We start from the raw sequence: 136,827 nt of genomic DNA, 5'->3' as shown, positions 1-136,827 counted from the left end.
TTGTTTTAATGGAATCAGATATGAGAAGGGGTGTAAATAAAAAATTATATCAATTTCATACTTAGAATTGATGCTTTCTTTTGATTCCATATGGAACTTATTCTTAACCATTGTTTGAAATGGAAGAGATCTCATACGAGGCTGAGAAAGTTTTATAATCTAATTTGCCGAATTTTCGGTATATTCAATTGTATAACCTCCACTCAACATATTTATATACACGCACACAATATCACCACCTCTTTTCCACAACTACTACTTTGAATTGTGAAGTAATAAGTATAAACGACACTTCAAATATATATATATATATATATATACATAATACTTGGCAAATAAAACTTATAATTAATTCAGTCAATAATGTATCAAGGAGCACCAGGTTTTTCTAGTGCAGCACCTTTTTTTTTTAAAAGGGCAATCACCAAAATTGACCTTCATGTATATATACATACATACATACATACATATATATATATATAAGAGAGAGAAGAAAAGTAGAAAGGAAATTAGTGAAATTGCATGATGGGTTGTGGGAAAGTGGTGCATGCATGATGTCAGATTCCACTGCAAGAAATTTGAGAAATCATCAACCAATGAATGAAAGTAATATTTCACATGTGAATTAACAGGATACACACACACACACACACATATATATATATATATATCCAAGTTGTTATCTTATCCCATAATTTGTCTCCATTTGATTTCCTCTTTTTCATGGGTAAATGGGTTAATTTAGTAGGTCATAAAGTAAATATGGGTTAAAAAAATATTTACTTGTAAAAAATTATATTCATATCCGCTTTACAGCAAAAAAATAAAAAAATAAAAATAAAAATCAAATAACAACACTCATTCGTGGAAAAAAATTCTAATATAAATTTTTACATGCTTTAAATATACAATAAATATAAATAATTAAAAATATTAGTTAAATAACACAGATGCTTAGATTATTAAATCTATATTTTTTTTATATATAAATTATGAATTTAAATTAAATTATAATTCTACATGTATTATTATTATTTAAAAATTACTTACATTATACTATAATTGATATATTTATTATATTCATTAATTAGTCTGTTTGAAATCTATCGGTTAATAATTATTAACTGCGACGTACCAAACAAGTAAAAATATTCAAGGGAAGTGAAAGTAAATAAATAGATTGGGTGCTCGTGAGGTGGACCACATTCATTATACATTAATTAATTTGTTTTTGTTATCTTTATCCCACTCATTAGAGCGCCACGTGTATTGGGCGTTGATAGCAAGTTATTTGCTTATGTTTATAATTAATACTTAATCTTTGTAATTAGTATTAATTAAGCTTCTTTTCTTTTTTTAATTTTTTTTGTTATTAGTATTATTATTATTTTTTTTTTTGCTACTGAATAACTTTCTTTTCAAGTAAATTAGGGTTTAATTGAACTGGGTTTATCATCATTTGAAATCCTTGTAAATGTATACTGTAATAATTTACTTGTACATATCCCACATAAGAAAAAGGTCATATAGACTAATATTTTGTATAATTCTTTAATTAAAAAAATGTATATAATATGTTTCTTTTTGTATTTTGCCACCTGTTTAAGATTAATTTTTTAAGAAATTATTCTTTTTTACTTTCAAAGAATTTAAAATACACATCATGGTTATAATAATTAACTTTTGTTTCTTTGTATGATAATAGTTTTCAATAATTTATTTAAATAAAATATTTTTAGGCATTATATATGACTATTTTATCAGGACTCAATTATTTAATCACATGCATGAAAAAAAATGAGAAGAATAAAAATTAAGAATGTCCCTGTGTTGCATAATCTTCATACAACTTATCAGATGTCAACATTTCAATCAATTACATAGAAGTCATCATGAGTTACAAGATTGTTTATAAATTTCTAAATTAATTATGTTAAGATTACCAAAATTAACCTATACATACACGAATGCAAATACATATAGGAGCAAGGGTTATGTAAGAATATGTTGCAAAATAGTGAAGATGGTAAATCTTGATCTTGAAGAATCAAAGGAAGAGAAGGAAAGGAGAGAAAATAATTTTACTTTTTATTTTTTACAAATAATTTATATATTAGTTAAAATATGCGACACATCAAATAACACGAGCAAAATCATGTATATAAACTGATGACATATGGTGCGGTCATTAACATTATTAATAATTACTACAAGAAAATTTAACTCGAACATTTTTTAAAAATTCAAAAATTAATTTAACACAAAATCAAACTAAAAACCAAATCAATTGCATGACCAAAAACAAAAATTAAAATATATAATATTTTATCTAAATTTAATTTTCGTACCAATGATCATCAATTACATGACCAGATGCAATTTGCTATACCATTTGGTATCTGATTTTCACATTCCGAGAAAGCTTGAGCCAAGATAGCATCCATCAGTTTCAGCATCTCACAAGGTTTTTTCAACCAACTCAAAAACCAATTAATTTAGAAAAGAACGTTTCTGAAGTTTACATTTTTTGTCAACCTATTTGTATAATTAACAGATACGCTGAAACTAGCAAATTAAAGGTTAGATAATGTTCAGATTTCAACACAATTACCATCTTCGTCGTCTATTTCATCTTCCCAGTCTAGATTAAAAGAATTGGCAGACTTCATCAGCTCCGTTAATCCGGTTAGATCCTCTAAATAGGTAGGATGGTTGATTGCTTCAAGTACGAATTCCATTCCTCTTCTCCGGTACTCTGATACCACCTGAGGAGTTCATTGAACGCAAAATCTCAATCCTCAAAAATTATGATTTCAGGGAAAAAGGAAAACATGTATGAAATATTGCATTACAACTGTTATTCAATGTTTTACCAGGCATTGTAGCGTGCAAAGCAAGAAAGAAAATCGATGTCCTTTCATATTATCAAACAATTAGAAAAGGTAGCTACGAGACGTGTTTACATAATTTTCTGTAGGATAAAACGCGTGGAAGCTATCAACAGTAAATGCATGAAAAGCACTAAGAAGTTATGCAGGTAAAATAGAATCATTGGAAAAATTACAATATTTAGGATGTTGATCATCCAAAAACTTACAGTACTACAACAAGCTGTGCAACTGTTTGATGAGTGGCCCACAAGTGTCATCTGAGAGAATTGAGAAAGGGAACCCCGAATTTGATGTGGTAAGATACCAAGTGGGAGTTCACTGTTTCTAGAGCTATTGGAGTTTGAAATCTCACCCCCTGCAAATATCCTGTGTATAGATGGTACGGACATCAGAATGCCAGATCAAAAATAAAAACCAAGCACGAGAAATTTCAAATACAGCTACCCTTCTCAAATGCTTAAAGCTTCATTTTGTAAACAAACAAGTTCTATGCAATGATTCTCAAGGACTTACCCATGAGGATGTTGCAGGATCCCCACTAAAAGTTCAACTGCAAGAGCTCCAGAGATTGGAGCAAGACCTGGCCGTGTAACAGTACATTGCTGGTCCAAAGTGCGATTTGCAGTTGACTGTGCGAAAGCCAAAGAAATTAAGACTTAACTGGATATGCAAACAACAAAAAGACAGATAATTGCAATGTGAGCATTACATCGGTTGGGGCAACGACATCATTGCAGAAGTAACAACCCAACCTCCGCCCTCCATCTATTTCAGAAAGAGCAAGTTTGCTCATATCCTGAAGTAAGGAATTTGCAGTTTCTGTTTTTGAATCATGACTAGAGCTAAAAGGGCCGGGTCCATGGCGCATGACCAAGAAGCTATCAAACCCTAGAGCAGCAGTTATAGTAATCTGCATGCACATAAGTAACAAATAACAAACACATAATCCAATTTGTTGCTAAGTAATTAACTCCCCCATAATTCATGATACGAAAGGCTTATACAGGAAGATCCAACCTTGTTGGTATTGGCACAAAGAAGGGTGGGGAGCCACCGACTTTCTCTTGTATCAGTCAACAAAAACACTGCATCATGGAAATCAACCAAGTCACTCAGGCGCCTACAATCATCAAGCACGCTACTCTCTTCTTGGCTAGAAACTGGATGCCCAGGCATTGGTATAGCCATCACAACACCTTCAGCTTCCTGGGAAAGGAGAAAAAAGCAAAAATAAAAGAATTAACAGCTTGTGGAGCTGAGATTAGTGAATAAAGGGCTCAAGTGTAAATTAGATTACCATGGCTGGAAATATTTGATTAAGTCTTTTCACTGCTGCTATGGCTTTAAAATCACCGCCATTGAGGCAGTCATCAAATGTGTAGAGGGACTGCCTCAATGGATTAGACATAGCCACCCTACCACTGTCAACCAGGGTAATTTTGCGTACACCCCAACCCTGCAATGGATATGATCTTCAATCATCCATGAGACAAAATGAAACTAGGGTTTAAAGTCCTATAGAACCTACCATAAGTGTGCGAGCAACCTGGCATCCAAGTGTACCTGCTCCAAGAAGAAGACACTTGATAGATGCTAAAATGTTTAGGTTTAGAGACGGCAGCGCACGCCACCTCATTAGTTTTAGATTCAAATCTGCAGCAGAGATGGCCAACCTGTGGAAGGAAGTTAAAATGCTACCCACAGATAAAATGATGGACCACAAACTGCAGACAATGTAATATACCTAGTTGGATCCATGGATTTAGCAAGACTAATACACCTGGATACCTTCCTCCCTTTGTTAAGTTCCCATCCCACAGCACTGGGTACATCCCGATGATTGCTCCATGCTAAAGACCCATCACTAGTTAGAAAATACAAAGAAACAATGCAGATAGGACAAAATTATCAATCAGAATAGAGCTGTTACCCAGTCTCTGCCGCTCTACCTTGTGGAACTGTAATCAAGGCCTCACCGACCAGGGAAAGCCCCATATCAGCAAAACCACGAGTCTCTCTATAGCATAAAAAGCGCACTGCCTTCAGATTCCATCTTGAACAAATAAGTGCTAGGTAGTTGCGGAGGGGCCAACCAGGATTATTGGGGAGGTGACATGGGTCAAAAAAACCAAAGAGCAACTGCCATTGACATGCAGGGAAGACGTAAAAAGGTAATTTATCGATAATTGTATTCCAATAGTTTATTTAAGTCATCCATAAACTGAATATTACAAGAACTTTCATCTTCCAGATCACAAAAAAGAAGCAGTTTTCAGAGAATGTACAAAAGTTATATCAACATACCTTCTGACCATTACCTTCGCAATCTTCCCAGTCATTTAGAGGCCTAATGGTAGCCTCCAACTTTGAATCAATACTGACAAGAAAAAATGGCACATCTGCACCACATTAATGCAATTAAACTTCTGCACAAATCATAAAAAGAGAAAAGGAAAAATCATAAAGAATTTCAAACCATAAAAGCGAAAAGAAAAGTGGAAACAGCAATGGCGCAGGAGATAAACCCACCAGCAGTTAAGCTTGAATTACGCCACTCATTACAAGCTGCTGCTACAGATTCTGCCTACAAGTTACAGGAAAAAGAATAATAAATTCAACAAAAATTTGATAATTTTTGGAATAGATAAATCATCCACATCCAGATGTGATCATATCCTAAACACCTCTTCCAAGTTAAACCACTGTGCAGCTGACCGTAAGTCAACCAATGTTGCTGGAGGATCAAGCACCAAAGCCGGAAACGCAAACCAGTAATGGAAACTCCACTTCTTCAGGTCTGCAAAAGAGATAAGAAGGAACCTTGACAATAATGCACTGTCCTCCGCAGCTTTTCCTGAATGAATATCTTCCCAAATCTAAGTAACAACAAGAAGTTACTCATTACATGGAATTGTATAACACCAAACCAATCATGTCAAAGGATTTTATATGGAATTTGCATTCAATAAAACAATCAAGTTAAATGGATTACATGTTCTACAAATTATACTGCCAACTGAAATAATCAAGTCAAATGGATGACATGTAGACATGTTATATAACTCATACCACACACTGAAGGAACCAAGTTAAATGGATGACATGTTCTACAAATCATACTGCATACTGAAAGAGAATATACATCAAGATAGGGAGAGTAAAAGGGAATTAGTGGACTTGCACAAGTGTGAAATTGTACAACTAGAAAAACTAGGGTGCACCCGTTAAAAGAAAAGGAAGACAGCTGACATGCATAAGCTTTTTTTTTTTTCAATTTCAAATTTCTTATGGGAGATATGAAAAACTACCATTGCTCTTTTATAACTGTATCAAGTTGCACACTACTCTTTCAAATGTATCAATGTGCACCTTAGACTATGCATTATGCCAAATCAACAATTCCATTTAAAAATTACAGTTTAACTTAACAGAGATGTAATACATGTGAGTTGTCAAACTGCAAATGTAAAACAGGTCTCATGGTGTGAGGTGGATTCTGATGAATTCATCCCTCATATTATCTCCTTTCTTATTCATCCTATTATCAGCTCTCTTCTCAAAGTAGCGACGATATTGAGGAACAACTTCAATCTTTTTCCAGTAAATCTAGTTGTGATGACATTTGTTTTAGGTATGTTAACATGTTTTCCCAGAATAGGGAACCATTTGATCATGGCAATCCACTGAAACATGTTCAAGAACAGCTCTAGAGCCATCTATTAAGTCTATTGTGAATTTAGGAGATCAACAGAATGTAAGTGATACTGCTAGTGACGCACTATGTATTCCCTCTGGGTCTGATGATGATAAGAAGGATGCGACTAGGTGTAGGCATGTGGAGTTTATCCTAGATAGAAATATGTATAATCCACCGTTTAGATGGGATGAAATTTTCTAACAGACGTGCATTTTCCTGCAGCTCTTAGATTTTAGCATGAATGAGGGAAGAGACTACATGTTCATATACAGTGAACCACACTAATTAACTGCTTAGTAAAAAAGAAATGTGATTGGCACATACAGGCATAAAAAATTCAAACCAAGTTGACATTTTAGTGAAAATATATCATTCACGAGAATGGTAAAGACTGTAAAACCAAGCAAATAAGGACAGAATGGTTGGCTGAAAACATTCTAGAACAAGTTAGAGAAGTTGACACCTCTTATCACTGGGGATATTAGAAGGATGTATGATGTTAATCTTTCTAGACTAACTACATAAAGAGATAGGATATATGCATTATGGATGATTTCTAGAGATAATGATTATGAGGATAGGAAGTTCGGGGATTACCCTATGATGCTCCATAAGCATAATAGGGGCAAAGTTGTTAAGTTGCAAGCAATAATTCCTAGGGTTTCGATGAGGCTAGACCATACACTTGGTTGGATGATTATGAGGATAGGAAGTTCGGGGATTACCCTATGATGCTCCATAAGCATAATAGGGGCAAAGTTGTTAAGTTGCAAGCAATAATTCCTAGGGTTTCGATAAGGCTAGACCATACACTTGGTTGGATGGTTATTTTTGAAGGCACCTTGTGGAAGGCAGCTACTAAGTGCAGTGGGAAGAGATACAACAAACTTTTTTATCTAATTATAATTGCTCTTGTTAAAGCAGAGATTAAGAGTTTGTCTACTACTTTATGGAGCTTTTGTTGAAAAAAATTGGGCAAAATGATGCTTATAGCTATGTTAAGGCGTTGGTGGATCTAGTTAAAGGACGATCAACATGGAAATCACTAGGAATTTGAAAATGTTTACGTGTTTTCCTTCCCTTAACTATCTTTCATCTAAAATATAGGCGTATTAAAAGATAATTCAACAATCTCTCAAATAAGAAAATATTTAAAGCTTGATAAACTGTTCTTCATACATATATTTCTCCAGAATACAGCAGTGGATTTTATCACAATGGTGGAAGAGTAGCTGTTCTGAAAGTTCTCCACTTTTCTCAGAATTAAGGACCTACATCCTTGTCTTTTTCTTAGGCTTAGTCACTACGCACATCCTAATACATAAAGCTGCAGAAAATCCTAACATATTAAAGACACTTTAATATATAAAACATCATAAAAATAAAGAAACTTGTCTTCCTAACCACATATAACTAGTTATTGAATGCAAAGTTTTTCTTTCTTCTTTGATACACCTTACCAGAAGATGCAAAAAAAAAAAAAAGACTATTTTGCCTTCTTTTCATAAATTATTGAAAATTATTCTTTTTGGCCTTCTTTGCTATAGTCTGATTGTGATCTATTTGATGTAAGACATTGGTTTCCAATAGGATACATCTTTGTTTCTCGAATTACATAATCATTAACCTGTTGGCATTTTCTCAGTTTACATAATTATATATATGTCTATATATACATATACATATGAATATGTTTAATGCGGCAAAGCAAGAGCAATATTCAGATGAAGCGAAAAAGATAGATTATCCCTACATGTAATTGAGTAATTAAACCTATCTGAACACAGTACCTTTCTTGCTTCTGCTTTTAGCAAGCTCTGCTTATCCAGGGCATAGAAGCTTTCCAAAGTGTTTGTGTTGTAAAGGATACCAGGCACAGGGCATCTGTTCCTGTTGCCACGACTGCTTGCTGGAACTGATGATTGTTGACATGAATCCGATGGCAAGGATTCAGCAAGAAGAGTCAAATGATTTGATACTTGAGGATGGGAGCAAGGCGCATAGAAGCCTGCAAAACAGACAGCTCACACCCACTTTATCAGGAACTAGATTCAACATCTCTGAACCACAATATCTTCTGTTAAAAGATAAATTAAAGTGAAACGGGCAAGTAATAATAAAAATCCTAAAGCTCAGACGTCCCAGAAATAGGGATATAATTGGACCTAAGAATGTTTCCAGGTTAATGCAAATTATTTTGCTGCAAAAATATGAAGAAAGTTAGTAAAATTGCTAAGAGCTTCCACATGACGAAAAGGTAACACCAATAAAAATTTCATCTTTAGAGGAAAAAAAAACTTAAACTACCCGGCTCTATGGAAATTAAGCGAATTAAGAAAAATAACTAAGACTTATGATTAAGTAAACAGTAACCAACCAAGAATTATAGTCCTTTCCAAAATCAGAAGAACACAAATCTTTTGAGTAGGCTCTGCTTTGTTTTCTAGCCAACCAAACAAATAACAGGACAACAACTTGCTTCAGTTAGGATCTTGGAATCAAGAATCCCAACATTTTAATCACAATTATGGCCACTTAATTCAATAAAGAGGACACGGATACCAATTTGCATAGTCGAGCAAGTTTATAGGCTTACCAGTGATGGGAATAGGAGAATCGTCGATGCCTAACTTGTCGAGCTTCAAAGAAGAGAGTCTATGCCAGAAACCCTCATCCACCGAGCTCTGAAACGGTGCAAATTGCAGTATAGATCTGCTCTCCTGCCCCGCCATTGATTTCGGTAATTTCGTCAGACTCTGAATGAGAGCTTCGGCTGCATAGATTTAGTTTTGTTTGAACCCAAAAAGGACATCGGTTCTGATGATACGATCGATTTTATTTAAATAACTATTCCTGTCTATTCAACTCCGATAATTAATAATTATTATAATATTACTAAATTTTTTAATTTGTATTACATAAAAAATAATTTTAAAAGAATTATATAAAAATAATTGTACATAAAAAAAAAAAATATTATAAGAAATTATCATACAAATATTTAAAAAAAAAAAACTACACGATATATAAAGGGTGTAAAATAAATAAACCAATAAAAATTTATATGATGTAAAATCTTAAAATTTATAAATTGTAATGAATTAAAAATTTAAGTATATAACTATTACATATATATTTTTTATATTAACCAAAAATTAAATTCTGTGTTTATGTTTTAAAAAATTAAGTAGATAACTATAATTAATTAAATAGTATACTTTTAAAACTAACATTTGGATTTTGAACTGTTCATTAATCTTCAATACGAAATTTTCAACAATCATTATAATTTTTAGATTTTTTAGATAAAATTTTTAAACAATAAATATTAAAATAATTATTATTTTAAATAAATAATAAAACAAATTATTTTAAAAAAATTATATAAATATAATTTAACTTAAATAGATTAACAAAATATCTATTGTAAAAAAATTGTCATACTTATTTTAAAAAATCTGCATGATATATAAGGCAAGGAGTGTGAAACAAATAGATCATTAAGAGTTTTGTATAGTGCATATTTTCAAAGTTGTGATGAATTAAAAATTTAAATATACAACTATTATATATATATATTTGTTAAATATTGTAAAGTTATGAGTTTTTGTAACGATCCCGTAAATTTAAAAGGAAATGTATATAAACAATATAAGTGCGGAAGCGAAATAAAAGGTTTTGATTAATATCCCTTACACAATAACTTAAATGTACTAACAATATAAAAAAAATAAATTCTTTAAAGGAAATATTAGAAATGAAAGATTATAAGGAAACTAATAAACATCTAAGCATCTACTCGCCATCTTCTTGTGAATCGGGTTCGAGAACCAAGTCATTCTGATCTGAAATGGTTAATTAAGGAATGAGATACACTAACCCAGTAAAGACATCACACTATATCACTATCACAGAAGTAAAAACTGTTAGAAAACCAAAAACAACCAATGGATCACAAATTTTGAATAGATTCATTTATTAATAATCAAATCATTTACCGTCCACTTACCTCAGTGGGATTTATAAAAACAATCCATGGAAACAACAACATCATAGATATCATGAATTCATACATAATCTGTAACATAACACATGTCATACTTTTATATTTCAATCATCAAACAACAGTTGCCCCCTTTTCATCAGCCTACTAGTATTCATTGGGATCCATAGGGGTCCCCGCTACACGTGAACCTTTTTCTTAACAAACTTAATCTATAGGATCGTCTTCATACCCCGTCCGGTATGAGCGTCAAAACATTTAAAGTCTCCATACCCCATCCGATATGAAACAACATTCCCGATAGGGTTCCTTATGGAACTGGTCGATCCACCATCTCACAGGATATCTAGTGAGACTGTCATCTTATCCAATTATCAATTCACACCCATTTCCTAATTTCTTTTTCTTAGTCTCCGTTACCCATTCAAACATGAATACTTAAACAAGTAACGTGCATCCAACAAGGCAATCATATCTTAGATTCACAAAATCAAGCAGTAGTGAAATAAACAGTGATTCATGTATTCAAAATCATAGAATAAATAAATCAGATACCATAATGCATTTAAACTGTAAAATAAATCAAATTGGAACTGACAGAGAAATATGTCTGATTTCGGGCTCCATTAGCAACTTTAATTAATTATGCATATCTATTAATTTGTAAAAATACAATATTACCGTTTATTCGAACTTTAATTCCATGATAGGAAATAGGGTGAGGGATCCTTACCTGATTCGAAGTCAAAAACTGGATTTTCACTGCACCTACGGGCAATCCCTAGATTGCCTAAATTTTTTTCCGGGAACTGAAACGCGCTTACGGTACTTACACATGTTCCCAAATAATTGAAAATCAGACCCAGGGCTTACTCGGCCAATTTCAAAATTTCGACACAACGGCTCCGTCGTGCTCTGGTGACGGCACCGCCGCCTGCAGCGGTGATCCGTCTCGGGTTGGCTGTTTTCGACCGTTTTCGGCTGAATTCAACCAAACTTGCACCAGTTCCTGCAAGAAAACACACGTAAGGCCCTCGGTGGGCCGAAAAAATACAAAAAACCGAAACTTACCGGCGGCAGAGCTCTCCGGTGCGGCAGCTCCTCAGGCTCACGTTGCGGTTGGGTGTTTTGCTTCAGTCAACTTGTAGAGGAGGAAACGGTGATCACAATGGTGAAAAAATTACGTCTAATGGGAACCGAGAAGGGCCTCATCGGAGGCAAAAATCGAGACAACTCGCGGCGGCACCGCTGCACTTCGGCAGCATTTTCCGGCCAATTGGCTAGTGTTTTGGCTCCGATTTGGCCACAGGTGTGTTTAGAATCGAATTCTGAGCCAAGGAGAGAATTTTTACCTCGCTTGGTGGCTGGAAAGTGCTCTGGTGCTGTGGCGGGTGGCAGCGGTCGGCTCTTCGGCGGCTGGGCTGTCTTCTCCAGCGACGGCTCAAATCTGGGCCATTCATCGCGATGCAATCTGGGCCGTCCGTGCACAATTCAATCTGGGTCGTCTGTGCGCGCGGGAATGGATCTCAGCCGTTCGATCGCGCGCACGCGGATCGCCCACGTGGCTCCCTTCCGCGTAGCCTCCCGCATCAGCGTCTCTGCTACGTGGCGTGTCCTGGTTGGCCGGGGCTGCTGACCGGGCGGCTGACGTAGCGCAATTTTTTTAAATTGTGTTCTGATCCCCAGTTTTCAATTTTCTTTTCAAAAATACCCATAGAACCCAAATTTTCACTCTTTTTTTTTCAAAATTATTTTTAATTAAATCTCTAAATAATTTTACCTATTTTTATTATTATTTCTGTTAAAATAATTTAAATTAAATTAAATTCAATATATAATTACATAAATAATAATTATATTCCAATAATAATTACATTAATAATAAAATAAAAAAAAAAGAGGGTTGGAGTGTTACAGTTTTATTTTTAAGTGATTTATTAACTATCATATCTTAAATTAAGGGTTTTCGAATCTATCTATAACTAAAGTAAATGATATTTTTATTTTATAAATTTTTTTCATACAAATTAAAGTATTTAAGATTAAAGTAGATGATGAAAGGTGCAAAATTGAAAGTTCTATTTAATCATCCTCAAGTTTTTCAAGAACGACCAAAATCATTTCTTCTTTGATTCTCAGTCATGTCTTACTTGATGAAGGACTAGTTTAAATTCTTTTTCAAACTCCTACTTATTTGATGTTTCAATACTATATGTTTATTATAACTTAAAAACGTAAGTCTTGAATTCAGTTTTGTTGTCAAAAGATAATCTTAATGACATATGTGACTAAAATTACTCTAATGCTCTATCAAAATACACTTTTCATTTTCTTACCTCAGTGTCTTTCTTTCAGTTAGTGGTAATTAAAATATTTTATGTGAATAATCTTCTGTATAGAAAAACTAATGAAAATTAAAAATCTATAAGAGTTACGAGATACAAGGAAAAATTTATTAAAAAAATCATAAATGTTAAAAAGAAAAGAAAAAAAAATAACTGAAAATCAAGGGGGGATATTTTATTTATTTTAAGACGAGGATTTCTTAATTGCAACAAAACTTTCACTTTTTTACTTTTCTGTTGTTGGGATCCATATTGAGCACTCTTTACATTTTAGAAAATATATTCTCCTTTTTCTTATTTCTTAAATTTGTTTTGTTAGATTAAGACAAATTATACTTTCATCTAATACATTCCAAGGTACGAAGAAGATATGAAGTAAATGAAATTTAAACGTTCGATTAAGGTTCTATAGGTATAAAGATATGTATATGTGTGTTTGTGACAGAAGTTAAAGTATAATGGGAAGGCCTCTTGTAGACATGGTTTAAAATGAGTCGATTGGATGTATAAACAACCATATAACTTTTTTATAGTGATAGTGATAGTGTAATTGATACCCTTTTGAATGTATATGATATTAATTTGTCTTCAAGTTTTCTAAAAGTATATAATCTTTTAGATATAGTTTTTTGTATCAATTTCTTTACAAAGAGTCTAATACTCCTAAAAACATGTGATGTCATAAGCTTAAATATTTCTGAGATAAAAATTCATCATCACTATAAACATTTAAATCTCAATTTATACCAAAAACTTGAGTCGGAGCATACTATATCGAAAATTCTCAATTTTTATTAGTTTTTATTATTCTTGTGTGAATAAATTTAAATAAATTATCGTTTGTTTAATTAATTTAATCAATTATAAATTGAATGAATGATTTGTGATATATGAATTTACTGTCAGAACAGACTTTTAAAAGGAAAATAATTCACTTTGGTTTCGTCGTTTCTTTGCAAAATTGTAAACAATTATACAGATAAATGATGAATGTAAATCATCGAAAGAATTTACTTAGTAGACAGACTTAGAAATCCTCATGACAAGAAAAGAAAAACACGAACTAAATAGTTAAAGATTATTAAGAGCATCTTGTTGTACTCTTAAGCCGAACAAACTCTCAGAAGCATAATCAACCTCCTTTGAAAAGATTATCATCAGTTCAACCAGAAAATTAACTATAACATTCATGGTATGTGCCTTAGCATAAGATACCATCAAAATGGTTTATTAGATGTGTTGATGATTTTGACAAATCTAAGTACACCCACAAATCCAAACTATTATAGATTCCAAAACATCCATTACATAATAACACTTGCATAAAAAGCAGTTTTTGCCTTCTCGGATACACATGTTTGTGACGGATCGACGGCCAAGAAACTTAGGTGCTTATATTGTCTTGCTGTAAAATGTTTATTTCACAAATATTAATGATGGGGATGAAGCAAACTGAGAGTATCTTCTCAAAACCAAGACTTTTAGTTCCCAAAACCAAGAAAATCAGGTGCACATATTTTGTGCATCGATAACTATAAACAATGACAGATTATCTGCTTGCATATATGATACTCACCCAGAGACAAAACCGATGACAAGAGTTCAAGCTATCATGAAGATGAGCTTGAGGAATCAAAAAAAGAGATCCTTTGTCTCTTGTTTGGAAGTGTTGTTCTGGATGAATACTCCAGCATTGCAGAAGCCTTATCCACGACGGCGCTTAGGGCTCGGTGAACAGAATCTGCAAAGACTAGGCGATCATTAGCATCGTCAATATGCCCTTTGTGACTGGTGAAGATAAAAACATGCTTCAACCGGCTTCCCAATGTTGACATTTCTGCCTTAACCACCTTCAGTTGAAGGCTACCTAAAGCTTGTCTTAAGTCAATCAATAGCTCAGGACGGTAATCACAACAGAGAGATGCCTTGAAATAAAATGTTCCTTCTTTTGATTCTTCATCACAGGTTTCAACTTTCACTTCATCATCATCCATTGGAATGGGAATACCTCTACTGGCTTCTAATGCATGTTTCTTCAGTTCTTTCACCTGGCTGATAACTTCAGCAAGCAATGTTGCTTTGTCCATCTACAAAACACAATCAAACCAAAAAGTTGAGGACAGAGATATTCTCAAAAAAGTTTAAGTGTTTTTTTTTTTTTTGTTTAATTAAGAATAATATTTTTCTTTATCGAAAAGACAAAAGTAGAAGAAATGGATTGTCTTGAGGTAATTATAAAAAGAAGTACAGGACACTGGCAATACAGGCTAGAAAGGAATTCCAGAGAAGTGATCCAAAGCTTAACTAGCTACAGCTACTAGAACACCAGCAACAATGTCTCTTCATAAAGCCATGAGGCCTGCTATCAATAAAGAAATGAAGGCCTGGCAAATAGAAGTTTTCCGTTGACTCTCAAACTAGATTTAGTAACTATTATATAATGATGCTGGTAACTATTATAGAATGATGCTGATAGGTCGTTGGCCACGTAGGAGGATGGACTCAATCCAGCCAATTACTACAAAACTTTGACTTTGTTGATTATATGAAACTACATAAATGAAGATTTAACTTAAAAAGCCATTTATATTTCTTATATTCCATCCAGCCAATTACTGCAAGACTTTGACTTTGTTGATTATATGAAACTAAACAAATGAAGATTTAACTTAAGAAGCCATTTATATTTCTTATCAAAGTCAGCTGGTCTTAACCTACATTTCAACCATGACAATGCTGCACATAGAGAGACCTTATTAGTAATAAAAACAATACAGCTGGCACTAAATTGCTAATGATTTTCAATACATATCACCAGTAATGCTAACTAACATACAAAAACCTACATTTTGGTTGGTAAAATACCAGAAGATCATCAAATGAAAAGCAAGTTGAAGTTGAAAAAAGAAATTATTGTGAACCTCATTAAGTATCTAGTAGTAAACTAAGATCACAAGATGTTCTAACCACAATAAGTCACCCCTTTTTTCTTTTTTTTTTCTTCTTAGTCCTTACCTCATAGTTAATAGTGTGCATAGAAAAAGATGTTGACATCCTCCTCCTTTCTTTCTGTGAAATGTCTTTTATATTACCATCCACCTAATTCCTGTAGATAAGCATGAGGTGTTTGATTGATTTGAAAATATCCAGCCAAACTCACTCGTTCAGAATTATTGTTAATATCCAGTTGTGAGGAAAATAGCAGAAATTGGAATATAACAGTGAATACTTTTTACAGGTTTTCAAGCTAGGGCCAAAAGAGAAGAGATGCTTCGAAACATCAAGAATATTGAACCCACTAGACTAAAACATGTTGTCTTTTGACTTCTATCTTTTTAATTCTATATGAAACCTATTTATCTACCATCGACTTTTGTACCTTACCGATCCCCAAAATCCAGAAATGACAATAAGACTTCAAGTACATAGATAATGAAACAGAAGATTTTACTGTGAGCCTTATAAGTTTGAAAAATGACCTCAACATTCTTAAGACAAAAGCGAGTTTTGTTTAAAAAAGAGAATTTTTAGAAAAGCATAACCTAAATTCAATCTATGAGAAAAATGTAAATTAGATAACATAAACTTCATCAAGAAACACATTCTTTAATCATCAAGAACCTCTCCTAATTTCATATACCTTCTAATCATTTGAGAGAAATCAAATATAAAGATTTGAACCTAATATATCCTCCATTTCGTGAATCAAAGTAGTCACTAGTGCCTAAGCTGGGTAAAAATCTTCCATCCATTTGGGCATCAAAGAAGGAAAGGTTATGTTCCTCTAATTTTCTCACCAACCAAGCTGACTCGTCCTAGAATCAGTTGCATATACTGCACACAAAGTCCTTTATGTTCTACTAATTTCTCACCCATCAGGCATACTTCATTATTAAAGCCAAATGTATATACTACATGCTATACACATCCACAACCACTACTTTCATTTCATAGAAATAAATTTCCAAAATAACCAATCCAGAGCTGGTGTTATAATGTTCTTTCAATCAAAGTGCTTCACAAAGATTTGGATGCATATGCTATAACAACGATTAAGTATTAAAGGAAAATTTATGGGCATTTCACCAATTAACTGATGAAAATATAACGGATAAAACGATCACCTTTCCAGTAGAAGGTACGAGGCCGCGAAGCGTATCAAGATGAGCGTTGATCCTCTCTCTTCTCCTCCTCTCTGCTTCACTGTGACTCTTCAAAACCGCCAAAGCTTTAGCTTCTGATGCTTCCTTCTTCCCCACTCTCATCGGAGTTTTAACAAGCTCTCCTCTCTCCTTATCAAGCCCCAGAGACTGCGATACAGATTCATCTTTGAAAACACCTTTAGACCCCCCTAAACTATAAGAAAATGGATTGAAAAACGCAGTAAAATCCGACCCAGATGAGGAATTTGCATTGAAAGTGAAAGCGGCCATTGTTCTAAAAGGTTTTTAATGAAGATAACTCAAGAGCCAGGAGTGGAGGAGGGAAAACCAGGAGGGCGGGTGGTGGGGGCGAACCAGAAGGAAAGCTTTTGGAGACGGAAGTTCAGAAGCTTAGAGGGTTTGAATATCAATGTCGTGCTGAGCGAGCTGGCTGTTATGGCGATAGTTGATCCTTCCATTACGCAAAAGAAAATTGCAGAGGGGTATTTGGGTAGAGAGATCAATAAGAAAACATCCACATTTTCTTCTTTATAGCCTTGAAAAGCATTCTTCGAGGGAAGCTTGGATCTTGATTGTGTTTGTTTTGTCGGAGACTCTTGATGGATTTTGGGACTTCAACGAAGTAAGAACAACGGGGGGGAAAATGGACGAGAACGTAGAGAAATGGATTTTTAACAGTCTGTATTAGACACAACTGTTCGTAGCTCGTTCTGTATCAGTACTGTGTTCATGTTCAATATTTATAGGAATTTTCTAGTTTTATTTTAATATTTATTTATGCTTCTATGAATAAACAATTTATATGATTGGCGCTTCCTTTATATGACTAGCTGGCATATGAATTCATACAACAGAGATGTTTTTTTTTTTTATTTAATTTAAAAAAAAAAACATTTTATTTTAATCCTTAATTTTAAAAATACTTTTATTATAATTTAAATTTCTTTATAAAATTATTTTATTTTTTATTTTTTATACAACTATGACTATTTTAATAAAGAATCACTAAAATCGTTTGTGTTATAATCAATATTATTTTTATATGATTTAAAAGTCATAATTATTAAATATTGACTTCAATACACTTTAAAAAATAATAACTAATTTACTTTACTAGCATTAGACTGATTATAATATTAGACACTAATGAAGAAAAAGATGTTTAGAATAATTCTTTTTGTAATTTTTCTAATTTCTAATCATAAATAGAAGAATTATATTTAAACAAAATTATTTTTTATTTTGTTTATCTTACGTGTTTTCTTATATATATTTTTTAAATTAAAAAATATTTGTATTTGTTATATGTAAACGATGATTAAATATTAAATGTCATATTAAATATATGTTGAAATTGTCATAACTTAATTAAGTGATTAGTTATAAATTTGTTTTGTGACAGACATGAATTGAGTTTGATGTGAGTTTTGAAAAACTCCAATCGGCGTGTAATTTGAATTTTTAAACTCAAATTTATAGTGACTTTAATAATTTTTAAAAATACTAATCCAATAAGACATTCTCTCATTTTATTTTCTTATTCTATCTATATTTTTTCACTATTTTTATGTCTTTCATTTTTTCTTCGTCTTTTTCGTATGGATTTCTAAACTTCCAAACTTGAAATTAGTTCAATCTAATATATTATCAGATATTATTTGAACTTAAACATTTTATAAAGAAAAAAAAAAGTAACATGGAAAAACATTTGGATCGATCATTATTTTTAAACTTTAATAAAAGAAATGTATGGTTCAAATTTTATTTATATAAAATATAAGATTATAAGTATATACATGTTATCAAGTAATTTATCATTAAAATACGTAGTTAATCCAAAAAAAAAAATCATATTTAAATTTTTAATTAAAATTCGTGTATTTTATTGATTAGATAATTTATGTAAACTAAATATAAAAGAATTTTTGTATCAAATAGAAATGTAAGACATGTGTTATGACCTAAAATATATATTCATGTAAAGACTCTCTTTGTTTAGCATGAACTATTCAAACCCATTATTCTTCTAGAGGGGAATATAAATGAAGCAATTCATGCATGCATGGGTTAAATACCAACACTATTTGAAGCTCTTGTTTAATGTATTTCAATTAAAGCATCCTAATCCTAAAACTATATCATGTCTCTCATATGCATCACAAATTATTAATTATACTACCAAATTATTGAAATAAAAAATAAATGTCAACTATTTTTAGTAACTTTTTTAGTAGTAATAAATGTAAATGTAAATGTCTTCTCCAAAATAATAATAAATACAAAATGTTTATCACATAAAATAATAAATATAATTCATTAAATATGTGTATGTAAATAGATATAAAGTAATAATATTGAAAACAGTTTTGGAGCAAGTCCATCCTTCTATTTTAAGTACTTGTTCGAGAGGTGGGTGGCACATAAAACACAACAATATTAATTTTTTAATCATAATTATATAAAATTATGTTTCAATCAACTACAATCTTATCATCAATGAGTTGAATCCAGACAGCCACAAGAATTAGAAAATATTTATTTTGTATCATGTGAGAAAATTGATATATATATATATATATATATATATATATATAAGATAAGAGATAGTTGGTCAACCCCCACTAGTTAATTAATTAAAAGAAAGTCTAGCTCCCAATCAAAAGTTCTTGGGTGTATGTGGAAGCAAAGTTTTCTTTATTATCTTAGTCTTAACTTGTTTTTTAATTAATCACATTGTTGATGTCAATGAATACAAGTTTTCGAAAGGAACTCAAAGCTCTATTGTCCCATGACCCCAAGATAGAGATGAGACAACTATTCTTAACCCCAAGTGTATTTTTGGCTTTTCAAGAGAAGGCAGTCAATTTTATTTCTATTTAACTTTTTTATATTTTTATTATTTAATTTTTAAAAATTAATTATAATTTATATATATATATATTTAATGTGTAATGAATTCAACTTCACTCATTTATATAATGATAGAACTTGTATTTCTATTTGTGAAGAATCCAAACACTACTTAACTTGATTAGGTAAGACATTAACTTGAAATTAAAGTGTTGTTTTTATCGAAATTCTTATTGTATCTTATTATCTACAAGAAAATTAATTTATAGTATCAAACATTAAATAACTAAAGTAAATTCCGGTATTAGAGTTATATGTAGGTAAAAGAATTTTAATTGTACAAGTTAATTCCCTACTTCTCTCGTTAATTTTCACTCTAAAAAAAACTCTCTATATATAAAAATAATTTATATAGGTGCAACTTTTATAAACTATCATTGACATAGTTATTTAATGATTAATATTATTATACTTTAAATAAGTTATACATTCGAATATTAATAAAAAAATATATATATAATTTATTATTTCGTGAATGCATTCTAAGTTGATAGTTATAAATTTAGAATATTTGATTCAATGAGATTAGACGTTAGCTCATTTAGTATGTTGGTAAGCTTGCAGTGACCAAATTAAGTTTAATTTCAGCAAACTACGATATAATTGAGTGAAATGAATATTCTTTTTTTAATGGGTATAACTATAATGCATAAGATGTTGCTTTTATTTTTTCTTCAAAAGGGTAAACTTTTACAAAACCCATGCATTTTTATTAAGTAAAAATTGCCCCATGCTTCCATCACCAAGGTAAAATTCAATCCTATGGCTTGTTTTACAGACCAATTGAGCCAATTAGAGACATTAAACTTTAAAGCCCATTAAGCCCATAAAAAAGCCCATTAGGTCCTTATTGCAAGCCTATTTAGTTTTAAAGCTACTCCATAAATTTCAGAATCCATCCTATTAAATTAAAGTCATTATATTTCAAACTCCACTTAGTCTCAATAAAAAAAAAACAAAGAAATTGGGTCGGGCTTGACTGTCGCCGTCTCTCACACAACACTTTGTCATTGCTTCAGGCGTTTCAGCTCCTTCATCTTTTTCAAAAGGGTTTATTTGGTCTCTTCCTCAACTCCAAATAGCTTCTCTTCCGTCCCAAGTTTCATCTCCCCGTAGCTTAGGTCTTCAGGCTTCAAGAGATCGGGCAAACTAGCGTCTGCTTCCAGCATTCCTGATTTCGTGCTTCTCCAACAGTGCTTCGCTTCAGGCTTTGTAGGTACACAACCGAATTTCAGCTTTTCTTTCATCTCTCCTTCAACGATAGGGAAAGGATTGGAAAATTTTACAGAAAATGTGCTACGTTTGACATGCTTTTTTGTAAATGTAATTCCTTGCTGGAAATTTATAAGCAGTTTCAAGGTTTAAGCTCCTTCTCTTTGAGCAGATGGTGGAAATAAGCATTTCAAGGTTCAAGCTTTGACAGTATTTCTTTTATTTATAATATATATATACATTATAGGCATTTTGACCTGCAAGATGATGCTGATCTTATGGAAAAAAGCACAAGCTTTTTCTCATAATCATGTCGAAAATAAGCATTTTCAAGGTTTAAGCTCTTTTTTTTTTTTTTTTTTTCCCATAAAATGAAGGTGCTTGAGGCTCCCTTATTTTATCGGGTGTGCGGGAAAATAGTTTCATCTCTTTTCTTTTTGTTTAATTTTATTTAATTTTATTTAAATTAATTTTTAAAATTTTTTTTTTTCTTATAATTCACGATGTTGAATAATTATTTAGTGATTTTTTTTGCACGTAGGTGGTGTTCGTGTCAATACAGGAAACGGAAGGATTTTAGCGTGACGCTCGGCTTTAAATAATTACAGCGCGAATTCCTTCTCAGCCCTAATTTCCTTCACGAATTTTCTCCACAAAGACGATAACGGAAAGGATCAAGTCCTGGAATCTCACAATGCCCTGCACAGCATGCAGAAACGACTCCCTAGTCCGCGACGATGTAACCGGGGACCTCGTCTGCTCGGACTGCGGTTTCTTGCAGGCCTTTGACAACTACCAAGCTCAGCTCTATGGACTCGATGGTCCACAAGGAACCAATATCCGCCACGGCTCCATAGGTACGGGTTCTGTCCTCAACTACAAAGACAAAAAGATATTTGAGGCACAAAAGATAATCGATCATTTGATGTTGCAATTCGGTTTAACCGGTTCGAAGTGCGAAGAGATCAGAAACATGATAAGTAAAATCACTGATGGTGAGTTTGGCCTGGGCAATTGGTTTCCTATTTTTGTGGGTGCTTGTACTTATGTCGTGATGAGGAGTGATGACAAGGTTATGCCAATGGCAGAGATTGCAGCCGCCGTTGGCTGCGATGAACATGAGTTAGGAAGAATGGTTAACCGAGTTGTCGAGCATTTGGGCGTGAAACTGCCGGAGTTTGATTATGTGGAGTCGTTCTTGAGGTTGGTGAAGAATTTGTCAGTTTTAGACAGGTTGGACAGAGATAAGATGGAGCGGATTAAGAGGCAGGGTATATTTTTGTTGAATTGTTCTATAATTTGGTTTTTGTCTACAGGAAGAAGACCATTGCCACTGGTGGTGGCCGTGTTGGTGTTCGTTGCCGAGTTGAATGGTGTTAAGTTGGGGATTGAGGAGGTGGTTAAGTATGTCCATGTTGCCGTAGTGACCTGTAGGAAGCGGTACAAGGAGCTTTTAGAGAAGCTTGTGAAGGTTGCTCACCAGATGGATTTGCCCTGGGGAAAGGATGTTACTGTAAAGAATATTGTAAAGCATGCGCCTATTGTAATTAGTTATATGGAGGCAAGGTCCATGAAGGAGCATTGTAATGACCATAATGAGTTGGATCCGAATGAGTTTGATTTGCAAGATGTGCTTAGGGAGTGCTTGAGTAAAGATGTTGGCTATTGGAGTAATGATCACAGAGTGGAAAGCGAATCTCGGTATTTTGATGTGGGAGATGAAAACGCAGTTACCACTTCGACCAATCATGACTTGGAGCAGTCTAGGATTTCACCCGAGTCCTTGTCTCTTATTTATAAAAAGTTTGCAAATGAGGTGGACAGTGGTAAGTTTACAGGGGAATATGGAAGTGTCGATGGTAGGAGAGAAAGTTTTGATCTTCGTGCATGCAGAGATTGGTGGAATGGACAATCAAAATTGAGCAAGAAGCTTTTATTGAAGCAAATAATAGAGAGTGATGTGGGTTTGGATGCCTTGCCTCCATCCTACATTAAGGGTTGCATGGTGCTTGAGAGGAGGAGGGAAAGGATAAAGGTGGCCAAGATTCGAATTAATAACATCATGCATCCTTCAGATACTGATAATAGCAATTTTGGCGCTCTTAGTTCCATAAATGCCGGGAAGAAGAGGAAAAGAGCTGTAGCTAGTGAGATTGGTTGGGAGGATTTAATTATTGAAATTCTCCTTCTCCATAAGGTGAAAGAGGAGGAAATTGAGAAGGGACACTATAATGTTTTATTGGACTTGCATGTTTCTATTGATGGGATGTTGGACGTGTTGGAGCATTGATGGAATTATTCTTGCAATTTACTTGTAAGAAATTTAGTAACTACAAAGCAGGCCTAGGAGCAGATTTTTAATGTATGCTCTTACTAGTTACAGAAAAAAGAAAGTTGGTTGATCTTCTTGTAGATCACATTTAATTTCACAGCTACTACAACATTACATCAGTACCCATTGTACTTCACAAGTTCATGAAGTTTTGAGAGTACAATTGGCATTTTTAATGGAAGCTCTTACTGGATTATCTCTTCTGATTTTGTTTTTTATTCCACCATGACTTGTCTATAAGTGGCAAATTTACATTTATCCGTTAATTCCTTTCCTTCATATTAAGTTACATGGATTGGTGTTTATTTGAAGTTAGTGTTTTACTTCAATCTTGCTTTATTATGTTATAAAACTCAACATCTTCCTGCTGTTGTTATTGACGTGGATTAGATTCTTTTTGCTGAAAGATGCATTCCCATTACAAGCTTTTTGCTGAAGGATGCATTCCCTCTTAGAAGATTTGTAGAAAACGTTTTTTCTTCTAATGATAACTTTTTACTTAAAGTTTAGTTTTTGTTCTCAATTAGAAGCATTTGGTGAGGAAAGATGGTTTGCACGATTATCTATTAAACTAAAATGCTTGAGTATGTACTGATAATGAGTGATGTGGTATAACCAGACAGAGCAATCAATCTGTTATTGACCTAACATGTTTTTGGCCAAACAATGGATCTTATGTAAGTAAAGAGTCCTGTTTCATGTTCAGCCTCAATTTATATTTAATGACTATGAAACTGAGAAGCCAAGTATTTAGCTTTTTCCTTGGATATGTGAAGCAACTACATATTCAATTTTGTTGACTTGGTTTACAGATGAAATCTCCCTTATGTATTTCTTTCAAGAGTTTCCTTTTTATACTCTGTATTTCACTTTGCAATTTAGTTGACAAGCTTGCTGATCATCTCGAAGTTCTGTTCTATTTTTTTCTTTTGCAGAATCCACGTGTAGGCATTACTCCTCACAAACCCTACTTCAATAACATCAGCAAGAGGGAAGAGTCCCAGAGGAAGACCAAACTCTGCAAGAAGGGAGACTGCCATCTTGATTCCCTCTTGGTATCCCTTCTTTTCATCCTTCTCTGCCACTTTTTGGGTTTTATACCACCTGGTTAGTTAAAGGTGTGACTATAAACATGAAAGTGCCTTATTCAGACATACTAAGTGATGTAGGACAAATTGAGTGTCCAGTTAGGAACTTGGAGATAAAAAACATAGACATCACACCTAGCATTTCTTGGACATCACATGTAAGGAGTCTTAAGTATCACACTTAAGGGTTGATCGTATCACAACCAGAAAATTGAGAAACTCTCAAAATATTATTGAATAATTGGATGTTCTAATAAATGAAACTACAAGTTATTTATTATAATTTCAACCTTAGTAAAATTAAAATAGAAATAGTAAACTAGTAGAATTGAAAATACTAATCCTAACAAGAATAGGGACTAATACTAATGATATTAGGAATACTAATCTTAATAGAAATATGAATATACTAATAAGAACTAAAATCCTAAATTACTAAACTATAATAATACTCTTAAGTAATGATGAAATCAATATGTTGACAGATCGATATGTCAAAATCCCTTCTTCCATGGAGCTTTTATAGAGTTGACTTTTGAGGAAAGATATTGAGAATGTGAAGACATAGTTTTTCTTGAACAAAAATAACTCTATTTGTTTTTGGAATTTAAGTGGTAGATGGTATGTTGGATATCAGCAATATACTTTGAAGTGAGTCATAACGGAAAAAACTTAACAGAATCTTGAACAAAATAAATAAGGGGCAAAATCTATGTCAGTTTGTAAAATAAGGTGTTTTTTTATTCAGTATCAAAATAAGTGGTGGTTTTTGTATAGTTTTTGGTGATAAAATATAACTTTTCTTAATATTGATTAGTTAAATGCATTGTAAGGCCAAATTTGCCAAAATTTACAAGTAAGGATTCAATTTTTTATTTTGTGCAATCAATTATCCAATGTTGTTAACTCTATTCAACAATGACCAATAATTTTGCTTAATTTACTTTCACAAGTATCATTGAATAAGATGTAATCAACTTTTGAACTTATTTTTGGGCAGATGATGAACATATGAAAGCTGCTAATTGTTTTTGGTGCTTAGAGCCTAGTGATCTATGGCCATGTTCACATGAAAAATATATACTATATTGTAGTCTATTTAGGATTTGTATTCCATTGGAGGATCTTTTGCTTATTTGTTAGTTTCAGTCCAAAATTAGAGGATATGTTCGGGTGATTCAATTTGGAAAATTTCTAACTTCTTCCCCCCATAACAAATTGGCTTAGCATATGTATTCTTGCCTTTGATTTTCTTTCCGAGCTTGGTTTATTGTGATGCCTTCTACATGATACTGTGCTCGTGCTTGGAATTGCATCTTAATACTAAAAAGAAAGAAACTAATGAGAATTAGCCCCTTTGCAGCGATAACCTTCTAGTTAGACATTCATGAAAAATCCTTTTTGTTTAAGGAAAGATGCTGCAAGACATGATTAAGCAGACATATTCTAGATAAGTATGGCCATTCAAATTTTATTTTTTCAAAAAACAAGTCCTAAGATGTAGTGATGGTTTGATAGAGTTTCGAGCATATGCAAGCTTTGAGTTAGAAGAGTGCAGATGCCAACAAAATATCTGACACAAACTTCTCTCGTAGATAACTAAGTTTTATTTAAGATAGTTTCTCTTCAAAAAAATGAAGTTTTTCTAGTTAGTGAAAATAAAAAGGATTTTATAAAATATGTGTGGGTTCTACCAATTGGGAGGGCTTTTCTTAGCCTTAGGATTTTGCTTCAGTTTAATACATGTATTCTAGGTATGCTTTGTGCAGAAAACCAAGTTTTAGTTGAGGGATTAATTTGACAGAGTTTGACTACTTTTTTCCTCTAAAATTGTTGACCTTGGAGAAAATAGGTTTAAGTTAATTTTTATTACAATAGAGCTTCTCTATGTCCGTTTTAAAATTTTTTACCTTAGCTCTACTTTTAGGGCTCTAAGTTTGGTATAAATTACTTAAATAGCTTTTGGTAGTAAGGTGATTCCGTTCTATTGTTATCATTCTAGCTTTTTTTCATTTATTGTCTTTTTCCTCTTCAGGGTTTTTTATTTCTTTTTATTCACTGTATAATTGTTTTTTTTTTTCTCTTATAGCCTCCTTAGAATTTTTTCCGTTCTAGAATCACCACCTAAGAGCCTTTTTCAGACAATTATATCTGTTATAGGCGCATGCGTAACAAGATATGTGCATGCCTACCACTTCAAGTGTGTCTTCACTGCAGACAGAATGGTGATCTTAACCTTGGCGTGATGATCTTAAATTTGGCTTCGTCCGTTGTTAAGTCTGGCTCTCCCTTGGTTTGTGTCTTTCGAATCAGTTAGCTTTAGGAGAGTGAGACCTCATCTATATCTACCTCTAGGCATCTGGTATCTATCTATAGTATCCGCTGTCTAATGCTGGTGTCCACTTTTAGGTTTGAACTTTAGCTTGGATGAATCATCAATGGGCTTTTCTCACATCATGTGTTCCATGCATGATGTTTTATGTGAGTCAATCTAAGTTTAAAGGAACATGATATATGTTTCCTTACCGAATGATAATTGATATAATTATTTATATTATGCATGATAGCAAGTTACAGATGTTCACATGATAGCAGTTATATAATTATTTATATTATGCATGGTAATTGTTTATGCAGTTGTGGTTGGATTGCTGCTCTAGTTTTTCTGGATATTTTCTGCATTATTCTGGAGCAAGGCTGCTGCAGACCCTCTCCGATGTGGTTGGCATGCTGCTCTGTTTTGCATTATTCCGGAACAAGGCTGCTGCAGATCTAGCTGCAGATCTTCTCTGATGTGTGGAGTGCTGCTTTATTTTTCTAGTATTTGCTGCATTATTCCGGAACAAGGCTGCTGCAGATCCAGCAGCAGATCCTCTCTGATGTGTGGAGTGCTGCTCTATTTTTTCTAGTATTTGCTGCGTTATTCCGTAACAAGGCTGCTACAGGTCCTTGCTGATTGTTGGGTGGCTGCTCTATTTTTTCTGGATATTTTCTGCGTTATTGCAGAACAAGGCTGCTGTGATCCTTTGTCCGGCTACTTTTACAAGCAAGACCGGTAGCTTCTCGCTCAGCTCTTTCAGAGCTCGTGTTTTGGGTGGTTGTCTTATTTTCTGTTTATTTTCTGCAGTCTTCTGAAACAGGTCAGCATACCCACATGGAAAAGAAGTTGAAATCAAAAACTTTTTCAATCTATAACTTGATTATTTCATCACTCAAATGCTAAAAGCCAAAGATGCACATGAAAGAGAGTTAGAATCAAGTATGAGGTAGAAAGGACAAGAAATCATTTATATATATCTTGCGTGTTAAGTTCTACTCTTCTGTAGAACAATATTAGTGATTGCATGTTCTACAGAAAATATATGGGTAAGGAATAAGGAATAAGGAACAAGGAAATATCAGAATTAGTTGGGGTGTTAGTTAATAGCAAGGTATAAAGGACCTGTAGTCATTTTGTTTGAATGAATAGAAGAAACTTGATTTTATTTTATATCTCTTTATCTCCCTTATATCTTCATAAAATTTTTGTTCCCATTAATTGTTGGTGAACAAGGGATACATATCCTACACTTATAACCCATCTGGGATTATTCAAGGATGTACTCTAGACTGTTAAACAATGGGATGATCCAACATAATACCAGTTTGTTTGCATCCCCTATTGTGTAAGTCAAGAGAAAAGATGAGTCTTGGAGTATGTGGTTAAATTACAGAGCAATTAATTGATGGACAGAAAATGAGGAATTTTTCAGTGTAGTAATTGAAGAGTTACTGAGTAAATTGGAAAAAAAATCTACTTTGAACTGCATAGAGTCAATAGTTGCAAATACAGTCTTCAAGACAAATTATGGTCATTCCAAAGTTCTTTTTGACATAATCTACAGGCTTTGGTCCAGCATTTACTCAAGTTCAAAGTACTATTTATGTTGTTAGACATTAAATATTTCAAGTAATTGCTGAGTTCCTGAGTAAATCGGAAAAAAATGTTTATTTTGAACTCTGACCTACCGCTTGAATGCCACAAGATTCGCATAGAATCAATAGTTGCGAATTCAGCCTTCAAGATACATTATGGCCATTCCAAAGTTCTTCTTAACATAATCTACAGGTTTTGGTTCAACGTTTACTCGAGTTCAAAGTTCTATTTATGTTGTTAGACATCAAATATTTCAAGCAATTACTGAGTTACTGAGTAAATCGGAAAAAAGCTCTACTTTGAACTCTAACCCACCACTCGAATGCCACAAGATTTGCATAGAGTCAATAGTTATGAATACAGCCTTCAAGACATATTATGGGCATTCTAAAGTTCTTGACATAATCTACAGGCTTTGGTCCAACGTTACTCGAATTCAAAGTTCTATTTATGTTGTTAGACATCAAATAGTTTAAACAATTATTGAGTTACTAAGTTAATCGGAAAAAAAGTCTATTATGAACTTTGACCCACCACTTGAATGCCACAAGATTCGCATAGAGTCAATAGTTGTGAATATAGTCTTTAAGACACATCATGACCATTCAAAAGTTCTTCTTAACATAATTTACAGACTTTTGTCCAATGTTTACTCGAATTCAAAGTTCTCTTTATATTGTTAGACATCAAATATTTCAAGTAATTATTGAGTTACTGAATAAATCGAAAAAAATGTTTACTTTGAACTCTGACCCACCACTTGAATGCCACAAGATTCGCATAAAGTCAATAGTTGTGAATACAGTATTCAAGACACATTATGATCATTCCAAAATTTTTCTTACCGTAATTTACAGGTTTTGGTTCTGTGTTTACTTGATTTTAAAGTTTTATTTATATTGTTAGATATCAAATATTTTAAGCAATTATGAACATCTACAAAATTTTGTTACTATATTTCTGGACAATATTTTAGCATACAAAAGTAGTATTATGGAATCCTTAAAAAATAATAAGTTAAATGCAAGCAAAGTGAATGTTCTTTTGGCAGAGTATTACTCATACCATATTATATGACAAGAAATGGGGGAGATATATATATATATATATATATATATATAATATGTACACATTGAAAACAAAAGTATAGAATGATTTCGTAATTCACAAGCACTAAGGAAGTGTTAATCCATTTATAAAAAAAGTGTTTATATATTAATGGTATATCATGAGGTTCTCATAATTCTCAATTGTATAAAGACGATGTCTTGTAACAAAAAAATTTAGGATATGAAATCACCTATCTTTAATCCTATTAAATTTATCTTCTACCTCTTCAAAATGTTTCATGCTCCTTTTTTTCTACACCACCCAAAAAATAATACGAAGAATAAGGTTTACATGCTTCTTCTCTCCACTAATACTATTCTAGACCCAAGTCTTTTCATTTACCGAATCAACTATCGTCTAATTGATTCCTAATAATTCATAAGCCATGATCCATAAAATATGTGTAATCGAACGCTAAAAAAGGATGTGATTACAAGACTCACCTTACGTTTTGCATAGAAAATAACTATTTAGCGAAAGATTTTCTTTTTTTTTTATTAGTTTTCTAATAGTAAGGATACACCCATGATCTATTTTCCATGCCAATAAAACAACACTTGATAGAACATTAATCTTCTAAAATTACCAAAAAAAAAAATGTCTCTATAGTGTCATTTTTAATTAAATAATAAAAAAAAATCAGATCGAAAAAGACTTTATGATAATGAGATTCTAAATTGGTTGTTCATTATTCCGATTAATTGAGATAGTCTCATAATCATTAACTTTCTACTTATTGAGATTTTTCGTAATTTTTCACATGTCACCTCTTTTTTTTTTCCATAATCATTGAATGACTAAACAATCGTGATATCTCTGTATTGTGAAATAATATAGATACGGAGAAACTAATCTTTGAACAATCCCCCTCTAAGCCAAGGGTTTCACCAAAAAACTAATTTTGTTCCTAATATCAGTAGTTCACCTGATGCAATCCTAGAATTTTATTTTTACCCACATATATTTTTCCACATTCCTTTCTCATGCATTCTAATCATACTCTACCACCTTTTTTTCCACATAATCAAATGTCACTACTATTACCCTCCACCATAAGATATTATTTTTTTTATAAATATTCATAACCACTTATTCTATAAAATCATATTATATTTATTAAAAAATATAAACTAAACATTTTAAAATTTTTTATTAAAAAATAGAATAAATTGAACGTGTGAGAAAAATAAAAAATATTATTTATTAAATTCTAATAAAAATATATTAAAAATTAAATTATAATAATTATCCAAATTGAAAAATTAATTTAATAATTTATTTAAAAACATAAGAAGAAGGGTATTTATGACATTTTATAAGAAAGATATTCACATGGTTAGATCCTTTTTAAGGTCAAAATCAGTAAAGTTTGTGATACTTTAATTATTTATTTTATTTTATTTTTGAAAAGTAAGTTTTTCATCAAATCTTGATATTTAGTATAAAAAAGGGTACAAACTTTTTGCATAATCAATTGGGCGGTGATGGTTGAAAACTTGAAAACTACCCTTGATACTATAATATATTTAAATTGTGTAACATTAATTATATAGTTCGTTATGATTATGCATATATAATAATAAAAGAATTTTTTTTAAATTCTATACTGAAATTTTTCATATTTGTCGATTTCGTTAGTAATCAATGATATATATTATATTATGATTAAAAAAAATTGTATATACCAATCTTATAATTATATATTGCATATGTAATGAGTACTTTTATTATTTTTAATAATATGAGTTTTAGCAATAAGTTATGTGTCTTGTGTGTTATGATTAGAATATAATATTATATTTTTAATAATACGTAAATATCAATAAGTAATATGTATGAATTCATTATTTATACCACATACATGTTGTGAATTAATAATCTATACAATTTTTTTGGTTAGCTTACACGATTGGGAAAAGTGTGGCCTTACGTACGTATATCATAGTTTTAAATAACATTTCTAATTTTTCAGTAAAGTTTTATGTATTTTAAGAACGAAATTATATGTACATGTACATAAATAAAATTAAATAAATTACATAATCTGACTCAATATTATTATATTATTTATAGAGAAATATGAAATTATGAACTTCATATATGAAAAAGTTCAAGGAAAAAAATGAATGGTTGAATTTAGCAACGTATAAGTATTAGCTTTTACGATAATCTAATAATGACTTGTATGAATAGTACTTAGTTATATATATATATATATATGCACATATAGATATTTTACTTGAAAGCATTTTCCTCGGAATATCCAGGCAATTACGCTTTTGTCAAGTTGGCTAAGAAAAGCGAAGGAAAAAAGAAGGAAGATCCCAAAAAGTCAGGTCCATAGGCACTAGTCCTCAGTTAAAACTTATTCTTTCTTATCTAATTTCTTATTATTTTCCTTTCAAAAAAATATGCATGCAGGCTGGCCTAGCCTCATCTATAAATATGGACAATATGCTTCTCTTTTTCTTACTTCTCTTCCCCTGCCATTCCAATACACTCATATATATATATATAAGCTTCCTAAAGTACACAAAACAAACATGACGGTGAGACTTCTTCAATTTGTCTTTAATTTTCTTCATGCGCCTACAAGTATATGTACGTATATACATACATTTCAATTATATATATATACATATTGTTGATTATGTCCTTTAGGCACAGGGTGCCATATATATCAATCCAACTTATTAAGCTTTTTCCCATGTATTTTATATATGATATGTCTTCTCTTCTAAAAAAATTGAAATTAATTTGTAAAATTTTTAATTTACCTTGTAGTAGTTAGTTAATTATACCGAGGACCAATAGATATAATATGCAAATGAACTTTTTTAGACATATATAATATTAATCATGAGGAAATATTATTACGAAGGAAAATATGTAAATGAGGCTTAATTATCTTTCGCTATATAATATATGTTTGTAATACCTGCCGCCTATTGTATATGTGTATAGAATATTTTCTTGTAGTATAATTAAGATAATGGATCCTGCAGATTGTAGAGATGAGAGTCCACATGGATTGTGCTGGCTGTGAGAGCAAGATAAGGAAGGCTCTACAGAAACTGGATGGTACATACATATATACATATATATATATATATACACAGTCATAACCTTAAATTGTAGATTTATACATACATATATATATATAGACATGAGTTTAGGGGATTGTTAAAAGAAGTGGTGCATGCATGCAGGAATTCATGAGATCGATATAGACGTGAGAATGCAGAAGGTGACGGTGATGGGATGGACAGATAGAAAGAAGGTACTTAAAACGGTGCGTAAAACTGGAAGGAGAGCAGAATTTTGGCCTTTCCCTCATAATGCCTTTATCCAACCAGCTTTACTTACATATTCATCATACAATCAATATAATCCATCCTTATATGATATTCACCATTTCTACCCTCCACCTTACAATTCCAACCCAATCGAGCATCACCAAGCTACTACCATCTTCAGCGATGATAATCCCCATGCATGTTCAATCATGTGATTCTATATATATATATATATATATATATCCATCTATATAACATCATGTACTATATTCTTTTCAATTGTTATTTTGAATGTAATTTTTCTTTTTCATTTCTTTCTTTTTTCTTTTTCGTAATCCATACATAATATCATAACAAATAGATAAAAATTTTTGATTGCTACTTAATATTGACAATAGATATAAAAAAATATTAAATTTAAATATTTATACTATGTCGAAATAAGAAATTATGACATATATATTTGAACTAAATTCTATTTTGAAATAGTTGAAAAAATACTATTTCGTTAAAAAATTCTATACATATATCATTTTTTAACACATTTTTTAGATAAAGACTCGATTTTTTTCTTTATTTCAGATGGTAAGTATTTTTTAAAATATAAAATGTGAATCAAATATATATTTGAATTGAAATTGAGATATATTGTTTCTTAGAAGAATGCTATATATAATATTTTATTAATAATTTTGTAATTAATATTAGAAATTTGGAGTTGTTTTTTTAATGTTGTTCATATATTTGAATAATTACATAATCTTTTTAATTAATAATAATATAATTAATCTTATAATAATAACACACATGGGAGACACAATCTACTAATAAGGAATGTAATTATTAAGAAATAGAATTACTAACTTTAATAGGATATTCATTTATTATAATTATCTAAATAATATTATTTAAAACCTAATTATAATATTTTAAAATATATTGTGAAATAATATAAATTATTTGAATAGTTTCTATAAATAGTAATATTATTTAAATAATTATAATAATTAACATTTTTTATAATCCCAATGCTAGATATTATTTTACAATATAACTAATTCAAATAAAATATTATATTTTATATTGAAAACAATTAGATATAGTTGAAAACGCACCGTCTAAATCGCACACCTCAGTTTGACCAAAAAAGAGAACAAGAGATTCCATTCGTTCCCGATCTTCGGGTTCCTGTCACAGACACTGTAATTCAGCAGCTCAAACCCAGATTCTTCTCCTCTAGACTCTGTTACCTTCTTACTCTCTTTGTCATCATTCACAACTGTCAGAGAATCCCAAACTCCTCCAAATTTAGTAAGAAAATCATTCATCATTTCCTGTAGATTTTCTCTTCCCTCGAAGAGATGATGATGACGATGATGCGAGAGAATACAAAACAGAGCAACAGAGGGTATGGAGTTCGTGTATGGTGCTTTGGTTATCAGGATAACACTGTGTTATGGTCCAGATGCTGACATTTCATTGCGAGATTCAAGGATTTTCTTCCATTACTATATTGCGTGGCTGTGTTTGTTCATTTCCTACTTCGCACGTATACTGTACGCGCTAATATATAAGCACGGATGGCTTCGGCTTCTTTAATTCACGCTCGTTGCGGCTATTCTCCGAGATTAGCTGGCAATCCTCATAATTATGGCTTAAAGAACACTGCGCAAGGACATGGACCCCTAGTGTCCACCTCCTCACCTTCATCTTCGTCTCCTTCGTGTTCGTGTAACTCTTCGCAGAATTTGAATTTCTCTTCTGGTAATTTCTGTTTTCTTTTGCTTCTTGATGTCTTGTTGATTGGATTGTAAACTTGATTGGTGTATCTAATTGGTTTTCGTGATAGATTAAGAATTCGATTTCCTTATTAGAATCTTTAGGCGTGTAACTGACGTTGAGATTTTTTTTTTTTTTTTTTTTTTTTATAATCAATTTTGTAAATGAATGCATAGTTGAAATAAGAAGACAAGGGTTTTTTCGCGCTCACCCTGTTTCTGGGAAGAAAATGGAATACAAACTTTTAGGAGGAGAGGTTTCGAGAATCATTATATGTGCAATAATGCACTCAACCGTGATTGGTTCTCAGCTACGTGTTGCTAAAGAATATATTTTGAGATTTTCCTCCCTTTTTTTTGGGGTCAGGAGGAGGGGGGAGTAGGTGGAGTAATATACGGTTTATCTTCTCTTACAAGGCAAATATTACCTGTTATTGGCATATTACCATGGAAAGCAATGAAAAACTAACTAGGCTTGTTGAGGGCCAAAATTCAGAGCTTTATCATCAACTTGGAATGCGTGCTTTTGACTTTTAGCTCGGGTTGTCTAGGGACCGATATTTGCTTTTTTCTGAAGGCTTTGCCTATTTGCTTTGCATGGTGAATATCTTCAGTTTATCTATTGAATGTTTGATTTTTTCCCCTTCTTCCTTTCTTTGGCTTGAGTCTTGTGCAGGTACAACTAATAATTGGAAAAATCAAAGCCTTATAGCTCACGCAATGAGTGCTATGGCTCATGGAAATTTTGCATCCTCCAGGGGCCTTGTGAATGAAAAAACTGAGCCTGATCATCTTCTTGTTCTTGTTCATGGCATCTTGGCCAGGTATGATCATAAGTTCATGTGGTAGCGTATCCCTAATTTACATGATGTTGAGGAACTAAAGTATGAAATTGTGTTCAATGGATCAATAAACAGTTGCATTCTGTATATGTTAGATGTAACTGATTCTGGAGAAGTTCAAGTCTCTCGTTCATTCCAGCAAGTGAACATTAGATATTACCTCTGTACATCCATCATCTATCCATTTGCCCCAAATATCAGAAGGCACTGATACTTGTAGGGATTCTTGTTTAAAGAGAGTAAAGAAAATGACATTTTTTAGGAGAGGTTTGACTTGGATAACATATTTCTTAGACTCTGGTGATACTTCTGTTATTTAGTGAACATCTGGTACTTATAGAATCAAGACATACTATTGCAAGGGTAACGGGGATTCTTGTTTAGAGAGAGTAAAGAAAATGGCAATTTTTAGGAGAGATTTGACTTGGATAACATATTTCTTAGACTCTGGTGATACTTCTGTTATTTAGTGAACATCTGGTACTTATAGAATCAAGACATACTATTACAGGGGTAGTAGTTTTTTCTTAAAATTTAGTATGTCTCTAATACTTATGGTAGATGCAATAGTTTTTGAAACTAAACCTCCAGATGCACCTACCTGCATCTTTTAAATGGGAAAATTCCATTAACCCTGTAAAGTATCCTCAAAGTTAATACAATCTGTTAGATTGAGTTAAAAACAGCTGAATACTTTTATGATTCTTTAGAAATCCCAAAATATCCCATCCTTTTTCTTTTTAGATTATAAAATGAACTTATTTATCCATAAATAAAGAAAATTTAGTATATATGAAACATATAATTGTACAAATTTATAGTAAATTAAAAACATAATTTATTACAATTTGAAATATCAAATAAATATATAATTTATTAAATTTAAAATTCATCTTTTATTTAATTTTCCATATAACTAATATTGAAAAGACTCCATATTGACAGCTAACAAATAAGAAAGTCAATGATGGCTTCTTAAATTTAACAACTAATGGAGGAATTGGAGAAAGGAACTAGACAGTTATTTTCTTTAATGCTTTTTAGTATTAGATAAAATTTAATAATTAAAAGTGAAAATATAACTAATTGTAATCCTTTAAAATAAATTTTAAACAACTTTAGTTAACTATACCAAATAAAATTTCATTTATTTGAGACTTTTGATCACTTAAATTTCGTTATGAGATAAACTTAAGTGTTAAACTGCATTCTTATGCATGAGAGAATCTTATATTTTGGGAACTTCTAAAAATATGTTGAGGTTGATTAGTGGTTAGAAATGAGGAGCATAAATGTAGACTTTTCTACAACATGAATGAGAAAGTCCATATTTTGAAAATAAATGGTAACTACATTATAGGTCAAACTAGAAGGCCCTGTTGTGTAATTTACCATTTCTAAATTGATTACTTTTTGAGGCAGGTACGTAGTCTATTGAACAAATTAACTGAAGTTAATTCTCTTATGTGCATTGTTGCCTTTTGGCATAGAGTTGAAATGTGAAGATTTAAAAACGTGAAATTCTTGTTTGCAGTTTTTTTCCCTTTTATATTCAACCGTTTGTGGATTTATTAGGCATGTTTTCTCTGCAGCCCAAGTGACTGGACATATGTAGAAGCAGAGTTGAAAAGGCGGCTTGGAAGAAGCTTTTTAATTTTCGGTATGTTCATCAGTGTTATGTGCAGTATTTTTTATCTGTATGATATATGAATGATATAAAAGTAGAAAATTTGGAAACTTAACATGTTATGAATTCGCAAGGATCTGCACAAGAATTTGGTGTGACAGTGATACCATTCAGCAGCCAACTCTACAGAAGGTTTTCTCATGGAAAGCATAAGAAGACTTACCCACAGAGTATTTTGTTCCAATGTTTAACTGTTTTTTGTGTTTGGTTGGCAGTTGTATCTTAAGTATAATTAGTTGATAACGGATCTGCCAGTTTTTATATTTGAATATTATATGGTCAGTCGTGGTATTGTTAAGGTGGTAGTTCCTATCATTGAGAAAGCAGTTATAATGCACTGTTGTAATCCTTAAAAACGTGATTCTAGTTTTGATACAGCACGAGGAGAAGAATTTAGAAAATAGTTTCTGGAGTATTTTCTTGCTCCCAGAGATTGTTGTATTTTCTCTTAATGAGTCCATACCATCGATTAAAATCCTATAACAAGATCCTAAGTGGAGACCATAATAACATCCCAAAACATAGGGAACATGTATTTACATGTGATGCACTGCTGTTTTAATGAAAATGACACTGTTTGACAGGTCATGGGAGGATCTGAGAATATGTGATTGCATTCTTTGACTAAAACTTCACTCTTTATTGATCATCAGTCCTCTGTGTGGCCCTAATGAAACAAATTTTTTGGGTTCTTAAATGATGATGACTTTGACCCTTTCATCTTTGTGTTTCTTCTTTCTGTCTGTTATATTCATGTAAGAGTTTGATATTATCTGTTGAAAAGTATATAGCCCTTTCCTATGTGCAGCAAGTTCATCCAACACATTCACTAAAACTTTTGCTGGGATTGATGGAGCAGGAAAGCGATTGGCAGATGAGGTAAGTTTTTCAGTCCATATAAAATTTACATGATTATAACTTTGTGTGAATTCTGATTTTGCTGTGTATCCTATGATTTTTTCTTTTCCAATGAGAAAAGAACAGATTATGCAAGTTGTGAAGAAGACAGAGAGTCTGAAAAGGATCTCCTTTCTGGCCCATTCTCTCGGTGGCTTGTTTGCGAGATATGCCATTTCTGTTCTCTATGCCACAAATGACTCAGATTTTGTCCAAGCTGGTGACACTAATAATTCACAAACACAGTTCTCTATGAGACGCGGTACAATAGCTGGATTGGAGCCAATCAATTTTATTACCTTGGCAACGCCTCATCTTGGAGTGAGAGGCAGAAAACAGGTTTGTCCAGCCAGTTATTTGCTTTCATGTTCATCTTAATGCTGTGCAACAATCCTACATTTTTCGTAGCATTTTCACTGTGTCATACTCCTTTTTCTCACGCTTCCTTATTCTTTTGCACTATTATGTTCATTATGTTCTCATCATATCAAGCAGCACAAATTTTCAGAGGAAGCATTTAGATTCAGTATTACTCTTATTTGACTTGAGTATTAACATGTTCCTGTTGGATCTTAAGCTTATGATCAAGCTAATAGAAATTGAGAGTTAATAGTTGTTTCATTGTGGATGGAACTTTGAAATATGATCTGGAAAATGTGATAAAGTGTTCGATTGTCTAACTAGTAATTGTTGCTTTTTTTACTCTGTTAATCATACTCGTACTTCTGATCAATTCATATTTGTTTTCAATACTTGACCGAAAACAACTTCAACAGTCCAAACAAATTTGTTGTTTAGGCTTTCAGTAAATTTGTTGTACTGGTTATTTCAGATTATGTTCTGCTTGAATTTCTCTGTAGTATACATATATTTAGAATCATTTTAAAGAATATCATTTCTGGCAACTATTATTTGCTACTACCAGTGGCTGAAGTTCCTATGATTTCATTGGTAAGTCTTTGAAAAAAACTTTCTGTTTCAGCTTCCTTTTCTCTTGGGAGTTCCTATTTTGGAAAAACTTGCTGCACCAATAGCTCCTTTTTTGGTTGGCCAAACTGGTAGTCAACTGTTCCTTACTGATGGTAGACCAGAAAAACCACCTCTCCTTCTGAGAATGGCATCTGATTGCGAAGATGGAAAGTTTTTGTAAGTGTTGATTTACAACAGATGGACTACTACCTTCTTTGCCAAATCATTCTTGTAGTCTCTAATGTGTTTCATCACCTTGCAGATCCGCACTAGGTGCATTTAGACATCGGATCATTTATGCTAATGTATCTTATGATCGTATCCTGTGAACTTTTAACAAATTTCAATTATGATAAGCTGAGCGTGCTCAAACTTCATGGTTGCTAATTTTCTGTTTCTCAACTGAGTTGCTTTCTTTGACATAAGTAGATATGGTTGGCTGGCGCACATCTTCAATAAGAAGGGAAACAGAACTTTTTAAGGTGAGCTGTCAGATGATTCTTGAACTATAAATCTAATTAAATAATGTGCCTGTTTCCAATACTTATTTGAGTGCAGTGGTGTAAAGTCCCACCTTTGAGGCTCTTTGGCCTGCGTTAAACCTTATTTATGTAGAATAAGATCGTAAATCAGAATTATTTTAGTTTTAAGGAAGCCTTTGATAATTATTATTAATATTATATAGTAAATCCAACTTTAGTAAGGAATCCTTTTGTGTAACAGGCGTAAGTAATATGATATCAAATTTTTATTTGTAGGTTGACGAAATTTTGAGTTAACCAATAAAATTTATGGAGTGATGTTTTTCCAGTTATAAGTGAAAATTTTATACTATATTAATAAGTATCCATTATACAAGATTCCTTTTCCTTATTTAAGTGGATTCAAAGTATTATTCTTTTTCAAGGTACATTTGAATTATTATTAGAAATTAAAATATTTTTCTTTGCATTACTTTGACATTTTTCTTATTTGTATTACTATATTTACTTGTGACTGGTTTTCCAGTTTGTCAGTCCAATTCAACAGTCACCATAAATGCAAACCTGCATTCTAGGATTTCATTTAATTAGAACAATTTCTTGGCGGGCTGGTGGAAGGGACTCCTTTTGTGGAACTAAGATGGTAAAAAGATTTGAATTGCCCTGATAAAATGTTTCAAACTATGTTGTTTCTTGATAACTGGTGCTTCTATGGGGGCACGATGCCAAAGCTTTCAAGAGTAGAATAAGCAGCACTGAAATTATTAAATGAAAGTTATTGAAAAATGCATTTCTTGTTCATTTATATTTCTAATGTTTGGATACATGATGCAGCCTCCATACCGATCTTTGGATGGTTACAAGCATGTTGTGGATGTGGAGTACTGTCCACCAGTTTACTCTGATGGGCCGCATTTTCCTCCAGAAGCGGTCAAAGCAAAGGAGGCAGCTCAAAATGCACCGAACACCAAGAACACGGTAGAATATCATGAAATTATGGAAGGTAATTATGTCTGCTAGCATAAACCATTTGACATGGTAATTATGCAAACAAATTAGGAAGTGCCCTGATATAGAGTGACAAACATTTTGATCTGTTTGCAGAGGAAATGATTCAAGGTTTGCAGAAATTAGGATGGAGAAAAGTTGATGTCAGTTTTCATTCAGCGTTCTGGCCTTATTTAGCTCACAACAACATACATGTAAGACTGTGTTTTCAGTTTTGGTTTGGGAAATGTCTACTTGTGTGTTATGATTATTGTTACAGATTACTTCTTCTACTCAGGCTCAAAGTTACCTTCTTTACATCCAGGTTAAAAATGAATGGCTTCACAATGCTGGTGCTGGAGTTGTTGCTCATGTTGCTGACAGCCTAAAGCAAGAAGAGAACTCCTCATTTATTGCTGCTAGCTTGTAGCCACAGTTACCATCTGATACAGAACTTTAAGTTAAAAGTTTGATATATAAAGACCAAATGATAAGATGGAGAAAAATAATTTTTGTTGTTTTTCAACATGATTATATTTATAATGAAAAGTAATTTGGTTTACATTGCAAATCATTATTTTATAATTTTTTTCTTACTTTTTTCAGACTATATCAGAAATAAGTCTTGAATTCATATGCATCTTGTGCTTGCTTGTTTGGTTTTTTGTGGGAGAATGTGTAGAAGGTATGTGACCATATTTAATCACAAAATCATAAAATGAAATTCATTATAAAATGTGTAAAATTTAAAAATTTAAAACAAGCTTAATATAAACAACCATTAGTAGAATTTTTTAGAATCTAAATTAAAACTAATATATTAAATTTAATTATTATCTAATTTGCTTATCTTTTACCAAGTCAATCAACGAAATATTATTGCGATTTTAGACTGTCTTAATAAATACTGTTCTTAGTTTAGTTAATCTGTAAATAAAAATAAGTTTTCTCTGTTTTTTTTAGTAAGAATATAAAGAATAATTTAAAAAATAAATTGAGTGAAATATCAGGCTTAAATATATCAAATTGTGATGTTTAAATATTTGGGGCTACACTTTCTGAGTGAAAGACTAAACTCAAAAAACTTTAAAGAATTATTAAAGAGAATGAGGAATAAATTTGTGAGATTGAAACAAAAATCTCCCTCCTATGCGGGAGATTTGTGCTAATTAAATTTGTTTTGAATTCTGTGTCTAATTACTTCTTATCTACCTAACAATATTATCAATGAATTCACAAAAAATTATTAAAATTTTTTTATGAGATATTAAAAAAATATTAAGTTCATAGATTTTATCTAATTAAATGGACGAACAATATATTTTTAAATTGGGTGGTCGAAGTTTATGATTCAAGAAACTCAAAAAAATTAATCTAACCTTTGTTACTAAACTAAATTATAACGTCTATATTAATGTATCCCCAAATTATTTGTCCAATTCGTTGAATAAAATATGTTAATAATATGTCATAAATATAAATAAAATATATTAATAATATAATAAAAAAACTCGAAATAAAACCATTATCACGACTCATCAAAATTATTATCTTTTATTTACTATAGAAAAATTTAAAACAAATAAGAAAAAAATTTGTTAATAATACTACAAATTTCTTATAAGATTTTATAAATATAAAATTTAAAGCATAAGTTATGTAAGTGAAAGAGATAATACCACTTTTTTGTATTATTTTTGCAATTGAACATTTAATTTCCAATTTAAAGGAGGTAGAGAAGTATTATTTGACCTAAATGTCTACTAAAATTGAATATTTTAACTATGATTTTTTAGGTTATGAATTAAAAACCTAAGCATTTATATTTAATTTTTATTATGAAAATATATATTCTATTAAATAAATACTCTTACTTGTTTTTCTCCCGTAGGAACGAGGTTCGGCGATTCTAACATCATCGCCGCCAAGGGCGCGTGATCAGACGCTGGTTCTTACTCGAAACATAAGTCTTCGGCGCAACTTGCCTAAAACCTTTGCAGTATCGAGGAAATCGAAAAGAGCGTCTTTTCTCTTTCGGTCTTCGTCAAGTTCTAGATAGTAAAAGTGAATGCTCTAGAGAGAGAGAGCAGTCCAATTAGACACAGATACGAAGAGAGAGAAAGAGCAATTATGGAGATGTCCAAGGAACGGGACAGCTATGTCTACACCGCCAAGCTTGCTGAGCAAGCTGAGCGCTATGATGGTAACTTTTCTCTCTCTCTCTCTCTCTCTCTATATATATATATATATATCTATCTATCTATCTATGCGTGCGCGGGAGCGGGCATACACATATATAAAATATGTGTGTGCCTGGGTTTGCGTTTGGTTGCCGAGAAAACTGGGGAAAAAACATGAGTTTGAAATTGTGCAGTTTTAGATCGTTCTTCTTCATTGTCAAGGTCTGATTTTATTTTCGTCGCAATGAGATTTACTTGCCCTATGATCATTTAGCTGGAACCTTCTTTCATGCGATCTTCAATGTTTGAGTGGTTGATTTCTGTTATTTTTCAAATTTTGCCTCTTGTCAACCAAAATGATGCTCTAGGGTTGTTGTGCTTTATCCTTTCTCGACATTTGAAAATTGGTACATTAGTCAATGAACTCGATAATTTCTACTTGGTCTAATATGCAATCAGTGGTCAAGAGATCTAATGTTTAAATTTCTTCTTACTTGGCTTTTATTATAAAACCAAACAGATGACCTGAAATTCCCCCTTTTAACTTTTTTTCTGCTTTCAATTATCACAGAAATGGTTGATGCGATGAAGAAAGTAGCTAAGCTGGATGTGGAATTAACGGTTGAGGAGAGAAATCTCCTCTCCGTTGGGTACAAGAATGTTGTAGGTGCACGAAGAGCATCTTGGAGGATACTATCATCAATTGAGCAAAAAGAGGAGGCAAAAGGAGAAGAACAAAATGTGAGGCGGATTAAAGGCTATAGGCAAAAGGTCGAGTCTGAGTTATCAGAAATTTGCAGTGATGTTATGATGGTAATTGATGAGCATCTGATTCCATCCAGCTCTGGTGGAGAATCCACTGTGTTTTTCTATAAAATGTGAGTGGCTTCTGGTTGGAGCTTTTGCCTGTTTTATGTTTGATTATTTGGGAGCGTAACTTTTTTATGTGTTTCTGGGTTTTGCAGGAAAGGTGATTACTATAGGTACTTGGGGGAGTTTAAGACTGGTGATGACGGGAAAGAGGCTGCTGATCAGTCTATGAAAGCATATAAGGTATTTTGGTTATTGGTGATCTGGGATTTGAAGTCATTCTTGCATTGTTAGGGCAGTTCAGTGCCCAAGCCTCCCTGACACAGGGGGAGAGAAAAATAGAGCACTAGGCATATAATAACCAACTCTTCTGGTATGAAATCAGGGAAATTGAGAGAAAATTTCTGTATACATCATATTAATTTGGAGAAACTGCTGATTACAATCTTATATCTTTCTATTTACCCTAACAGGGTTATACTAACAGTATAAAACTGCACCTAAGTAAGAGAAGACATAATCCCAAAGACCTAAATTTAATTTGAGCCTTCTGTTTTCTGTGAATTTTTAGCTTTATTTCTCTTGCCATAAAATCTTTTGACACGTACTAGACCAGTAGAGATTGGTGTTATATTGATCATAGTTTGGCAATAAGTTCTTGTTATGTTCCCGAGAGTAAAATCTTGTCACTGAGCGGTTCTCTGAAATTTCCAGTTCCAGAATCTGCTTCTTCTCCTTGATACGATTCCTTGAGTGACCTATTTTGTTAAAATAGATTAGAGCTCATCAAAAAGAGTTGTTACCTTAAATCTCGTTAAAAAGAACTCCAATCTCGTAGTTTAAAATAATATTTTGAATTGTTTTTATTAATAGCAATTATTCCCTTTTATATAGAGATTACAATTTTTATTTAGAAATGTAAATTTAATTAGGAATACTTTACTAAAATATTAGAAATCTTATATTATTTAGAAGTTTAATATTAATGAAAAATCATATGCTATTTAGGAATTTAATATTAATTAAGATTCCGTATTAACTATTTAGAAATTCAATACTAATTAAAATTTCATATTTAATTGAACTTTAACCTCTTATTTAGATCGTATAAATGCGTCCATAACACTTCTTTTCGATATAGTCATCAAAATTGTTACCATAATCAAACCTCCTTACAAGAGGTTAAAGGCATTGTCTTTGTCTTTCAGTACTTGCATTCAGGTGTCAATATGATCTCTCTGCAAGTTTTGCACACCTTACTGAAGTTGCTCAACAATCCTCGTATACCCACCATTTCTTGGGTTTAGTTCACCTGGGAATTCTTCAATTTTTAGTTTTTGCATCAACAGCACTTCGGTTCCAATACCTATTTGATACAGGAATAGAGTGGAGAGAATTAAGAGAAAACAATTGCCCTTGCTGGATTCTTTTGCTCTGGAAGCCAGAAATAGGGAGAAATTCTCTGTAAAAATTATATTAATTCTAAAAAACTGTCAGATTACAATGTTGTGGGATGCTTAGTTGTCAAATCTTCAATTATGTTATTTATTTTGCAGACAGCATCTACTGCTGCAGAGGCTGAGTTGCCCCCCACACACCCCATCCGATTAGGTTTGGCTTTGAACTTCTCCGTGTTTTATTATGAGATTATGAATTCGCCTGAGAGGTATGCATGCGATTATCTTTTTTTTGAGTTTCAAATCACTTTCTTTTATTCTTTTATGAATGTTTTACTTCGTTCCTGGACTAGGGCTTGCCATCTTGCAAAACAAGCTTTTGATGAAGCTATATCTGAGTTGGATGCACTAAGTGAGGAGTCCTACAAAGACAGCACATTGATTATGCAGCTTTTAAGAGACAATCTCACTCTTTGGACTTCCGACATGCATGAGGATGGTGAGATTTCTATCAACGAACATTTAGACGTCAACCATTGCAAAAATCACACCTAAAATCTGGATGTTATGTCACCTTCCAATTTTCAAACTGAAAACAAAAAATTTATGAGATTCTTAAATTGTTTCAATCAATTCTTTTATCCAACGTAGTTAATTTTTTTTTTTGAAATAATTTATCCAACATAGTTAATGGAATTGGTAGATGACGATTTTGAAGAGTTTTGTGAATGGAGATTTAGTGAAGAAATTCTCCCTTTTTTCTCTTATTAATTTTAGGGACCAAAGGGTGCCATTTATAAAAGAAAACCAGACATCTTTTCAGGAATGTGAGGAAGGGGTGATAACAGATTTCTGTTATTACCATGCCACCTCACCTTCTAGAAGAATGACACCTCACCTGTTAGGATTATTCTACTCTGTATAACAGAATAGAGAATTACAGTATTTTCTACATTCCCCCTCAATTTAGTTTACATATATATTGAGTAAACTTAGATTGGATACAATATTATCAAATATCTATTTTGGTAGTGCCTTTATTAGGATGTCAGCAACTTATTGATTTGAAGGGATGTGTATAAGAGTTATGGTTCTATCTTCAATTTTTTCTTTGATGAAATGTCGATCTATCTCTACATACTTGGTCCTGTCATGGTGTACTGGGTCTTTGACCATGCTGATTGTTGATTGATTGTCACACCATATTTTCATAGAAGTATCAATAAATGCTTCTAACTCTAGTAGTATTCTTCTCAACCATATCCTTTCACAAATTCCATGCGTAAGTGCTCGAAATTCAGAAAGACTGCTTCTTGTTGCGCCATGTGACCAGATTTCCCCACATACGTGCAGTAGCCAGAAGTGGATCTCCTGTCGGTTATCAATCTTGCCCAATCAGCATCATTAAAGACTTCAATATTCCTGTTTATTTTCTTTTTAAAAAATTAGTTATTGACCCGATGTCCTTGACCCCGATATCCTTTTTAGGTACCTCAAAATTCTGTACACGGCCTTCATATGTATTTCTGACGGTTGATTCATGAATTGACTTACTGTATTGACTGCAAAACTGATGTTTGGTCTTATGTGCGCCTGGTATATTAGTTTTCCGACCAGTTTCTGATATTTTTCTTTGTCAGCAGTCTTCTCACATTCTGTAGATCTTAGTTTCATTGTTGGATCTATAAGCGTATCTGCAGGTTTTCAACCAAGCATACCTGTTTCTTTCAGGAGATCCAGGACATACTTCTGTTGTGATACGGAAATTCCTTTCTTAAATTGGACAATTTTTATGCCTAGGAAGTACTTGAGCATTCAAAGATCTTTAATTTTGAATTCTTTGGCTAGAAACTCTTTAAGTTTTCGAATTTCCTCAATATGATCTCCTGTGAGGATAATATCATCTACATACACAATCAGAATTGATATTTTACCTAAGATACAATGTTTGACAAATAAAGTATGATCTTATTGACATTGCTCATACCCAACATGTTTTACAGCTCTAGTGAATCTGTCAAACCAAGCTCTTGGGGATTTTTTGAGTACATATAGTGATTTCTTGAGTCTGCAAACCTTGTGAGACTGATATTCTATTTCCAAATTTGGTGGGATTTCCATGTACACTTTTTCTTCTAGATCACCATTCAGAAATGCATTTTTTACATCCAGTTGACAAAGGGACCAATCAAGATTTTATGCAAGAGAGAGTAGTACCCGTATTGTGTTGTGCTTGACGACTAGAATAAAGGTCTTCTGATATTCTATACCATAGGACTGAGTAAAACCCTTGGCCATAAGGCATGCTTTGAGTCGATTTACACTCCCATCTGAGTTATACTTGGTCATGAATATCCATTTACATCCAACTTGTCGTTTCCCTGGAGGTAGCTCAGACAATTCTCATGTCCTATTTTTTTCAAGAGCACTAATTCTTTCTTGAATAACTGTACTCCACTCTGGTATTTGAAGAGTTTCATGCACTATCTTTGGTTCTGGAGAACTGTTGTCAAGTTTGCTCACAAATGCATGATGTTTCAGAGATAAATTGCTGAATGATACATAATCTTATATGAGATATTTTGTGCATAATCTGGTACCTTTTCTTATAGTAATAGGTAAATCAATATTAGTGGTAGAGTCAGTAAAAAGTACCTCATTACCTGGTGATTCCTTAACTATTGGAGTGGGTACGGATTCATGGTAAGTCATGGTTGGTTTCAGTACTTGTTCCCTACGAACTTTGTTCCTTCTAGTATAGACACGTAGCTCATTTATTGTAGTTAGTGTACACTCAGTTTTTGCCAAGTTCAGGTTCAGGATCAGATTCTAGGGGAGGTGAATTTTGTGGGTTGATGGAAGGAATGCTAACATCCCACACTTGATATTCCTGAGTAGAATGCTCCCCCTGAATATCAATAGTGGGATAAAAAGGTTGGTTCTCAAAGAAAATGATATCAAAAATCGTCGTGTATCCGAAAAAAAAAAACATTTATATCCTTTTTGATTCAATGAGTATCCAACAAAGATACACTTAAGGACACTTGGGTCAAATTTCTCTATCGAAGATGGGAGTGGATATGAACGAAAGCAGAACACCCGAAAACTTTAAATGGTAGTGAGTGTAAGATATGTGAATCAGGAAAATTTTGAGAGAGAAGATCATAGGGTATTTGAAATTAAAAAAACGAGAAGGCATTCGGTTTATCAGATAAGTCGCAGTGAGTATTGCCTCTCCTCAAAGAAACTCAGGAACATGGGTAGTGAACATAATGGATCTGGCGACTTCAAGAATGTCTGTTTTTTCATTCGGCTATGCCATTTTGGTGAGGGATGTATACATAAGAATTTTGGTGAATAATGCCATGTTCCTCAAAGTATTTCTCAAGGGTGGTTTCTAAATATTTATAAGTATTATCAGTTTTAAGTACCTGTATAGTGGTATGAAACTGAGTTTGGATCATAGTATTGAATCTTTTGAAAATGATTCATACTTCGAATTTTTCTTTCATTAGAATGACTCAAGTTATTATAATGTGATCATCAATAAAGGATACAAATAACTTATTTGCAGATATGTTGGTAACCTTGGAAGGTCCGCAAACATCACTGTGAATTAATGCAAACGTTTTGGAAGGCTTGTATGACAAACTTGTAAAAGAGTTTCGACTATGTTTAGAGATTTGACATACTTCATATTGAAATAAAAGTGGATTTTTATTTCTGAATAACAAGAGAAACATCTTTTGTAGATATAAAAAGTTTGGATGACCTAAGCGATAATGCCATAATATGATATTATGATCATTATTTGATTGATTCTCAGAACAGGGTTTGTACATACTGCCGTTTGAGTTTGTCTTCTAGAAGGGTTTGTTTGAAGGAGATACAAGCCTGAGTGCATTCTAGCATTGCCAATCATCCTCCTCAATTTCAAGTCCTGAAATTCACACATTTTTTAACTAAATTTAGCAACATAGTTTTGATCAACAAAAAGTTGCTAACCAATAGTAAATTGCAGTCCAATTTTGGTACATAAAATACTGAATGAAGGGTCAATTGTGGTGTTAAAACAATGGAACCAGCTCCAGCCATTCTGGAGATTGACCTGTCTGCAATTTTAATTGTGAAATTCTCATATGATGTTTTGTAATTCTGAAATAGGGATACATTGCCCGTCCTATGGTCTGATGCTCCAGAATCAACCACCTATTGTCATGTTTTGAAGAACATGCTGTCAAACCAATTGCTGCTTTACCTTTTTGTGCCACCGAAGCATGCACGGGCTGAGTAGGTAAACAATTCTACTTGAATAATTGTTGAAGGACCTCCATTTTTGTAGCATTGAACGGACTGCTTTCTGCAACATTTTCTTCAACAGTGGAAGCAATAATATTTCTTTGACAGTTTCCATTGCTCTCTGTTCTTTCGATCTTATTCTCACTGGGTTTCCCGTGCAACTTTCAGCATTTCTTGCGGACGTTGTCAAGTCTCCTGTAGTGATCAAAGTACGGTCTTCCCTTCTTTCCACGGGATTCATACCGCGTGGTGAGTGCAGAGGCACTTTCAGCAGAGTAGGTAGGCTGAACTTCTCCCATCATCACCCGTCTCCTGCTCTCTTCTCTCCGGATTTCTGCGAACACTTCTTGGATGCTAGGTAGTGGTTTCATTCCCAGCACCCATCTATGAACCTCATCCAGACTTAAGAGTCCAATCAAAAAATTGAAGATTCTTTTCTGCTCAACAAAGAGTCTGAACGTCTGAGCATCATTTGGACAACTCCATTGATGCTCCTCGAAGGTATCCAGTTGCTGTCAGCTTCAGGTTAGTGAATTAAAGTACTGGGTAATAGAAATCTCACCCTGACGCAGCTCATGGAGAGTTGACTCCACCTCGAAGGTGGCAGAGATATTATCTTTGCTGGAGTATAATTCGCGAGCCACTTCCCAGATTTCCTTCATTGTTTCATATAACATGAAGTTCTCACCAATGTCAGGCACCATTGAGTTAATGAGTCACGACATTACCATATTATTCTCTATTTTTTAGACGTGGAAACTTGGGTTGCTGGTTGCGGGAGGGATAGTTTTACCGGTGAGGTAATCGTTGCGGCCCTTGCTGTGAGTAAACAGTAGATGGAGATTGACCATTGAAGGTAGTTCTGTTCGTTCAGTTTGTGCCCCGTGATGAACGATGATGCCTGCTCAACTAGGCTGTGGTATGGAGTTGCGGGGAGGTAGGAACTCGAAGAGACTTCGGGAGGAGAGGAATTGAGCTCGTTTGTGGCCATTTGAATTCTGACTCAGATAAAGAAGCTCTCGGATCAGAGCTCTGATACCATGAAGAGTTTGGTGAATGGAGATTTAATGAAGAAATTCTCCCTTTTTTCTTTTATTAATTTCAGGCGCCAAAATGTGCTATTTATAGAAGAAAACCAAACATCTTTTCAAAAATGTGAGGAAGGGAGGATAACAGATTTCTGTTGTTACTATGCCACCTCACCTTCTAGAAGAATGACACTTCACCTACTAGGATTATTCTACTTTGTATAATAGAATGGAGAATTACAGCATTTTCTACAGAGCTTAATTGAAATTAGTTGAAAAGTTTGAAGTTTTTGAAGTTTTCTGCGTCCATTTTGAATCTTTGAGGGTGAATTGAAATTTTAATGAAAACTCAGATGTTCTGTTTTTGGTGCCATTTTCTCCTCCTTTAATATGCATTTTACATGTAAAATTTGTTTCCTGTTCCATCTAGTGTAACTTAGGAATGAAAATAAACAATAAGTTTAATTACTCCTTTTTAATAGTTAAGATTGACTTGTTGTACATACACGAGTGTGCACGTATACACAGAAGGAAGATTTAATCATATTAAAAAACGGGGAAAGGCAAAGGAATATTTTTTCTTATTGTAGAATCTAAACTTTAAATGGAATAAAGGGGTTAGTTGTCCAGAAGTTACTGATTGATTTTATATTACAGAGAATTTCTAAAAAAAGTGTACCTTTAGTTTATGGATTAAAAATATAGAAGTTTAATTGGACATGTAAAAGTCAGAGTACATTTCACCTAACAAAAAAAATGTACCATAAGTTTATGGATTAAAAATATAATAAAATAAGAAGATTAGCAAATTTACTTATATTAGTTTAATTTGACAGACATAATTTGTTGCACATTTACGCACTTAGGAATGAAATGATTATGAGAACATAACTTAAAAGTCAAAGTACATTTCACCTTACAAGTTTTAGAACAAATACATATATCCTGAAGGTTTTAAATTATTTCACTCAAACTTTCTGTTTGCCAATTCCCTTAACCATGTTAAACTGAGGCTTTAAATTTTATCATTTTCAGTCTCGACATTACCGCATAGTAGGTTGAATTTTCTGCTTCCTACTAAACTTCCAGTTTGCAGTGTTGTTCATCAACATAATTTTTTAAGCATCATGCAGAGTAAATAATTGAGCCCTCGTGGATGACTTTCTTTCATTATCCTGTGTTAGTCACCATTAATTTTTTCATGAATGAAAACTCTCCATATTTTAAGCAGGTTTTTATCATATTGAATCACGACCGTAGTTTATGTTTAGATCATTACATCTTTTTCAGTCTTTGCACTACCACATGGTTGGTTGATGTATCTGCTTCCTACTAAACAAGTTCTATAGACTGCCAAATGTGTCAATTTTAGATGCCTGATTTCTTTTGAGAATTGATGCTAATTATTTTAGACTTCTCTGCCGAATTTAAAATTTCCTATATCGATCTGAATTTCATTTGTTTCCTTGTATCTTGGTTTTTCTAGTGGAAGAGCTGGTATTAGTGCATCATATACGTAGTTAAGTTTTCTAGAAAAGATTAGGTATATGTTTGTAATAATTTCAGAATTTAGTGGAATTCATTTTTAAATTGAACTAGAAGATGCTGAAAATCCTTCCTAGAATTATAAGGTTTGATCTTATATGGAATTTTACGTGAAACTGGAATAATGCATACCAGACTTTTTCAATTTTTATCATATTTGATATAATTTATACTCTCTTCTCATTGAATTAAATGTAGATTTGTAAATGAATTTACCATTTCTTTGAATTCATTGTGAACATAGCCTAGGATATCATTTATTATTTTCAAATTCATGTCTCATTTTTAGTGTTATTTTCTTTTCCATTTTTAACCATCAAACTTGTTTTTATATTTAGATACGTGAATATAGAAAGTAAGATGTACAGAATGTTTTCAAGTATAAAACAAAGCTTCATGTTTCTTCACTTTCTTAAATTTCTTTAACTAGAACTTTTTAGCCATGCATGGAAGGCAACTGCACTTTTATATTCTTGTTGATTTAACTTACCAAATTTTTTATGCTGCTTTTTGGGTGTCATTTAGCAGAAGAAACCCAGAAGCCAAAGAATACTGCTAGAGCTGGTGAAGGTGAAGAATAGTACTAAGAATATTGTTATTTTCTTTTCCATTTTTAACCATCAAGCTTGTTTTTATATTTAGATACGCGAATATAGAAAGTAAGATGTACAGAATGTTTTCAAGTATAAAACAAAGCTTCATGTTTCTTCACTTTCTTAAATTTCTTTAACTAGAATTTTTTAGCCATGCATGGAAGGCAACTGCACTTTTATATTCTTGTTGATTTAACTTACTAAATTTTTTATGCTGCTTTTGGGTGTCATTTAGCAGAAGAAACCCAGAAGCCAAAGAATACTGCTAGAGCTGGTGAAGGTGAAGAATACTAATAAGCAGAGGCAGGTTGGTTCTCTTTTGACTTTGTTATATGCGGAGTCGGACTTCTTGTTTCCTGCTTAATAGATTTCTTACATCTCTGATTGAGGAAATTCCCTTCTGTTCTCTGCATTTATTTTGTCTTTATCTTTAATTTTTAAGCAATAACGGTTATACTCAAATTTGGTCGGTGTTTGGATAACAGTGATATCTCAAAGCAATTGTTGTTCGTCTAAGAAATCCAGAAAAGAGCAAGGAGAATGAAGAGGCTACAGCCTGTGTTTTTATTTCGGTTGAGATTTGTTGAAGGAGAGGTTTGTCTTTTCTTTTGGTTGTGGAGATCTTTCATTGTTATGTGGAGTTAAATACATAAATACATACATGCAGAAGCATATCTGCACTGTAATGTTTTTCTTTTTCTTTGGTTGTGGAGAGCCTTCATAGTCATATGTAGTTGAATGCATAAATACATACATGCACAAACATATCTGCACTGTAAAACTCTGGTTGTATCATATACTTGAGTTTGCATGGAGAATTTACTTGGCTTCATGATTCACTTATAAATTTAGTTTTGTCATTTTGTTGTTTGTTAAAAGATTCAATGCTAATTGGGTACTTTTCCTAATATTATGAGCATTCCCATGGTGGTGTTGATTATTTGCGTGCCACATAAAATTAACTCAAAACACTTGGACTCAAACATAAGATTATACGGGAAAAGCAAAAGATATTTCTATGCTTTGCATAAGATTCTTTCAAAATGAATCCCTTGACTGAAAAAAATTGCCAACAGAATATGTCAGGAGTCGGTGTTGAATCTAGGTATTGACAGATGATATTTTTATCATGGCTCAATTGTATGTAGACTAACTGTCTCGTGTCTGATTAGTTAATTTGCTTAGAGAGATTAGTCCTTGTTGGTTGTAAAGATGTTTAGTCGTCCTGTCTTGTCCATAATGGTTTCTGAATAGAAATTCATTGTTGAGATGTTTAGATAAAGCATTTTGAGGTTGGAAAATGGTGGTTGGTGGATTCTAGAGGTCATAAATGTGGCATGAGCATGGTTGGTGATTTGTTCCTTGCTTCAGTTAAGCAGGTGCTGCTGTGTGCTTTGGGTGGTGTTAGTTCTTTTGTAGTTGATGTTTCTTTTCCTTTCTTTATGGAGGATTAGGATTCTCTCTCTTAGGATCTTTCTACTTTGGATTCTAATTCCTCATATGGACAATTTTTCACTAGTTCAATATTGGTATCCTTTAATAATTGATTTAATTCCTCCTTTAGATTCTAATTTTATGATTTTTTTTTTCAAATGGTATCTAATTATTGAGATGTATGCAACCTTGCCAAAATTTCTGTATATTCTTCTGTGAAAAGTGACTGATAAATATTGTGGCGGAACTCTATATATAAATGATATACAAACACATGCAAAGTAACATATATCGTTTCACGGTGTTCGCAACTGAAATGACTTCAAATTCTTGTCCACTTAGTAAGGTTTGGCACAATTAGATTGGCATGCGGACTAAGTTAGATGAGTCTGCTTTGTAAATCAATGAAAATTGTTATTATTGCCTTTATTGTAAACTTTGCCCAATCTGGGAAATTGTCTGGGCTTGCTAGGGCAGCACTGATTAGATTGAGCATGATTTTGCTTGATGTTAGGAACTCGTCAAGGTTGGTAAGTGGCTAGATTGAGTGGAGCTTTAGTAGGGCAACCAGCCACTTGTGTGGTTCGGTCTAGTTTACTGTTGTGAACTCCCTTTTTGTATGGACTCTTAACAGGAAAGGATGAAGAGCTCATCCTTGTTGCATCTGGCGCTGAGTCTAAACTTTAGCCAGAGCTTGGGCACAAGTTTGACATTGCCATTGTGTTCCAAGCTTCACGGTTTTACTGGTGAAGTTTCTTGGAAGTTTTCTTTTCTATGCTCTTTGATATTGTTTGATTTTATGTTCTAGTTGTATTTGTCTTTGGCAGTATGATATGGGGGAAACTTTGACAATTTCATAATTGATAGTATATAAATAATGGGCAACACTGTTTTCAACCAAAGTTTTGAAGTAGAGGGAGAGGATATTAAGATGGGAAGAGGAAAAGAGAGGGAAAAGGGAAAGAACAGAAAATAAATGGGTTTACAAAAGGTAGGGAGACAAGAACTTAGAGGATAGATTCTTTGTATTTGTGGTTTAATTAATTAGTTAAAATTAATTTTCTAAAGCATTTAAATATGACAGTTATTTTAATTATAAAATTAAATAAATTTCGATGTTTGAAATAAATGTAAACTCGTTAGAGATTAAATTATTAAAAAAAAATGTTTTAAGATTAAATTTTACCAAATGTCAAATTCTGAAAATTAATTTAGTAATTTATTTTAATATTTTCTGTTTCTTTACCTCTTGTATACGTACGTAGACAAATTTTTTTTTCATAAAAATTTATATTTCTTTAATTAGAGGATATATATATATATATACTTTTATTAGACAAATTCCTATTTCTAAGGAAGTGACTGTTTCACATCTGTTAACACACTAAATAAAGTATTCTTAAAAATTTTAATTTTTTTCAAATTCCTTTCAGACGATATTTTAATTTTAGAATAAATTTCCTAAATTACTTTTCACTAATTTTTTTTTTCTTTGAAAAATAATCAAATATTATTTTCAAGGAAAACACATTTTTAAAGGAATTTAAATGAGTGACAAATTTAAGAAGAAAATTATTTAATTTACACAGAGGATAAATAAATCTCAAAAGAGATTTATATTTGGTATTCAATTTATTTTTTTTCTTATTTATGTATTTGCGGTTTTTTATAATTTATTCAACTCTCTTATGTCACAATGTATTTATTATCTTAAAAGTTCAATTATCATTATTAATATAAAAATAAGTTTTGAGTCATTCATCAAAATCAACTAGTTATATTCAACAAGGACAACTAATATTGATTTGCGAATTCAAGATTTTTAGAAAAAATTAGATACTATACTTGGAATTCTTAGGCATTATCTAAGATTTGACTGAGTTACATAATTAGATATAGAAAAATTCATAAAGTATTTTATTAAATAACTAAATAATGATCTTAAAAGAAATCTAAATACATCATGGCTATGATATAAGTTCATCCGTTCATCACATAAATTTTCACTTTATGGCTTCACTTTCTTGTCTCCTTTATTTAGAAAATATGTATTTTTTTATTATGTATGTAACAATTCGGAACTTAAACGGAAATAAATTATAAATCGATTACGAAAGCGAAATAATAGCGTTAGGATTTATATTCTTTATACAATAATTCAGAATAACCAATAAGGTTATGAGAATGACCATTCTAAAAAAATAACGAAAAATTAAAGAAATAACTAGAAAGAAAACAATTGAATATTCTATTCGCAACCCTCTTATGGATCGAAATCTGGATCTTGGTTTTTTTGATTTGAAATTATTAATGAAAGAGTGAAGTACACTAGTTCAGTAATAATGTCACACCACTCACCGATACAGAAATAGAGGTTGGTAAAAATCATGAAAACAACTAATGGAGCTCTTAATAAAATCATTTATTATACACTTATCATAGCGAAATTTCTAAAACTGACCTATGGAGGCGATAGCACAACAATATCATAATCTCATATTCAATTAATTAAAATAACAATTTTTCCTTTTAACCAGTCTACTAGTATCTATGAGAGTTCATAAGAATGTCTCCACTACGCATGAACCCTTATTCAACATTTTCAATTAACGGGTCATTCCTATAACCCGTTCGACATGAGAGTGAAACGGGCTGTTCTCATACCCCGTTCGATATGAGCGCCAAAATACCAATCTTCGATACCCCGTCCGGTATGAGACAACGTTCACAGTAAGATTTTCTATATACCCGGTCCGTCCACCATCTCTCAGGATATTCAATAAAGCTACCGTTCATCCATTTAGTTAATTAAACAATTTTCCGTTTATATTTAATTTTTCAGTTTTCTAATTTAACTGTGAACCATACAAAACAAGCAATAAATGCATTAAGGGATACAAACGAATCATCATACTAATTCTAGTATATTATCATGCATTCGAAACTGTAAAATTAATTAATCAATTTAAACATGACAAATAGTAATAAATAAGCGGTTCAAACTCCATTAGTAACATTTAATTATCGATATTTCTAATTCACACAAAATATCGTATTATTTATAATTAAACTTCAATTCCATAACGGTGAATAAGATAAAAGATTCTTACTCGAATCGATATTTGAAATACTAAGCTTTCAGTTGTACCTACTGGCGGTCCCCAGGTTCCCTGAATTTTTTTCGGGGATTAAAACACGCTTTAATTACTTAAAAATACTCCAAAAAATCTAAAATCGGTGTTAGAAATTCTTGTTGGCCAATTTCGAAATTCCAGCATGGCGGCAGGGTTTTCTGGTGCGGCGGCTCCGTCGGTGTACCTTCGCGGTTGGATTTTCTTTTTGGTCAATCTGTGGAAAATAAAATGGTGAATATAATGGTGAAAAAATTACATGAAATGAGAATCGAGAAGGGCTTTATCAGAAGAGGTTTTTGATTTTTTCACGGCGGCGCCGTTGGCCTTTACCCGCAGTTTTCGGCTCATCCGCTGGTCCTTTTACTCCGATTTGGCCATGGGGGTGTTCAAAATTAAAATGTGAGTGATTGATAGAATTTTTACCTTTTTTAGCAGTCGGAAGTGGCTTTGGCGCTGCGATGGGCAGTTGACTCCCTTTCCGGCGACTAGTTCTTCTTCTCCGGCAGGGGGGGAGGGGGGCTGGCGGCTACGATTAGGGTTTGGTGTGAAGTGAGGTATTTATATCAATCTCTTTTTAATATGGACCGTTCATCGTATTTGATCTAAACTGTCCGATCGCGTTTAAATAAGAAGTAAATATAGACATTTATCACGATTTGATCTGAACTGTACGATCACGTTTGAAGAGGGAAAGAATGTAGGCCATTCATCGCGTTTAATTGCGACTGTCCGATCGCGCCTGAGGAGGGAACAGATTTGGATCGTTCATACGCATAGGAACAAATCTGGACCGTTCGATCGCGAGCACGCGGATTGCCAGTGTGACATCCCCCGTGGCACCGCGTTAGCGTGCCTTGCCACGCGGTGCGCTCTGCTTCGTTAGTGCTACTGACTGGGCGATCCTACACGATATATCTTTCCTAAATTGCGTTTTAACTTCCAATTTCCGATTTTTCTTTTAAAAACACATCCAGAATCCAAATTTTCACCTATTTTTTCCAAAATTATTTTCAATTCCATCATCCACATATTTTTTCCTAATTTTTACATTAATTAAAAATTCATAAATTAAAAAATAAAATTTTATACATTAATTTTAAATTTTTTTAAAATTAATTAAGGGTATTACAACGTACGTTTCTTGTAATTTAATTATCATAGAAAAAGTTTATAACTAATAATAAATACTTATTAGAATTTTATCATAATGTCTTTTTGATGTAGTACCGAGTTAGTAACACTATTATATTAAGAAAACTAATTAAATATGATTCGACTTTAATTTAATTATCATAGAAAAAATTTATAATTAATAATAAATACTTAAAAGAATTTTATCATGATTTCTTTTTGACGTAGTACTGAGTTAATAAGACTATTATATTAAAAAATTAATTAAATATGATTTGATTTTAATTTAATTATCATAGAAAAAATTTATAACTAATAATAAATACTTATGAGAATTTTATCATGATTTCTTTTTGATGTAGTACCGAGTTAGTAAGACTATTATATTAAGAAAACTAATTAAATATGATTCGAATTTAATTTAATTATCATAGAAAAAATTTATAACTAATAATAAATACTTATGAGAATTTTATCATGATTTCTTTTTGATGTAGTACCGAATTAGTAAGACTATTATATTAAAAAAACTAATTAAATATGATTCGACTTTAATTTAATTATCATAGAAAAAGTTTATAACTAATAATAAATACTTATGAGAATTTTATCATGATTTTTATTTTTTGCTGTAGTACCGAGTTACTAAAACTATCATATTAAGAAAACTAATTAAATATGATTCGACTTTAATTTTAACTTCTTCTATCATCTACTTGCTCGAAATAAGTGTTAATAGAATAATATACGTAATTTTATTATTTGCCACAAAGAATCTTTTACATTATTATTATTTTTAAATATTTTGATATCTGACGATAAAAATCCAATACATCTTAATCCCAAATACTTGTAATGGCAAAATAGAAAGCTTATTGCCATATTGAAAATTAGGTGATTCACAATTTACAGTTGTTGCACGCTTTGACTATTACTGGAGACTATGCAGGAGGTGTTGATTTGAGGAATGGTGTATGGACCTTGTATTAAAGCCTTGGCAATCGTTCTATAAGCAGCTTCTGTCAAGTGTATACCATCCCAGCTTATATATGAGGAAGGATCATTACAAGCAGTTGATCCTGGTCTACCACAACTGGCTGTTATATTGAAATTGTAAGGCCCTCCGCCTCCGCAACATGCCTTGAGAGATTTCTTCTCAAATCCTGAAATTAATTAAATTCTTGTTTAACTTAAATAACATGAATATGATTGTTTTCTCAAAGATTGTTCATGATTAAATCTTTGTATGAGAACTTTAGTTAAAGTTAAGAACACGACGTTCTGAGTAACAAGAAATTAATTACCAAATTCGTTTGGGTTGCGGTAACATTGAAGCGTAGCATTGTAGTAGTCAGCATAAATAAGGTTGACATGAGGGTGAAGTTGACGAATTCGAGTTAATTCTTCTTGAAGCAACTGATTGTGGTACTCGGAAAACTTGTTAAGCCAGTTTAGACAACCAATTTCAGGATCATATTCTTCCGTATTGGAAGTCTGATAAATTGTTAAATATATCGGTATGCAACCTATCGGAAGGTTTCCTGGCACCATAAATGTTACTCCTCCTAACTCAATCAGTTCCTGCATATAATTTAGAATTTTATTGTCATTCCCTTGTAATGGTAAGATTTTAAAGTTATACTTTCACAAAAATTAATGTACAGTGAATTATTAGAAGAGTATGATAATGATTTAATTAAAAGAAACTTCAAAGTAAAAACTGTGCAGTGTTTGAAAGATTTATTATAAAAAATGTATATTATATTTGACTGTTTATATTCTTTAAAAATATTATTCAATATAAACCATTTATTAAAAACATTGCGTTTTTAAGTTCTTCCATTACCTGAATTACCGAACCAATTTTGCCGACAACCAGGGGAACAAGCTTTCTCACTAATTCAATATTTGTCTTTGCAAATAATGGATAATTGTAATCGTTTCCTCCGATTTCCCCCATAAGAATGAGAGAATTCTGAAGGAGTTTACTGCAATCTGCAAACTCAAATATGAAAAATTATTAGCCATGGGGTTTGAAATAATTCCGTTATTTATACACGCACATCACAAGAGCATTAATTTTGAAAATAATCACCTGAAGAAGAGGAACACAGAGATGGCAACAGCCGCTTGAACAAATTCAATTCAACTCCCAGTGAAAAGTTTGTAACAGGATTCTTGATCCCTTTGTCTAACAAAAACGAATAATCAAGCGCCGTAGCCCCGAACACCGCAAAATTAACACCGTCCTTAAAACTCTGATCCGTTCCATTTTCACCTCCAAAAAATGGCGGAACCAGAGGCAGCCCCAGATATTCAGCTGCTCCGCCCAAAACAAACATTTAAAATTCAACCGAATCTACAAAACCGTGTTGAAGAAACTGAGAAACTAATTCTTACCAATGAAATCTATGACCAGGCGACCATCAGAGGGTCGGCCAGTTGGATGATGAAAGAAGGTTTCTCCGTAGGGAGGTAATCCAAAAGAGGGAAGACCACCAGGTCGAGCGATGTTAAACAGGTTTCCGGTATCTGCTAGCGAATCGCCAAAGCTGAAGATTGATGAGTTACAATAGTGCTGTGCAGTTGAAATTTGTAAGGTGAGAGCTACTACGAGGACGAAGAGAATGTTACTGATTACAGAGAAAGGTGAAGGTAAAGCCATGGAGAAAAAGAAAATGGTTAATTAGATTTTAAAATCAGATTAATTTTCGAATTGAGAGATTAAAACTTAAAACAATTATTTATACATTATGATTGTTGTAACAAGAATTTATTTTTTTAAAAAACTAACTGTACATAACTTTTTTAGGGTTTAGTTTAAACAAAAAATTGGTTTGGCTTTCGAGATTATGCTGTGAAAATTCATAACTGATTTAATTAATCTGCTCAGAGGGATTAGTTTCTTGGTTGTTAAGATGTTTTTGTTTTTTTTGTTTTTCTGGCTTTCGATTAACGTTTTAATTTTCTAAATCCCGCATCGTAATCTTTGTGTTTGTTTCATTCGTGTTCCAAATTATAGATGAATTAACAGATTTCATAAACTGATATTTTTAAAATTTTGTTTCAATTCTTTTCTACAAAAATTCTGTTGGGATATTCTGTTTTATTAATAATATGTAAAATATTTTAATTTTAGAATTATTTTTAACTAAATTTTTTCTTTAAAAAATAATAAAAATTTATTTTTAAAAACATTTTTCGATTTTTTTTTTTAAAAAATCTCTTCAACTATCAACAACGAGTCATCTAATTTACACATAAGATAAACAAATCTCAAAAGAAATTTGTTTGTTTTTCAATTTGTTTAGTTTTTTATTAATATTTTTGAATTTTTTAATAATTTATTCTACTTTCTTGATTCACATTGTATTTGTCATTTTAAAAACTCAATTATCATCGTTGATATGAAAATATGTTTGAAACATTCATCAAAGTCAATTAATCTTATTCGACAAGGAAAGTAAAGTTGATTTCTTATTCAAGAATTCAAAAAAAATTGAACTATCATATTTCGAGTTCTTAGATATCATCTAAAGTTTGAGTGAGTTATATAATAAGGTATAGAGAAATTTTCAAAGCATTTTACTAAATAAAAAAAAAAATTTAAAAGATATCTAAGTATGTAATATCCGATCTCGAAATTTGATTCGAGATTAATAAATTTTAGTTTAATATAAAATTAGAAAAAAAATAGGTTGATGATGAAATTGAAAATAATTTTGAGAAAATGGGTGAAAATTTAGGTTCGGATGGTGTTTTTGAAAAAAAATTAGAAATTGAGGGTCAAAACGTAATCATAAAAAATTTTATTACGTAGAACTGCCCAGTCAACAGTCCCGACAAACCGGAGCACGCCGCGTGGCAATGTTTGCTAACTCGGTGCCACGTGGAAGGCCACGCTGGCGATCTGTGTGCCTCGCGATCGGACAACCTGGAAGCGTTCTCGCGCGCGTGAACAGTCCAGATCCGTTCTCTCCTCATGCACGATCGGACGGTTACGATTAAATGTGATGAACGGTACAGATTTATTTTCTCTTTAAACGCAATCGGACGGTCGAGATCAAATCGTAATGAATGGTCTAGATTTATTTTATCTTTAAATACGATTGGAGGGTTGAGATCAAACGCGATGAACAGCTCAAATTAACGCGATACGAGTATAAATATTTTGCATCACATCGAACCCAAACCTTAGCCGGCAGCTTCTTGCTAGAGAAGAAGAACCAGTCGTTAGAGAAGGGAGCCGACCGCTGCCTCCCGCCGCACCGGAGCCACCTCCGACAGCTAAAAAAGGTAAAAATTCTTCTCACCCGGAGCCGCCAGCCTGTCGCTAGAGAAGAAGAACCAGTCGTTAGAGAAGGGAGCCGACCGCTACCTCTCGCCGCGCCGAAGCTATCATCGACAGCCAAAAAAGGTAAAAATTCTTCTATCTGCTCGGAATTTGATTCCGAGCACCCCCATGCCTAAATCCAAGCAAAAAGAATGACGGGTGAGATAGAAACTACAGGCAAAGTCTGGCGCTGCCGCATCGGGCAAAACCCACAACTGCCTCCTATGAGCGCTGTTCTATTTCCCGGTTCATGCAAATTTTTCACCATTGTGTTCAACGTTCTGTTTTCTACAAGTTGACTGAAGAAAAATGCCTAGTTGCGAAAGTGAATCGATGGAGCCATGACACCGAAAATTCCATCACTAGTAGGTTTCTGTTTTTTGATTTTTTTGGGCTAATCGAGGCCCCCAAACGTATTTTCTTGCAATGATGAATATAAAATCGGTCGAAAGTAGCCAAAATTGGCCGAAAACGACCAGGCCGACAAACCGCCCCCGCAGGCGACGATGCCGTCACTGAAGCACGGCGGTGTTGTTGCCGAAGCATGATAGTGTTATTGCTGGAGTACGACGGTGTTGCCGTGTTGGAATCTCAAAATTGGCCGGAAAAAGATTTTTAACACCGATTTTAGATTTTTTGGGTATTTTAGGTACATGAAACGTGTTTTAATCTCCCCAGAAAAATTCAAGAAACCCGGGGACCGTCAGTAGCATAGTAAAAATTTCGGTGTTTCAGATACCGATTCGGGTAAAAATCTTTCAACTTATTCTCTGTTACGGAATTGAAGCTTAATAATTGATAATATGGTATTTTGTATAATTAGAAAAATTTGAGAATAATTACATGTTACTGAGGGAGCTGGAACCGGTTAGTTATTTATTTGTCCTGTTTAACTGATTGTTGAATTTACAATTTTAAATACATGATAATATACTAAAATGGTTAAATGATTCAATTGTATTTCTTTGATATATATATTGCTTGTCTTGCGTGATTTACGGTTGATTTGTGAAATTAAAAATTAATATACAAATAAAAAATTATTTGGTCATGTGAATTAATGAATGGTAGTCTTACTGAATATCCTGAGAAATAGTAGACGGATCGGGTACATAAGGAACCTTACCGTGAACATTGTCTCATACCGGATGGGGTATCGAGAAATAGTATTTTTGGTGCTCATACCGGACGAGTTATGGGAACGCCCCGATTCATCCTCATACCGGACGGGGTAGTGAAGGATGATATTTTTGGCGCTTATAGTGAATAGAGTATGAGGACAGTCGGTTAGTTGACAATGTTGAATATTGGTTCACGCGTAGTAGGACATCCTTATGGACCATTAAGGATACCAGACAAATAAAAAGGAAAAGTTGTTGTTCTTATTCATTTGAATATGAGATTAGAATGTTATTTGAGTTATTACCTCTACAGGTCGATTTTAAAAATCTCGCAACGGTAAATATATACAATAAACAGTTTTCCTTATGGTAAATGAATTTACTTAAATCAAGAGCTCAATTGGTTATTTTTATGATTTTTACAAATCTTCACTTCCTGTATCGGTGAGTAATGTGATATTTTTACTGGGGTAGTGTAGTTCATTCTTTTATTAACTATTTTAGATCAAGAGGACCAAGACCTAGATCCTGATCAACAAGAGGGTTGTAAATAGTTCACCACCTGAACTCCCTTCAAAAGCTAGTGAAGGTCGTCTTAGAATACTCAGCATATTGTCTTTTATTTATTTATTTGATTTTCATTTGTTCTTTTAGAAAGATCATTCCTGTAACTCTATTGGACATTCTAAATTATTGTATAAGGAATGTAAATCCTAAACTCTATTATTTCGCTTTCGCACTTAATTTATGATTTTTTTTTAAGTTTCAGGCCTTTATAGTTAGTATCAGAGTCACGTTCTTCGAAACCGTTCCTTACATACAAACTTAAAAATACTAAATATGAACTATCAGCTAACTATTCCTTGTGAAAATAAGTACAAAGATACGAGAAGGTGAGGTCCCTTATCGAATAAGGCAGCCTGAGATGGGTCATTTCAAGAAGATTTCAATCGGCTCTTTGAAATTTTAGAGAGACTCATATCTGCCCAGTAGGCTAGGAAAGAGAGGAGGAATATTTTGACCCTCCACCACTTCCACATTATGAACCACCCCTACAACGAGAGGATCTAACGCCACCTCAATATAACCTTACTCCTCCGTCGTATCATTCGACGCTGTCATAATATAATTCGGAGCCCCCACCGTATCATCCAGCACAGTTACAGAGCCACCTGGTCCCTCTCTAGCAACATCTGTCCCCTCTTCCACGGGACTCGGTTTCACCCATGATGGACTTGATAGAGATTAACACGAGGGACCCTGATATATTTTCAAGAATGAATTGGTCAGCGACGTATCACGTTATCGTGGATTGTTCCCACGAAAAAAATTGTATTTAAGTCTCCTAATGAAGAATCATTTACAAGCTAATAAAAATTTTAAATATTATTCCATCATAACAATTTCTTTATTACATATCACGTTAACCCTGTTGTTTTCTCTAATTAGACAAACCTAAGAGAGAAATTTGCATCTAAGAGATCTCAATAGTTCGAGATGTTCTGAATGTGTTTCCTGATGAACTTTCCAAATTACCAGTGGACAGGGAAGTTGAGTTCACCATAGACCTTCAGTCTGGCATGTAGCCTATCTTAGTTTTTTTTTATTGCATGAGCCATGTTGAGATGGAAGAGTAGAGAAAATAGATCAAGAAATTGTAAGACAATGGGTTCATTTGACACAGTGTTTCTCTTTGGGTTGTTGGAGTCACATTTGTAAAGAAAGGGGATGAGATGTTAAGGTTATAATCGATGACCTTTTTGATCAGTTGCAGGGCGCTCAAGTCTTCTCCAAAATAGACATGCGTTTAGGTTACCATCAGACAAAGATCAAGGCAGAATACATTCCCAAAATAGTTTTTCGAACTAGGTACAGACACTATAATGGATTTAGCACATTCATCATACATTGTGAAAAGATTGTTAATGGGTTTTCTTTCTTTCTCTAAGCTATTAGAGATAATATTTACATATAGGAAGGTTAAAAAAATTGTTAAAGACAATTTGAAATAAGTTTAACTTTTAAAAAGTACTTCAGAATTTTACCCAAAATATGGAAGACATTTTTTGTGATGTATTTTGTTAATAATAATAATTTAATCTTAAAATAATAGTCAAATATAGAAAAAATATTTTGATTTAATATTATTGATACCTTTAACGTTCAAAAAGATGTTTTGACCCAAAAACTAATGTGATTCATGTTAAAATACAACTAAAATATAATCAAATTACACATAATATTAAAAGCATATTTTCTTACATTTTAGACTGTAATCAATAAATTGCTTTCGGGTTGGAGTGTAACAGCCCCGGAAATTCATAATGAAATGTATATTAAAAATATCAAATGCGGAAGCGAAGTCAAAATTTGAATAACATCCCTTACACTAAAACCAAAAACGTGCTCACAAAATATAAAAGATCAAACTACCTAAAGGAGAAACTTGAAAGTAAAAGCTACGAATGTGACTATAGAGTCTTTAGGCGTCCCCTTCGTCGTCCTCCTGCGGAACCGGCTCAAGAACGATGTCCTCTTGATATGAAATGATTAAATAAAGAATGAGCTACACTAGCCCAGTAAAGACATCACGATATCTCACCGTCACAGAGGTAAAGGTGGGTAGAAAACACAAAAAGACCAATGGAGCATAATTTACAACAATTCCTTTTATCGATAATAAAACCTTTACCATTCACTTACCTCGGTGAAATTTATAAAACAATATACGAAAGCAATAACATCATCATCATCATGAAAACCATATATATAAACTGTATAACATAATACCTATCAAGCTTTTCGTAATTCAATCGTTACACAACATATTTTCTTCATTTACCAGCCCACTAGTATCCATGGGGATCCATAGAGGTCCCGCTACCCGTTAACCCTTAACACTTGAAATCATACTCCAGGGCCGTCCCCATACCCCGTTCGGTATGGGCGCAAAACCATAGACCTCATTACCCCGTCCGGTATGAGGGTGAAACGGGCCGTCCCCATACCCCGTCCGGTATGGGCGCCAAAACACATAAGATCTTCATACCCCGTCCGGTATGGGAGACCACAATCCCGGTAGGGTTCCCTACGGACCTGGTCCGTCCACCATCTCCCAGGATATCTAGTCAGGTTGACCACATTATACAATTACCCATTTACATAATCTATCATTCTTTTTTCCCTCAGTCAGCATCATCAATCCACATACAAACAAGCAAAACAGTAATTTATGCCAAACAGACAATATACAGCATCAATATCCCAGTCATTCAATCCATAATCAATAAAATAGTACAATATGCACACGAAACTATAAAATGAAAACATCAAACCTCATACTGCATTTAAAACTGTAAAACAGGCCAAATAACAGTTAACCGACAAGCACACTAGACTCGGGCTCCATTAGCGACCTTAAGTAATTTCACACATTCGTTGATTCATGAAATACCGTTTTATCATTTATTGAACTTTAAAACCGTGATAGGAAATAGGGTGAGGGGTCCTTACTCGTTACGGGGTCCGAACACGGCTACACAGTGCGCTTGCAGGCTGTCCCTAATTTTTCCTGAATTTTTCCCAGGGAACTGAAACGCACTACTGGTACCTGCACGTGTTCCAAAAAATCCCAAGTTAGGCCCAAGGCCCCTTTCGGCCAATATCACAACTCCGGCGACGGTGCCGCCGCTTGCGGCGGCAGTTCGCATCGGGTTGGCTGTTTTCGGCCGAATTCGACCACACTCGCATTGGTTCCTGCGATAAAACAACCCTACGGCCCTCGGGGGGCCGAAACTTTACAGAAAACTGAAGCTTACCGGCGGCGGTGCTCTCGGGTGCGGCGGCTCTCCGGTGAAGTTCGTGTTTTGGTGATTCGGCTCCGATAAACCTATAGAGAAAAGAATGGTGATCACGGTGGTATAAAAATTGCATTAAACGGAGGCCAGGAAGGGCCTCATCGGAGCCAAAAACCGAGGAGGGGCGCGGCGGTGCCGCTGGCTTTCGGCCGTGTTTTCCGGCCGTTTGGCCGGGATTTTGGCTCCGATTTGGCCACTGGAGAAATCAGCGTGGAAAAATGAGTCGGGGGTATGAAATTTACCTCGATCGGCGGTCAGAAATCCCTCCGGTGCGGCGGCGGCCGGCTTCTAGTTCGTCTTCTCCGGCGAGGGCAGGCGGCTAGGGTTTGGGGTCTGGTGTGGGGGTCTTATTTATACCCTTTTGCCTTTTGATCTCAACCGTCCATTTTGATTTAATCTGGGCCGTCCGTGCTCGCGATTGATCTGGGCCGTCCGATCGCGCGCACGCGGATCGCCAACGTGGCCCGTCCCCGGTCGACGTGGTTTTACCACGTGGCAGGTCCTGGTTGGCCAGGCCTGCTGACTGGGTATGCTGACGTGGCTGCTGACGTGGCACACACGTTTTTTTTTTCCTTCTTTAATTTCCCCGGGCGCTACATGGAGGGCTAGTTATCACTGACGCAGCGAAGAGGTGACATGGGGCAACAACGCCTGTGAGTCACGGGAATGCGATGGCCTTGATGCTCGAACGACAGCATGGGACTGAGTGCGACAATGAGGGAAGAAGAAACAGCTCAAGATTGACGAAGGTCCCAGCTTTCTTGCATCGTGACCAAGAAGAGACCAAAAACCAGCGAGGAGAAAACGGAAGTTGCAGAAGCAGTGGGGTTGAATGAGACAGCATGAGAAGAAGAAGCAGCTTAACGACAACAAAGGTCTCATCTTTTTGTGCTATATTGACCAAGAATAGACGGAAAGTATGGAGGAGAGAAGGGAGAAGCAGAAGCATGCGACCTCCTTAAAGAAGTTTAACAACATCTGGCGGGCTGCATGAACTGCTCGACGAAGAAGAAGACAGTTGTGGACCAATTCTCTTTTTTTTTTTTTTGAATTTGGTATGATCTATTGGGATATTCCGTTTTAATAATAATAGGTAGAATAATTGAAAAATCACATGAATATTTATTAAAGAAGCAAAAGATTCTTAAATGGAACAAGTTTTTTTTTTTTTTTTTTTAAGAATTTATTTTCTTTAAGATTCTTTCTGCATAATATTTTAATTTTAAAATAATTTTGTCAAAATTATTTTTAACTAAACTTTTCTTTTGAAAAATAATGAAAATTTGCTTTCAAGAAAAGCACATTTTTAAAGGAATTTTCATGAGTAAAAATTTTCTTAAAAAAAATTTTGAGCTATCAAACAACAAGTTATCTAATTTATACAAAAAATAAACAAATCTTAAAGAAGACTTATGTTTAGTCTTTTGTTTTGTTTCTCTTCTTGTTGTCGTTCTTGCAATCTTTCATAATTTATTTTATTTTCTTGATTTACACTGCATTTGTTAGTTTAAAAATATAATTGTCATTAATAATATTGAAATAAGTTTAAGTCATTTATCAAAATCAATTAATTTTATTCAACAATAACGAGTAGAGTTGATTCTGTTATTCAAGAATTTAGAAAAAAATTTAGATATTACACTTAAAGTTCTTAAGTATTATCTAAAATTTAACTGAATTTCATAATTAAGTATAGAGAAATTATCAAAATATTTTATGAAGTAACTAAATAATGACTTTAAAAGAGATCTACGTACGTGTTGGCTGCAATCAGGGTTTTATCCATTCTTCACACAGATTTTCACTTTTCATAGCTTCACTTTTTTGTCTTCTTTACTTATTTCAAAAGTCCGGTGACAAGATTCGATTTCAACATCTTCTGTCATCAATTTGCTCCAAATGAGTGTTATGAGAATAATATATGTATTCTATTATTTGCCACTAAGAATCTTTTATATAATATTTTTAAAGATATTTTGAATATTTTGATATCTTATAATAAAAACACAACATATTTTAATCACAAATACTTACAGATTGCGATGAACGGTCCAGATTCACTACCTATTTAATCGCAATCGGACGGTTTAGATCAAACGCGATGGACGGTCCAGATTAAATGGAGATGGATATAAATAATCCTCTTCACACTAAACCCTAACCCTAGTCACCAGACCATCCCCCCACTCCCCGTCGGAGAAGAATACCAAACCGTCAGGAAGGAAGCCATCGCCACCCACTGCCACGCTGGAGCCTTTTCCAACCACTAAAAGAAGTAAAAAAAAAATTCTTTGCTTGGAATTCAATTTTAAACACTTCCATGGTCAAATAAGAATAAAAGGACCGGCAGATTGGCCGAGAACCGCGAGCAAAGTCCGACGATGCCGCCGCGGAGAATTGCAAAAACTACCTCAAATGAGGCCTTTTTCGATTTCCGTTCTGCATAATTTTTCTATCATTTTGATTACCATTTCATTCTCTACAGGTTGAACGGAGCAAAACACCCAACGGCAAAGTGAGTCGGTGGAGCCACTGCACCGGAGAGTCTCGCCGCACCGGAGAGCCCCGCTATCAGTGAGTTTCGATTTTTCATTTTTCTTCAGTCAATCGAGGCGGACAGCCACCGCGAGCGGCAACGCCCTCGCTGAAGCACTACGGAGTCGCCGTGCTAGAATTTCGAAATCGGCCAAAAAGGGGTCCTGACACTATTTTTGGGCATTTTGGGATATTTGTAGGTACTTGTAACGTATTTTAATCCCCAAAGAAAAATTCAAGGAACCCGGGGACTGGCAGTAGGCGCAGTCAACAACTTAGCTTTTGGAACATCAAATTGAGTATGAATCTCTCACCCTATTCTCTATTACAGAATTAAAATCCAATTAATAATAATACGGTATTTTATGCAATCTAGGAAATATTCATAATTAATTACGGGTTACTAATGGAATCAGAAACATAAACTATTCATTGTTGATTCTGTTGATTTATTTTACAGTCTAAATGCATGATAGTATTTGATTGATCAGTTGTATAGTTTTGAATGCATGTATTATTTGTTTTGTATGGTTACGGTTGAATTGGGGAACTGGAGGTTAAAGGTAAACAAAAAATTGTGTGATTAAGTGAATGGATGAAATGACAGCCTTACTAGATATCTTGAGAGATGGTGGACAGACTGGGTACATAGGGAACCCTACCGTGAACATTATCTCATACCGGACAAAGTATCGAGGCTTGGTAATTTGGTGCTCATACCGGACGGGGTATAGAGACAACCCGTTTCACCTTCATACAGGACGGAGTATTGAGGTTTAGTAATTTGGCGTTCATACCGGACGGAGTATGGGGACGACTCGTTAATTGAGAATATTAAAGGAAATGGTTCACGTGTAGTGAGAACATCCCTATGGACCCCCATGGATACTAGTGGGCTGATGAAAATAGATAGTTGTTGTTTTGATTAATTGAATATGAGATTATAAAATATGCATATTATCGATTGCATATGAGATCATGATAAGTGTTATGTTATTGTCTTTATAGATTATTTTTATAAATCTCGATACGGTAAGTGAACGGTAAATGATTTTATTATCGATAAATGAATTTGCTTAATTAAATACTCCATTAGTTATTTTTTAATTTTTCTACCAACCTTTATTTCTGTATCAGTGAGTAGCGTGATATTTTTACTGGGTAGTGTAACTCATTTCTTATTTAACAATTTCATATCAAAAGAATTAATATTTGGAGCCCGATTCACAAGAAGGCTGCAACTAGAATGTCAATTTTATTTTATTTTCTGTTTATTTTTTTAATTTTTTATATTTCTTTTAAATTAATAATCTCTGTAATATTATTTGGTACTTTAAATTGTATAAGAAATATAAATCCTAATTAATTATTTTGTTTCCGCACTTAAATTTGTTTGAGTAGGCAGTTATCAGTTAAGCAAATGCCTCTCAGGGTGGTGACGCAGGGCAACGCTGCGATTACTATGCTAGTCCGTCCTTGTTTTTTAGTTATACATATATATATATATATATATATATATATACACAAACACACATACATAAATACATACATTTATATATTCACTAGACACACTCACACACACATCATATACACATGTACAAATACATATACATTTGATTTTTCTAATGAGAATATATATATATTTGATTACATCATATGTATGAAAACATGCATATCTATATGCATGGATACAATCATATAGTCATACACTTATATCTTCTATTTACGGCTAATATATATATATATATATTTATATATTAGTAATTTATTTCTTAACACGTAATGTCAAGCAATTAAACTCTGATTTTCATGGTTAATATTAATAGTGGTCATATTGGTTAATCTAATAAAATATGATTATAATATTATAATTAACTAATAAATATTTCATAACTATGATTCTATGAATATAAATATATTTAATAATTAATTAAAATTAATCAAATTAAGTTTAATATTATATATATTTTTGTTATTTATTTATATATTTAATCAAAAAAATTTATTTTAAAAATTTTATTTCTAATAGAAATTATTATAATTATCTTAATAAATTTTTAGCTAAATATTTAATAAAATTTTTATTACATTAATTCTAATTAAATTTATTAATAAATTATTATATTAAAATTGTAATCCGCTCATAAGCGAAAATCTAGCTCTCCGTTGGAATAATGGGCAAAACTTATTCAATCTCCAAACGGCGTCGTCTTAGGTAAATTTGTCTTCGCCTCAACTTTCCACAGAGCTTCTCTGCGACTATGAAATGAAAGTAGTAGGAAATGGCAACTAGTACAGAGCTCAATTTGTGAACTTGTTTTCGTCTCTCTGTTTTCTGGTTGGAATCTTCGAACAATTAAGCTGATGCAAACTTTAACGCTTTTCTCGCCCCAGATCAATCTTCTTCCACAATTTTCTTTATTCTCTAATCAACCATTGCAATCTTCAAACTTCCAGAGCAATTCAAATGTGAAAAGAATCCACAGCTACTGTAAAAACCATACTAAAATTTCTAGCTTTTCTTCCAAAAACAAAACTTTCGAATGCAGATTCAAGAAACTAACAAATACACACAGCTTCCAAGAAAAAACAGATGCCGATTTCACAGATACTCCTTCGGTGAGCCAGTGTGCGTACTCTGATTCGCTTGCAGTCTGGCTTCAGTCCTGTTATAGCCTGAAGGAGGTTAAAAGAACACATGCAATCGCAGTTAAGTTGTTTATGACCCCAACGATTTATGTTGGGAATAACTTGATCAGCGCTTATACGAGATTGGGGAATTTTATTGATGGTCGAAAGGTGTTTGATGAAATGCCGGAAAGAAATGTTGTTACCTGGACTGCAATTGTAAATGCTTATATGAAATTTGGGTTTTATGATGAAGCTTTGAGGCTTTTGGGTCGTTCCTTAGAGGATTCTGTTCGACCTAATGAGAAGATGTTTGTGTGTGTTTTAAACCTGTGCAGTAGGAGGTTAGATTTTGCTCTTGGCAGGCAGATTCATGCTTGTATAGTAAAGAGGAATCTGAAGAACTTGTTTGTAGATAGTGCTATTGTTTATTTCTATGCGCAATGTGGTGAATTATCAAGTGCCTTTTGCTCATTTAATAGGATGCCAGAACGTGATGTGGTTTGCTGGACAACTATGATAGCTGCTTGCTCGCAACAGGGGTATAGCGATGAGGTGTTCTCAATGTTTGCACGGATGTTAGATGATGGGTTTTCGCCTAACGAGTTTACGGCATGTAGCGTCTTGAAGGCTTGTGGAGAGAAGAAGGCATTAAAACTTGGGAAACAAATACATGGAGCCATAATTAAGAACGTGATTAAGAATGATGTCTTTACTGGGACTTCTTTAGTGGACATGTATGCAAAATGTGGGGAGATTCTGGACTCTAGAAGAGTATTTGATGCAATGAGTAAAAGAAACACGGTTACATGGACTTCGATCATAGCTGGATATTCTAGGAAAGAGCTGGGTGAGGAAGCTATTAGCCTCTTTCGAACAATGAAGAGAAGACATATAATTGTGAACAACTTGACCATTGTGAGCATCCTAAGGGCTTGTGGCTCCATAGGAGCTTTATCAAAGGGGAGGGAACTTCATGCACAAATAATCAAGAATTCTGTCCAATCAAATATCTATATAGGAAGTACATTGGTATGGCTGTACTGCAAATGTGGCGAGTACCATATTGCCTCTAAGGTGCTTCAACAAATGGCACTTAGAGATGTTGTTTCATGGACTGCCATGATTTCTGGCTGTGCAAATCTTGGACATGAGTCTGAAGCTCTTGAGTTCTTGAAGGAAATGATGGATGAAGGTGTAAAGCCTAACTCTTTCACTTATTCATCAGCTCTAAAAGCATGTGCAAATCTTGAAGATCTTTCCGCAGGCAGGTTGATTCACTCCTTTGCAAACAAGATTCCTGCATTATCAAATGTGTATGTGGGCAGTGCTTTAATTCATATGTATGCAAAGTGTGGGTTTGTGTCTGAGGCATTTCAAGTTTTTGATAGTATGCCTGAACACAATCTAGTTTCTTGGAAGGCTATGATCATGGGTTATGTGAGGAATGGGCTCTGCCGAGAGGCTTTGAAGCTCTTGTACCGGATGGAAGCAGAAGGAATCAAAGTGGATGATTACATCCATGCAACAGTTCTTTGTGCATGTGGAGATGTTGAACGGGATATGGAGTCTTTGCATGAGTATCAGTTGTAAGTCCCGCTGATCTTTTGATGAATCAGGATTTTCTCACCTCTTTGCATTTTATATGAAACGCATGTAAAGCAACATAGCTGTGGCCCAATACAATGAAAATCCAGCATGAATAGGGTAAAACATACCCACGAGTTCCACTGACTTTTGGCATATTGGCTATTGTCGTGCTTGCTTTTGGCATAGTGGCTGTTGTCTAGCAAGCATGAGATCGAAGCAGTAACAAATGTGTAAGTTCAGCTTTCAAATTATAGAGTTCGTGTCATTGAGTGGGTATTCAAGTGCATAGTTATTGGTTTGTAAATCTTGCATCTATAGTTTGTAGGTTTTCTCAAATGAATCTACTCTCATGGCATGACAATTGAACTTGAGTCTCTCCATAGGACAGTTCTGATATAACCCATCAGATTAAGGCCGGCGTTCATCAAGAGCTTAGCTCAGTTGGAAAAATGAAAAATTTATTTTTTAAAGAAAAAGTTGCCGAACATTGAATGCTTGAGTTTAATAAACTTTCTTACTATTATTATTATTAAAATTATGATAAAAAGTATCTATCCTAATGATAGACTTTTCATGAAAACAGTCATCCTCAGCTCATGTCAGTCACTGTTCAAATGCCCTCTTTATTGACAGGAAAAATGCTAATTCACAACTCGCTACATCTCTTCTCAAATAGCAGCTTATTCATCATCTATGTACAACAGATAAAAAAGTGAAGACACAAGTACATCATAACATACAGAATTAGGAGGCCTGCATTGTTTTTCTGTTTCTCTCTCTTTGTTTTTTCCTCTTCCTTCTTGTTTAAAACCTTGATTAACTGTCCCTTGATTTAAAGCATACAGAAAAGCTGAACAATACTATTGAGGATTTGGAGGACGACTGTTGGCAGATGAGACTCGCGACCCCCATTCCAGCAGCTCTTTGCTCGTATCATCCTTGTGCACAATAACTTCAATGAAACATAAGGAATCCTTTTCTGATCCTGTTGCAGTTGCTATTGCTTTTTCCAGTTCATCCTGTGTACGTACCTGTATTTTGCAGCTAAATCATTCATTCTACTCCATTACCAACTCAGAGATCAGAACACACTCTTATTTAATGAAATGCGCAAAACATATATGACAAAGGATCTTTAGGAAGAGAAGTTGACCAATTATGAGCGAGATTCGCCTGTAAGTTGGAAATTAGATTATATTCCTACTTGTTCTCACCTTTGCAGTCCAGCATTTGCCTTCACCATTGTGGATGGCATTAACGAAGCTGGTATAGTCCCAGTTTTTAATCACATTGTAGGGGCCATCATGAATCTCTACTTCAATTGTATAACCTCCATTGTTGATGAGGAATATAATACTTTTTTGCATACAGCGGATCATTGTTGAAACATCCTGAGCTGTTACCTGAGAAGTGTAATATGGTTAGATAGCAGTATGAAAATCTATTAATAAATATATTTACAAAGACTCCAGCTTCTTAACACGAACTCCTTATCTCAATATCTAACCAATTTCTTACAAGGAAAAAGGAAAACAACTGCTATAGAGAAAGCTATATGTGTTTTTGAAACTTTGACAGGTAGCCAACTGTATTTGTTTTTGACTGGCAATTGAATTTCCTCTGATGTCATGGTGCATTTTCTGGGTACTTAACAAAAATGAGTCACAAGCTACTAACTGTAAGAATGGATAAATTCACAAACCTGGAAACTTCCATCACCAATGCAAGCAATAACACGCTTGTCTTTGGCACCCTGAGCATATCCAAGAGTTGCACCGACTGACCAACCAATAGATCCGTATTGCATTTGGAATTCATACCTAACATCAATTGATGATAGATGGTTTGGAGACTGCTAATAAAGAAACAAGTAGAAGCTGAAGTAGAAGCTGTATTAGAATATTCATATAAAATTTCTTTTTTCTTACCCACAGTTCTCAGGAAGGCGGAGTTTCTGGCAGTTGAACCAGGAGTCCCCAGTTTCAGCAATTACTGCAGTTTCAGTACTTAGCATCTCCTGTTCATTAAGTTCAACAAATGAAATTGAGAGACAAGAATATGAAGGAATCCAATAGATGAAAGCACACGAACAGCGGGGCATTTTAAAATTAAGAAAAATAACAACTGATGTTGCTATATATCCATGTATTATCCATCTTATGCACTGAACTTCCATGCTGTTTAGGTGGCTTAAGTTTTTTGGACCTTAAGAACTTAAAACTTAAGGACCCTTCTTATGCCTTCAATGTTACTTAGACATGGAAGCTTTTTACCCAAACTTAAAATGAACAACAAAGAAAGATGAACAAATAGGTGAAAGAATAATGTGGAAGGCAATCAAGCAGGCTAAAATCTGAAAGTCAAGCCAATCAAAATATCTGTTAGTTCAATTGCTTTATTATTTGGATAGGGTGTCTTCAGTAAAATTCAACGACAATGGACTAACTGTATGAAAATGGAAGTTTCAAAAACTGTGCTTTAGGTGACTACCTGAATGTGCTTGAAGAGAACATTTACTCTAAGAGGCTCATCTTTGTTAAACTCCAGAGGGATTCCAGGGGGCACAAAGATCCTACGGTAGTTCTCAAGAGCTGTGGTGTTTTTCTTTAGCTTCTTGGCTAATGCACTTAAGAAATCCGCCATGAATACCCAGCCAAACGAAGGACCATTTCCTATAGTCACACGATTCGGTTGCACTATGATTGATTTCTCCTTCTTGATCAGCAAAGAATACCCAACAGAACTATAATCATTGAAGATGGAGCCAGCAAAGAGATATGCATCAGCAGATTCCACAATCTCCCCACAAAAGCTGGTGCTAACAGCACCCCAATAGGTCCCAATGAACTGGTGATGATGCTCTGGGACCAATCCCTTCCCTGATGGCATGACAGCTACTGGATATCCACAGACATCAGCGAGCCCAACGAAAGCTTCTTGTGCTTTTGCTACCCTCAACTTTGGTCCACCCACAAGAACTGGCTTCACAGCTTTGTTCAAAAACTCAGCAGCTGCTTCTACAGCTGCTTCCAGTCCTAATTGATTGCTTACCCTGCATATAAATTTAGGAAAGTCTAGTAAAACAACTTCTGGTTGTGGATGTTAAAGAAACTAAACATTAAAAGGGATAAGAAATTTGACGAGCCAAAACATTTATATCATTAAACTCTCTTAATTCCCCTGGATTTTATACCAAACCTATAATTCAGCTCCATCTTTCATATTTAGCCAACCAAATAGTATCTAAAATCATGAAAGGCTTACAAAATAAGGAACCCAAAATAAAAAGGCAATAAAAAAAAAAAAAGCAAATAGTGAGATGGAAACCATACTTGGGTGCAAGAAAGAAGGGGACTGGATCCCTAATGAAAGTTGGATGGGGAATTCCAGGCAAATTACAGCTTATACTTATATAGACTGGCTTGCTTTCCTTCAAAGCAGTAGAAATTGCAGTATCTATGAGCTCATGAGCATCATCCAAGTTATTCACCACTGCCTGCATCACCAAACCACATTAAACACAACAGCATTCCTAGTCAACTACAGCCTCCACCTTTTATATATGCATATAATCAAACAGCATAAATACACATGTTATGCTTATATATAAATCAATCAAGCAATAGGGTAAGGGTAACCAAGAAAACTAAGAAAAACAAATACCCAATAGAAAAAACATGTAGACAGGATTGAAAATGGTTAAACTCACCTGGGCACAAGTAACAGTTTGGAAGCACCTGAGTTCTTGAGTAAAATCAGGCAAACCAATGGTGTGATGCAAGATCCGATTAGTCCCATAATCGTTTGAATTCGGGCCACCGACGATACAAATCACAGGCAAATTCTCGCTGTAAGCCCCAGCAATGGCGTTCAGCACACTGAGCCCGCCAACAGTGAAAGTCACTACACAGGCTCCAACTCCCCTGGCACGCGCATACCCATCGGCGGCGTATCCGGCGTTCAGCTCGTTACAGCAGCCGATCAGATTCAGCTGTGGCTCGGCGATCAGGTGGTCCAAAAGCGTTAAATTGAAATCACCCGGCACAGAGAAGACATCGTTTACCCCAACCTCCACCAGCCGTCGAGCCAGGTGGCGCCCAAGTGTGCCACTGCAGGAGCGGCCCGGTACCGGTGCCGGCGCGGAGCTTGGGTGAGCGGTTGAGCCGATCCTATTACCTGCTTCCATTAATACGGACTGAAAAAATGTGCTTAATGTGATATGGGTGTGGTGGGAATCAACGATGGGGGTTAATATAGGAAGAAGGAGATGGAGAAGAATGTTTTGGCTTAACAATGGGCTGGTTTGTAGGGTTTAAATTAAATATGGAAAAGGGAGAAAGATGGAAGGTGAAGTGTAAAGCTTCCAAATAGAGAAATAAACAAGTATTATTAATAGTTGCTATGAGGGGGGGGGGGGGGGGGGAGATGAGTGGTTTTGTTGCTGGTTTTAGTGCAGTGTAGGAATATTCAGAAACCAGAGATTGGTTTTGTTTTGTTTTGAATATTTCTTATATATATATATATATATATATATATATATATTCTCGTCTCTCCATTTATGTTCTCTGTGTAAACATGCACGTTTTTGTAAGCATTCATTCTCGAATTTCTCGAATTTCTCAATTATCCATTTCTACGTCAATTTCAGGTGATCGCCAAAACCCACTTCAAAGGGTTTAGATATTATACAGAAAATATAAAAAGATAAGATTTCCTTAATTATTCATGTTTAAATTTTCAATCTTTCGGTCAAAATTCTAAATATCATATTTAATTCTTCAATATATATATATATATATATAAAAAAATACTTTTTACATTTGATTTTTTCAATGTTGAACTTGATTGAGGGGAAAAAGAAGAAAGAAAAAGATACATGGGCGATTATCGGTTGGTTTTGTTTTTAGTCGGTTAAAGAAATTTTAGAGAAGCTTCTGATTCCACATTTACGGATTTGCGTCAAACCGCTGAAATTTCATAATGAATAATATTTTCCTTCCATGTTTTCGCGCCAATAAGCTGAGCTTGCTGCCTGGAATTTTTGGGAAATCATGCCCATAAACTGATGTTGACAAATTGACTTATATATATATTTTCATAATCGAGGAACAAATTATTTACATATATATATTTATGTATTACGTGTTTAGTTCTTAATTTTTTAATTTATTATTCACTTTTAAATTATAAAAATTATTTTTTATTTTATTTTAAATTTTATCTTTTGGTTAGACCTATATGCTCACTATATATAAAAATCTATTAAGAAATAATTTTATACACAATCGATTTAATTTTTTAAATTTTAAAGCGTTGATATGATTTAATTTAGATTGAAATATATTAAATTTATCAATAGTAATTATTATTAGTTGAATTAATGATCATAATAAACTTTTTTTATAAAAGATTATATTTTTATCAACTAAATTTTTTTTATAATAATAGTAGTATAAATTAATTTTTAAATTTGAGTTCATCATAGTGATTTATTATATCATATTTTTGTATTAGAACTTATAGTTATTCACGTACCGTAAAAATGTAATTGTCGATCATAATATAAAACTTATAAATGTGAGTAGGCACCATGTTTACAAAGTTTCACGTGAAAATTACTCAGAAAAAGTCGACATTAATATCTCTTATAATATATCTCTCTCTGAAAATACTCCAACAAACTTGGAGAGAAAGAGAGTAAGGAAATGATCCCTATACTTTGCAACATGATATATCATGTGTGTTATGCGATCTAGTAACCAAATGTCACATACACTTCAACCTAATTAATTTCTATCAAGCAAACCTAGGGATCATGAATTTGCATCACAAATTTAACAACATGATCTGTCAATTACGAATTGCATAACAAATTTGTACATGAATTTGACGCGAGATTTTGTAATGAAATTCGCACTGGAGAATTACTAATGATTAACGATTGTTGTAAAAATCATCTTTGATTTTGGTTGTCGCAAAATCTATAATAAATTAAACTAATTTGTCCATCAACTTTAACAAATTTTGTTTAATTTTAATTAAATGATAGTTAAGTGATCTTATTGCCAAGTTTATATGATAAGTTAATTAATCATTTAATCTGAATTAAAAAATAAAATTAACATATACTTAAATACATAAAATACATTGAGAGAGAAAGTAAATAGGAAGAAGGGTCTTTATCGCATGGTTCTAATCACGATTCTTCTTTCCAAAGCCAATCAACCATGTGGGTTATATGTGTAAATTTTTTTCACTTATTATAATCCAATATTCTCTTACTTTTCTTATAAAATACCGCTCAATAAACTTTTAATAGTATTTTTAATTCATAAAGTAAAAATTACTTAAGAAAAAAATATTATTTAAAAATTCAGTTAAATTTTTTTTTAGATCGTGTAAGACAAATTAAAGAGACTATGATATTAGTCTATTTAAGATAAATTTACTTTTATAGAAAGCACAAAAGAAGACCTAAGAAAAAAGGGGCAAGAAAACTATAAGAAACCCTAATTAAGGCCAACGTTTGTCTTTTTGGGATTTTTGGTTTTTGCCTTTTCCATTCGAACTACCTATTAATCTATATAAGCCTTTTAATATGATTGAGGAGATCACATTCCATGAAGTTAGATGCTTAAATCATACAAATCTAATATGTTTAGGGTTTTGTATTTATTAATGTTTAAATATTGTCCCATGATATGTTTATGCATACATATGAGATATGTAAGTTTTTTGAATTTTGTTGCACATGGATTGAATATATTTACCATATTTTCTCACACTAAGAGTTAGATTTTTTCGGTGAATTTTAAGAATTTTTGTTTTTAACATATGGATTCGAGTGAAACCTTACTAAATTTTAAGTAAATTTAAACGAGATTAAGTAAATTTATTTGCGATTTCATCTTGTATCAATTTTAGTGATTGAAAATAACCGAGTAACAAGAAGGAAGTTCAAATTTTTTTCTTTCTACACTGAGTGGAAATAAGAAGCTGGAGACACAAGGTAGATCTGTAATGATAGAAAAAGGGCTAGAAAAATAAGTAATTTTCTGAGACCTAATGTACAAAATACTTAGTTTTGATTTTAAAAAAAATAAAAAAAATTGATGATCAAATTAAATAAACTTGTCACAGTATTAACTGGTTTTGAACTTAAAGTACAAAGTTTTTTTTCATTTTTTTCTTTGAAAAAAAATAAATTTTACCGAGACAAAATACTCCATGAAAGGAAAAGAAGAACATTGAATAAGTAAATAATTGAAATTAAAAATAGGTCCATAAAGAACAAACAGAACATGTTATGTGACCTAAACTCCAATCAACAACCATGTACCATTGGTCAAAGAATTAAAAAAACAAAACACATGATTATATAATGGGAAGATGAATAATTAGCAGATGGGTAGGTATTGAATCAAATATGATTTGAATTCTAACAAGGGATTTTAGAGGTGAACCACTTCATGATCAGAATTGGAGCCTTGATCAACCCAAGTGCAAACTCAACTAGGATTGTCACACACAAGCAACATGGACATATACAAGTCAACACCAGCCTGCATCACCGTACAAGTATAGTTGGAGTCAAAGATAAACATTAATCATACAAAAAAAAAAAAAAAAATTTGATTGTGCAAATTTAATTTCTCCCAAGATAGGAATTGCATCTCAATTGTTTGAGGAATTCAAGTTTTAGAGTAGTGATAATTTTAATTTTGCAAATAACCCAAATCAGTAAAATTTTCCCAACCATCAACCTCGAGAAATTAATAGCAATAGATAAGAAGGAAAGAGGGGTGTAAGTCACTGACCCTACAATCCAGACGACTACTCCGATGAGGGAGATGAGGAGGGAGAGGAAGGCGAAGGGCAGGCCTAACAGAAAGCCTAAAGGCCGGCATTCACAATCGTCTCCGCAGCAGCCGCACATAGCTTCAATTCTTCCTTATCCTGCTTCCACTTTCTGCGTGTTTGGTTTTCTTGTTCTTGGTTTCTTCAGTTGCAGCTACCCAACAGGAGACGGCAAGTATGTATAATAATCTTGACAGAAAGGCAGAAAGAAAAATAAGACAAGGCATTGAAAAGGTCTATGCTTTATTATTTCTAAATTATGTGAAAGCCAATCCACAATCTTTGAAAGGAACGTACGACCAAAGAACAAAATGCCACCTCAATAATTTTAGTTGATCTTACAATAATCAATGAACCTTCTATGTTGGTACCATTCTGTATTTCCCTACTACTGTTTTATTTGAAACTGATACAGCGGTCTCATTTTAAATTAACATAATATATCATGATTTCAGCAGTGGTTGAGCTGTCCGAATCTTTTGCTTAAAAAAACATGGGGCTAGTCAATAACTTGGTTAAGAAAAAGATCTCATATCAGATAAAGATTGCTAGACTTCTGACTCAAAAAGAGTTAAGAACCTATTGCGGTAGAGACACTCCTGCCATGAGAATCATATGGGGATTAAAGTTTCTTCACTATGTGAAGGAGTTAAATCATTCTGGTGTGAAATAATTCAATATTCTTTGGAATAACTACTCTGAAATGAGATCTTCTCCGCCTTCCACCTAACCTGCACCGAGAAAGCCTAATGACAATCCATGCAACACCAGAGTTCTTTCATTCAAGCATGGATTATTTGCATTTTAGCCATATCTATTTACAAAATTATCTCCCCTACATGGTACTAAAGTTCCAGGTTAAGAACTCTTATCATGTTTGGAGAGACTTCTAGAGATTTATTTCTTAGGTTCTACATGAAGGTACAAGGAAAAACAATACTTGAGAATTACTGAAAATTCTGTTATTCTTATTTAATTTGAATAAATAACACAGAATGATTTGCCCACTACTTAAATGAACAAAATAACCTGCTTTTGTAGGGATAATCCTATTGTCATTGAATATGTAACGACTCCGAAAATATCAAAAGAAAATAAAAGACAATTAAAGTACGGAAACGTAATAAATGTTCAGAATTTACATTTCTTACACAAATAACTCAAAATACCAAACAGCGTTAAAGAGTTCGCTCTTTTGAAAGAAGCATAAGAATAAGGAAATAAACAGAAAAAAAAAAATTTACCATCTACTCGTAATCTTCCTGCAGATCGGGTTCTGGAACTTGGTACTCTTGATCTGAAATGGTTAAATAAGGGATGAGTTATGCTAACCCAGTAAGGATATCACACTATATCACCGACACATAAATAAAGATTTGTATAAAATTAAAACACTAATAGAGCACTTAATTTAACTAAAATTCATTTATCATAAATAAAATCATTTGTCGCATGCTTACCGTAACGAGATTTTCAAAACCGACCTACAAAGTTAATAACATAAACAGTATCATAATTTCATATTCAATCAGTCGGAACAATAACTTTCTCATTTATCAGCCTACTGGTATTTATGGGGGTCCATAGGGATATGTCCCCACTAAGCGTGAACCATTTTTCAACATTTTCAACTAACGGGCTGTTCCCATTCCCCGTCCAATATGAGAGCCAAATTATTAAATCTCAATACCACGTCCGGTATGAGGGTGAAGCGGGCCGTCCCCAAACCCCGTCCGGTATGAGTGTCAAATTATCATGTCTTCCTACCCTGTCCGATATGAGACAACGTTCACGGTAGGGTTCCTTATATACCAAGTTCGTCCACCATATCCCAAGATATCTAGTAAGGCTGTCGTCTTTATCTATTCATTTTTTCACACAACTTTCTCGTTTTTCGTTAGTATCTATTTTCCAAATTAACCATAATCACACAAACAAACAAACATGTATTAGGGAATACAAGCATATCTCAATTTTCCAACTAAACGGTGATCACGTAAGGCAGTAATACATGCATTCAAACCATAAAATTGATAAATCATATACTATCATGCCTTTAAACTGTACAATAAATCAACAGAAATCAATAGAGAACAATTTTCGATTTTGGCTCCATTAGCAATCCGTAATTAATTATATACATTTATTAAATTCGTACAAAATACTATATTATTATTTATTTAAACTTCAATTCTATGATAGCGAATAAGGTGAGGGATCCTTACTCGATTTGATGTTCGAAAAGCAAAACTGTTCGATTGTGCTTACAGACGATTCCCGGGTTCCCTAAAATTTTTTTCGAGAATTAAACCGCGCTAATAGTACCTACAAATATCCCAAACAAACTCAAAATCAATCCCGGGGCCCACTTGGCCAATTTTAAAAATCTGGCACGGCAGCTCTACCGTGCTCCGGCGACGGTGCCATCGCGGGTGATCCACCTCAGATCAGCTGCTTTCGGCCAATTCTACATCGATCTCTGTGAGAAAATACGTTAAAGAGTCTCGGTTGGCTTAAAAAATACAAAAAATCAAAACTCACCAGCGGCAGAGGTCTCTAGTGCGTCAACTCCTCCAAGTCACGTTGCAGTTGGGTGTTTTGCTTCGGTCAACCTGTAGAAAAGGATACGATGATCACAATGGTAGAAAAATTGCACATAACGGGAACCAAGAAGGGCCTCATCGGATGTGTTTTGTGAAATTCCCTGCGGCAATGCCGCCGGACTTTGCCAGCGTTTTTCGGCCAATTAATCTGTCTTTTTGCTCCAATTTGACCATGGGTGTGTTTAAAATTGAATTTCAAGCAAAAAAAAAATTACTTTTTTTGGCTGTCGGAAAAAGCTCCAATGCGGTGTCCTTCCAGCGACCAGATCTTCTTCTCCGGTGAGGGGGTTCAGATGCTAGGGTTAAGGTTTGGTGTGGATGAGCGCTATTTATATATGTCCGTTTTTTATCTAGGTTGTCCATCGTGTTTGATTTAGACCATCCGATCGTGATTAAATAGGGAATGAATATAGATCGTTTATCGCGATCTAATCTGGACCGTCCATCGCGATCCACTCTAGACTTTTCGATCGCGTTCAAATCTAACTGTCCCATCGAGTTTGGGGAGGGAACGCATCTGGACTATCCGTGTGCGCGGGAATGGATCTGGGCTGTTTGATTGCGGGTATGCAGATCGTCCGCGTGACACCGCATCAGCGTTCGCTGCCACGCGACACGTTGTGATTCACCGGGCCTGCTAAACGGACATCTGACATTGCGAAACTTCCTAAAATTGCATTTTGGCTCCTATTTTCTAATTTTTCTTTTAAAAATACTCCCAGAACCCAATTTTTCACTCCTTTTTTTCAAAATTATTTTTAATTTAATTCTCAATCAAATTTTATTTCATTTTTACTCTAAATTAGATAAAAAATAAATTATAAAAATTATATTTATAAATTTTAAATTACATATAATTTATTTTGGAGTATTACAGAATATGTCAGAGTCTTAGTAAAAGTTGATCATGGTGACTAGATCGACCAATACTAGATCACAAGATACAACTAAAACCTCCTCAATTGCTTGAATCACCAACAATGGCTCCAGAAGTCCAAAATTGAATCAGTTCCTGTGCTGATGAAATTTACACCCTTACATGTTAACAATAATATGTCAATACACACATGTATACGAGCCTTCTACCAGGTCATATAGGGCATGAAGATGTATTTCTAGCCTCCATAACAGAGATTTCTTTGAAATCGAAGATAGTAGTGTACCTGTCAACTAAGCATGAGCTTTAAACAGATTGATGCTCATTCAACCAAGTCAGATCACCCCCATAAATTGGAAGTCAACAATTTGATCTTTGTTGAACTTTCAATGTGTATTTCTTTTCTAACCTATAAGTTACCTTGCATCTGCTAAAACAATTACTTATGCCTTCTTCAGATTTTACTGCAAGACATTCCTATCATTCTTTACTTATAAAATACTTGTCACTCTGCCAGTCAATTCTTTAAACTCTTCAATTTTGTTCCTGACACCAAATATATTCCAAGTTGTTATAGTTGTTGTACAAGTTCATGAATATCCTGTCTGTGAGTAACATTTAAAATTCTACGTAACTGCTTCATCTTTGAGGGTAAACCTCCTTTTTCACTAATAAAATTTGTGCACTTTGGCTAATGGCAATGCCGCTTAGTAGATTACCAACCTTATTGCTCTATGACAACTAAGTAAAAGTGCATGATCACTACAGCAGACCCCTCATTTCAACCAAAAATTACTGTCTTCAGAATCCATATATGTAGTGTAATATTTGGTCTCGAAATTTGGTCCGAGACTAATTTTAAAGTTTAAAAAAATATAAAAATATAATTTATAAATTTTGTTTAATGTAAAATTAGAAAAAAAATAGGTGGAGGATGAAATTAAAAATAATTTTGAGAAAAATGGGTGAAAATTTGGTTCCGATGATATTTTTAAAAGAAAAATTAGAAATTAAGGGTCAAAATACAATTAAGAAAAATTGCACCACATAGGCCCGTTCAGTAAGCAGCCCCGACGAACCGAAGTGTGTCGCGTGACAAGGCACACTCACTCAGTGCCACGCAGGCAATCCGCGTGCCCGCGATCGAACGGCCCAGATGCGTTCCCGCGCGTAGAAGGTCCTAATCCGTTCCCTCCTCAAGCACGATTGGACGGTCGCAATTAAAATTGATGAACGGTTCAGATTCGTTCTATCTTTAAACACGATCGTACGGTCGAGATCAAATCGCAATGAACGGTCCATATTTTTTTTTCTTTAAATGCGATCGAACAGTCGAGATCAAACGCAATGAACGTTCTAGATTTAAGGGAGACATATATAAATATCTCGCATCACACTGAAGCCAAACCTTAGCTACCAGCCTCTCGCTGGAGAAAAAGAACCAGTCGCTGGAGAAGGGAGCCGACCGCCGCTTGCCGCCGCACTAAAGCCACCTCCGACTGCCAACAAAAGTAAAAAAAGTTCTCCTATGCGCTCGGAATTTGATTTCGAATACCTCCATGATCAAATCGGAGCAAAATATACGGTGAATGAGCCAGAAACTGTGGGTAAAACCTGGCGGTACCGCCGCGTGCAAAATTGCCTCCAATGAGCCCATTCTCATTTCTCGTTTCGTGCAATTTTTTCACAATTTTGTTTTCTACAGGTTGACCGAAGAAAAACATCTAGCCGCGAAGGTGAGCCGGCGGAACTGCCGCACAGGAAAGTTCTGACGTCAGTAAGTTTTTATTTTTTGATTTTTTTCGGCCAACCGATACCCCCTAACGTGTTTTCTCGCAGTGATTGTATAAAATCGGCCGAAATCAGCCAAAACTGACTAAAAACGGTCAGGCCTAGGCAAACCGCTGCCGTGGGCGACAGTGTTGTCGTCGGAGCACGGCGGTGCTGCCGTGCCAGAATTTTAAAATTGTTCAAAAAATTTTTTTAACATTGATTTAGAGTTTTTGGGGTATTTTTAGGTACGTAGAATGTGTTTTAATCTCTACAGAAAAATTCAGGAAATCTAGGAACCGCCAGTAGGCATAGTAGAAAATTTAGTATTTTTTACATTGATTCGGATAAGAATCCTTCACCTTATTTCTTATTATAAAATTGAAGTTTAATTATCAATAATACAGTATTTTACATAATTTAGAAATTTTCAAGAATTAATTACAGGTTATTAATGGAGTCGAAACTGATTATTTATTATTGTTTATTCCGTTTAACTGATAGTTTGATTTTATAGCCTTAAATGCATGATAATATACTAGAATTGGTAAAATGATTCAGTTGTGTTTCCTTGATGCATGTATTGTTTGTCTTGCATTGATTTACGGTTAAATTGTGAAACTAAAAATTAAATATAAACGAAAAATTGATTAGTTAAGTGAATGAATAGATGGTAGTCTTACTGCATATTCTGAGAAATAATGGACGAACCGAATACATAGGGAACCTAACCATAAATGTCACCTCATATCGGATGGAGTATCGAGAATTTGTATTTTTGGCACTTATACTGGACGGGGTATGGGGACGACCCATTTCACTTTCATAACGAATGAGATATTGAAGGATGATATTCTTGGCGCTCATACCGAACGGGGTATGAGGACGACGATTAGTTGATAATGTTGAATAATTGTTCAGGGGTAGTAGGACATCTAATCTGTTTTTGTAGGGGCATCCTTTTTTGAAAAATTCAAATACTAATTAGCTGAGACGAAGAAAGCCTTCATTACTCTTAGGATAATTCCCGAACAGAGAGTCATACTTGTCACCTACATGCTGGTGGGAGAGGCAGGCCGCTGGCCACCCTGCCCGTTCCAGTCACTTGAGAACAATTTTTGATGGCTTTCAATACAGAGTACCTTCCAGAGCATCTCCAACATATGAAGGAAAGGGAGTTTACACACCTGATCCAGGGTGATATAATGGTGTCAGAATATGTCCGAAAGTTCTTAAAGTTTGGTCAGTATTCCCATGAGAGTATGATGGATGAAGGTAGAAATGTAAGAAAGTTCGAGTAGGGCCTCTGTCATGAGATTAGACAACAGTTGTATGTGTTCGAGCTCAGTACTTACTTGGTCGATCTGGCCAAGGCACAGTTAGTTGAGATGAACCTTCACATTTTTTTTTCCAGCAGTAAGGAACCTCAGACCCTCGGTTTCACACCGCAGACCAGCACCCACTACACTTGTTCAATAAAATAAGATACCTAGGCTATTGACTCACACTCCTCCTTAGATTCCGACAATAGAATACAGTGGGACTTACCAGCACTGTGGCAAGAATCATGGGGATCGACTCTGCTACCGTATCAACAATATTTGCCGTATATGTGGGAGTACCCAACATTACACGAGAGAGTGCCCAAGAAATCAGAACTAGGCTAGACCTCTTATCTAGGACAGGGCTTACAACCTCACTTAGTAAGATACAAAAGCTAACCCAAATATGATACAAGGCAAACCTAAGAAAAAAAATTGTATTCGAGAGATTTCGGTAGTTCGAGATTTCCCATATGTGTTCCCAGATGAACTACCCAGACTGTCAGTGGACAGAGGAGTTGAATTCATCATAGATATTCAGCTAAACACCCAGCCTATTTCGGTTGCCCCTTACTGTATGAGTCGTGTTGAGATAAAGGAGCTGAGGAAACAGATCAATGAATTGCAGGATAGTGGATTCATCCGACATAGTGTGTCCCCATGAGATGCTAGAGTCACATTTACAAGGAATGAGGATGGGACATTAAGGTTATGTATTGACTACAAAGGACTGAACAAGGTCACGATCAAGAACAAGTACTCCCTTCCCAAGATCGATGACCTTTTTGATCAGTTGTAGGGTATCCAGATCTTCTCCAAAATAGACCTGCATTAAGGTTACCATTAGATAAAGATTACGGCAAAAGACATTCCCAAAATAGCTTTTGAAAACAGGTACGGACACTATGAGTTCCTAGTCATGTCATTTGAACTAACCAACGCACTAGCCATCTTCATAAATTTAATGAATAGGGTTTTTAGATAATTCCTGGATTAGTTCGTCATTGTATTTATCAATGATATCCTAATCTATTTAAAAAAGAACACGTTCACCATCTGACTCAAATTTTGCAGGTTCTCAAAGAAAAGAAGTTGTTTGCAAAGTTGAGTAATTGTGAGTTCTGGCTCAAGCACACTACCTTCATGGGGCACATCATATCAAGGGATGGAGTGTCAGTAAACCCTGAAAAAGTTGAGGCAGTGCTTAACTAGAAAAAATTGACTTCGGTTAAGGATATTCATAACTTTCTGAGGATTACAGATTATTACCGCAGGTTTGTGGAAGAATTTTCTATCCTAACTGCTCATTTGACTCAGCTCACAAAGAAGAACGTCAAGTTTGAGTGGAAGGAGAACTGTGAAAAGAGTTTTTCAGAACTAAAGAAATAATTGACTACTGCACCTGTGTTGGTCTTGCTGAGTGGGACAGGTAAACATACAGTTTATAGTGATGCCTCCTACCTGGGGTTGGGTTGTGTTCTGATGCAGCATGAGAAAGTTATAACCTATGGATCCAAGCAGTTGAAGAGTCATGAAAAAAATTACCCCACCCATGACTTAGAACTTGCCGCGATTATCCACACCTTAAAGACTTGGCACCATTACTTGTATGGGTAGACTTTTAAGATCTATATCGATCACAAGAGCTTGAAACACATATTCACTCAAAAAGAATCTCAACATGCGTTAGATACGATGGATAGAACTCCTCAAGAATTACGATTATAACATCTTGTATCACCCAGGCAATGACAACGTGGTAGCTGACACACTTAGTAGAAAAAATTATTCAACCCAGATTTTGTAGAGGAGACTACAACCAAAATAGTTAAGATCAGCAAGAACATCCAGACAGCTCAGAGCAGGCGGAAGAGTTATGCGGATACTCGAAGGAGGGATTTGAAATTTGAGAAAAATGATCAAGTATTTCATAAGGTCACTTCTTTTAAGGGAATCAGTAGGTTTGACAAGACGGAGAAACTAAATTTTCGGTTTATTGGGCCATTTGAAATCGTAGACAGAATTGACACCGCCACCTACAAACTGTACTACCTCCAGAACTATCCAAAATCCATAATGTGTTTCATGTGTCCATGTTACCTAAGTACAACTCGAACCTCTCTCACATCTTGGCCCACAAGTCCCTTTCACTTCAGGAGGATCTGTCCTATGAGAAGGTACCGATAAGTATTGTGGACCGAAAGAGCAGGATAATCTGCAACCGAGAAATTTCCTTTGTTAAGGTGCTATGACAGAACTACACATAGAAAGAGACCACATGAGTACTAAAATAAGACTTCAGATCCCAGTATTCCCAACTGTTTGATTGAGTGAGAGAGAGACAAATTTGAAGGATCAAATTTCTTTTAAGGGAGAAAGAGTTATAATACCCGAGCCCGAAATTTGGACTAGGATTAATTTTAAAGTTTAAAAAAATGTATAAAAATATAATTTTTAAATTTATAAATTTTGTTTAATGTAAAATTAGGAAATAAAAATGTTGATGATGAAATTGAAAATAATTTTTTTAAAAAAAAGGGTGAAAATTTGGTGTTCAGATGGTATTTTTGAAAGAAAAATTAGAAACTGAGGATCAAAACGCAATTAGAAAAAATTGTGTCATGTAATACCGCTCAGTCAGCAGCCCCGACGAACCGAAGCGTGCCGCATGCCAAGACATGCTGACTTGGTGCCACGCGAGAGGCCACGCTGGCAATCCGCGTGCCCGCGATCGGACGGCCCATATGCATTCCCACCCGTGGACGGTCCGGATCCATTCCCTCCTCAGGCGCGATCGGACGGTTGTGATTAAACGCGATGAATGGTCCAGATTCATTTTCTCTTTAAACGCGATCATACAGTCGAGATCAAAATCGCGATGAATGATCTAGATTCATTTCCTTTTTAAATGCGATCGGACAGTCGAAATCAAACGCAATGAACGGTCAGGATTTAGGGGACATCACACCGAATTTAAACCTTAGTCGCTGGCCTCCTATCGCCGCCCGTCACACCATAGCTAACTCCAACTGCCAAAAAAGATAAAAAAAATTCTCCTATCTTCTCAAAATTTGATTCCGAACACCTCCATGACCAAATTGGAGTAAAAAGAACAACAAATGAGCCGAAAACTGTAAGTAAAGCCCAATACTACTACCACGGCCAAAACTCGAAATCGCCTCCGATGAGCCCCTTTCTGTTTTCCGTTTTGTACAATTTTTTCACCATTGTGTTCATCATTCTATTTTCTACAAGTTGACCGAAGAAAAAAAACCCAGCAGCGAAGGTGAACCGGTGGAGTCGCCGCATCGGAAAATTCCACCGCTGGTAAGTTTTTATTTTTTGACTTTTTTCGGCCAATCAAAGCTCCCTAACGTATTTTCTTGCAGGAATGGATATAAAACCGATCGAAATCAGCCAAAACTGGCCGAAAATGACCAGGCCGAGCAAACCACCGTCGTATCAGAATTCTGAAATTGACTGAAAAAAATTTTTAACACTGATTTTAAATTTTTTGGAGTATTTTTAGATATGTAAAGCGTGTTTTAATCTCCGCAGAAAAATTCAAAAAACTCGGAGACCATCAATAAGCGCAGTAAAAAAGTCGATGTTTCGAACACCGATTCGGGTAAGAATTCTTTACCTTATTCTCTATTATGGAATTGAAGTTTAATTATCAATAATACAGTATTTTACGTAATTTAAAAAATTTTGAGAATTAATTATAGATTACTAGTGGAACCGAAACCGGTCATTTATTATTATTTGTCTTTTTTAACCGATTATTTAATTTTACAGCTTTAAATGCATGATAATATACTGAAATTGGTAAAATGATTCAATTGTGTTTACTTGATGCATGTATTATTTGTCTCGTGTTGATTTACGGTTAAATTATAAAACTGAAAATTAAATGTAAACGAAAAATTAATCTATTAATTGAATGAATGAATGATAACCTTTCTGGATATTCTGGAGAATTGTGGACGGATCGGGTACATAGAAAATTCTACCGTGAATGTCGCCTCATACCGGACGGGATATCGAGAATTGATATTTTTGACATTCATACCAGACGGGGTATGAAAACAGCTCGTTTCACCCTCACACCGGACGGGATATTGAGAGATGGTATTTTTGGCACTCATACTGGATGTGATATGAAGACGGTTAGTTAGTTGACAATGTTAAATAATGGTTCACGCGTAGTGAGACATTTCTATAGGCTCCCAAGAATACCAGTATGCAAATAAAAAAGAAAAGTTACTGTTCTTACTCACTTGAATATAAGATTGAAATGTTATTTAGATTATAGTCTCTATAAGTCGATTTTAAAAATGTTACAAACGGTAAATATATGCAATAAATAATTTTCTTTATGATAAATAAATTTATTTAAATCAAGAGTTCCATTGGTTGTTTTTATAATTTTTACCAACATTCAATTTCTGTATTAGTGAGTAGTGTGATATTTTTACTGATATAGTATACCTCACCATTTCATTAACTATTTCAGATCGAAAAGAACAAAACCCAGATCCTAATCAACAAGAGGGTTGCGAATAATTCACCACCCGGACTCTCTTCAAAAACTAGTGAAGGTCATCCTAAAATGCTCAGTATATTACCTTTTATTTATTTTCTTGACTTTATTTGTTCTTTTAGAAAGATCGTTCTCGTAACTCTATTGACTATTCTAACTTATTGTGTAAAGAATAGAAATCTTAAACTCTATTATTTCGTTTTCGTATTTAATTCATAACTTTATTTCCTTTTAAATTCTAAACCTTTATATGTAGAATCTAGAAAGACTGACCATGCGTACTCAGAGATCACCTATCTTAAGTTTTGATTATTATTATGCTTATATTTCAAGCATAATCATCCAATATCAGAGAAACAATATATTATATGTATGAGGCCATTCAAAGGTGATAGCAAACGAAGTTCTCCCTCACTTGTTCTTCACAATTTCTTCCTGCAGCATGCCCTGGATCAAGAGTTCTGAAAATGCACAAGCAAAGGAAGTCAATAATTCAGGATGTAGAGCGAGCATCTCAGTTTCAGAGTTAACTGCAGAATATATAATGGTTATGAAAGCACAATAAAAGCTGAGTGAATATGTCTGTGTGTCTAAAGGACAATGTACTAGCCTATTACTGAGTTTCCTACTTTTCCCAATATGGAATCAGAGAGCCCCATCACTTCCAACCCAACTGCAAGCAGTATCTTTCAGCACCCCTCTAATTTTCATCACCCCCCTAAGTTCACTTACATTGTCCCATTTCCCAGCAGCTGCCAAAGTATTAGATAATGCAACATATGCTCCTGGCCGACTAGCAGCATTTAACTTAAATAGCTCCTTGGCAGCTATATTTGCCATCTCTATATTACCATGGAGCTTAGATGAACTAAGCAGAGCTGCCCAAACATCAGAATTCGGTTTCTTAGGCATCCTCATGACAAATTCCCATGCTTGATATAAACTTCCTGCACGTCCAAAGAGATCAACCATGCAAGCATAATGTTCCATTTTCGGTTTCATCCTATGGTCTTTTTCCATGCTCTCAAATACCTCACATCCTTTAGCAACTAAACCAGCATGTGCACAAGCAGAAAGAGCACCTAGGAAGGTAATGTCATTCGGTTCAACACCATACTCCGGCATCATTTGGAAGAGTGTGAGTGCTTCACTGTAGTTTCCATTCTTCCCATAACCATCAAGCATGGAAGTCCATGAAAACACGTTCTTTTCTGGCATATGATCAAAAACTCTTCGTGCCTCCTCAATTCTTCCACATTTTGCATACATGTCCAACAGAGAACTACCTATTTTTACGTTTGTGAAAACCTCAGTCTTCATCAGTTGTCCTTGTACTTGCTGACCAGCTTCAAATGCACTTAAAACAGAGCACGCCCCAATCACACTTGAAAATGTCGACATATTTGGCTGGAAGTGATTCCGTTGCATATCAATATAAATTTTAAGAGCTTTCCTAGCTGTTTCAAAAGATTTGCTGTAACCTTCAATCATTGCATTATAAACCACCAAATCTTTTTCAACAGTTTTATAAAAGATATCCTCAGCGTCCTCCGCAGAACCCTGATTCATGTACCCAGAAATCATAGAGGTCGAACATACAACATTCTTTTCCAACATCATATCAAACACAGTCCTAGCGCATTCCACCCTCCCTTCCTTCACATACGAATCCACAAGCCCCGTATAGAGCACATCATCCGGTTCCACATCACACTTGAGTATCTGGGCATGGACAGCCCTTCCTAAGCTGCGGGGCAACATATCATTAGTAGCACCAGTTGATGCCTTTAAAATCATGGAAAACGTAAACCCATCCGGCTTTTCACCAGAGAAAATCAACCTACGAGCCAAACTAAGAGACTCCTGAACTTGCCCATGTTTAAGATACCCACCAATCATGTAATTATATGAGGATAAAGTCCGTTTAGCCAATTCATCGAACATTTGGCGGGCAAATTTGAGACACCCACATTTCAAATAAAGTATCAGTATTTTGATAGAAATATTCGTGTCGGATTTGAACCCAGTTTTAATAACGTGGGTATGAATCTTCTGGCCATGTTTTGGGTTCTCTGAGGAGATGAACAGTTGCAGAGCTGAGGCTATGGAAGCCGCAGTCAAACGAGAGAGATAGGAAAGAGTTGGCGGGAAACTTTGTTCTGATTGGGAAAGAAAGGTTAAATTACGATGCGAGAAGAAAAGAGAAGGTACGATTGTTGGGAGCTTGCCATGTTTCATCTTCCCATTTGATCAAAAATACCAACTGCTTGTTCAGTTTCTCCAGTTCGTCCGTCGGCCATAAAAATGCCAGACGTGACATGAAAACCCTCTGTATAGACCCATAAAAACGACATCGTTTTAGTTCCCGGTCCAAGCGTTTGGTCTGACAATCCTGTTATAATTTCAACTTTAATAAATTTTAATTAAATAATTAAAATAATTTTTTTAAAAAATAGATTATATTTCTTTCGCTCTGATTCTTTCACCTTTTAAAAATTTTTAATTCACTTACTCCACTATATATTATTTTTAATTTTTAATTTCTTTTTTAAATTCTGATTTGTACTTTCATCTTTTTCTAATTTGCTATCTGTCTGTGTTTTTATTTTGTCTCCGTCTTGTATCCCCGCCTTTTGGGTGAAAGTAGGTAGGCTAGCATTCAAGATAAACAGAGCAGCTTCATTTTTCCAGACCGAGCAAATTGAAGGTTGACTTTCTTTGATCCGTTGCACAGTATGGATTCTAACTCAGATTCTAAATGTACTTTTTCATTTATAATATTCACCAGGTTACGATTTTGCATTGAAGTTCATCTGATATAGAAGCAAAACTCAGTTTCTCTCTCTCTTTTTTGAAGGAAATCCTTTCGAATATCTTACTAAGATGAGACCGAAGATTTATCTCTTTGGTGACTCAATCACTGAAGAATCCTTTGGTGATTCCGGCTGGGGTGCTTCTCTTGCTCATCATTTTTCTCGCTCGGTATTTACAGTCTCTGATTTATTTTCTCTTAATCTTTTTTCCCCCTTCTGGTTTAGATAATCAATGTTCTTTTCCTTTTTGATTCTCTCAGTCTTGAATTTTTAGGTATATGGATTTGCAATTATGTAGTAAATATGTGGGGCTTAAAATGCAGTTTGTTGTGATTTTTGAATTGGTTTATTGGATTGGCATGAAGGTTGATGTAATGCTGAGAGGATACAGTGGGTACAATACTAGATGGGCTTTGAAGGTAATCCATAGGGTTTTCCCAGCGGTGGAAAGTGAGGAGCCGCCATTGGCTGTAACGGTGTTCTTTGGAGCTAACGACGCTTCACTTCCCGATAGATCCTCTTCTTTCCAACATGTGCCGCTTGATGAATACAAGCAAAATCTCCGCTCCATTGTCTTCATTCTTAAGGTATCCCCTTCCCTCTGTGTATATTTGTGTCATGCATATGTACATATGTAATGTGTGTGTGCATACACGTATAGTGCAAGTAAATACTTGCTTTGATCAAATGGTGAAATAGCCGTAGATTATGAATATAAGTTTTACTGTTTTAGACTCAGTTTTAAATCTTAAAAATGCATGGACTGTGACACGGGTTTAGAGCTTGGGACTGGGAGAGGCCTTGTATACTTGTCTCTATTAGAATAAATCTGTATATTTTATTCTCTTCTAAGTAAATCCCAAAGAATGAAACTAAATTAAACTTCCTTAATGGTGAAAGAGGCAATTCCGTGTAATTGAATCTCAAAAATGGAGGTACAATTTCTTTAGAATGAACTGATGAGGATAGGAATTTTAGATTCTATCTACATGAGGGTTCCAAACCTTGACAAGCGTAGAACAGAAGTTGACCAGAAATTGAATTCAGTAAATGTGTTTAAGAGTGTGGATGACAATAGGGGTGAGAAAGGTGAGAGTCCGAGTAATAAAAGATTTTTAGAGTAAATAGAAAGAGGCCAAGGTGGGATTGGGTAAAAGCACAAGTGTAAATGGCAAGGAAGGTGCCAAAACTAGGTGCTGTGGTGGGTGAGGCCCAGCTGTCACTGTTGTTTGCCACTTGGCTATTACTGTACAGCAATACATTTATGATTACTCACGCAGCATCTTTGTTATTGGCTTTGCTAATCCCTCAATTTCTTTGTCACGATAACGGGTGGCTTTGTCAAGCATGTTTTCAACTGCATTAGATGGTTGGAAAGATAATTTTCTTCTTTGTTTGGCTCCGGGTTAAATTCCACCTGTTCTTTGAAAGTGATGCCTTTATCTAATTTATAAAAGGATTGGATCTCTATTTCGTCTCTAGGCTTTCTATTTTCTGTCTTTTTTTTTTTTGTCTTTGTTGGTTTTCCTTTTTATGCTTGGTGGATGTCTTATCTTATCATCTTTCATAACTTTTTCCCCCATCTAATTGCAAAAATAGTCATTAGTTTTAATTTAGTTAAAAATAGTCATGGACTTGCCACTTCTTTTGTAATTTAGTTATTGACATTTTGATTGTTGCATTTAAATTATCAATGCTTTATTATTTTTTACATCAATTTTTGATGATATACTTATCTTGCAATGATAACGTGTCAAAATCAATTTATTTTAATATATAGTTTATCCGAAAGAATTAAATTAAAAAGAAATGTTAAAGATTTAATTACAACGATGAAAAGGGTAAGAATTAAATTTTTTTTTTAAAAAAAATGAAAAAGTCAGTGATCACTTTTACAATTAAGCCACTAAATTAACTAGTGGGTTCCTTGAGAAAAATCAAAAGAAGAAGGAAAAGCCATGAGAACTTATTTTAGGAAAACACATGTTGCTTGTGATAATTTTTTAATGAAGTTTAGAAATTAATATTGCCGGGGTAACAGTTCTTAGTATCGTCCCCAAAAAACTTACTTTTTGCTTATTGTTATTAGTAAAGTGGGGGAAAAGGTAAGAATGTTGATGACCTTTCTGTGCTTGTTTGTGTGTGTCTTTATACATATATATATATATATATGTTTATAAAGGTTTCAAGAAGCAATTTTAAGGTATACATTTATTTAGTAGCAGAAGCAGAGAGTTGCACCTCTACAAAAGAACCTGCTGAAATGACCAATAAGTCCTGTCTAAACACTTAAATAATAATCTCACTACTTTTTTGGCAATGGACTAAACTGGTGCTAATCATGGGTCAAAAGTAAAGATCAATTATTTTCAATCATTCATGCACCTACCAATGGATATACTTTGTTAAGGCTGGAGTTTAGATTCAAGATCCCTAATGATATAATGAACATAAAGTGCGATCAGTATGTATAACAATAATGTTTGCTTAAAATTTAAACTATTAACGTGATCCGAAGTATTTTTGTGGGGTATTGTTGATTTTCCCGTATCATTATTGGAATGACTAATTAATTGTAATTCTTTATGTGTAATTAATTATTGCACTCACATCTTTGATGTTACCGAATATACTCCATGCTGGTCTGGTTTAATAGTTTTTGGGCTCAGACCCACGATGACAGCAGTATGGTATTTATTATTTTATGTAATGTTGTGAGCAGATCCATTAATTGCATGAAAAGTGAATTCGTATTAAAATTCCAGAAACATAATATTTTTTTTTGAGTGTCTGATAAGTTAACTCAAGTGTGTGATATAAGTTAGAAAAATTACGCAATTCAATGGCTACAAGTGACTTTCATTTGGTTGAATAAAACATGCAATGTGCAGTGAAGACTAAATAACCACTCATTACTTTTTAAACAATTATTCATAATGATTTCCATATAAAATTGCATTTAATTATATATAAAAAGTATTCATAATACCTGTTTCCAATTTGCTTGCTATGCCATTATTTTTGTACATGCGACGTGGGATGTGTTGTTTTTATTTTTTTAATACGTGGTGATAATGTGGCACATATTCGATAATAATTTTTTTAAAATTTTTTACATTTTTAAAAATAACTTTTAAATTATTGAATATATTAAAATAAAATTTAGTATATTTAATATTAAATTTAGCAAATAAAAATCTAAAATAATAACTTACTTCTTTTTATACTTGGTTTTATGTTGGGGTTTCTTTCCTTTCCCTTTCCCCTTTCATTTTCATTTTCTTTCTCTCTTCGTTTCCTTCTTCCTCTTTTAACCCTCCCAAAGCTCCCTCTCTCTTTCTTGTGCACCTTCTGTCCCGTTCTCTCTCCTACAAAGCAAAAAGCTCTCTATTTCTTATTCTCTTCACGCCACAGCAGTACCTCATCGTTGATCCCCAGGTTTCCCCTCGATGCCTGCCCTTCAAATGCATCATTCCCGGAGACTGCTGGCGACGGTGTGCAACCCACTTCGACTTCAACTCCGCCAACTTCTCCATGGAGCACGGGAGGTGCTTTTGGGGCCATGTACGGATGAATGCGTCCGGGACGGCGAAGAGAATGGCCATCTTTTTCGGTAATGAGTGCAGATACGATCGTGCATCTAGAGTTCCCCAGATTAGTCGAAGTACGAGAGAGGGCGTCGTGGGCTTGTCGCTTAAGAGTAATAGCGACAAAGAAATCGGGGAATTTGGCGGAGACAAAAACAAGAAAAGAAAATAGATGTTTGGTCTAATGAGTTTGTGTTCTGTGGTTAGGAAGGAAGAGGCGGATAGGAAAAATAGAGAAGAATGAGAAATAGGTTGTGCTATGAACATTGAGGTGGCAAAGTTGGGTGTTTGGGGAGGAGAGGAGGGAAGTAAGAGAGGGTTATTAGTTGTTTCAAAAGGCGAGAGTTAGAGAGAAAAATGGTGCATCCGGTAGGCGGGAAAATGAGAGAAAAAAGACATGGAAAATAGTGCAGAAAATTATGCTTTTTTTTTTTTTTTTTAACTTTTTCTTAAATTTAAACATTAATTTTTTATTTCATATTTTTGAATACTATTCTAAGAAATAAAAAAACGAGAATATTTAGAAATGCTACTTTAGCACTAAGCGCCAGAACATGCCACATCATCACCTTTTATGTTCATTTAAACTATCCAGGTAAATAGTGTACGATTAAAAACCGACTTAATTTTCTTTTTTAATAAAAAAATTTTAACTAACAAGTGAAGTGTCGATTTAGATGCATCTGAAAAGTTCTGGAAGTTCAGAAAGCAAATTTTGTGTGGGACTGATTTGAACAATTTTAAACTGTAGATCAAGTTTACTTAGGCTATCGACAGAAGATTATTAGTCTCGATGTATGAGTTCTAAGGAGAGATTATTTTAAGAATTATTTTATCTGTGGCTTCTTGACGCGTTAAAACTTCTCTGATAGAAATGAAATAAACTAAACCAATTCAAAGTTTTTATCATTCTGGAAATTACTTTTTTGAGCTACCAAAGGACGTTTAAAGGAAAATCAGTTTCGGTAATAGATGGTATTGCTAGATTAGAAAGTGTGAAGAGAATCAATTTTCTCTTCATCTAAATTATTTCCAGTGAAGTTCAGAAAAAACCAGGATGCCCTTTATGAACCTTTCTTTCACATGTAGTGGAGTTTGGTAAGTATGCAATGATAGCTGAACTAGACCAGTGTGTCCACACACATAATGAGTTTGTTCGTGCTGTATTGCTTTGTTGTTTTTGGTTTCTTCCTGATCGTGTTAAGCTTTTTTTTTCCTGCAAATTTTTTTTCTGGGAATCAGAGCAGGTGGCCAACGACCTCCATTCTTCTCATAACTCCTCCTCCGATTGATGAAGATGGGCGTCTCAGGTATAATTATACGTTTCATGTCTTTACTAACATCACCTTCAGTTTAGATGGATATTTTTTTCTTTCCGTGATGTCCTAGGGACTGTTTGTATTTTATCACCTTATTTTTTGCATATCTAATGTGTTAATGTTATTGGAAATTAAAAATAATAAAGCAGAAACAATGTTACTAATCTTGGGGGAGCTGTTGAAATCATCTTAAACCAGGTATCCTTTCATTGAGGATCCGACGGGCTTGCCTGAGAGGACAAATGAAGCTGCCGGTGCTTATGCCAAGGCATGTTCTGCTGTTGCTAGTGAATGTGGTATTCCAGTGATAGATCTTTGGAGCAAAATGCAAAAGTTTCCAGGATGGCAGAAGTCTTGTCTAAGGTATAATTTTTGGCCTATATCATTTACTTGAGCTTGCTTTTCAAAATTCATAGACGTTCATAGAGTTGATTTGCATTGACAATTTTCATGCTTGATAATTATTGACTTTGGGTGCTTATTCTGGTTGTGATTATCAACATTCAGTGACATCAAGTTCAGTGTACTTTTAATCATCTTTTCCAGGATTATTTGCTCAAATTTTCTGAAAGATGGTTCTTGGTTCTATAAATTTTTATTGCATCGTCTACCAAGTGTTTTTTGTTTAGGTGGTGCCTCAACTGTCGTCAATTGAGAAATGGTAAAATGGTCTGCAGATTCTTCGTGATGAAAATTGGAGAACATTACATTGCTAAGTTTTTGCTAGGGAAGTCCTAGTTCAGGTTCATCAGGTTAGTTTAGTTTTAGAGTAGCAATTCTTAATTTCGGGAAACTCAGTAAAAGTTATTTGCGACAATGAGAACTAATTGGTTTGAACCTGGGGCCTTTTATTCTCCTGGGATTTGGTTGAAGTTCTATTAGATGGAAAACTAATTAACAATGAGATGGAGATTCATGATTAAGTGTAGGGAAACCAGAATCATCTTAGTTGGCCAAGGGCCAAGGTTAAGTACTCAAAAAACTGATAATCTGGGATCATTAACTTATAGGCTTGCCTGCTAATAGCTTGGAGTTGCTTCACCTCCAGCATGATTGACTTATTGTTATAATCCTCTTGCGTACTAGTAGTCTTAAACTGTAATCTTTTGATTCTACTCTATTCTCTCCGGCTCTCTCAAAATATATATATATATATCTATGTAATTTTTGCAAGCAAGATAATTCTGACCAATTATGGCAATACTGCTAGTTGTTCTATTAGTTTGTTTAAATACATTAAACAATTGCGTCAAGACTTCTTGTAACAATTTTCTGTTTTCATAATTTTAGTCTTGATGCTCTAAATTAATAACACTAATATTACTACTACTAATAATAATGATAGTAACAAAAATAATAATAACTTCTGGCCTTGGAGAAATCACATGTTTGTTCATATGTCAATCCTTCCTTTGTACTGCATTATGATTCTTAGTCGATATCTGTGATTCTTATCATGGATAACACCCAACCTTATCCTCATCACACTGTCATGTTCCATTCCAGATTAATCTTTGTAGTTTAAATTTCAAATGTACATAGCCAACACGTACACATTTCTTCTCTTGGGACATCTATCTGTACTTTTCGTCACTTTGAATAATATGAGAAATCTGTCCTTAAAAAGTTCTAAAGCATTATATCCTACATTTCCTCTTGGCCAAAAGTCTTGTTCAACGATTTGTTCACCCATCAAATACCCCACACCCAAATGAAGTTGCTGTTATTTGTAAATTTTAGGATAAGTCTAATTACATTGCCAAACAGTCTTCAAAAAAAAAATAATACAGCACCATCAATAAACTAAACCACTGCTGCATCTGACCATGCAAATCTCTTGCTTGCCACGGAATATGAGTACACTTGTGAAATAATGCTCAGATAGAACATGTTGCGCATCACTTATAAACCTTCCAAACTACACCAAAGCTTCTAGTCTTTATAACCTTGATACATGTATTTGATGAAGACCCTTTCCCTTTTCAGATATCCAGCCATCACAAAATTCTGTCCTTGACTCCTGGCTACTCACAGAACTGGTATCCAGACATCCCAGAAATTCTGGTCCTTCTAGCAGTCTGCACAAAAGCTAGAACTTTTTGGACAGATAGTACTTCTTGGACAAGACAAGTATAGTCTCTGTTTCCCTTGCACTAGTAGTCATCCTATCCTTTCTCATCTTCTATCTCCAGCTCTCCCCATTCCCTACACTTGCTATTGCCTCACATAGCCACAGCCCTGATCCTCATGCTGCACCAACTTACTACCTCTCAACAAAAATCCTGTTGGTTGTAAATGGTTTTTCATGATGAAACACAAATCAGATGGCTCAATTGGTCGATAAAGGCTTGTTCAGTGGCCAAGGGTTTTCATCAAAAGTATGGGGAAGATTATATCAAAGTAAAAACCTTGATAGATTCTAGTGGCTGGTTGATGCACTAACTTGATATTAACGATGCCCAACAACTTGAGAAGAATGTGCATATGGTTTGGTCCTTCTGTTTCACTAAGAGTATTTTCCAGCTGGCCTGTAGGCTTAACAAGTCCCTAAATGGTCTTACGCGAGAACCAACATCCTGATATCAAACCCTTCAGAAGTTTTTGCTTGCATATGGGTCACTAATGACAGCCAAATGTATGCTTTTACAATATCTGTTGTTCCAAAAGTTCTTAATGATAGTAAATATTGGATAATTTTGAGTTATTTTCAGTATCTTGCAACTACTCACCCCAACATTTCATTTGCTGTGAATCAAGTTGCTTAGCACATGCACAACAACTTGACGCATTCTGGCATGCTGTCAAAATATTTCTGCACGATATAAAGAATACTATTTCATATGGCCTGCAAACACTATCCCTGGAAATTGACTCTCTCACATGCTTCTCCGGTGATTGGGTTGGAGAGACTGATCTCTTTCCTTCCACCTCAGTGTACATCGTTTATCTCATATCAACCTCCATTAGCTAGAGCTCTGATAAGTAAAAAACATTTGTGTGATCATCTACAGAAGTAGAATACAAGGATGTAGCTATTATCACTATTGAGCTGGTGTTGGTACAATCTTTGTTAAATGAGCTCCACAACTCCATTCCAACAATATAGTCATACACTGCAACAACATTAGTGCTACCTAATTTTGTGGTGATATGGTGTTTCATGCTGAATTAAGCACTTGGCTCTCGATTTACACTTTTTCTGTGACGCCATGATGCTCACACCATCTCATAAGGTCATGTCAAGGATAATATCTAACCTTATTCTCAACAATATTATTTTCTATTGCATTACATCTGGTTTAAATCTATTATCTCAAAAGAAAAAAAACATCTGGTTTAAATCTATTCTATTTCTATTTAATTTCTAGATTTTAGTTATTAAATTGATAAAAGAACATTATAGTTTACATACTTGATCCATGAATGAATAAACTTTACTTGTATTTTCAGTTTCATAATGATTATTTTATGTCTACACTTGTCAAGGAAATAATGACAAAATACCTTATGAGTTTAGAGATAAAAAATCGGCTTAAAGTTAGAATGCTATTTTCATTCAAACTTTTTTATCCAATTTGTATTTTATTCCCATTCTTATTCCATAAAATTGAATTTTGAACTTAGCTTTATAGTTGAAATATTTTACCTTTAATTTCAAATGCAAATAACTAACCCTTCTAAGACCTTTTTGGGGGAACTCATTATAATTATATCTCCAGAGTATCTATATGTACTTGTTCTGACAATCAATAAAAAGAGAAAGCTCTGCACCTGAAAAGCTTTTTAAGCCTTTCTATTTTGGGATTGCAGCGATGGTTTACACCTCACTCGGACAGGTAACAGGATTGTGTTTGACGAAGTGGTTGAGGCATTAAGAGGTCAAGGCTTGAGTGCTGAAAAATTACCAGTTGATCTGCCACTTCTTGCGGAAATTGACCCTCTTGACTCCCTTAAGGCTTTTGACAACTAGGATGATTCTAGGCTCATGTATATGTTTTAATGGGATCTTTTTGTGGATTATTGCTATTAAATTATCATATATTTATGTTATGGAGAAGTGAACTACATATATTACGTAATGTCATTTTGTGGTTTAACTTCGTTTCAGGCCATTGAAATTGCGGTACTTGAATCATCAAAGTGTTTCTTAATTAGTACTTCCCTTGTATAAAGGTTTGTGCATTATGTTTAAGGGGGTTGACATATTTAGTGAGATGATTGTTTCTATGCAGGAAAATTGTTTTAGTTTTTTAAGAAATAGTTCACCTGGTTTACTTGCAAAATCCCTGGGTAAGAGTACTAGGATCATTGCTTTCCTGAATGATCGAAGCAACCCAAGAGGGAAAGAGGTGATCGGTTTTCTCAAATTTTCGCTAATTTAGCTCACGTGTTTATTTAATCTTCTGAAGTCACCATTTGAGAATTTCATTAATAAATTTTACGGTTACATCCGATTGTTTTTGCTAAGGTTGACAAGCATGTCTCTCACAATGCTTATTATTCTTGGTGTTAAATTAACTCTTAACGTACTTATTCATTTCAAGTTCGAGAAATTACACCTTTCGCAATATTTATTTTACTCAAAATCGGAAAACTACACCATTTACAATATTTGTTTTACTTAAAGTCAGACAAGCTGCACCTTTGCAAGTGTTCACTAAACACTTTTTGCTCAAAAGAGTTCTGCTTCCTTTCCAAAGTACAAACCATGGCAACCTTTTGGAACAAAGAATTACCACCAATAGGCAGGTAAATTAGTTATCAAAGCTCATTTGTTTGGCTTCAAACCCTTTCTAAGAAGTAATGCAACAAATTCATTCTCCAAAACACTTGTCAGTTAAAACTGATGGGGATCGTGTTTCTGCTCTTGCTCCATTCTTTTTACAGGACAACAGATAAATTAGACCAAGATATCTCATTGAAAATACTAAGATAAAATCTGCCAAGTGAATAGAATACTAATGTACCATATACATGATTTCATGGCTTATTAAACAGGAAAGGATGATTGATTTGGGCGTTCACATGCATACCTCAAAGCCAAGATCATTGAAGAACTTCATGAGAGCTCCGCAAGAAAATCAATGGTACAAATTATCTATGAACGAATATCTCTTTTATTCTATTATAAAATGATAGAATTAGAAATTCTCAATAGGTTATGGAGAATGAAAGAATTAGAAAATGACCTTTTATTTATCAAACAACAAAAAAGAAAAAACAAACGTTAATAATATAACTTATGACAATAATGTTTTTTTCCTAATGCAGTTTAATATGTACTGAGAAATGTCAGGCACAGCATAAAATTAATTGTAATGATTCATTGAAATGTCAAACACAGCAAAGTTCAGAAGTTAGTTACTTGCATCTCATCTTTATCTGAAAAAAGCTAGTGAAGTTGATAAACAAAACCAGTAATTAATTGTAAGAAGAGAACAGTTATACACATATATATATATATATACATAGTCTTGTTATCAGTTGAAGTTTAGTTTGCAAAAGAAACTAGTTATTAGTGAAGTGGTGTTGTGGGTCAGGCCCTCCAGGGCTTACTCTGTAGGGGTATGCATAAAGACTTCTCTTTGCTTCCTTTGCTTCTTGTTTCAATGCTTTGATTGATTCGCTTAATCTCCTCTTCTCAACAGGCGATCGAAGAGGACGATTTTCAATGCAGCTAAACAACAGCAGGATCAAAGTAAGACACAGTAAAGACTTGAGGTTAATCATTGAAATGCATTCTCTTCTTCTTTGGTCTTTGTATGGTTTTCTTACAAGTTTTCAAGACTGTATTTATAGACAGGTCTTGATCTTAACTTTTTCTGAATCATAAATTATAATGATCAACTTTCCGCCGTTGTTTGACGCGGACTCCTGACTGCATATATAGCTAAATGATATGAACAAGAATATATATACATATATGTGGGATCTCTGACTTTGTAATTTTGTAAGATATGGATGAATTTGAAAGTGAGGTGTCCATTATGAACTACTTTCCAAAGGGTATTAGTAAAACCATAACTTTTTAAATTTGGATCTTACATCAGCAATTGTGAACTTAAAAGATTTTATCTGACTAAGCTTTTACCAATAGGGCTAAAAATGGAGATGATAATCACATTTGGCTCCTTCTAAATGGTAGTTAATGGCTTTAAACCTATATCAGACATTCATATATTTATAACATATAATGGATAAACCTGAATGTGTCACTGTCTATACATTTGTATGCTTCGTGCATTACCAGAAAGTAGGCATATTACAAGGAAGTTTTAACTGATTGCAGAAGAGAGGTGAGGTGAAGTAGAGATCAAAACATGGATACAGCTGATGACAATTGCCAATTCACTAACCAACCATATAAGTTTGTAATATACATATATATATATATATATGCATCTATATGTATGACATCACAAGGATAAGCTACATATCCCAAAAACAAAGAAAAGTTCACTTTTTTTCTTCTGTAATGAAGATTGGACCTTTAGTTTCTCTTTCTGTTTCTTTTTCTTTCTTGTAAATGCTACAAGATAAGAACAATGTCATCAATGACAAAATTTTTAATCTTGCTTTTAATTTTTCTTTTTTTTTTTTCTTTTTTTTTTTCTGATTGCAAGATGATTAACTCAGATCACTGATCTACAGAAAGAATCAACTTATAAGACAATATATCAAAGAATTTAATCGTTGAAACCTAGATGGAAAACAAAAATATTATATAAAAAGAAAACATGGTATTTTAAAATTTTTTCCAATTATATTATCATTTTTTCTATCATTCTCTTTATTATTAATTAATTTTTAAAAAATAAAAATATATATATTAGAATATAACTTTAATTCAAACTAATAATTTCTTATAAAAAAAATATATATTAAACATTTAACTACTATAAAATCTTGTTATCAATTGAATGCATGATTAATGTCAGTTCAAATGATAAATGCCCTACATATATATATATATATATATATATTTATTTATTTATTTAACATCATCTTCTTTATCAATTAATAATAATTAATATTTTTTAGTTAAATAATTGGCAGTTCCATCTCTCTCTAACGTGGATTCTAATTGTTTTTTATTAAAATATTGTATGTACTTTTCATAAATTAAGATAACATCTGTGTGAATCGAACCCACGACCACATGATTAAAAGTAATGCGTTTTACCAATTGAACTAAGATGGTTCTATTAAATTTTAAATAAAATTTTTAATAATGATTTGTTTTCGATTAACGCAAATTCTAACCTTATTTTGACTATTAAAATTTGATTAATAAAAAATTATATTGTTAAAATACAACATGTCTATTGAAAAAAAAAAATTAGTATGCAAACTATCTGACAAATCAAGCTTTACACCGATCTCTTGTACTACATTAACTACAGCACTCTTTTATGAGAATTCTAAACATAATTATAATTGATTTTATCGGGGTCTCCTGATCTAAAATGTGTAATATTTAGATTTTTTTTTGAATTTTGATATATATATATATATATATTTTTTTTTTTTTGTAACAAAAGAAATATAATGTGTATTATCGTTAATATAAAAATATCATAAATTTTTGAAGTGTATAAATTTTTATAAGGCTGGTCATGGTCCTAAGAAAAATTACTGAATTCTAATGAAAATTAGAGATCAAGTCCATGATTATATACTGTAATTATTTGTTGCTTCAAGACAATATTAATTATATAGAAAGAAGTTGATGTTTGTCTTATTATTAATTTAAAAACTAATTAATTTCTTCGAATTGTTACTGTAATAGGACAAATTAGTGAGTAATACATAACAAATTTGAGGTGTCCATTACAACATTAACTCAGAAAACCAACCCTATAAAGCATGATTTTTAAGTGTTAACTAGAAATTGCTTTCTGGGTGTCCACTGCTGCATGTGAGTCGTTGGATTTTGGCCCCATCTATATATGTACATATATACATATATATACATACATATATACATATATTATCGTATTCACATGTACTAAGGGCCTTGAGGAGAGAGATTGGAGTGTTTCGCCTTTCCACCCTTTAATTTTTCTAATTGATCATAAAAGACATATAACCACCTTTTTGCTTCTTGTTTAAACATTCTCATCGTTCTTCCGAAAGGCATTCGGGCTCTGTCTTTTATTCCAACTTTTGTCGATTTCTTTTTTCCTGGACCACCTTTTGCACCTTTTCTATTGCTTGACTTAATTACTAAATTAATTCATATAATGGTAGGCAACTCTATATATATATACATTAATATAAAATTAGATTAATTTTTAATGCATTATGATTATTTTAAAATATTCATTTTATTTTAAAATATAATAAATTTATTAAAATTAAATTCAATTTTATCACTACAGTTTAACTGATTTATTTTAATTTTACAAAATTAAATATTACTACTTAACTAACCGATGTCAACCTCATAATAAGTTAATAATTTAATAAAATATATATTTTTAATGAGATTTTAACTCGTGATTTTCAATTAAACTTAAAGATTTTAATCATTATAATACCATATTTTTTATATTGTTAAATAATTTTATTAAAAAATTGAATATTCATGTTATGGATTCATCCCTTACCCATATTTATCTTTAAATAGTGTAACGAAATTTATCTTTTTAAGTAAGTTCATAATATGTTAATTAACAAATTTTCTTATTATGTACTTAAAAAAATGTAAATATATATTAGCACAGATCTATCTAATGTTCTCAAAAATTAAATTTTTTATTAAAAAAAAAAAAATTACGCATTTAGATTTGAATGATTAAATTTTTTATATTTTTACCATGTCATATAATACAAGTAGAAATGTGTTTTGAACTTACAACACTAAAGAAATATAGAGCTTCATGTTTTCACCAACTATTTGAACTTTTTGTTTGTGGCATTTCTATGGAGTACATACATTAAGTTGAAACTCAAATCACTTGCTGCTACAGCAAAAGCTACTTGTAGTAATTAGCTTGAAATATTCTTATCAAGAGCTTTTATATCAAATAGAAATGCATTACAGTATGAATGTTATTGAGATTTGAGAGACTTTCATTTGTCGTAAGAGAGAATTAGATTACTGCACTTGGGTGTATAGTACTGAAGAATCCCACAAATACTATGGAGATTAGCAGCTTCAATCATGGATTCTTCTTACCATTAATTATATATATTATATATAGGATAACATTAATTTTCTGAGCTTTTTGCCTTATCCATATCTGCACTGAGTTTAAAGAAGGGAGCACTTTACTGTTGTTTTATAGTAGTTGTTTGTCATTTTTATAATAGGATTTTGGTTATGAGATAATCAAATCTCTTTATCCACATTATGAAATTAGTACTTTCTTGTATCACCTTTTTTTTTTTTTTTTGCAGCTATGATTTTCATAAATCCTTCTTTTTCGTCCAGCCATTCCCGCTAAAGTCCAGCAAAAGTGGCACTAATTTATCTCAGTTCCATTAAACTATGAGAATTCTGTTGGAATACATACATATATATTTATTTATGAAATTACTCCTAAACCAAAGAAGAAGAAAAAGAGAAGAAGACACCAGAAATATTATCTAATGTTCAGCATATTGTCTCACTGGTACCATTACAAAAATTCCTATTAACTATTTATCACACAATCTTCCTTCTGTGATGCCACCGGTTTCTATATTTGTAAAAAAAAAAATTATTAGGGTCCATGAACTTTAATTTTTTAGACCCAGATCACTTAAAATTTAAATTTTTATTTAAAACTTAATAATTATATATTTTTTGTTATAAATTGAGATATCACCGTTTATCATAAACGTGAATTAGCCCCCAGGACTTGTTCTTTTGGAATCGAAAAGACTTTTGCCTATATTTCCATTCCCTCTTTGGACGTTTCTACCACTCCTGTCTTGAATTGAAGCGATTAGCTTCTTCCCCCTCATATACGGACTAAGTGGCTGAGTTTCAGACGATGGACTATGCAGTTGAGTTTCAGACATTGTGACAAGAGAACGAGTTCCTTTAGAAGATGAAAATGATAAAATTATCAACATTAAGCACAAGAAAATCTTAATGCAAGACATTTTCTGCAATCCAAATGCTTCACTTGTAGATATAATGGACAAAAGAGAGGGCATGATATACATATATATACATTTAAACCTTGACAAAATGGTGGGTATTCTTTTTTTGTTATTAAAATTAATATTACACAACTTAGTGGAACCATGACCAACAAAATATACATGGTTTGCTTTTTGTTTCGTTTTATAGTCAGGTTTTTGTTTTTTGATCTTTGCATTTTATCAACTTATCAAAAAAAAAAAAAAATTAACGTTCAGTTCAGCTTCAAATATATAAAATTTGTTATAAACAGATATGTTCGTTAATATTTATTGTTAACGCAAAAATTTAGTTTGTAATTCATCATAGGTTCTTAAAATTACGTTTCTTATTTTTTTAAAAAAGAAATAATATTTGTTATTAGACTAAATGCACTAATTAGTGCTTAATTTTTACTTTTTATTTATTATGTTATATATGTACACCAATAATGATATAATTTTTTAATAAAAATACATAATAATATATTGAATAATTTGAATTAAATCATAATTTTTTTATAGACATTAAGCCCTTTATAATAATGATATACATAATTTTAAACATTGAGTTATTTATTACTAATAAAAATTGAGCATTTAATTCAATAAAACTTAGAAAGTTAGTCATTTAATAGCCCATTTAGCTTTATTATTATTATTAATATTATGGGGCAAGAGAACCTAGGATGTGTATTGTTAAAAGGGTTTGAAACTTTTGATGTTGAATTGTTTTGAGTGTCCAAGTCATTTGTCTTGTCAGCATGTGAAATCATGTGGGCATTGAATCTGGAAAGGAGCTTTCATTGGGTTTTCAAGAGTCACGCTTCCAAAACCTTCTTTGGCTTATTATACGAACCCCACAATGTGTGCTTTGAATTGTTATATAACAAACTTCCAACTTCACTTGTCTCTAACACTTTCTTTCTTCGTCTCGTACACAAGCTGACCATTTTCTATCATATATATGTATATGTATATATTATTTTTGTTTCTTTTCGTTTTGAATTTAAAATGATATATGTGTGTCCAATGTCCTATGCTCAGCATCCTTAGCATATCTTCTCTTTAGACAATTGATCCTCATATAGAAGCATTTCTATTTGATTAAAGTATGAGTATTATTATAACGTTGAAAATTCATAGTTATATTTCATAATTTTACACCAAAAAAAAAAAAAACTACAAAATCAATCTCCACTCCTAGATTAAATTAGTCATTCTTAGTTTTTTATACGTAATTTTTTAAAATTTATTAAAAAATATAAATTCATGTGTAAGTGAATGATAAAAAAATTTAAATTAATTGAAGAAAATAATATTAAACGATAATAATGAAAGTATATATACTATATTGTAAATCAAATTAATATTCAACAATTTTAAAGATCTTCTCAATAAATTGAATATAAATGTATCAAGTTTTAGACAAAATTTAAATATTAAACAAATCATCTCAATAATATTTAATATTTCTAATTGTTCTATGTCCTTGTGATAGGCTTGAAAATATATTCAAACTTTTTATATTTAGATCTAAAAATGCATATTATCGTTTTACTTCACATACATGCAATTGTTTGAATCAAATTATTGGATTTTTTTTCAAAGTCCTACATAAATTACTAACTTAGAGTGTAAAGTGTTAGAATTATATTTCATATTTTAAGTTATAATGTTAAGGATGGTATAAAATTAATGTGATATATATATATATATATATATTGACACACGTCCATTGCAATGATAACACTAGTTTACAATAAAAATTTGTTTCAATATCAATCAAAATTAGTTTATAACGTGTTTGTGTGTGTGTGTGTGTGTGCACGCGCGCATATATATGTTAATAAATTATTTTTGAAAGTATATTTTATAATGTTTTTATACATAAAAAAATAAAAATAAATATACATGATAACAAAGTAACCTATACATCATTAAAAGGATTAGTGATGAAATTAATAGAATAATTCATAAATTATTGCTAATTGTCGTCATTGAAAACATAACTGTTGCAATATGTACATTGCTTCATATATAGAGATAAATATGTAGATATATATATATATATATATATAATCCAGTAAGATAAACTATCTAATCAAAACTCCATAAAGTCAGAGAATGAGAGTTAATAGTATTTGTTGACTAATTAATTGAGCAGGAGAGGGTAGATAATACTATCTAATTAAAAATCCAACTGATTGTTTATTTAAAAACTCTACTAAAATTAAAATGTAATAATTAAACATTTTTATTGAAATTAAATTATCTAATTAAACCTCTAAATTGTATTATCTATCAAATTGAAAATTTTGCATATCACAATCTTTCAACTATTTAATTAAAAATTCTTCTGAATTAAATTCCAATTAAATGTTCCGTTAGACTTCTAATTAGAACTCGAACTCAAAATAAAATGAAGCATTGCAATTATATTAACTCTCTAATTTCTCCACGTCGCTAATAAACTAAAATTGTCATGAAAAATTCTTCTAATTCTTGACGGCAAATGATATGCTTACTTTTATATGAATTACTACATAAAACAGGACATATCTCCCTCAAAAAAATTATTTCCCGAGTAATGAAATTGTTCTGTTTCATCCTTACAAAAATAAAAAATAAAAAATAAAAAATAAAAAATAAAAACAAACAAATCAGGACATATGAACCCAAAATTAACTCAATACAAATTACCAGATTCAATAATTAGTAACATAATTTAATTTATAGGTTTACCTACGTAAATAAATTGTTAAATACTACACATAAAAATAACAAGAGTGTCAGATTTTATTGCATGTACTAATACGATCCTCACGGGTTTTACATGTGTTTGATCATAATATTTTTCCTAGTTGACAATGGTTTTCCATATGCAACTAAATATCTATAGATGTTGCATATGGTGTCCATTTCTTTCATATAAACTTTGAAAATTAAGATCAAATCACAAACATGCTCTAACCACATAAACTGCATAAATGGTCACGGCATTCACAACTTAGTTCATAGACCCCAAACATTCTTTTTTCCTTGTTTCTGATTCCTAATTCATAAGACCTGCATACACAATAGGCATATATTTATTTTGTTGCATCAAGGGATGAAAATCTATGCCAGGAGGATGCCAATTATTCAATTTTTTCCCTACAAAGAGGATCTGTAATGATATAATGATCAGTGGTGTTTGGGATCAGGACCGGCCGGACTCAAACGTTTCGAGTCGCTGAAATTTTCAAAAGTGTTGCCTGCAAATCTACCATATACTTGTGTTGCTGACACTTTTGCAGCATAAGACTGGATCAGATTTCTTCCCACTATGTATGGACTAAGGGGGCGAGATGTAAATAATGGAAATGAAAGTATTATAAGCACTAGCCACACCAGAAATGTCAATTTAGCCATGTTCACCCTGACTTGTGAGAGAATAGCTGAAAGTGCAATGTGAATAGACTTGATGGTTGTATTTATAAAGCTATATATTACCTTTAAAAAAAAAAAAAAAGCGGTAAAGTCATCTCAAGTTAGCTTTCTGCATAAACATGCTAAATTTTTCTCTAAATGATTTTAAAGATGCATTCTCCCACGTTAATCTACTAAAAAAATTAATTGCATTATTAGAAAGAACCTAATTTTAAAAAAAAACATATTTCTTTATTAATTGAACTAACTCTTAGTATATATATTAAATTTATCTATACAAGTGGCATCTCCCAAAAGACAAATTAACCTTTCTTTCTATTCTTATATTTGATTAATCACTAAAAACGAAGATATCCACCAGTTCCATCTCCGAATATGAGGTGTCTCATGATTTTGGTTGAGTTTACAAAAGTCATTCTTCAACTCGTTAATCAACTAACCAACCATTTTGCTTCAAGGAGTCACCCTATTTCGGCATCTTCCTAAAATAACATCTATGTATACTCAACAAGAAGTTTACAAATTTTATCTGTCCTTTTCACATCCATGACCTCAAAAACTATCATTTTAATAGAAAAAATTTCAGCAAATTTTAACTCTTTTATTGCATGAAAACATAATTTTAAAATTTTTCTGTAGTTTATAGATAATAATTTGAACTAACTAGGATTTTTTAATATTATTTTTTATATGTAAATTTAGAAGATAATTTACCTAACGTTCAATATTATTCTTACAGCCTTAAATTCTTCTGAATAAATACTCATTTTCTATAAATTAAAATGATAATTAAGGAATTGAATTCACATCCTCAAATAATTAAGATGACAATAAAGAATGATTCGATCTATTATTTATATATTAATACTCAATCTCGTGTTTGTATAAATTTTCAGTTTATTCATTTGAATTAATTATTTTATTACTGTTTGATGTAAATATATTGTGTTATAAATTCATAAGGACTCTTTGTAAATGTACGACGAACTTTATGCCTTGAGCTTGGTTTGTTGCAATAAGCACAGGACAATATAAATCTAAACAAGGAGAGAAAGGTAGTATAAGTACATAGTTTGAAGGTGGCAAGAACCAGTGCAAGCTCAACTTGATACTGTCTAGTTTAGCTCCAGTTAGTTGTGTTCTTTAGTGTAAAAACAAACCTAAAGTAGTAAATTTGGGTTCCATGTAAGTTCATATAAACCAGTCTAACCAAACTGCATGCATCTTGGTGATGAGAGGTATCATCATAGGAAATAATTGCAAAAGAAGACATTTTCTGAGAATGATAATGATCCTAATTTGAAACAGTACAAACATAAACAGTCAAATTTATGCAAACCATGTATTTTGACTCATTTATTCCTATCTAGCATATGACTAGTAAGAACTTTGTCCATTATTTGATTACTTAATCAACATAAGTTTTGTTCAATCAGAACAGACCACGTTTAACTTCCGAATCACCCGGAGTTAGTATAAAAAGTGAACTGGATTTAGGAAAACATGAGGTTTAACTATGTTCGTGTAACTCAAAATGATAAGAGGTAAGTGGTTGGCATCACTTAAATCACAGAGAAAATTATATCCTGCCACGAAGTTTTTGCCTGTCAGGGACGTCATCAACTAAGAACGAGGCAAGTGACATACCTTCATTACACAACTGTTGATCCTAATGATTTCACTGGAAGCTCCTTGGACACCAACTGAGCAGCAAACTTCTGAAGCTTAGATATGTTTCCAAATGTTAAGGAGAGGACCTGCACTTTTGTAGCAAAAATAAGAAACTAATACCATAAAAGACAGCTGAAAGGATATCTTGTCTTCATATATGGGATGGTCGAGCATCAATAGATTATTGCTGTTCACAATGGCTCGAACCAATATCTCTCTAGCTTCCTCATGTTTCTTTTTGAGCATGTTGGCAATCTGCAAAGAATGAAACAACTTACTCAGCATAGTGACTGTAATGTGATTCATGTGGGTAAGTTCACTTCTAAATATAACAAATTATTTCCTTAATCATCCCAACTATAACGTTGCCTAAGGACCACTAATTCAACAACTTTTGAATCCAAACTATTGCTCGCTCAAAATCCGGAGTTTGAGTTAGTGCTAGGTTATAGGTGGGCTTTAGAACTACTGATTTAACAACTTTCAAACACAAACCATTAATTTTTAAAAAACTCAAACTCAAGTTATTAGTAGTATAAAATTTGAACTTTTGTATGACTTCAACAATTACATCTCTCCGATATGGGATTGAGATATCATACAAACTGTGTATAAATATCCATCATATATATTCTATATCTACAAAATTTTTCAAATCCATTGAACTGAGTCTAACATGTGTAAATTTTTAAGTGACTTGATATGAAAGCAACAACTTTTGAGTTGATTATGAAATTTGCATATAATCATTCTGAAGATAAAGATGGGAATAAATACTTGATTTTAGCATCAAATCACTTTAGACTGCAAGTATGAATTAATTATTACTGTGTCATGTAACAAACTAAATAATAAATTTAGAAAAAAAAGTGAAAAGACAAAGAATTTACGTAGTTCAGCCAAGTCAACCTACTCAACAAGATGGATGAATTCGGATTCACTATAACAAACTCTGGAAAATGTGATCTCTGTCTCTTTTTCCCCCTCAATAAAAGCAAAACTCACATAATGCATCGAAGTCGACTTAAAGGGTAAAAATAGATACATATTTACACATACATAAACCCAGTGTTAAGGATAAAACTATAAAGCTAAACTATAGCATGGGCGCTTTGCCTCTAAGCTCCCCAAAACTTACCCTCATCCACTCTACTACCTAGGACGACTTTATTTACTAGTATTCAATCACTTGAAATCAAGATAAGTTACAAGAACTTCCATCTCCTATTGAATTTCACCAAACATGTTCAAAACTAAAAACTCCTCAACAAAGCCATCCCACCGAATTGGCTTAAGAGGCGTGTCAATTGCTAAAAATCTTCACCAAGTCCAAGCAATGTGTGCACTTGCTTATAGGCACTGTTTTAGTCATTATGTCCGCTAGATTATCTGTTGTGGTAATCTTCTAAACTGCAACTTTATCAGAACTAAAGATCTCATGATAAAGTGATACATGACATCGATGTGCTTGGTTGTTTCATGATGCACAGGACTCTTAGTCAAGTCTGGCACTTTTATTATCATAAATAATAGGAATCTGACTGTACAAATCCTAAACTGATAATTAGACCCTTCAACCATATGACTTCTTCCACAGCTTCTGTAAGTGCCATGGAATCTACCTCACAAGTCGAAAAAGAAATTTTGTTGCAATATTACTTCCCAAGTTATTATACACTTTCATAACAAAAAAAGAAGAATAATAATAGCAAACTTACATAGTGTGAAAACATAACCTTTTAGGATCTCATCTTGCTTCAGTGCATGCATAACCAAAACGTAATATACCCAACAACTCTAATAGAAGAATTAGAACTATTATATAATAAACAGATATTGGATATACACTTGAAACATCTAATTGCACATATTTACTGCCACTCGATATGTTCCTTCATGATTTTCCATAAATTTTCTAACATGTGAAATGTCATACATTAAAGTGCCCACTGCACTTGAGTAGATTACATGTGACTTCTACTCCACCTCATCCTCAAATATAAGTGACTCATTTGAGGACAATGTGAACTATGATGTTAGTGGATTACTCAATGGCTTCATTCTATATTGAAGCACTGCAATGCTTTTTGTATAAATGTCTCATGATAGATACCACTTTGCTATTCTCTCTATGGATCTCCATGTGTAAAATCTCTTTGGCTGCCCCAAGATTCATCATCTCAAACTCACTATTCAATCGCTCCACAAATTGTTTATCTACGTAACATCTCTGGCTGCAATAAACATGTACATGCAACCAAAGTAAATAAAGAACAATTTGCATGGGATTTCCATGGACGCCTTTCTTTTTCTTGAACAGCCATCTTCATCTAACAGTTTTCTTATCCTCTGCTACCAACCATTCTGCCTTCTATTGAATCTTTGTATGATGATGGCTCATCAAACTCCAACTCCTCAGCCATTGTCAGAGCATAGTCAACAATATCATGTCTATATCTTTGTGGTGGTCTATTGTCTCCTCTATCTACCAATAGTTGTAATACATAGGGTTTCTAAGGCTCGACCTTTATTGAATTTCTGTTTGTCTCCCACAATGTCCTAATGTCAACCTCTAGCTCCACCTATTATATGTATTCTCTATTCTTCCAGTACCAATTATCTGTATTTTCTATTTAACATAGCCAATTCATCAAATGGAACATTTTCACTAAGAAGGAATTTTAGATCCTTACATTCTCAAGCTCTTTTGCTAAGAAAAGGTTGATTGAGTGAAGCATGGGAAACATATGGTTCACTTACATCCTCAAGCTCTTTTGCATAGGTCTCTGCCCTTTCCACATTGCTGTTGTTTTGCAAAACAAGAGGCATTTCCAGCTTTGTGAGGCTCACCTCTAGAGTAGCTTCCAGCATAGAAGTTGACTGGTAATTAGTCTTGATCTCTTTACAGTTTTCCTGATTGCAGGCACTTAAAACAGTTAGAAAACAGAAACAAAAAAAGTTACAAACATCAACATCATAAATTTTAGTAACAATTTGGGATGTACGAACCCACAAGCATTATTGGTAAGATACCTTTTCTTCAACAAATATTTCTGAGGACTCCGCAACATTTCTGCATAATTTAAGAGAAAAAAGCATACATTATGCCAACTAACTTCTCAGTAAATGGAGCTAGGCTGTCTATATTTCCCTTGTAAAATCATACCTGCTTTCACTCCGTGGCCCTGATAACCGTTTAATCAGCTTCAATGATGCTAAATTTGCATTTGATTCCTGGAAAATATTTATATATCAAAACTATAAAATTATATAAGTGTGAAAACTTAATTGAAAAACTTAATTGGATTTGGAAAGGCTCAGTCCAGTTATTTGTATTCCAAATGTCATCTTATACACATATACATTAGGTTGGAAGCAAAGCAAAGATCAAGCACAGACTCTTATGCTAAAATTTAATTAACAGAAATTGGGTGGTAACTAAAACTTAAATTATAGACCTCTTGCTTCTAATACTAAATTATAAAATTGATTGTGATCAATTATCCAAAAACTAGAATTTATAAGGGACAAAACTATAATTAATGCCTTAACAAATATTAGAACAAAAAAAAAAAGAGCCTGTCATGATCTTGTGGGAAGTAATTAGAAATTAAGAGCATCAACATTGGAGAAAAAGAAAGTTAGATACTCACAAGAAACAGAGAAAAAGGTTTGTGAAACTGAGTGGACAGGAAAGAAAAGGTACCTTAATATTTTTCCTTTTCAAGGATGGTGTTGGAAGCGTTTGTGTCTTAGTTCCACAAATAGAGTAAGAAATCTTAGAAAATGTATTTCCTTGTAGTTCCATGTTTTGCTCCAACTTCCCCAAGGAAGTAATTTCTTGATGAGGTATTGAGCTTGATGGAACATTCTTTCCACCTGGGATCCTATATTGAGAGAATATAACTATTACAAAGATTCATAATGATGTCCGAAAAAGAAACATATACGCTTCGTACCTCAAATTTTTCAAGCTAGATAAATCAGCCATCCTCTTAACAGTTTTAAGCTTATCAACAGAAGAAACCTTGGGGTTCCCTACAGATTCCATGCCTGAAACAGCAAACTTAGTTGTCTTCTCAGATGGGCTTGAATAACTAGGTTGAGAACTGCAATGAATTCCCCCAAGGTCAAAAAGCCTAAATCAACAATATACTATCTTGTAAGGATGGAAAAACTCCTATGCAACTAGATTATAAGAACTCATAACAATATGTAACATTACAAGAAACACAAAATGTTTCCATGACACAAACATGAAGGAAATGTAGCTCGGAATAATAACATCAACATAAAAGTTTAAAATAAAAGCAACAGGACAGAGAAAAATAATTTGAGAACACCTCAAGAAAAAACAAAATTCAAATTCTCCATGGTGAAATAGCACAAACTTTTTAATATTTGATCAGTACAAAGATATCCATCAAAGACATGCCAAAAGAAGTTACCCGTGTATGGATAAATGATACAAGAAAAATATTAAGAGAAGGAAAAACAAAAAAGTAGTAGTTTTGCAAAAAGTTACTGCAGCCGACAAAGCTTCAGGTTACATGCAATTGGTCCATTCTGAAAACTCTTCACCTTAACTAAATGCATGGAATGTTCAGAACTCTTCAGAGATTGAATCCCTCAGGCTCAAGCACCAAGGGCCTATAAAAAGTTCGATAATTATATATTTTTCAGATTTGAAATTGAGGTTCACAATTAATATATTTTCCCTGTCTATGTATAACGGGTGCTTGTAAAGCAGAAAACAACACCTGATCTCCTTTGTAGCAAATCTTCCAAATAAGAACACAGTGCCAATAAATGTCATGATAATACATATCAAGGTATTTATTGCAGAACACTTTACTTCTATACCTGAAAGATTCCTTCGTAACTACTGTATTTTCCTCAATAATTTTTCTTTTTTCCAGAAGAATCTTGCGAAAACACTAGCTATTCCACATTTCACTGGTCCCTCAGGCCATACAAAACCTTCAAGAACTTAAAGATTTCAACGTTGAGAAAATTTTCTAACTTACGTTGAACAAATTTACTCAGCTCCCAAGTGTTAGACAATTTACCAGAACATGTAAACAAAAATATGAAACTGAAACATCAGAATAGACACAAATCCAAAGGTTCTGTTCCTGTAATGCAGAAAAAAGAGTTCTAGCCCTTTTTTTGCTGTGTCGTCATTACTTTGTTTGCTCTGATAACATAAAGCAATTTAGGAAGAGTAATCCACTCAAAACCTAGGCATTCAAAGATCCCCAGTTAGATAATTAGTAGCCTTAATTTCAGTAATGGAATAACAAAGCTCTAAATCAAATCAAATGAAAGTTAGACAACCTAGCATGTCAATGCTCATTTAACTAATTCTAAAACAGTCATGACCTAATTCAGCTTAACACCAGGCAAACATAAGCTAAATATAATTCAAAAAATAAACTGAAATATGAACGTCTCACCCTGCATCATTCTCACTTCCTAGCATGAAAGCTTTTCCTTTACTTGCTTCTTTGTCTTGTTGTGTTGAATAACCAGCCAGTTTGGGCCCGTTCCTAATACCATCAGGGCTGAAACTAACCCTGTTGAAGATGGCGGAAGATACAATTATTTTAAGGACGGATTCGGTCACAAATTCATTTAGTTCTAGACTGGCAAAGTCTCCTTCCATAAATAAGAGAAAACGTTCGGACTATGCCAACTTTGTAATTTATGGCCAGGCATGGATGCCTTACCTCGAATTGCTAACATTTATCATCTGTTTAGCTCCTAAAAAGACAGGATCTTTTTCCGTCAATTGCTTCAAAAGAGGATCTGAATTACCATCAACCAATTTCCTTCCAAGTTGTGAGTCATTAGGCCTGCAGTCCCCATGGTGAAGACAAAATGAATATGCAAGTATTATAAAATCAACAACCAAACCTGTCAAAAGAAGCAAGGTATACCTCTTTTCATTTGCAAGACGAGAATTTGATGAATCATTGCCTCCAAGTGAGGAAAACTCTGGTTGTGATAAAGACGAGGGACACAACATAGGCCCAGTTTTCTCTGCTCCACTGAAACACGTCAAACGGATCACTCCAGCTTTGTTCTCTTTTTTTGCTGTCAAATTATTATATACTCCTTCACTGCACTACGTTAAAAAGAATGAACAATAAATGAGAAAGTCTAAGCACAAAGATTTGGATAAAGCCTCAGTAAATACAGTCTCTAGACACAATGGAAACAGGCAACAAGAGATCTGCAAATCAAGTCATGGACCTTCTTACATTCCAGACATATTTTCAGTCTCTATGATCGTGCATTTCCATGTCAAGTTACTTTTATTTATTTCTTATGCTAAAATCATATACAAGGAGTGTTGAAATTCAGTAAATCACGCATAATATTGATGGCATTATCAACATGTCTGTGGTTTATCTTACCTTCCAAGTGGGACAAAAGGAAGGTCTGAAGTCAAACTCTGAGTGTCTTGGTTAGCAGAAACGTCTTCTTGTGCATTTCTAGAGACAGCTTCAGTCAAGGCATCTTCAGGATCCACATCACCATGAGTAGGTACAGTCTCATTCAATGGTTCTTTTACGGTGTTGTTGCCTGATTTCTCTTGATCAGACATAATTTTCTCTGATCCAATAATACATAGTGGTGATGAATTCTCTGGTTGCCAGTTCTCATGATTAAGTTCCTCAACTATCACATTAGTATCCACATTCTGCCTTACACCTACATCAACGTTTCCTTCTGTGACATGAGAACTTAAATCAGTGTTCATATCTGAAACAGCATCTTGATTTGACTCTTTCTCATAGATAGATTGGAATGGAAATTTATTTCTGCCTTCCACAGCACAAGATTCTGTGTAGGCTGCCATTTCCGTTGGGGAGCTCTCTTGATTTGTTTCTTCAAAGAGTAGAGTCATTCTGTTCTCTGGAGAAGAGCTTGCCAAGATAGCAGGACCTCCTACCATTGTCTCTATCTCTGAATGGGCAATTCCTTCTGATGCTGCAGGTTTTGTAATCATTCGATCATCAGCTTCATGACAGAGAATTTTAAGGCCTTCGTCCTCGTTCTTATCTGAGGCAACTCCTTTTTCATCTAGATTTTTCTTGGAAATCTTCTCTCCATTCATCACCATGTTTGAATCAAAACTGAAATCATCTGACCTGCTCCCATGACAAAATGCTAAGGTAAGTAGTTCAGAATTGAAAATTATGCAGGCTAACATGCCTATGTAAGAATTTCACAGATCATGGTGAAACAGTTAAATATGAAAAAGAAAAATGCATATCCTCATACTCATTAAAATCAAACAAGGTAAATCGATTCTGTTTTCCTTGATAATTTCTGCTGGATTCCTCCTTAGACCTTTCCCTTTTTTTTGCTGTACTTTTAGATGGGGAAGAGAAGTCAAGGTCTGGCATGTCCACCTTGAATGATGATAAGTTACCAAAATCACCATCCAGATTGAAATCCATATCACTGAAAGAAAAATAGCACGAAAAAGTAAGGTTCAACATTCTGCAATGGCCAATGCACATATCCATCAGTCATATATCTACAGAATAGGTGAACAATCATATATCTGTATGCCAATGCCTCTTCTTCTTTTGGGAAATAAAGTTTCTACGCCTAATATACGTTTCGTGGCAGATATCTTGAATTAAGGATGGTCAAGAGTTAACGAGATATTGATAGCATCAAGAGAGCACAACTCAAGCATTCAATGCAGTAAATGTTTACTCAGAACCGGGTAAAAAGTAATCAAGTCAAGAACTAGATATCAACACTTGGATATCAGCATTTTTAAATACCATGAAACAATTCAATGTTTGAGTTTTGGCGATGCTTACAACTTCCCGAAATCGAACGCCTTTTTGTTTCCTTTAGGTACTGTTTCTAAACCAAAATCCAGTGCAACATCTTCCATCATTGACGTTGATTTCCAGGAGCTAAGGAATTCCTTTCCAATTCCATCATCTGCTTCAACTATAAGGTAGGATTTTTAAACCATGTTGATTTAGAAATGACAGAGAATAAAAATTATAAACTTCCAAATAATACTATCAGAGTATCTTAAGATATCAGAAAAGACAGATATAACATTGTCTAGCTAAGGGCCTCTTATCTCATTAAACTCAGAGAATTCAAAAATTATTAGTGCAGAAGATTAGGACTGAAACCCAACCATAAGTTAATGTTATAGCTGAATATAGACAATTCCCAACAAAAAGATACAGATGGGCTACTTTTCTCTGTTGTCCACCTACCTTCAAGTAAATTAACTTCTTGTTTATAGTTTTCTGACATTTTCATCATCTACTGACACAGATTCTTTCGTGAAATGAAATTATGATCATTCGGCTGCTTCTCATTTCCCCATATTGCTACATCCTCATTTAGATACCGCAAAACTGGTAATCTAAGCTTCTAAATGCATGTTACAAAGAAAAGAAATAGACGGGAATACCTAGCAGTGAACCTTTCTCCTTTGGATCAACAGAAGAGGTTCCCTTTTTCAGCTCTGTCATCTGGAAACAACCAACCAACTGTAGTGGAAAAATTACAGTTGAAAAAGCGACATTTGGCCATGCATGATGCTTTCCTACCAGACAACGACCAAAATTTGAGACGCCAAAATAGCACCAAAACAAAAGATAAATTAACAACACGTAGAACTGCCCAAGGTTAAATGAATTTAAAAAAATAAAATAAAATCATCATAAAAGATATATATGAGCCAGTAATACAAAAGAAACAAAGCGAATCAATTCAAACCGTTTCTCTGAGCAAGAAAACAATTATTTTATGAGTTCATCTTGAAGTTGTTGCTTAAACATTAAATTAAAAGACATAAAATGAATGCTATCAAGTTTATCAGCTGCGATGAGATTTATACACAATCCAAAGCAGCAAGGATAATTGACAATGATAGAGAAATGTAGATTAACTATCTGCATTGAGAAGCATACGAAACTTAATTAAGAAAACTCTAATCAGGATAAAACAAATTCAGTCACCTAAATAAGGCGCAAACTGAAAATTGTGAATACTCACTGTTATCTTCATTTAAGACTGATCAAATACGCAATCTAGCAAGTACTAACGCAGTTAGATCAATTCTCATATTGACGGAAGAACGCCTTAAAAACACACAAAAATCATAGATTAAAAAAGAGAAGAAAAGAAAAGGCGCTTCTAAACTATTTTCAGGCCTAGAACCATGAAAAACTGTTGGTTAAGTACACCAGAGAGAGAGAGAGAGAGAGAGCTTAATGAAGGTACTAGAAGATTAACCTTCCAAGCTTCAATCCGCGAGCGAGAAATGTTGCTGTTCTGATGCAGGGAAATTTGAATGACCGAGAAAATTAAAATTTACCTTGTTCAGTTTTTGAGAAATGAGGATATTTCAATCGCCGGAAAATATTGAAAGAATCTCAAGCGGGAAAGAATATGTTCAAAGTGCAGTGAAATTTTGTTTTGAAGAGGCTACCACGCATGTATTCGTAACTTGGGACTCGCAAAGACGCAGGAATTGAGCGGGTTCGTTGGTCATAATTTTAAGCGCGCAGTCATTTTCTCCATTTACTCTGTTCTTTTAATTGAACGAAAATGATTTAATTTTATAAATTATTATATATTTTTCCATTTTTTATTTTATTAAAATTGCTTTTTAAAAAAATATTCTTCAATTATGGTAATTACATAAGCAGTATCTTAAAATACAACAAAAACCCGAACACAAGTTTACTTTCAATGTATAATTTGAATATTAATGATAGGTATTGTTGAAATAACAAAAAATTAATACAAGTAATTATCGTGTGTGTGTATATATATATATATATATATCTATAAGTAAAACTTGACTACCATGTGCCAATTTTTCATTTTATTATTTCTTTAAATATAAAAATGAAACTAATGTGTTAATATATTTAATAAAAAGGAAGCCGCTTTTTTCTAAACATTTTTATATATATCTTTTATTGTTTTATTTTTTTTTATAGAATTTATTTTACTAACAAAATTTATCATTATTTTATTTATTTTAACTGTTTGATTAGTTATTCGAGATCTCGATTATCTTTTAAGTTAGTAATTCTAACTTAACGTGAATATCAGTATTAGAACTCGTTAAAAATATTATGAATTTTAGTCATTACTTGTACTTTATTTATTAATTTTCCTTAATTAATTGTATTTAATTTTTAAAGATTTTATAAATTAAGTGATTTAAAAAAAGAAAAAGTGTATGATAAAAAAATAAAATTACAATTCACTAAAATAGTTTGTTAAATAATTTTTAAAAAATTTTATAAATCATATTATAGATTGTGAAAATGGTATTAAACTTCATATATACACAAGCATCTACAACTAAGATCGTATTATTAAAAGCATTGACCGAGCGGGAAATAGAGGGTTTGAGGAGATGATCAATCAAGCTATGGAACTCTCGTCCCACCAAAACTAGGAATCTAAAGAAAAATGGTCCTAGTAAAACATCATGGTGTAAACAAAGAGATCTTTTTATATATACATATATGTATATATATACACGCACACAATTCATGTGAGCGATCTTCCTTGAGTCCTGTTAAGTGATGGAACTGAAGAAAAGCTAGTTGCTTGCAAACGTATACGACCAAAGTGAGCTCCTAAATAAGCCTGCTCAAAATGGAAAAAATTTACATATATAAAACAGTGCTCACTTACACATGCTAGATACACTCATGAATAATCAATAAACATATGTGTACGTATATAATTGTAATTTATGAATGGTTCATCTATTTTTATTTCTATTGCTGCTTACTTAGCAATTTTGTTAAAATGAAGACAACAAACTATCCAAGTAATCACTCCCTAAATCCTCAAACTCCACAACATCAAACTCATTCCCCAAAGTCTCATCACCCACACTACAATTAATTCTCTTCATTAGTCGTTGGTGATCATCAATCAACATATTCTCATTATAACAGTTATCTCGATCATGCGGTAATTCCCAGTCTCCCGATGCTCGTTTTCGGGCAACAGAAACAGTGGCTTCGCCTTCAAGAAATGTCCGAGATTGGTAATTCCCTTGAGAAATTTTTGTAGATGAAGAAGTCGCAAGATTCTTGTCATGTTGATGATCAGAACTATAATTAATACCCAAAGCTTTAGCAACTGTGTCAAGAGGGAAATTTAGGTAAGCCTTAGGCCCTCTAATTCTCAAAGCAGCTTTGTCATAAGCTAAAGCTGCTTCTTCAGCTGTGTCAAAAGTCCCTAGCCAAACTCTAGCGCCTTTCCTCGAGGAATCCCTTATCTCCGCAGCGTATTTTCCCCACGGACGCCTCCTCACTCCACGGTAATGGCGTGTCGAAACCTTATTCTCTTGTCCAGCTCTTGCAGCAATTGTCACCTTTTTAGGCCATGGAGGATCTGTGCACAGTCTGGTACTTGTTGAATTATCTTCACAAGATTGTTTTTCATGCCTTGCTAGGTCAAAACCCCCTTCAAGAAGCTCATCCCAGGCCTCTGCTCCCATTGACATCCACCTCCCTAGACTTGGCAACCTTCGTAGGATTCTAGCTGAATCATCTCTTATGGCCAGACTTGGTAATTCTTCCCATGGTTTACACACTTCTAATGAACTTTTTCTGATCTTGTCTCCTCCATTTTCGCCGATGAAACTCGCCCATACATTCTCAAGAATAACCTCTGATTGCTCCTGGTGAGTATCTTGATCATTTTGACCATCTACTGTATTACTCATCATCATGCAGAATATACACAGTTACAATCTCTAAAATGAATGATTATTTAATTTAAGATCATGAGGATAGCTTTCCAGGGTCTGGGTGTATATATATATATATATATATATATATATATATATAGATATAAAAAGATTAATGATGATCTCAACAGCTAAGCTACACCTTTATTCTGCACACGGTGGGAAAAAACCCAGTTGGAAACTTGAGGTGCAATCAAGTGACAAGCTTAATTCAGGGAGGAAATCAGGATTCAAACAACAAAGAAGAAATGGGGTTTGAATATCTGTTTTTTTAAGGCTTCTGGGTTGACTTCTGTGGTTGTTCTCTAATCATTTGGTGGGAGTAATCGAGGTGTATGTATAGGTGCATGTACTTGGAACGTATATTTTATTGAAAACCCATTATGTAATTCGTCAGCACGTTAGGTACGCGGTACGTAAAAGAAAAAACTGTGATGACAAATTAATGTACTTAAGCCTGATGAATATCTATTGAATTTGTTGGGTATTATACGGCTCTTGTTCTAATTATTTTGTCATATATTTTTTGTCATGTTTATATATATTACAAATATTATTTTTTGATTAAAGATTCTCAAATTTTGAAAAATTAAATAACTCTCACGTTGAATTTCGTTCAATTTTAATTTAAAAATACAAGGGTACAATATAAGTATTATAGAAATTTAGATTAAAAATATTATTATAATTTCAAATCCTTTCTGTGACTGCTTTCTTCATAAATGAAGACATAAATTTGTACTTATAGAATTGAAGACATAAAAAAAAAAAATTAATTCAATTACCCACTAATGGTATAGATTATATATAATTTAATATTTACATCTACTAAATTAAGAAATTAAATAAAATTTAATTTAGTTGATTTTATTTCCTGAAATTATGGTTATTTAATAACCAATAAAACATGTTATAATTATAAAAAGGCTCTCTAATGCCGCAAATTCCAATGGCCTACGTATCACTCAATTTTCAAGTGACAGAATTTTCATTATTATATATGTTTGTGTACTTTTGAAAAAGTTAATTATCATTAACTTAACTTGTAAGGTTAATTACTTTAAAGATACACTTGATGGGATTAGCTTTTCTTAATTATTGTTCGCATATGGAATATTGATAACTTCAATGACTGCGTTTTCAGACATTAATCCTCTCCTGATTTCATTATCCCATCTCTCTACAACTCTTAAGTAACTCTATATATCTTAAAGAGGTTTAGTAAAATACATGCCAAAATTTTCTGTATGTACATCTATATATATATATATATATATATATATAGTATACTACCTTTGCCCAAATTAACATGTACGAGAACTGGAGTTTGACCCATACAATCTTTCAGGTTTACTAATTGATTAGTTTCTTGGCGTCCAAGAACAGAAATCTTGATTAATAAAAGATTAATTTTTTTCTTCCCATCCAAGAACTGAGATCGTCTGACGTCCAATAGCATTCAGCATGGCAAGCTGGTGGTGTATTGTGCCACAGGCCATGTCTCCTGTTCTATTCGCTACTTACTTAATTACATATGTTAATTTTTTTTTTCCTGTTACTTCGTAACATATATTATTATATTCAATATCCTCGAAAAAATATCAATTAAACAATATCTATAATAGATAATGATCATCACAGGAAGAAAAAAATCATAGTATTTTTTTTTTATTTTTTGCTGATAATTGTATTCTGTTGTAATACTCGAACTCGAAATTTACCCCGAGATTAATTTAAAAAAATAAAAATAAAAATAAGAATATAAAAATATAAATTTTAAATTTAAAAATTTTTATTTAATGTAAAATTAGATAAAAAAATAAGTAAATTATGAAATTGAAAATAATTTTAGAAAAAATGAGTAAAAATTTAAGTTCCAGAGCTATTTTTGTTTAAAAAATAAGAAATTATAGATCAAAATGCAATTAAGAAAAATTGCACCACGTAGAATTGTCCAGTCAGCAGCTCCGACGAAGAGGAATGCAGTCAAGTGGCAAGACACACTGATTCGGTGTCACGCGGGAGGCCACACTGGCAATCTGCGTGCCCGCATTTGGACAACCCAGATGCATTCCCGCGCGTGTGAACGGTCCGGATTCGTTCCCTCTTCAGGTGAAATCGGACGATCGTGATTAAAAGTGATGAACAGCCCAAATTCGTTCTTTTTTTAAACACGATCGTACGGTTCAGATCAAATCGCGATGAACAGTTTAGATTCATTTTCTCTTTAAACGCGATCAAATTGTCAAGATCAAATGCGATAAATAACTCAGATTTAAGGAAGACAGATATAAATATCTCACTTCACACCAAACCCTAACCTTAGCCGTCAGCCCCTCGCCAGAGAAGAAGAATCAGTCGCAAGAGAAGGGAGCCGACCGCCGCCCGCCACCATGCTAGAGTCATCTCTGACCGCCAAAAAAGGTAAAAATTCTCCTATTCGCTCGGAATTTTATTTTGAACACCATCATGGCCAAATCAGAGCAAAAAAAATGGCAGATAAACTAGAAACAACAAGAAAAGCCCAGTGGCGCCGCCGTGAAAAAAAACTAAAAATCGTCTCCGATGAGCCTCTTTCCGATTCCCGTTTCATATGATTTTTTCAACATTGTGTTCACCATTCTGTTTTCTACAGGTTCACTGAAGAAAAATGCCTAACTGCAAAGATGCAGAAGCCAACCCAGACATGATACAGGGTACATATACTATCTATAATCATCTTACACATATTTTGATTGATACGGGTGCCTCACATTCATTAGTTTCACATACTTTTATACCAAACTTGAATGTATCACCTAAAAGGCTGGATTCTGTGTTGTTTGTATTTACTTCTGAGAGTAGGACACTACTGGGAGAGGTTATATACAGAGCTTGTATCATAAATATAGCATATAAAAAATTGAGTATGGACCTAATAGAGATTGACACGGGAGAGTTCGATGTAATCCTAGGAATGAACTAGCTAGCAGCATATCACGCCACTGTAAATTATTTTCACAAAAAACTTGTATTCAACCCTCCTAATGAAGAATCATTTACAAATTAATAAAATTCCTTAAATATTATTTCCTCATGGCATTTTTTTATTACTATGTGTTTTAACTTAGCTATTTTCTCTAATTAGGTAAACCTAAGAAAGAAATTTGTATTCAAGAGATTTCGGTAATTCGAAACTTTCTAGATGTGTTCCCAGATGAACTATCCAAACTATCAATGGACAGAAAAGTTGAATTCACTATAGATCTTAAATCAGACACCCAGCCTATTTCGGTTGCTTCTTACCGCATGAGTCGTATTGAGATGGAGGAGTTGAGAAAACATATCAATGAATTGCAGGATAGTGGATTCATCTGACATAATGTGTTCCCTTGGGGTGCTGAAATCACTTTTGCAAGGAAGGAGGATGAGACGTTAAGGTTATGTATTGACTTCAAATTACTGAATAAGATCACGATCAAGAACGAGTACCCTTTGTAACACCCCAAAACTATTTTTATTTTTGTATTGGAATTTTTTTTTGAATTTTATTTTATTTTAATAGTTAATTTATTTTGTAATAATTATATGTTTAATTTAATTTAATAGAAATAAAAATAATAATAACGATAAAATTGGGTAAAATTATTTTTGAAAAAATTAATTGAAAATGAAAAATAGAAAAATGTATGTGAATTGATAAATGGATAATGTCGACAGCTCAACTAGATATCCTGGGAGATGGTGGACGAACCGGGTCCGTAGGGAACCCTACTGGGAACGTGGTCTCTCATATCGAACGGGGTATGGAGACCTTATTTGTTTTGGCGCCCATACCGGACGAGGTATGGGGACGGTCCTGGAATCAAGTTATTAATGTGAATGGCTCAAAAGTATGGGGGATCCCCTATGGATCCCCATGAATACTAGTAGACTGATAAAAGAGGAAAATTATTGTCTGATGATTGAAAAATGAGAGTATGATATGTGTTATGTTACAGAGTCTGCATGATTTTATGATGTTATTGTGTTTCATAAATTGTCTTCATGAATCTCACTGAGGTAAGTGGACAGTAAAGGTTTTTATTATTGATAAATGAGTTTGTTATAAATTATGCTCCATTTGTCAATTTTTTTTTTCTACCAACCTTTACTCCTGTGGCAGTGAGATAGTGTGATGTCTTTACTGGGCTAGTGTAGTTCATTCTTTACTTAACCATTTCAGATAAGAGGACTTGGTTCCCGAGCTTGTCCCGCAGGAAGACGGCGAGTAGATGACTAAGGACTTCATAGATTTATTTATAGCATTCATTACTAGTATTTACTTTAGTTGGTTTATTCTTTCATACGTTTAATACGTTTCGGTTATTATGTAAGGAATATTAATCAAAATCTATTTTATTTTGCTTCCACACTTAGAATAAATATATATACATTTTTTTAAATTTTCGGGACCGTTACAGTTGGTATCAGAGTCGTGTTCCTCAGACTCATCTCTTACACAATAATGCTTAGAGAAATACCCACCGATAAATCGTTACTCAACTCTTCCTTGTGAAATACAGGTGCAGAGAAATGAGGAGAGGAAGACCCCCACTAAACCGAGCAACCCGGGATGATTCGCTTCGGGAAGATGTGGACAGAATATTTGAGATGCTGGAAAGGATCATTACTGCTCAGCAAGGTCGAGATGAGAGAAGGGAGTTACCCGAACCTCCCCCACTACCACAGGTTGAGCCACCGCTACAGCAAGCGGATCCCGAGCCACCCCGGCACGAGCCTGCTCCACCACAATATCACCCGGCACCAGCGCCGTAGTATGAACCAGTGCCCCAGCCACCGTACTGCCCGGCATCGCCATAGTACAATCCGGTGCCCCCACTATATCAGCAGGTGCCACCACAGGGCCCCCCAGTCTATCCCCAGTCAGGCCCAGTCCCTCTTCCACAGGACCCAGCTCTTTCCTTGATCAACCCAGGCTACATAGAGAGATACAGAAGACTGAACCCTTCCACTTTTGCAGGGGGGATCCTCTTTCGAAGATGCCCAATACTGGTTGGCGGAGACTGAGAGAGTTTTCAAGACCTTGGGAGTGGTTCCTGAGCAGAGAGCTACCCTTGCTTCCTACATGCTGGTAGGGGAAGCAGGTCATTGGTGGGAGCTCAAACAGACCATCCTGCCTACACCAGTCACTTGGAAGCAGTTCTTAGCGATCTTCCATACGGAGTATCTCCATGAGCACATCCGACACCTAAAGGAGATGGAGTTTGTTCAGCTGGTCCAAGAAAACATAACGGTATCGAAATAAGCTCGTAAGTTCCTAGAGCTGGGCCGATACTCCCCAGAGACATTGATGGATGAGGGCAGGAAGGCCAGGAGATTCCAGTGGGGCCCCCGCCCAGAGATCAAACAACACTTATTTGTACTGGAGCTCAAGACATACTCATCCGTTCTAGCAAAGGCGCAGATTGTGAAGAGGAGTTTCAACACCCGTCCTCAGTCAGCAGGGAGTCACCGACCCTCAGCTCCACCCCATAGACCAGCACCTACTGCGCCGGTCCAACCAAATAAGAGGCCCAGACTAGTGATTCAGGTCCCTCCTCAGGCTCCAGGGGCAGCACGTGGAAAGATCTACCAGCACTGCGGCAGGGATCACGGGGACCGACCATACTACCGCCTCAACAACACCTTTTGCATATGTGGTAGTGCCCAGCACTACGCGAGAGAGTGCCCGAGGAACCAGAATCAAGGTAGACCTCCTATTCGGGGTAGGGTTTATAACATCACTCAACAGGATGCCGATGCCGACTCGGACGTGGTACAGGGTATGTACATTATCTGTAACCATATTGCTCATGTTTTATTTGACACCGGTGCATCGCATTCATTTGTTTCACATGTTTTTGCATCCAAATTTAATGTATTACGTGATAAACTTGATTTAATGTTATTTGTGTCTACTGCTAGGGGTGAAACACTATTAGGGTAAGTTGTCTACAGGACTTGTGCCGTGGAGATAGCAAATAGAAAACTGAGTGTAGACTTGATAGGGTTAAACACGGGGGATTTTGATGTAATCTTAGAGATGGATTGGCTAGCGGCGTATCACGCCACCATAGATTACTTTAATAAGAAGGTTGTATTTAATCCTCCTAATGACGAGCCATTTACAAATTAATAAAATCATTTACTACTTATTCCTTGATGGCAAGCTTCCCTAATTTTCTAGTGCCTTAATCTTGCTATTTTCACTAACTAGGCAAGCCCAAGAAGGAAATTTGTATACAAGAGATTTCAGTAGTTCGAGAATTTTCAGATGTGTTTCCAGACGAACTACCCGGACTGCCAGTGGACAAGGAAGTCGAGTTCACTATAGATTGCTTTAATAAGAAAGTTGTATTTAATCCTCCTAATGACGAGCCATTTACAAATTAATAAAATCATTTAGTACTTATTCCTTGATGGCAAGCTTCCCTATTTTTCTAGTGCCTTAATCTTGCTATTTTCTCTAACTAGGCAAGGCCAAGAAGGAAATTTGTATCCAAGAGATTTCAGTAGTCCGAGACTTTCCAGATGTGTTTCCGGACGAACTATCCGGACTACCAGTGGACAGGGAAGTCGAGTTCACAACAGACCTACAGCCAGGTACCCAGCCCAGATCTCATCGCGATGGACGGTCCAGATTTATTCCCATTTTAATCGCGATCGGACGGCTCAGATTAAATCGTGATGGACGGCTGAGATTAAAAGGAGAAGGTTATAAAAAACCTCACCCACACCAAACCCCAAACCCTAGCCGCCAGTACCCTCCCCAGAGAAGATGACCCAGTCACCGAAGGAGCCGGTCGCCGCCACACGCCGCCGCATCGTAGGATTTTGCGACTGCTAAATGAGGTAAAATTTCTCCCTTGAGTTTGTTTTTCGATGCTGAATCCATCTGTGGTCAAATCAAAGCAAAACTACCGACCAATCGGCTGAAAAATACCGCCGAAGTCCAGCGGCACCGCCGCGGCTTCTCTCGATTTTTATCTCTGATGAGGCCCTTCCCGGTTCCCGTTTGATATAATTTTTACACCATTGTGATCATCATCCTTTTCTCTACAGGTTGACAGGAGCAAAATATCAAATCGCGACTCACGCCGGAGAAGCCGCCGCACCCGAGAGCTTCGCCGCCGGTAAGTCTCGATTTTTTGTGATTTTTTAGCCCACTTAGGGCCCTAGGGGTGCTTTATCGTAGGAATCAATGCGAGTTTGGCCAAATTCGGCCGAAAATAGCCAAAAACGGCCAACCCGATGCGGATTGCCGCCGCGGGCGTCGGCGCCGACGCCGGAGCACGACAGAGCCGCTGTCGCCGGAGCACGGCAGAGCTGCCGTGCTGGAGTTTTTGAGAATGGCCGAGTAGGCCCTAGGTCTGACTTTGAGTTTTTTTGGGACATGTGTAGGTATTGGAAGTGTGTTCCAGTTCCCAGGAAAAAATTCAGGGAATTTAGGGACAGCTCGTAGGCACAGTGAGAACCCGATTTCAGACTCCGAAACAAGTAAGAATTTCTCACCCTATTTTCTATCATGGTATTAAAGCTCAATAAATAATAAAACAAAATTTCATGAATTAATACATGTGTATAATTAACAAAGGTTACTAATAGAGCCCGAATCTGATTTATTTTTTGATCGGTTGTTGTTTAATCTATTTTACAGTTTTAAATGCAGTATGGTATTTGATGTGTTTATTCTATGGTTTCGTATGCATGAATGACGGTTTCATTTATTATGGTTTGAATTATTGTGAACCGGTTGTTGTCTTGTTTGGTGTTCATTACTGGTTTACGTGTTTATGTTTGAGTGGATAATTGATACCAAGAAAAATAGAAAAATGTATGTGAATTGATAAATGGATAATGTCGACAGCCCAACTAGATATCCTAGGAGATGATGGACGGACCGGGTCCGTAGAGAAGTCTACCGGGAACGTGATCTCTCATATCGGACGGGGTATGAAGACCTTATGTATTTTGGCACCCATACCGAACGGGGTATGGGGACGGCATGTTTCACCCTCATACCGGACGGGGTATTGAGGTTTATGTTTTTGGCGCCCATACCGGACGGGGTATGGGGACGGCCCTGTAATCAAGTTATCAATGTGAATGGTTCACGTGTAGTGGGGACCCCCTAGGGATCCCCATGGATACTAGTAGGCTGATAAAAGAGGAAAATTATTGTCTGATGATTGAAAAACGAGAGTATGATATATGTTATGTTACATAGTCTGCATGATTTTATGATGTTTATGATGTTATTGTGTTTCATAAATTATCTTCATGAATCTCACCAAGGTAAGTGGACAGTATAAGTTTTTATTATTGATAAATGAGTTTTAATAAACTATAATCCATTGGTCGTTTTTGTTTTCTGCTAACCTTTATTCATGTTGCAGTGAGATAGTGTGATGTCTTTACTGGGCTAGTGTAGCTCATTCCTTATTTAACCATTTCAAATCAGGATGACTTGGTTCCCGAGCTCGTTCCGCAAGAAGACAGCGAGTAGATGACTAAGGACTTCATAGATTTATTTATAGCATTCATTACTAGTATTTACTTTAGTTTGTTTATTCTTTCATACATTTAATATGTTTCAGTTATTGTGTAAGGGATATTAATCAAAATCTATTTTATTTTCCTTCCGCGCTTAGAATAAATATATATACATTTTCTTTTAATTTTCGGGGCCGTTACACCCCTTCTCCAGGATTGATGACCTTTTTTATCAATTGTAGGGTGCTCAATTTTTCTCAAAAATATACTTGCGTTCAAGTTACCATCAAGTAAAAATGAAGGTAGAAGACATTCCCAAAACATATTTTCAAACCAGGTACGGATATTATGAGTTTCTAGTCATGCCATTTGGACTAACTAACGCGCCAACCATCTTCGTAAATTTGATG

General features: G+C 33.7%; 14 protein-coding genes across 48 annotated transcripts; 6 read left to right on the top strand and 8 right to left on the bottom strand.

Annotated features, from left to right (window-relative positions):
• Positions 1 to 2,308: 2,308 nt before the first annotated feature.
• Positions 2,309 to 9,412, bottom strand: APG7 (ThiF family protein). Its single transcript, XM_088207783.1, has 14 exons — positions 9,185 to 9,412; positions 8,379 to 8,596; positions 5,576 to 5,767; positions 5,421 to 5,475; positions 5,196 to 5,290; positions 4,841 to 5,030; positions 4,636 to 4,741; positions 4,420 to 4,564; positions 4,189 to 4,347; positions 3,909 to 4,097; positions 3,601 to 3,801; positions 3,405 to 3,520; positions 3,098 to 3,257; positions 2,309 to 2,765 (listed from the first exon to the last, which is right to left on the bottom strand). The coding sequence occupies exons 1-14, from the start codon at positions 9,318 to 9,320 to the stop codon at positions 2,592 to 2,594; spliced, it is 2,136 nt and encodes a 711-aa protein (XP_088063909.1). The 5' UTR covers positions 9,321 to 9,412; the 3' UTR covers positions 2,309 to 2,591.
• Positions 9,413 to 14,137: 4,725 nt separating this feature from the next.
• Positions 14,138 to 17,823, bottom strand: LOC110822023 (transcription factor bHLH30-like). The gene is made up of 2 exons (XM_022052027.2): positions 17,061 to 17,823; positions 14,138 to 15,023 (listed from the first exon to the last, which is right to left on the bottom strand). Exons 1-2 carry the CDS (start codon positions 17,367 to 17,369, stop codon positions 14,547 to 14,549), a joined length of 786 nt encoding a protein of 261 aa, XP_021907719.1. The 5' UTR covers positions 17,370 to 17,823; the 3' UTR covers positions 14,138 to 14,546.
• Positions 17,824 to 20,947: 3,124 nt separating this feature from the next.
• On the top strand, positions 20,948 to 23,756 carry LOC110822072 (POLLEN-EXPRESSED TRANSCRIPTION FACTOR 2). Of its 3 annotated transcripts, none has more exons than XM_022052079.2 (2): positions 20,948 to 21,221; positions 21,763 to 23,756. In XM_022052079.2, the coding sequence occupies exon 2, from the start codon at positions 21,916 to 21,918 to the stop codon at positions 23,509 to 23,511; it is 1,596 nt and encodes a 531-aa protein (XP_021907771.1). In that variant the 5' UTR covers positions 20,948 to 21,221; positions 21,763 to 21,915; the 3' UTR covers positions 23,512 to 23,756. The 3 variants fall into 3 exon arrangements, with proteins under 3 accessions (XP_021907771.1, XP_021907770.1, XP_088064002.1); XM_022052078.2 differs by having other exon boundaries at positions 20,948 to 21,225; XM_088207876.1 differs by lacking the exon at positions 20,948 to 21,221 and adding an exon at positions 21,267 to 21,416.
• Positions 23,757 to 32,125: 8,369 nt separating this feature from the next.
• Positions 32,126 to 33,273, top strand: LOC110822075 (heavy metal-associated isoprenylated plant protein 28). The gene is made up of 3 exons (XM_022052082.2): positions 32,126 to 32,216; positions 32,673 to 32,748; positions 32,877 to 33,273. Exons 1-3 carry the CDS (start codon positions 32,211 to 32,213, stop codon positions 33,176 to 33,178), a joined length of 384 nt encoding a protein of 127 aa, XP_021907774.1. The 5' UTR covers positions 32,126 to 32,210; the 3' UTR covers positions 33,179 to 33,273.
• A 794-nt stretch (positions 33,274 to 34,067) lies between these two features.
• Positions 34,068 to 41,176, top strand: LOC110821996 (Hydrolase-like protein family). Its single transcript, XM_022051991.2, has 11 exons — positions 34,068 to 34,727; positions 35,418 to 35,565; positions 37,176 to 37,243; positions 38,079 to 38,149; positions 38,255 to 38,506; positions 39,150 to 39,313; positions 39,399 to 39,454; positions 39,566 to 39,618; positions 40,453 to 40,621; positions 40,723 to 40,820; positions 40,931 to 41,176. The coding sequence occupies exons 1-11, from the start codon at positions 34,544 to 34,546 to the stop codon at positions 41,033 to 41,035; spliced, it is 1,368 nt and encodes a 455-aa protein (XP_021907683.1). The 5' UTR covers positions 34,068 to 34,543; the 3' UTR covers positions 41,036 to 41,176.
• A 1,315-nt stretch (positions 41,177 to 42,491) lies between these two features.
• Positions 42,492 to 53,275, top strand: LOC110822089 (14-3-3-like protein D). 13 transcript variants are annotated; one of them, XM_088208279.1, is made up of 8 exons: positions 42,492 to 42,808; positions 43,357 to 43,663; positions 43,751 to 43,838; positions 45,152 to 45,261; positions 45,346 to 45,491; positions 52,393 to 52,434; positions 52,696 to 52,760; positions 52,943 to 53,275. In XM_088208279.1, exons 1-7 carry the CDS (start codon positions 42,736 to 42,738, stop codon positions 52,749 to 52,751), a joined length of 822 nt encoding a protein of 273 aa, XP_088064405.1. In that variant the 5' UTR covers positions 42,492 to 42,735; the 3' UTR covers positions 52,752 to 52,760; positions 52,943 to 53,275. The 13 variants fall into 13 exon arrangements, with proteins under 13 accessions (XP_088064405.1, XP_088064403.1, XP_088064402.1 ...); XM_088208277.1 differs by having other exon boundaries at positions 52,693 to 52,760; XM_088208276.1 differs by having other exon boundaries at positions 52,390 to 52,434.
• A 5,627-nt stretch (positions 53,276 to 58,902) lies between these two features.
• LOC110824985 (GDSL esterase/lipase At1g31550-like) lies at positions 58,903 to 60,919 on the bottom strand. Its single transcript, XM_022055463.2, has 5 exons — positions 60,557 to 60,919; positions 60,252 to 60,476; positions 60,003 to 60,151; positions 59,461 to 59,737; positions 58,903 to 59,319 (listed from the first exon to the last, which is right to left on the bottom strand). Exons 1-5 carry the CDS (start codon positions 60,819 to 60,821, stop codon positions 59,063 to 59,065), a joined length of 1,173 nt encoding a protein of 390 aa, XP_021911155.1. The 5' UTR covers positions 60,822 to 60,919; the 3' UTR covers positions 58,903 to 59,062.
• An 11,258-nt stretch (positions 60,920 to 72,177) lies between these two features.
• LOC110821946 (Pentatricopeptide repeat (PPR) superfamily protein) lies at positions 72,178 to 75,588 on the top strand. Its single transcript, XM_022051926.2, has 2 exons — positions 72,178 to 74,219; positions 75,059 to 75,588. Exons 1-2 carry the CDS (start codon positions 72,367 to 72,369, stop codon positions 75,072 to 75,074), a joined length of 1,869 nt encoding a protein of 622 aa, XP_021907618.1. The 5' UTR covers positions 72,178 to 72,366; the 3' UTR covers positions 75,075 to 75,588.
• On the bottom strand, positions 74,824 to 78,627 carry LOC110821947 (pyruvate decarboxylase 1). 2 transcript variants are annotated; one of them, XR_015813124.1, is made up of 7 exons: positions 77,930 to 78,627; positions 77,553 to 77,716; positions 76,711 to 77,272; positions 76,149 to 76,237; positions 75,923 to 76,072; positions 75,435 to 75,623; positions 74,824 to 75,251 (listed from the first exon to the last, which is right to left on the bottom strand). XR_015813124.1 is itself a non-coding variant. In XM_022051928.2 (7 exons), the coding sequence occupies exons 1-7, from the start codon at positions 78,404 to 78,406 to the stop codon at positions 75,081 to 75,083; spliced, it is 1,770 nt and encodes a 589-aa protein (XP_021907620.1). In that variant the 5' UTR covers positions 78,407 to 78,623; the 3' UTR covers positions 74,824 to 75,080. The 2 variants fall into 2 exon arrangements, 1 of the variants encoding a protein (XP_021907620.1); XM_022051928.2 differs by having other exon boundaries at positions 75,923 to 76,040; positions 77,930 to 78,623.
• Positions 78,628 to 81,450: 2,823 nt separating this feature from the next.
• LOC148252895 (signaling peptide TAXIMIN 1-like) lies at positions 81,451 to 82,453 on the bottom strand. Its single transcript, XM_088207521.1, has 2 exons — positions 82,038 to 82,453; positions 81,451 to 81,782 (listed from the first exon to the last, which is right to left on the bottom strand). Exons 1-2 carry the CDS (start codon positions 82,154 to 82,156, stop codon positions 81,659 to 81,661), a joined length of 243 nt encoding a protein of 80 aa, XP_088063647.1. The 5' UTR covers positions 82,157 to 82,453; the 3' UTR covers positions 81,451 to 81,658.
• Positions 82,454 to 93,471: 11,018 nt separating this feature from the next.
• LOC110822115 (Tetratricopeptide repeat (TPR)-like superfamily protein) lies at positions 93,472 to 95,573 on the bottom strand. 3 transcript variants are annotated; one of them, XM_022052126.2, is made up of 2 exons: positions 94,044 to 95,573; positions 93,472 to 93,653 (listed from the first exon to the last, which is right to left on the bottom strand). In XM_022052126.2, the coding sequence occupies exons 1-2, from the start codon at positions 95,428 to 95,430 to the stop codon at positions 93,604 to 93,606; spliced, it is 1,437 nt and encodes a 478-aa protein (XP_021907818.1). In that variant the 5' UTR covers positions 95,431 to 95,573; the 3' UTR covers positions 93,472 to 93,603. The 3 variants fall into 3 exon arrangements, with proteins under 3 accessions (XP_021907818.1, XP_021907815.1, XP_021907816.1); XM_022052123.2 differs by having other exon boundaries at positions 93,803 to 95,572; XM_022052124.2 differs by having other exon boundaries at positions 93,925 to 95,572.
• Positions 95,574 to 95,721: 148 nt separating this feature from the next.
• Positions 95,722 to 106,899, top strand: LOC110822018 (SGNH hydrolase-type esterase superfamily protein). 7 transcript variants are annotated; one of them, XR_015813187.1, is made up of 9 exons: positions 95,722 to 95,925; positions 96,050 to 96,174; positions 96,371 to 96,592; positions 100,835 to 100,902; positions 101,110 to 101,274; positions 105,020 to 105,084; positions 105,543 to 105,660; positions 105,910 to 105,998; positions 106,560 to 106,899. XR_015813187.1 is itself a non-coding variant. In XM_022052018.2 (6 exons), exons 2-6 carry the CDS (start codon positions 96,076 to 96,078, stop codon positions 103,957 to 103,959), a joined length of 591 nt encoding a protein of 196 aa, XP_021907710.1. In that variant the 5' UTR covers positions 95,722 to 95,925; positions 96,050 to 96,075; the 3' UTR covers positions 103,960 to 104,714. The 7 variants fall into 7 exon arrangements, 3 of the variants coding, with proteins under 3 accessions (XP_021907710.1, XP_021907711.1, XP_021907709.1); XR_015813186.1 differs by having other exon boundaries at positions 105,539 to 105,660; XR_015813188.1 differs by lacking the exon at positions 105,543 to 105,660.
• A 6,897-nt stretch (positions 106,900 to 113,796) lies between these two features.
• LOC110822020 (uncharacterized protein At4g18490) lies at positions 113,797 to 125,673 on the bottom strand. Of its 12 annotated transcripts, XM_088207983.1 has the most exons (17): positions 125,413 to 125,673; positions 125,173 to 125,258; positions 124,586 to 124,715; positions 123,969 to 124,104; positions 123,415 to 123,597; positions 122,544 to 123,281; positions 122,064 to 122,246; positions 121,854 to 121,979; positions 121,581 to 121,700; positions 120,084 to 120,233; positions 119,831 to 120,011; positions 119,291 to 119,358; positions 119,158 to 119,197; positions 118,885 to 119,037; positions 116,269 to 116,379; positions 116,101 to 116,186; positions 113,797 to 114,090 (listed from the first exon to the last, which is right to left on the bottom strand). In XM_088207983.1, the coding sequence occupies exons 2-16, from the start codon at positions 125,182 to 125,184 to the stop codon at positions 116,106 to 116,108; spliced, it is 2,412 nt and encodes an 803-aa protein (XP_088064109.1). In that variant the 5' UTR covers positions 125,185 to 125,258; positions 125,413 to 125,673; the 3' UTR covers positions 113,797 to 114,090; positions 116,101 to 116,105. The 12 variants fall into 12 exon arrangements, with proteins under 12 accessions (XP_088064109.1, XP_088064115.1, XP_088064108.1 ...); XM_088207989.1 differs by lacking the exon at positions 113,797 to 114,090 and having other exon boundaries at positions 115,828 to 116,186; positions 124,586 to 124,720; XM_088207982.1 differs by lacking the exon at positions 113,797 to 114,090 and having other exon boundaries at positions 115,828 to 116,186.
• A 1,110-nt stretch (positions 125,674 to 126,783) lies between these two features.
• On the bottom strand, positions 126,784 to 127,999 carry LOC110822036 (Integrase-type DNA-binding superfamily protein). Its single transcript, XM_088208320.1, has one exon. It carries the CDS (start codon positions 127,883 to 127,885, stop codon positions 126,947 to 126,949), a length of 939 nt encoding a protein of 312 aa, XP_088064446.1. The 5' UTR covers positions 127,886 to 127,999; the 3' UTR covers positions 126,784 to 126,946.
• Positions 128,000 to 136,827: the final 8,828 nt, after the last annotated feature.

Source organism: Carica papaya, chromosome 7 (genome assembly GCF_054855325.1).
Source record: "Carica papaya isolate Zhongbai chromosome 7, ASM5485532v1, whole genome shotgun sequence".
NCBI lineage: Eukaryota > Viridiplantae > Streptophyta > Magnoliopsida > Brassicales > Caricaceae > Carica > Carica papaya.
This window is presented reverse-complemented; position numbering and strand designations above follow the sequence as displayed.

Coding starts and splice junctions, on each gene's coding strand:
- LOC110822115 (XM_022052123.2), bottom strand. CDS start 95,430: ATGAAACATGGCAAGCTCCCAACAATCGTACCTTCTCTTTTCTTCTCG.
- LOC110822072 (XM_022052079.2), top strand. CDS start 21,916: ATGCCCTGCACAGCATGCAGAAACGACTCCCTAGTCCGCGACGATGTA.
- LOC110822075 (XM_022052082.2), top strand. Junction 32,749..32,876: donor GGCTCTACAGAAACTGGATG/GTACATACATAT, acceptor GCATGCATGCAG/GAATTCATGAGATCGATATA.
- LOC148252895 (XM_088207521.1), bottom strand. CDS start 82,156: ATGTGCGGCTGCTGCGGAGACGATTGTGAATGCCGGCCTTTAGGCTTT. Junction 81,783..82,037: donor GTAGTCGTCTGGATTGTAGG/GTCAGTGACTTA, acceptor ACGGTGATGCAG/GCTGGTGTTGACTTGTATAT.
- LOC110822020 (XM_088207983.1), bottom strand. Junction 120,012..120,083: donor TCTAGCTTGAAAAATTTGAG/GTACGAAGCGTA, acceptor CTCTCAATATAG/GATCCCAGGTGGAAAGAATG. Junction 119,198..119,290: donor GGGCCACGGAGTGAAAGCAG/GTATGATTTTAC, acceptor TAAATTATGCAG/AAATGTTGCGGAGTCCTCAG.
- LOC110822089 (XM_088208274.1), top strand. CDS start 42,736: ATGGAGATGTCCAAGGAACGGGACAGCTATGTCTACACCGCCAAGCTT. Junction 43,664..43,750: donor ACTGTGTTTTTCTATAAAAT/GTGAGTGGCTTC, acceptor TGGGTTTTGCAG/GAAAGGTGATTACTATAGGT. Junction 45,262..45,345: donor ATTATGAATTCGCCTGAGAG/GTATGCATGCGA, acceptor TTCCTGGACTAG/GGCTTGCCATCTTGCAAAAC.
- LOC110822036 (XM_088208320.1), bottom strand. CDS start 127,885: ATGATGATGAGTAATACAGTAGATGGTCAAAATGATCAAGATACTCAC.
- LOC110822023 (XM_022052027.2), bottom strand. CDS start 17,369: ATGGCCGCTTTCACTTTCAATGCAAATTCCTCATCTGGGTCGGATTTT. Junction 15,024..17,060: donor TCGTACCTTCTACTGGAAAG/GTGATCGTTTTA, acceptor TGTGTTTTGTAG/ATGGACAAAGCAACATTGCT.
- LOC110821947 (XM_022051928.2), bottom strand. CDS start 78,406: ATGGAAGCAGGTAATAGGATCGGCTCAACCGCTCACCCAAGCTCCGCG. Junction 76,041..76,148: donor CGCCTTCCTGAGAACTGTGG/GTAAGAAAAAAG, acceptor AATTGATGTTAG/GTATGAATTCCAAATGCAAT. Junction 75,624..75,922: donor TTGGTGATGGAAGTTTCCAG/GTTTGTGAATTT, acceptor TACACTTCTCAG/GTAACAGCTCAGGATGTTTC.
- LOC110821996 (XM_022051991.2), top strand. CDS start 34,544: ATGGCTTCGGCTTCTTTAATTCACGCTCGTTGCGGCTATTCTCCGAGA. Junction 34,728..35,417: donor GAATTTGAATTTCTCTTCTG/GTAATTTCTGTT, acceptor AGTCTTGTGCAG/GTACAACTAATAATTGGAAA. Junction 39,619..40,452: donor GGGAAACAGAACTTTTTAAG/GTGAGCTGTCAG, acceptor TACATGATGCAG/CCTCCATACCGATCTTTGGA.
- APG7 (XM_088207783.1), bottom strand. CDS start 9,320: ATGGCGGGGCAGGAGAGCAGATCTATACTGCAATTTGCACCGTTTCAG. Junction 5,768..8,378: donor TAAAAGCAGAAGCAAGAAAG/GTACTGTGTTCA, acceptor GTTGTTACTTAG/ATTTGGGAAGATATTCATTC. Junction 4,742..4,840: donor CTTGATTACAGTTCCACAAG/GTAGAGCGGCAG, acceptor ATGGGTCTTTAG/CATGGAGCAATCATCGGGAT.
- LOC110821946 (XM_022051926.2), top strand. CDS start 72,367: ATGCAAACTTTAACGCTTTTCTCGCCCCAGATCAATCTTCTTCCACAA.
- LOC110824985 (XM_022055463.2), bottom strand. CDS start 60,821: ATGGCTTTACCTTCACCTTTCTCTGTAATCAGTAACATTCTCTTCGTC. Junction 60,152..60,251: donor TCTGTGTTCCTCTTCTTCAG/GTGATTATTTTC, acceptor TTGAGTTTGCAG/ATTGCAGTAAACTCCTTCAG. Junction 59,320..59,460: donor CCGCAACCCAAACGAATTTG/GTAATTAATTTC, acceptor AATTAATTTCAG/GATTTGAGAAGAAATCTCTC.
- LOC110822018 (XM_022052017.2), top strand. CDS start 96,076: ATGAGACCGAAGATTTATCTCTTTGGTGACTCAATCACTGAAGAATCC. Junction 96,175..96,370: donor CTCATCATTTTTCTCGCTCG/GTATTTACAGTC, acceptor ATTGGCATGAAG/GTTGATGTAATGCTGAGAGG. Junction 100,903..101,109: donor GATGAAGATGGGCGTCTCAG/GTATAATTATAC, acceptor ATCTTAAACCAG/GTATCCTTTCATTGAGGATC.